General features: G+C 36.4%; 1 long non-coding RNA gene across 3 annotated transcripts; it reads right to left on the bottom strand.

The window, feature by feature from the left end:
- Positions 1–18,980: 18,980 nt before the first annotated feature.
- Positions 18,981–90,670, bottom strand: LOC123835561 (uncharacterized). 3 transcript variants are annotated; one of them, XR_010406535.1, is made up of 4 exons: positions 90,320–90,670; positions 87,660–87,926; positions 33,886–33,994; positions 18,981–19,778 (listed from the first exon to the last, which is right to left on the bottom strand). It is a non-coding gene; the product is annotated as an uncharacterized LOC123835561 (long non-coding RNA). The 3 variants fall into 3 exon arrangements; XR_010406534.1 differs by lacking the exon at positions 33,886–33,994 and having other exon boundaries at positions 90,320–90,661; XR_006788771.3 differs by lacking the exons at positions 18,981–19,778; positions 33,886–33,994 and adding an exon at positions 85,646–86,888 and having other exon boundaries at positions 90,320–90,661.
- Positions 90,671–121,896: the final 31,226 nt, after the last annotated feature.

The raw sequence follows: 121,896 nt of genomic DNA, 5'->3' as shown, positions 1-121,896 counted from the left end.
TTCGAAGAACCAGCTCCTAGTTTTGTCGCTCAGTTCTACTGTTCTTTTGGTTTCTATTTCATTAATTTCTGCTCTAATCTTTTTTTTAAGATTTTTTATTTATTTTTTTGATAGAGAAAGAGACAGTGAGAGAGGAACCACAAGGAGGGGGAGTGGGAGAGGGAGAAGCAGGCTTCCTACTAAGCAGGGAGCCCGATGCGGGGCTTGATCCCAGGATCATAGGATCATGACCTAAGCTGAATGCAGACACTTAATGACTGAGCCACCCAGGCACCACTATGCTCTAATCTTTATTAATTCTCTTCTTCTTCTGGGTTTAGGCTTTATTTGCTGTTCTTTCCCCAGCTCCTTTAGATGTAAGATGAGGTTGTGTACTTGAGAACTTTCTTGTTTCTGGAGAAAGGCTTGTATTGCTATATACTTCCCTCTTAGGACTGCCTTTGCTGCATCCCAAAGGTTTTGAACAGTTGTGTTTTCATTTTCATTTTTTCCGTGAGTTTTTTTAATTCTTCTTTAATTTCCTGGTTGACCCATTCATTCTTTAGTAGGATGCTCTTTAGCCTCCATGCATTTGAGTTCTTTCCGACTTTCCTCTTGTGATTGAGTTTCAGTTTCAAAGCATGGTTGTCTGAAAATATGCAGGGAATGATCCCAATCTTTTGGACCTGGTTGAGACCTGATTTGCGACCCAGTATGTGATCTATTCTGGAGAATGTTCCATGTGCACTCAAGAAGAATGTGTATTCTGTTGCTTGTTGTTGATCTGTCCATTGCAGTGAATAGGGTGTTAAAGTCCCCTACTGTTATTGTATTATTATTTGATGTATTTTTTAAATTTTGTTATTAATTGGTTTATATAATTGGCTGCTCCCATGTTAGGGGCATAAATATTTACAATTGTTAAATCTTCTTGTTGGATAGACCCTTTAATTATTATATAGTGTCCTTCCTCATCTCTTATTACAGTCTTTGGTTTAAAATCTAATTTGTCTGATACAAAGATTGTTACCTCAGCTTTCTTTTGATGTCCATTAGCATGATAAATGATTTTCCACCACCTCACTTTCAATCTGGAGGTGTCTTTGGGTCTAAAATGAGTCTTTTGTAGACAGCATATTAATGGGTCTTGTTTTTTATCCAGTTTGATACCCAGTGTCTTTTGATTGGGGCATTTAGCCCATTTACATTCAGAGTAACTATTGAAAAATATGAATTTAGTGCCATTGTATTGCCTGTAAGTGACTGTTCCTGTATGCTGCCTCTGTTCCTTTCTGGTCTGTGTTACTTTTAGGCTCTCTCTTTGCTTAAAGGATCACCTTTAATATTTCTTGCAGGGCTGGTTTAGTGATCACAAATTCTTTTAATTTCTGTTTGTCTTGGAAGACTTTTATCTCTCCTTCTATTTTGAATGACATCCTAGCTGGATAAAGTATTCTTGGCTGCATATTTTTCCCACTTAGCTCCCTGAATATATCATGCCAGTCCTTTCTGGCCTGCCAGGTCTCTGTGGATAGGTCTTCTGCCAGTCTAGTGTTTCTACCCTTGTAGGTTATGAACCTCTTGTTCTGAGCTGTTTTCAGGATTTTCTTTGTCTCTGAGATTTGCAAGTTTCACTATTGTATGTCAAGGTGTTGACCTACTTTTATTGAGTTTAACGGGGTTCTCTGTGCTTCCTGGACTTGAATGCTTGTTTCCTTCTCCAAATTAGGGAGGTTCTCTGCTATAATTTGCTACAAAATACCTTCTCTTCCAGCCCCTCCCCTTTCCTCTTCTTCTGGGATCCCAATTATTCTAATACTGTTTCGTCTTATGGTATCACTTATCTCTCAAATTCTTCCCTTGTGATCCAGTAGTTGTTTATCTCTATTTTTCTCAGCTTATTTATTCTCCATCATTTTGTCTTTTATATCACTAATTGTCTCTTCTGCCTCATTTATCCTAGCAGTTAGAGCCTCCATTTTTGATTGCATCTCATTAATAGTCTTTTTGATTTTGACTTGATTAGATTTTAGTTCTTTTATTTCTCCAGAAAGGGATTCTCTCGTGTCTCCTATGGTTTTTTTCAAGTCCAGCTAGGATATTTATAATCGTTATTCTGAACTCTAATTCTGACATCTTATTTATATCTTTACTGATTAGGTCCCTGCTACTCAGGACTGCGTCTTGTTCTCTTTTTTGAGGTGAGTTTTTCTGTCTTGTCCTTCTTGCAGAAAATGGTCACTTTCTATTTGTAGAGTTGCAGCAATTTTTTTCTTAGATCTCCAGTTGAGTTTGCAGGTGTTCAGAATGATTTTATAGCTATCTAGCTGAATTCCTGGGACTAGACAAAACTAAGGTCTCCTACTCCTCCACCATCTTGGACTCCTCCTCCTCTAGGACTTCTTGTTGAAAGATTTTTATTTAGTGGGCTTTGGCTCTATAGACCATATTTTTAGAAATATTAATTTAGTGGAATGAATCATTAATATAAACCTTAAACCAGCACTTCCCAAACCTGTACCATAAGTATTATCTGGGGAATGTTTTAAATTATGAAATATAAAACATGTATGTATTGAAGTTATTCCCAGAAATATTGATTCAGTAGATCTTGGATTAGGATTTACACAGCTATGTATATTTTAAAGCCCCCAAGTTGATTCTTTTTATCAACCAGGGAATACATTTGTCACCATAGTCTATTATTATAATAGGATTTGGCCTAAATTCATTTTTGACAGAAGCTAGATGAAAGTCTATTCAAAATTGAATTTCTGGACAGTTTGAGGGCTACATATAAGATGGGCTTTTGATTTATATTTAAACCCCAGTTGCCCAGTTTTCTAGCTGTGTGATCCTGAGTACTTCATTTAAGCTGAATTTCCTCTTTAGTAAAGTGGGAATAATGATGCCCACTTTGCACTGACTTCTGTGGATTGGTTAGTAAAGTGCCTGGCATAGAGTAAGCACTCAATAAACAACTCTAAGCTTTAAAGCATACTTGTTGTCTAGATGTATGTAGATAATATAAATATCTATACATCTATATGTGAGGTATTAGTTATTCTAGTATTAATATTAATACTCTTCATAAAAATTATAGAGCTTAAAACTATATCCTTGCTTAGAGAGTTTTGTGTGCCTCTATCAAATAGATTGACTGTCAAAATCACTCCATAGAAAATACTCCAACCTATTTACAAGTCAGTTTGCATGCTTCAACTTCAGCATACACTGTGGAGAAATGAAGTAGTAATTAGTCTCTAAAATAGTCCTTAATGGTCCCTGCCTCCTAGTGTTCACAGCCATTTATTATCCCTTCCCCTTGAGTGTGAGCTGGACTCACTTCTAATGAATAGAATATAGGAGAAGTGATGGGATATCATTTCTGAGATTAGGTTACAAAAAGATTTGGCTTCTGTTTCAAGTGCCCTCTCTTCCGTCACTTGCTCCAACAGAAGACAGTTCCCATGTTGTGAGCTGCCCTACAGAGAGGCCCATGTGGCAAGGAACTCTGGCCAAAAGGCAGTGAGGTCTTGAGGACTGCCAGTAGCCACATGAGTGAGCTTGAAAGTGGATCATCTTTCAGTCAAGCTTTGATATGACAGCAGTCCACCTTGACCCATTGAGTACAGCCTTATGAGAGACCCTGAGCCAGAGGCATCCAGCTAAGCTGTGTTTGAATCCCTGACCCACAGAAAACTGTGAGATAATAAATGTTTGTTATTGTTGTTGTTGTTTTACATATAGTAATTTTATTCATTACATGCTTTTTATTGAAGTATAGTTGATATACAATATTATATTAATTTCAGGTATACAACATAGTAATTAAACAATTATATACATTATGAAAATCTCATCACAATAAGTATAGTTACTGTCTGTCACCAAAGTTAACACACTATTATTGACTGTATTCCCTATGCTGTACTTTTCATCCCTGTGATTTATTTATTTTATAACTGGAAGTACTTATCTCTTAATTTTCTTACCCATGTCCCCATCCCCCTCCCCTCTGGCAACCACCAGTTTGTTGTCTGTATTTATGAGTCTATTTCTGTTTTTGTTTATTAGTTTTGTTTTTTAGATTCCACATATAAGTGAAATCTTATGGTATTTGTTTTTTCTGTCTGACTTATTTCACTTAGCATAATATTTTCTAGGTCCATCCATCTTGTCACAAATTGCAAGATTTCATTCATTATTATGGCTGAGTAATATTGCATTGTGTATATACACTCCATCTTTGTTATCTGTTCATCTATTGATGGATACTTTGGTTGTCTCCATCTCTTGGCTATTGTAAATAATGCTGCAGTAAACTTGGGGGTACATATATCTTTTTGAATTCGTGTTTTTGTTTTCTTTGGGCAAATATCTAGAAGTGGAATTATAGGTCATGTGGTATTTTTATTTTTAAGTTTTCGAGGAATCTCCATGCTGGAAGTTTCACATAGTGGCTGTACTAATTTGCATTCCCCCACCCACAGTGTGTGAAGGGTCCCGTTTTTCCACATTCTCACCAATAATTGTTATTTCTTGTCCTTTGATTTTTTTTTTAATATTTTCTGACTGGTGTGAGGTGATACCTTATTGTGGTTTTGATTTTCATTTCCCTGATGATTGGTGATATTGAGCATCCTTTCATGTGTCTTGGCCATCTGTATGTTATCCTTGGAAAAATGTCAATTCAGGTTCTCTGCCCATTTTCAATCAGATTATTTGGGGTTTTTTGGTTCTAAGTTCTCTGAGTTCTTTTTATGTTTTGGATAATAACCCCTTATAGGCTATTTCATTTGTACATGTTTTTCCCATTTAGTGGATTGCTTTTTATTTGGTTGATGGCTTCCTTTACTATACAAAAGCTTTTAGTTTGATGTAGTCCCAATTGTTTATTTTTGCTTTTGTTTTCCTTGCCTAAGGAGACAGATGCAGAAAAATATTGCTAAAGCTAATGAACAAGAGATTGCTGTCTATGTTTTTTCTAAGGAGTTATAGGATTTCAGGTAATACATTTAGGTCTTTAATCCATGTTGAGTAAGAAATTGGTTCAGTTTCATTCTTTTGCAAACATGCTGTTTTCCTAGCACTATTGAAGAGACTGTCTTTTTTCCCATTATATATTCTTGCCTCCTTTGTTGTAGATTAATTAACCATATAACTGTAGGCTTATTTCTTGGCTTTCTATTTTTGTGCCAGTGCCAGACTGTTTTGGGCATTATAGCTTTGTAGCATAGTTTGAAATCTGAGATTGGGTTACCTCCAATTTTGTTCTTCTTTCTCAAGATTGCTTTGGCTATTCAAGGTCTTTTGTGGTTCCATACAAATTTTAGGATTGTTTGTTCTAGTTCTCTGATAAATACTGTTGGTATTTTGATAGGGATTTCATTGAATCTGTAGATTGTTCTGAGTAGTATGGATATTTTAACAAAGTTCTTCCAATCTATGGGCTTGGTATGTCTTTCCATTTATTTGTGTCATCAATTTCTTTCATCAGCGTCTTATATAAATGTTTGTTGTTTCAAGCCACTAAGTATTGGGGAAATTTGCTACACAGCAATACATAACCAATACAAATGATATTGATGTTCTGCTTATAAATTCAAGGATGTAAGTTTAACCTTTGAAAGAAAAAGAGTTACCATGAAAGAGAATGTATATCAAATATTCCTGGATGAAACCAAAGAACCATCATGGTAATTTCATATCATTTGACATGATATAAAACTTATTATTTGCAAATGTGAAACATAAGGGCTATACCATAATAGTCAGGTCTGGGCCCAGTGGCAGATGTAGCAAATGTGGAAGTTACTGCAGTAGTGCTCATAAGGGGCCACAACATAAAATAGTTGGTTCTAAAAATGGCATAAACTGGTAAAGATTACAGTGATTTTTCAGGGAGTTGATAGCCAAATTGTTTGACGTCAACAACAATGTTTTGAGATATTGGTGATTACAGAACCATTTAATGTCAACAGAAATCCTAAGGTAATCATAAGGAATTTGCAACTTAAACAGGAAACTAGTTCACAACATTAAGAAATACCTGATATGAAATCTTTGACTAGGAATTCTTTCCAGTGTCTTAGAACTGGTTTTGTTGAGGGCATAAAAGAATGTGTTACTTACCAGGCCAGTTAACACACTCTTTCAAGTTGTGCCCTCTCTTGTGGGAAATTAAAATTCTGTAGTGATAATTTGAACCATATGGTTCCAGAAAGCAAATCTGCCCTTACTTACAGGAATATAAATTATCTTTGAAAATGCCTTATTACCTTTATACAAATAGTCAGCTGAAAGGATGAAGGAGATTGACCAACAAGATCTGATTGATTTCCTCCTATAATTTCATGTTCAACCAGAGGGGCCAGTGTCAGTATTTCAACCACCATCTCATATTGGATAAGATCTTAAAAGACAACAGGTGTATATTCTGGGTATAGCATGCGTACACCCATAGTTTTGCTCAATTTTAACAGAAGATGTAGTCTTGTTTGGAATGTTGGAATGTATGATGTTGAACTACAGGGTGTTTCTTTTAGTGATTAGGAGTAGAGGTTTTGGGGGTGCCTGGGTGGCTCAGTGGGTTAAGCATCAAACTCTTGATTTTGGCTCAAGTCATAATCTCAGGGTCATTAGATAGATAGGCTGTGTTGGGCTTTGCCCTGGGCATGGAGCCTGCTTCAGATTCTCTCTCACCCTCTCCCTCTGCTCCTCCATCCACTCTCAAAACAACAACAACAACAACAACAACAACAAAAACAGGTTTTGAAGTCAAAGTAGTCCAACTACTTTTCTGTGTTTCCCAACTCTACTATTTAATCCCTTTGTGAGTTTTGATATCACCTTACTTCTCTAAATTTTAGGTCTTTTCATCTGTAAAAGAGGGTGACTAATAGAACCTACCTCATGTAATCATAAGGAATAAAATCCAAATAATGTATTTATTATAATGTTCCCAAGTAACTGCTTTATAAATTCAAGTTAGCATAATAAAAGTAATAATTATTGTGTCATCTCAGATCAGGTGTATACATGAATTCGTGTACTTTCCTTTTTGAGCAACTGTGAATTGTTTTCAGAGTGCTGATGGAAAATCACTCGGAACCTAGAACTTCATGCAGCTAAAGGATTATTCAATTGAGAGAGTGATGAAAGTTGCAGAATTTATTATATATACAAAGTCACTCAGGGTTAAAGCTGAAAGTCTCTGAAAGACTTACTAGAAAATATGCTCCAGTAAAATAAAATGAGTCCAGAAGTAGATGCAATAAGCAATGATACATAAAGACTAGTAGAACTTATTTTTAATTTTAAATAAGTATGTTTTTAATCAGTGTATTTAGCAGTATATTTAATAAGTGGATTCTCTGCCCTCTCCAATATAATTTGGTTCTTTCATGTGGATAGAGAAAAGATATGAGCCAGTGTAGTTTATGAAGAACAACTGAATATTGATGTTTGTTTTTTTATGACATAAAAATATAAAAAAGGAAAGTTAACCAGTACTCTTGACAATTCTCGAAGAGACTACCTTTAATATTTGTAACCATCTTTTCCCATTGTTCCATGTGTAATTTTAAATAACTGGGATGTATGTTATACATGCAGTATAAATATAAATTTCAGTTGCCACTTGGGAAAAAAAAATCCAAAAACTGTCAGCATGTGATGTTGGAGGGAGAGATGAGGGAAAGAAGAAGGAAATAAAAGCATACTAAGTTTCCTTTTCAGAAAAACAATATGGGAACTGGTGAAATATTGATGTTGATTATAACGTACAGATTTAATTATGTGTTTTTAAAAGTTAAGAATAACTGCTAGAAAAAAATAGCTACTAGAAGAATAGTAATATTCTAGGATATAACTACATAAAAGAAGTTTAAAAGGTAAAGATGTATATGCAGTATTACACCAATAAGTATGAAATGAAATGCATAATTTACTAAGAAAATTTAAATTATAAAAACGAGCACAACATAAGTAGAATACCTGATTAGACCATCATCCATTGAATATATTAAAATCAAAATTAGGGGCACCTGGCTGGTTCAGTGGGTAAGAGTATGCGATTCTTGATCTCTGGGTCATGAGTTTGAGCCCCACGTTGGGCATAGAGATTACTAAAAATAAAAAAAAATCAAAATTAAAAATGTATGTTCTGACCCTCAAAAGGTGCTAAGTCCTAATTCCTTTGCAGGTGATGTCTACCAAACTTTCAAGGAATGTGGAATTTCCAACTTATACAAACTGTTCCAGAGAATAAGAAAAGATGGAAAACCACTAAATATATTTTATGATTCACATAAAGCACTAGAATCACATCTGACTAATGTTAGCAAATTATAACAAATTATAGGACACTCTCATATGTACAAAAATTGATAGCTCATCTAGAGACTTGCATAACCCATTATAAAGTATAAAAAGGAAAAATATGCCATTTTCATAGGCACAAAAGCAACAAAATAGCTGGGAATATAACCAAGTAATATTTTAAAATCCATGGAAAAATATAAAATGATACTGAAGGACCTAAAAAATGCTTTAGTATATGGAAAGATAGATCATATTTATAGATGTGTAAATAATATTACTGACCATAGATTCTCACCATATTAATTTATCAATTCAATTGATCCCAAATAAAATCCCAATACAGTTTCTCACAGCAGTTGAAAATTTAATTTTAAAATTCATGTACTAAAGTAAATGCAAAGTGGTAGCCAAGACAATATTTAAAAAGAAAAGATGGATTGTTTCCTATGTGATATTAAAACATATTTATAAAGTATAGTAATTAAAACTATGTGGAATTGGCTAAAGAAAGACAAATACATCAGTGAAATTAAATAGATAATGCAGAGCCTAGTCCTTCCCATTACTTGGGAAATTAGGCCATGATAGATGCAGTGTTTCATGTCAATGGAGAAAAGATAGATTATTCAATATATACTTTCCAGGCAATTGTGTCATCATTTAAAAAAACAATTATATTCTTCCTTATGGCAATTGTAATATTAAATTCTGGATGAATTAAATAACTAAATATAAAAGACAACACAATGAAAATAATAGAAGAATGTATAAATGATTATGTTTACATCCTTGAAACAGGGAAGATCTTGTGACAAGACACCAAAAATTGGTAAGTTTGGCTGTATCAAATGTTAGGACTTCTCATTGATGAAATACATCACTAATAGAATAAAAAGATGAGGACATTCAGGCAGAAAATATTTGCAATGTAATGATTAGGGGTTTTCATCAAGTGTATACAAAGAATTTCTATAAATCAATAAGAAAAAGGTACAATACAGATTAACAAAAGAAAGGAGCAGTTTATAGAAGAGAAAATATAAATGGTTAATGCAGGTATGTAAACTAATACTGTCCTCCAGGGAAGCAAATAATAAGGAAGTCCACTGCAAATTCTACATATGTAATTAAACATTCTTATTTTAAAAAAGCAAAAAGATGTATTTGGGCTTTAGATTTAAATCTTGTCACTTACTAATAATGTTTTCTTGGACAAATTCTTCCCTCCAAATAAGTTGAACATCATAGGGTAATTTTAAAGGTTAAATAAGATTAGATATATAGATAATCTGTCTAGTACTTGTATATAACAAGTGTTTGATAATTGTTATGTAGTGTTTCTTGTTACTGTGCTAGGAATATGACATAAAGCCAACAACACCCAAAGATACTGGTGATTATCACTTTAGTTATTAGGAGACAGTAATGTATAGCTGGTTGTTCTATGATTCAGTGCTAACTTTTTTTTCCCCCCAGCTTCTACCATTTTATGGGGCAAAGATGATGTTGCTAGCCTATAGTAATTTGTCTACAATAAAGTCTTATTTCCCTGAAGGCTGCTTATCTCTTGCAAGAGAGGTTGATTACATTGATGGCCCAAATAATGGTGTCTCTATATCCATATCCTTTATGATGTGAGTTTGAAACTCCTCCCATTAAGAGGTGGAGTCTGTTTTCCCATCCCTTGGTTATGAAATAACCTTCTGATTTGTTTGGACAATAGAATATAGGGGAAGCAACAGTGTACCAGTTCCAAACCTACATTTTCAAGAGATCTCACATATTTCCACTTTGTCAAAACCTGGCTTCCACCACCACTAAGAATAGGTCTGGGCTAGCCTAATAAGGGACCATGTGGAGAAGAGCTGAGACCCTCCAGTTTCTAGCCAATTGATGCTTGATTTTGCAATAGGCCTGGGCTAGTCTAATGAGGGACCATGTGGAGAAAAGCTGAGACCCTCCAGTTTCTAGCCAGTTGATGCTTGATTTTGCAGTTGGTGCTTACCCAACCTTCTGCTGACTGGCCAAAGATTCATGAGTGAGTCTCTCTGAAACTAGAAGAATCGCCTAGCTGCCATAGATGCTTGAGCAATAATAAACAGTTAGCTATACAGTGATAACAAATTAATTCACCTTGTCTATAATATGTACTGGACTTCCACACATTTGCTTTTTCTTGAAAAAACATGTTCAGTTTCCCCATTTCTCTCCTGTAAGTCCTTCATTAACAATAAATATTTAAGTGAGTTGCATAAAAATTCTAACAAAGTAGGGGATTAAATGGTATTCTCTAAATTTTGATAAAACTAGCATCATCACTTTGGACCAACTTTTGGTGGGCATTTCTGAGTTCATAAGAAAAGGTTTGTGCCTTTTTCTTGTGTGTTTTTGTTGTTATTGTTGTTCAAGGAGAGTATAAATGTACAAATAACTAGGCAAAATATGCATGATTTTTTAAAAAAAGTGTCAACCTTAAAAAAACAAAAACAACGAGAAAGAAAATAAATAATCCTTTGACTTACTCTCTTTCCTTCAGGAATTGTTTTGTTTTCCACCTGGGATGTTCTCCACAATTTCAGTTGGAATTGGTTTTAGTTGTATTCCCACAACATTTAACTCTTAGACCAGTATGTGACTGAGCATCTTCCACTTTAATTGATCTAATTTGCACACATAATTCTGATGGAATTATTCATTGTAAAGTGCACCTTTGGGCCTTCCAGAATTCTGCCTTTTTTCTGTGAATCCATTGCATTAATTTACCTGCAAATTCTTCCTTTCTCTAGAGGTTCTCTTGGTTATGTAAATACTTTTGTACAGATTTCCCTTTACAAACTGTTCTGAAACACTGTTCTCTCATTTTTTTCCTGCTTAGATTTGAACATAGGCCTTGGAAGCTTCATAGTTGCAGTGATCTTTTTTTCTGATAAATCAGAGATATTTGTCATAGATCTGATTCATTAATAGCATGATTATTATAATAAACACTAAAATGTGGATAGAGAGTTCTAGCCCTCAAAGATCCTAATTTCATTTCCAACACAATTTAATCTTTAGTTTTTTGAAGGTGCATTAGTGATAAAGATACATGCTTTTCAAGGTAATTTTACCCTAATTTATTTACCACAAATTAGAGTTATAACTGAAGATTGTGAATAGAGGAAAGAGTTGTGATGGCAGCACAATTTCATTATTTTAATTCTGTGTGGCATCAGTATCTTGTCACTAGTAGCTGTTTCTAAGATATTTGAATTGTGACCTTATAGCAGCCTTGTAAATAGGCTAAAGTATGTGGAGACCAGCAACTACATTCAGCCTATCAGTCATTATAGTTCACTTTACTATTGCATCATCCTGTAATTCTTTGTTCCCATGTTTCTCTCCCTCATAGACTGGATGCTCTCAGAGGACAGGGTTTTGCCTGAAATACAATAGATAATTCATTTAATTATTTAAGGAAACAGGGAAGGAAGAAAGGAAGGAAGGGAGGGACAAAGGGAGAGAAGAATTCAGCACATGTGCATACTGTGACTATAAGAAAACAATGAAAGAATCATCGTATTGCAGATATTGCAGCTGGACTTAAGATCAGGAGATTATATACATGAGCGGAGAGGACCAGTCTTTGGTAAAGCACACTGCAAACACCACTCTGAGTCTTGTGTTACAAGTTTTGTAGGCTGAGGGTAGTTTCTCAGGCAGGCAGACAGGAGGGTGGAGTAAGTTGTCACATTTAACTGTGTAATAGCAATCGTATCCATACCTCAGGCTCCTTTTGACCCTTGATGTTTACTTTAAGTCCATTTTTCCTGTCTGGTGGGAAAAGAAGGGAGGAGATAGCTCAACTCTCATCTTCCGTCCCTCTCACCTTTGCTGCCTTCTTTCTCTCCTCCCTCCTCTTTTCCTTCTTTCCTTCCTGCTTGAAAAATCTGGAAAAAGTCTCAGGATAGATAGTTCTACCTTTTATGTTAAATATACTGACTATATGCTCGAGAAACTAGAAATTTCCTTCATATTACAGAATTACTATGATTTTATATACAGCTAATGATACTTGAATGCTTATGATTGATTAATTTTAGCAGTTTCTGATCCATGAAGAAAACATCCCAAAGCATCATTTATGCTTAGTAGAATGGACCTGTATTGAATAAATAGGAAACAGTGTAAATTGGTGAATTGTCCTCATAGTGCCTTCTGATCTATATTGGATTATATCTTGAAATATTAATATTCTGGCTGACAATGCATGTGACTCAGGCTAAATTGAATATGGATGAGTTTTATTAAGGAGCTGAATGATTTGCAGCAAATAAACAGCATCATAAATGTTGGTGCTTATTTCTGGGACAGATGTAATCATCAGGAAGAGATAAAGCCAATGTGTGTATTAGGAAGGAGGTAGTTTGAGGTATTGCTGGGTAGTGGCTCTTTTTAATTTACTTGATGATATGACATCATACTCTAAAATCAGGATAAATATCTAAAAGAAAATTCTCATGACCCCAACCTTTACTGGTTTGAACATAAATGGCACGTTAAAATGCATTATCTTACTGTTTGTCACAAAGAAAACTCATGATAATTCTTCCCGTATGGTGCTGTGCATTTAATTCTCTTTAACAGAGCCACCTGAGTATGTATAAAGTCAGTGATGGAAATGGAAGCTATTTACTTTGATGGCATTACTCCTGAATCATTTATCACTGCCAATACTCCACAAAACTGCTGGGACCAGATCCTGTTGATAAGTTATTACATTCTGAACCTGCTACCTTATTTCTAGCATGCAATAAAAATGATCTCAGTATCTGTAACTTTAATATTAGTTTTCTTCTATGTTGGTAATGGTTATCTTTAATGTTTACTACATAGAATGATGATTGTAATAAGCCAGAGGCACTCATCTTCTGCTCTGACCTTCTTATCATCCATACACCTTTGCTGCCCTGCAGCCCTGCTGCCCTACCTGGGGACCTCAAAATGCTCAGAGTGCCTTTACTTTCTTAGTTGTTAGCTTCCTTCCACCCTCTTCCACACCTCTGACTGCCTTCACCACCACCTCCAGAAATCTAGCCAGAGTCTAGGTCTGTCTTGACCACCTTTCTCTATAAGGTGACGACTACAGCATGGAACTGAAGGGAATCAGAGGGCCAGCAGTCATATTCCGATGGCTTAACATTGGAATGAGCGATTTAGATAATGTGGCCTCAGATTATAATGCCAATTCTAACCAAACATGTTAGAAAATCTTAGTTTTGTCAAACTGTTTTCTCTCTGCTCTCCTGTCTTCCCTCTTCTATTTTTGATATACAAAACTTAGAAATTTTCCATAGGAAAATAAGAATATTTTTTGAGATCCTCTCTCCTCCTAGCATCAAGTTGTTCCCCCAGATTTAATAGTCACAATTCTTTTAGCTCTAAATTATCTCTACCAATAATAAAAGAACAGGTAATTGAGAAGTTTCAAAATTTAAGTTGGAGAAAATATGTACAAGGATTCTATTTCTGATAGCTGGAAACTGGTAGGGTAGTTACTATTGCCTATAATTTGGTAATACAAAATGTCTATTTAAGTCATTAATTCTGACACAATATCCTCAAATTGAGGGAATGTTTTCTTTCTTTGGGAGGTTAAAAAATGCTGCCTAGTGGCGTGACTGGGTCTGTGAGCTGTATATTAGATATAAGCTATAATTTATTCCTTTAGGAGCTGAAAAAAATTAAAGACAGGATTCTTCTGCATCTGTTACACATTTTAAACACATACTAATTGAACCCAGTGGTTACTAAGTGTCACAGAAATATTTATTGTGTTTACCTGCTTGTGGGATGGCTGGGGGCAGTGAGCTGAGGATAAACCCTTAAGTCTGAGAGACAGAGAAGTAATTACCTGTTTGCCTCAAAAGTATATGAAGTAAATATGTGTGGAGGTATTATACTGTCTCAAAGTAATTTTGTTTCCTGATTGACGGGTGTATGATGAAAGAATTAAAATCCAAGGTGGAACAGAAGAAAACTATGTAGAAAATGCCATTTCCCCAGGCTTACTACATTGTGTTGAAAGGAAAGGTGGGTCTGACTGCCAGTAATAGTCTTAAAAAACAAAATAATCAAACAAGTGGGACTGGGGTGGTGGCCTCACATAGGCTTGAGACTGTTTGGTTATATGGGATGATTTAACTAATGATGATTATGATGCTGCCAGTGGCTGCTTATTAGATGCTTATTCTAAGCCGGGCCCTACTAACTCATGTCATCTTGAAAATAACTCTATTGGTAAGTTAGTATTCACCACTGTTGTTTGTTTGTTTGTTTTTGTCATCTCTATTTAACTAATGCAGAAATTGAGATCTATAGGATTAATCCAGGCCATGGAGCTAATATTTGAAATAGTCATTCTGACTCGCAAGCCCATATTTTTCAATACTGTAATGTACTGGTTCTATAGCAAGATATTGAGAGTAAGTAACAGAAACAAAGATTTGTTTAACTATATGAGTAAATCAATTGCCTTCTTTTTCTAATTGAAAATGGTATTCTTGAGCTTGATCATCTACTTCATCTTGAGTAATTTTCAGATGTTTGCAAAATCCATATCCATTTTACCAACATTAAGCATAATCTGACAGAAGTCCTATAAACAGTAAAGGAAATTCCAAAGGAGCAGTGCCAAAGGTGTTTAAACCATTTGTAGACAGGCACCCCCAAGGTGATAGTTTTGAGGATGAATGTTCTGGGTTTTTTGTTTACATCTAATATATTGGTTTAAAAAATCAGTCATATTGTCTTATTAACATGACTTTTAGTGAAATTGTATATATAAACACCAAGGAAAAGCTACATATATATTTAAAAGTAAACTAAATGCACTAAAAACTTAAGTATGAAAAGTAAAAGCTAAAAGAAGAAAAATAGGTAACAGCTAATAGAATAGCCTTTGAGGTCTTGGTTTAGAGAGGCAGTGCTTTCAAAAAATATTTGAAAAAGACCACAAGTATATGGAGGTTGACAACTGATAAGTTGGATTACATTAATATTAATTAAATGTTCCACGGACATCCTTGTTAAAGTTAGCAGACAGGTGAGGTGACAGGCTAACAGAAGAAATTTTCAAAGTCTAAAACTTACAAGGATTTCATTTTTAGAATGTGTGAGGGATTTCTTCAAATCTGCAAGTAAAAGACAATCAACCCAAAAGAAATAAAGAAATAAAGGACGTAAATAGACACTTGAAAGAAGGGGAGATCCAGGTGGTTAATGTGTGTGTGTGTGTGAAGAAATTTCCTAACTCTTAAGAGAAATTCAAAATGTCATGATCTACTCTTCCATGACCATCACATTAAGAAAAACCTGGACAACTTGAAAACATGGGCAGTGCTTTAGACAAGGACATGAGGAAGCAAGGACCCTTACCCAGGGTTGGAAGAATAAACTGGCACATATATTCTGAAAGGCAGTCCAGATGTACTAATGTCTATTAATCAGGTATTGCTACATTGTAATCCACTACAAAACCCGAGGGACCTACAACAGACATTCATTCTTTATGTGATGGAGTGTCTGTTGGAGCAGCTCTGCTGATCTCCACTAGGCTCTTGTGAATCTGCCATTGTGAGTCAACTTATCAAGGCCGGGCATGGCTGGCATCCATTTGAAGCTGAAGGTTCTCTAGTCTGGGCTCTCACTATGGGTTGAACAGAGGTCTTCCCCAAATTTCTTTATCTTTCTTGGACCGTCAGACCAGATAGGGTGTGTTCTCATCATGGCAATGGCAGAAGCACAAAAGGGCAAGTGGAAGCTTGGAAGGAGTCTTTATGCCTGGGCTTGAATTGGAACTGGCACACTGTCACTTTTGCCCACAGTCTCTTGGCCAAAGCAAGTCAGGTGATAGTACATACATTCCACTTTAAGTGGAAGGATCTGTTAAGTTACAAGAAAAAGGGTGTGGACACAGGGAGGAGCAAAGAATTGGGACCAATGAGCCAGTAATTACATTTACCACAATGCCTTATGACTGGGCTGCCCTATTTCTTGATAACTATTTCAGAGCAACTCCCCCCACATGTCTACAAGGAAATAAATATAAAAAAAATTATTGCAACATTGTTTAAGTAGTAAAGGTGAGCAGTTTAGGAAACCCTTGCAGAAGGAGTGAATAAAGTATGGTATATGCCATCAACGGAATACAATGCAACAGTCAGAAGTAAAATTAGATTTAAATACAGTAGCATGAACAGATCTCAGTAACTTAATGTTGATTTTATTTATTTTTTATTTTTTAATGTTGGTTTTAAAAAGCAATAAACAGTATAAAATTCATTATATAATGTCAGTTATGTAACCTCCATCCGTATAATAGTACTGTATATTTTAAAGGTACACATATACCTGTTAAAGAACATTTGTTAAATAAATAAGAGTGTGTGCCAAGAGGAGGGGTGCCTGGGTGGCTCAGTTGGTTAAGCAACTGCCTTCGGCTCAGATCATGATCCTGGGGTCCCTGGATCGAGTCCCGCATCGGGCTCCCTGCTCGGCAGGGAGTCTGCTTCTTCTCCCTCTGACCCTCCCCCCTCTCATGTCCTCTCTCTCATTCTCGCTCAAATAAATAAATAAAATCTTAAAAAAAAAAGTGTGTGTCAAGAGGAAGCAAGGAATAGAATTGAGTATGAGGAATTAAGGTAGAGGGAAAAATTAATAAAACAAAAATGGGGGCTTTGTTATACACTGAGAATTTAATCAAATCAATTTTGTGCCCCTGTGATTTTTAAACATAAAAAATTTCATAATAAAAGACTCTAGAGAGTAAGATGAGCATAGCACATTTCGAAGATTTGTAAAGAAACAAAGTTTTAAGCAGAGTTTTGGAGTTAACAGACATTCTAGTTTGAGAAAGGATGTTCCAGGGAGGAACATGTCATGGTCAAGGCAGGGACAAGAGAAGGATGTGTGAAAATTGTATGGGGCTTCTTCTGGCAGAAATTTAATGAAAGCTTGACAGGGTGTAACAATAGATGAAAGCATAATGCAGAGTTTCTTGTAATCTGTCATTGGGGCTTTTGTTTTGATCTTTCCATACTTTTGGAGGCCTCTGAAAGCACCTGGAAACAATTAAGCAGAGCCTGATAAAAATGAACCCTCTGGAAGAGAAGTTCTTGAACACTTGTATGCTATACCACTATCCTTCAGAAATCACAGCTATCAGAGGTTCTGTGACACTTTTTTGTTCTGAGACACTGATAATAAGGGAAGTCTTCCAAGAGTATTAGGAATTATTCTCCCCCTGGCATATAAAAAACAAACCAACCAACAACAACAAATACAATAAAACAAAACTTTTTGTTGGTGTTGCAGGGAATGATAACAGCTGTTCAGTCCACATCAGGAGAAATATTGAAGGGAAGGAACTGGAAATAGACTCTGGGTGGCTCTCTATTTTATTATCTCAGGGTCACCCTGCATAGCCTCTAGAATTATTAACACCTTTTCTTTAAAGTAAAACCTTCCACCATTGGAAACATATTTGGGTTTAAAAACAAAATGTACTTTTAGTCATTGTTGAAGAAACTGTAAATTGGCAGGGAAAATTATGAAGGGTAATTTGACAATTTCTATTGTTTTAAAATGTCAATATTTTTTAACTTAGTAATTTAACCTTTAAGAATTTTATAATTCTCATTTCTAAAGAAATAAATATGCACAAAACCATATGTGCATAAAAATTAATCACAATATGATTATAATAGCAAAAAACGAAATCTAGTTAAATGAGCAAGAACAAAGAATTAAAGGAGTTAGGCACTTTTGTGTGATGGAATGGTATTAAGTCATGAAAAAACGTCTCAAAATATTTAGTAACATGAGAGAAACACTTCAAATATATTGGCATGTGAAAAAGCAAGTTATAAGTATATACCAAAATTGAGAAAAATACACTTAATATATTTTTTTAAGATTTATTTATTTATTTGACAGAGAGAGAGAGACAGCTAGAGAAGGAGCAAAAGCAAGGGAAGTGGGAGAGGGAGAAGCAGGCTTCCCGTAGAGCAGGGAGCCCGATGCGGGGCTCGATCCCAGGACCCTGGGACCATGACCTGAGCCGAAGGCAGATGCTTAATGACTGAGCCACCCAAGCGCCCCCAAAAATACTTAATGGTGTTTATCTCTGAGTCTGAGACAACATACAAAATAATTTCTTGTTTCTTTTCCAAATTCTCTTAAGAAACTATTTGCTTTTATAAGACAAAATAAATAATACATGTTATTTATAAAACGGCACTGAATAAATAAGTTAAATATCGTTGAAACTGGTCGTTCAAATAACTCAAAATCATTCTCTTTATTTGTTAAAATGTATGTTTGAGTTCCTTCAGGCAGCCTTTAAGAATGGAAATTTTAGATATACATCTGTATTTTGGAAATTCTCCAGGAATATTCGATGTACATATGCTACCTGGACATACAGGATTTGATTAAAAGGAAATGGCCAAATTAGAAGTATATTTTACATCCTTAAAGAATTAAAGAAAGTTGAAAAGGCAACAAAAGCCATGTTTTTGCAAAGGATAGTCAAGTACCTTTTTCAAAAGGGTATTTATTCTAATTCATACACCAGGCCTCAGGATGGATTCACATTCTCATTCACTGTTCACAGGATCCAGGGCATTTCTCAAGCACCAGGTGCACATTGTGGTGTTTTTAATAATAGATAGCGAAATGAAGAAGAAGCTCCAGCCGGAAATTAAGAGGGGAATTTAAAGAAATAAATAAAGCCTATGAAGATGATGACCATACCTAAACCTATTAAATGCTGGTCATCTCCTCTTTTATCTTTTCCCCAGGGTGTGTGTTTGTTTTTTAACAAAATGTCCCCAACAACAGTTAATATTACATTCAGCCATGTAATCACCTGCAGAATTTCTGATTAGCAGGGATCAGAGTATATTTTCATTTGCAGGAACCAATCCTTTAATCCTCCAAATAGTAAAATGAGCCACAAAGTAGGACAGACTGCAAACACAGAGTGTTGATTTTTCTTGCTTAAATGACAAATATCCGTGGTCATCTAGTGTGATTTCATCAGATAGTTCTAGAAGGCTCAAAACTGCAGTTGGATCATTAAGGTACTCACAAGGAATGAATTTCAGTCCTTCATGTTCTTTTCCTTGCATTCAGCGTTTCCAAAGTCAAATGTGTGCATTGCTGGGTTCCTCCGAGTATAGGAAAGTTGATAGAACTTAGTCCCATGGTTTGCTCCATCAACACCATGTGCCTACTGCTTCCAAGATTGAGAATGCGCCCTGTGCCCCTTCTTGGGAAGTTTGCCTCAGGAAGTGATCTCACATCAAAGTACCAACAGATCTGATCCGACAGACACTCCCTATTCCCAAACAAAAGGAAGAATGTTTCTCCTCACTCTTAGTTGAAAATTACCAGCCAGAGTTCACATGAGGATGATTGGGTTGCTTCATGATCTGTCAGAAGAAACGAAAAATAAAATCATTCCTTATGATGGGAATATTTGAATTGCATTTTCACACAAGTTTCCCAAATTGTAAGACTTGCTGCCACAGAAGAAACACTTGCTAATTTACTGAGAAGTCTGAGGCCTGGAATGCACATTGACCTGTTCAAACTGGAAGCAGACATTTAGATTGGTGTTTCAAGTACCAATTCAGACTAGAAGGCATAAAAACATACATTATAGAGGCCATAAAAACACAATATGGAAACCTAATAAATATAAGATGGGTCAGGACTGACTCTGAGGTCTAAAATCCAAATGAGAATTAGCTACGGCATCTGCAATTTGTTTTTCTTTTTTAGTAAATGGGAATGGAATCACTATACTTGGGTGAGTAGAGCAAATATCCTCTGAAATGCCATCCTCGTTTTTTCCCAATATTGCCTTGGCATACTTTTAGCTTTTACTTCTAGAGTTAAGTTTGAAGATCATCCAGGGTAAAAGCAGAAATGGATTAAGTTTTGACAAATAAGTAGCGGGAGGAGGAAGAGAATTGCCCTGAACAAGAAAAATAATCAAAGACATAGGGGATGGAACAGGATCTGTTTTCTATCTCTAGTGGAAACTGATAAAGAGAAAAGAATTTAACTGGCAATCGGAAGGTTTAAGTTAGGTATCTTGAAGATTTTACAGGTTTTCCCGTTACTAATTGTCGCTACCTTTTAATAAGAGCTAAATTCTTTAGATGCATTATAGGTATGAATTTCAACATCACAATTTCAAGTGTGCAGAAAATGTGATTTTCTTGATTGTCATAATTGTCAGCTCTCTGATCTGAGCTCCCAGCCTGCCTCATGTAGGAAGCTTAATAGAGTCATTTCTGATCTTTTTTTCTCTTTTCAATAGATTGATTTTTTTTGGCCTATTCATACATAGAGATTCAGAAACCCTGTAGTTCAATCTTCCTTCCTGGTGTTCTGTACCTTCTGTCACTCAAAAGCTTACAGGGACAAGAGCAGAGGAAGACTGGCATGCTCTGCACCCTTCCTTTGGTCCAAACAACTCTTCCCCTTTTACCCAGGGGCTGGCTTGGTCTTCGGCTTCCTAGGGTATCTCCCTCTCTGTCCTTGGCTGAGCTCTCTACCTCACAGCCCATCTGCAATGTCCCACATTCAGAAAACTGAGCTGAAACACTCCACTGGTCCTGGAACATTTCCTGAACTGTTCTCAATTCACACCTCTTTTATTTCAAGCACTTTCCTACATTTAATTTTATTCAAATCCCATCCATTCTTCAGAGCCCCAAATATTTCTCCCTGATCCCCTCACCTGAAGGGATTTTTCTTTTTTGAATTCACAGTCTGTTCCTCTCCTCTGGCCTTTATCACCTTTCACTGGCACAAACATTCAGCTGGCAAACACTCATATAGGTGGACCTGTTGTTGACTCTTGGCATCTGTACGATTGGGAGGATGTCTATTCTGATTGACTCTTGGCTATGTCCTACTAGTTTTTTGTTTTGTTTCATTTTTGCATTTTTAATTCCACTTCTGCCTTCTGCCCTAGATTATAATAAATTATATCCATGCTTTTCTCTCCCACTGTAAACTCCTTAAGGAAGGAAATGTTTCTATTTGGTAGCTCATTCAATGCCTTGCACATAGTAGGCAATCAAAAATACTTATTAAATGAATCGTCAGGTAAAACAAGACTAGGCTACAACATTTTCTTTGGTGTAAGGATGAAAAAGACAGGAGACATCATTCATCATTGGCATATAAATACAATTTACTTGCCAGCATTACTCTCTTCTGTCTACTCCCTGATGCCTACTCAAAGTCTCATAATTTTTAATTTGAGAAAAGAACCAGTGGGGTACTTTGGTTTTAATTTGTGGAGAAAAAAAGAAAATAAAATTATTCAAACTTTGCTCTTCTACCATTGACAGTTAATAATATCACTGTCATCACACTGAGCATTTTTAAAAGGCATTTGAGAAAATCATCTTTTCCCTAATTTAACATTTTAACATTTTAATTTCAATTCCCTCTCAGGAGTATTAAAACTCAGAAGCACTTTGTCACTTTTGTGCTCCTCCATTACTTTGATATAAAAACAGAAATAGTAAATACAGTTTAAGAATACTTCCATTTTACAAGGACCAGATCCTGAGACCTTCATAAAATTTTAGATTATTATTCGGCATCACTGTTCAAAGACTTGGCTTTATTTTCAGAACTATTAAGCGAAAATAAAAAAGAGCCCCTCCCGCCCTATTGTAGATAACTGAAAGACTGTTTTTTACTTTGGAACATTTAGTTTGTGAGAATAGAGAGCAACAAAAAGCTGTTGAAATGTAGACATTGGTTGAAGGGTTTACTCACTTCCTAGCTAAGAGACTGGTGTTTATACCAGCTTTCTAGAATATAGATTCCATTTCCTGTCTTCACGAGTTACAGATGAATATGTGAGGTACCCATGAAATCATTGGCAAATTGTTGAAACTATGAATGTTAAATCTACAAATGCCAGAGGCCTGCTGTTAAGGCTGTCACCAACTTAGCTCTAAGTTAGGAGTTCTCCTTGTTTAAATGGTTATATCTACTACCACCACTCCAATTTCCCTAATGACCCTCAAAACTCCTAGAGGAGCTGCCAACTCCTATGTCATCCTCAGTTTCCTAGAGCCTAGTGTTCAGAGGAGCTTGGAACTTGGGAGTTTAGGATTTGATAAGATCCAGACAGCTCAATGTCTGGAAGGGGCTGGGCTGTGGATTCAAGTTTATAGTCATGATTCTCAGAACATGGGCCAGAGCAAATGCAGATTCTTATTCCTAACACCTGACCTACTGGACTAGACTCTCTAGTGGGTCATCCTGGGAATCTGCATCTTAAAATCCCTCCTTATATGATTTTTTTTAGATTGAAAAAAAGTCACAGTGTTAGGGGCGCCTAGTGGCTTAGTCGGTTAAGTATCTGCCTTGAGCTCAGGTCATCATCTCAGAGTCCTGGGATGAAAGCCCTGAGTTGGGCTCTCTGATCAGTGGGGGAGGCTGCTTCTCCCTCTCTCCCTGCTGGTGTGCTCTTTCTCTGTCTTTTGTGCTCCCTCTCTCTCTCAAATAAATAAAGTCTTTTTTAAAAAACTCACAATGTTAGAGATACCATGTAAATTTCAGATTGCCCACTGTCCCAGAAAAAGGAGTTCTCAACGTAAATAGCTTTACTGACAATTTCAGTCAAGAAACCAAGGTTGCCTTTCTAAGTAGTGCCTCACCTGAGTAAAAACCCATGGATGGCATTGTAAACCTGCTTGTAGAACAAAATTAAATTTCTAATAATCTCAATACAGTTCACCAACATTTTTTGAGGAATATTTAAATGATTCCTTTGTCTCTCAAAATCCCAAGGAAAGAAGGCCATTCATCTGTTGTTGAACTAGAAACTGGTAAATCAGGATGACCCAGATGATTATGCGTTCATGATGTGGTCTGAGAAGGGGGTGCTTTTGCTCAACTCTGTCAGGTTAAAATTATTTGGATAACTTCTACACAAACGGCACATCTGTAGTAGCTTTATTTATTGTCAGTAGCCTTGAATGATGATTGCGATAAAAACATATACTCCTATCCGAAACCAAATAGAAGAGGCTACCGTTTTTCACTTAGCGCTGAAAGATTCTATTTTAGAGAGGAATTGAAATCTTTTGTTTTTCAAGTAGCACATTATAAACATCACTTGGAGCATTTCCTTATTCAGTTTTGTGCAACTAATGGTTTCTTCAAGTTAGTTAGGTGATTGCTAGCAATTAATTAGTAAGGTTAACATGGTTCTTATTGATCAGCCTGACAGCAGTGATTGACAACATTAATATAATTGCTTTATTTCTCAGAAAACCTTAGCATGAGAACCTAATAGTAGTGGGAAACAGTTGGGAGATAAAGAAAAATAGATTATATGCTTTAGATTGGGCCAATTACCTTAACATGCTGCCAGGGCTTTGATAACTATATTAAGGGCTAAGGCTTCCTACCCTTAGGCAGCCAAGAGCTTATTTTCTGTCCTTCCCCTATACCTTGGATGACAATGAATCTCCACAGGGGACAGAGAAGAAGTTGGTCTATGATCTGACATAAACCCTGCATTACTATTTCAATTATAATCATGATGAGCAAATAACGGAATAGTTTGTAACCACAGTTTGAAAATTCAGAGTTCAATTTTAACATCTTTTCTTATGTTAAACATCTTTTCTTATGAAATAGGATATTGAAAGGGAAGACAAGTTTGCTCCACTTTCTACCTCTCTAAAGTTCTAATAAAGTTACATATATTCCCTCCTAGTTGTCATTCAGATATGAAAGTAATATTGGTGATGTTCTAGAATGATTCCAGATCTGGCTACAGTATTTTTCCCTTAAGTCATCCTTGTTCAAGGGATACTAGGAAGAGAAGATAAAACCTAAGGATCAGGGCCATCTTGTGACTGATCCAGAGTTCCAGTGTTTTCCCTGGGAATTTAATAGAAACCTTCAGTCCTTTGTTGCTTGACCTACTCTTGCAAAATGACTAGGTTTTTTTGTTTTTATAAAAGATTTTATTTATTTATTAGACAGAGAGAGAGCACATGCAGGGGGAGCTGGAGGCAGAGGGAGGGGGAGAAGCAGGCTTCCCGCGGAGCAGGGAGCCGGATGCGGGGCTCGATCCCAGGACCCTGGGATCATGACCTGAGCCGAAGGCAGATGCTTAACGACGGAGCCACCCAGGTGCCCCCAAAATGACTAGTTCTTTATTGTACTCAACCTATCCTTCAGAATGACTGTGTTAAACCTTCATAATTACCGTAGCTATCAAAAATTTTAAAGATAGCTTTTCTTCTTGTTAAAATGATTAGGAAAATAAGTATAGGTTTTGTTTGGATATTTGTTCAGGATGTTATGGTTGTTCTAAAAGATGTTCAAATACATGTTTCTACTTAAAAAAACATAAAATTGTAGATCCCTTTCATTAGAATTACCACTTACTGAGAACATTCTGTATTCTAGATACCTTTAAGGTAAAATAAGTACACTATCTTCAATTCTTACAGCAATATGACAAATTGTAGCCCCAGTCTGACGGATGAGGAAACTAATAGAATAAAGAATGAGTACAAGTTCAGGCAGGTAAATTAGGGACAAAATTCAGATTTATCTGGTTTCACAGCCTGTGTCCTTTTTTCTATAGCAACTTCCACTTGGTGGAAGCCCTTAGGTTCCATTTAACCTTCCTACATTCAAAGGTATAATTGTTCCTTTATTATGCTCTAACAGAGATTTAGAGGGTCACTTCTGTTGGTGGTGCTATCAGAAAGAAAAGTAATATAGTGGTTGAGATTTTAGGTCTCTTGTCAGCCTTGCTGGGTCTGAATCTTGGCTCTGACCCTTCCTAGCTGTGTGTCCTTGTATATATAACTCTATTTCCTCCTCTTTAAAATGAAGGTAATAGTACTCTACCTCACCAAGGCTGTCACATGGATTAAACGAATTAGTGCAGTGCTTCTCAAACTTCAGTATGCATACAAATCATTTGGGAGCCTGGTAAACCTGTGGATCCCAGTTCCACAATCTAGGGTAGAACCTGAGATTATGTGTACAGGATACATAGAACAGTGAACAGTGGCTGACATAGAATAAGTTTTCAATAAATGTCAGTTGTGATCATTTAATGATCAGATGAGGGAGGGTCCCTTAGAGAAAGTACTACCTTTGAATGAATTTTTGAGGGAATGATAATTGAAGAGATCCTACAGTGTGCAGGCCAGCTCACTATGCCAGAACCTCTAAAAGATTCCATCACTATGTGGCTAAAGGGTCAGGTCAGGCCACCATCTTACTGGAAATTGTATAATTTTGAAAATTCAGTTAGGAAGAATAGGCTGTGATGTAGCCACCTGAAAAGCAACTCATTTATTGAACAAATATTTATTAAGTGTCTTGTGTTTTAACTATAAGAGATTTGGGGTCAGTTAAGCATGGAGTGTATGTCAGGCATTGAACTTGACACTAGGAATACTTGGCCATGCCTTATTTTAAAACATTTTCCTCCATAGGAAATGCAGCATATACCTCCCAGCACTAGTTGCAAGGTAAATGGATTTGTTTTATAGGGAGTATCTGTCCTTCCCCTGCTTCAGTGCTCCTTTCCACTTCATATCTGTGATTTCCAATTTACTCCCTATAGTGCCTCCATTTCAATCTGTTTATTGTAAGTACATCACTCTTCTGGACAATTCCTGAACATACTCATTTTCTCATCCACCCCACATATTTTTATTGAGTACCCAATTCATGTATAATCAACAGTTCTTAGCATTGTGTGTGTTGGAAAAAATAATTAACAGGTAATTAACCATAATTTCATGGTCTATAGTGTTTTTATTTGACTGCTACAAAATAAAACCTTGTTTGCTTGCATGCCTAGCATATCTGCAAGCAAATAAAAGAGAACTTCTAGCCATAAGAATATACAGACCACCTTAAAGTAAACACTGATACTTTACATCCATGTTTAACTCTATAATATAAAGATGTTAGAAACTCAGCTGAAAACAAACTTCCGAAGCAGGCCCTATGGCTTAATAGATGCCTTTTCATGAAACATATTTATATTAATGTATTTTTGTCCACTTTCACTTGTCTATCCTAGATCAGCTTAATTGTTCTGGACATCATTCTTGTATTACTTCTTAGGAGGTAGTAATAATGGTTTCACATGTTAGAATCCCTAAGATTTTCTCATTTGCTATGGAACCTTTGGGTATTCCAGCAAGTTTTTGGCACATAGTCTGCTAAATGCTCAAAAGAATAAAACAAAAGACAGTTGTTTTTTTTCCCCCCGCTAGCTTTATTGAGGTATACTTGACAAATAAAAATTGTATATATTTAAGGAATACAAAAAATATATATATACACACACACATATTCTGAAGTTATCACAATCAAGCTAATTAACGTATCACTTCACATAGTTATGATTTTTGTGTATGTAGTGAAAACACTTAAGATCAACTCTCTTAGCAAATTTCAAGTATATAGTACAGTATTATCATTATTATTAAAAAATTTTGAGTATAGTTGACACAATGTTACATTAGTTTCAGGTGTATAACATAATGATTCAGCTTCTCTGTATGTTATGCTATGCAAGTGTAGCTACCCTATCTGTCTTCGTACAATGCTTACTGTAATATCATTGACTATATTCCCTGTGCTATGCCTTTTAGTCCCATGACTTACTCATTCCATAACTGGAAGCCTGTATCTCCTACTCCCCTTCACTCATGTTGCCCATCCCTCCACCTCTCTCCCTTCAGTAACCATCAGTTTGTCCTCTGTATTTATAGGTCTGATTCTGATTTTTGTTTGTTTATTCATTTTTTTTAGATTCCACATATGAGTGAAATCATACCATATTTGTCTTTCTCAGTCTGATTGACCTCACTTAATATAATATATTCTAGCTTCATCCATGTTATTGCAAATGGTACAGTCTCATCCTTTTTAATAGCTATGTAATATTCCATTACAATATAGTATTATTAGCTATAGTCATCATGCTGTGTGTTAGATCTTCAGACCTTTATTCATCCCACATAATAACCTTTGTACCTTTTGACCAACATTTCCTCATTTCTCCCACATCCAGCTCTTGGCTATCACCATTCTACTCTCTGCTTTTATGAGTTTGACTTTCTTTTCTTTTTTTTACTTCAATCCATTTTATTTTTTTTAATTTTAATTCCAGTATAGTTAACATACAGAGTTATATTAGTTTTAGGTGTACAATATAGTGATTCAACAATTCTGTACATTACTCTGTGCTCATCATGGTAAGTGTACTCTTAATCCCCTTTACCTATTTCACCCATCCTCCCACCCACCTTCCCTCTGATAACTATCAGTTTGCTCTCTATAGTTAAGAGTCTCTTTTTAGGGCACCTGGGTGGCTCAGTCGTTAAGCGTCTGCCTTTGGCTCAGGTCATGATCCCAGGGTCCTGGGATCGAGTCCCACATCGGGCTCCCTGCTCGGCAGGAAGCCTGCTTCTCACTCTCCCACTCCCCCTGCTTGTGTTCCTGCTCTCGCTATCTCTCTCTCTGTCAAATAAATAAATAAAATCTTTAAAAAAAAAAAGTCTCTTTTTAGTTTTTTCCTTTTTTCATTCATTTTTTTTGTTTCTTAAATTCCATATATGGGTGAAATCATACTGTGTTTGTCTTTCTTTGACTGACTTATTTTGCTTAGCATTATACCCTCTAGATCTATCCATGTTGTTGCAAATGGCAAAATTTCATTCTTTTTAATGGCTGAGTAATATTCCATTGTATATACCACATCTTTTTTATCCATTCATCCAACGATGGACACTTGGACTGCTTCCATAATTTGGCTATTGTAAATAATGCTGCAATAAACATAGGGAAGCATATATCTTTTTGAATGAATGTTTTCATATTCTTTGGGTAAATACCCAGTAGTAGAATTACCGAATCATATGGTAATTCTATTTTTAACTTTTTGAGGAACCTCCATACTGTTTTCCACAGTGACTGTACCAGTTTTGCATTCCCACCAACAGTGCACAAGAGTTCCTTTTTCTCCATATCTCACCAACACTTATTTCTTATGTTTTTGACTTTAGCTATTCTGACAGATGTGAGGTGATAATCTCTTTGTAGTTTCAATTTGCATTTCCCTGATGATGAGTGATGTTGGGCTCTTTTCGTGTATCTGTTGGCCATCTATGTCTTCTTTAGAACAATGCCTGTTCATGTCTTCTGTCCATTTTTTAATTGGGTTAATTGTTTTTATTGTTGTTGAATTGTATAAGTTCTTTATATATTTTGGATACTAACCCTTTATCAGATATATCATTTGTAATTATCTTTTCCCATTCAGTAGATTTCTTTTAGTTTTGTTGATTTCTTCCTTTGCTATGCAAAAGCTTTTTATTTTGATGTAGTCCCAATGGTTTATTTTTGCTTTTGCTTCCCCTGTCTCAGAAGCCATGTCTAGAAAGATGTTTCTATGGCTGATGTCACAGAAATTACTGCCTGTGCTGTCTTTGAGAATTTTTATGGCTTCAGGTCTCACATTTAGGTCCTTATTCCATTTTGACTATATATTTGTGTGTGGTGTAAGAAGGTGGTCCAATTTCATTATTTTGCATGTAGCTGTCCAGTTTTCCCAACCATTTGTTGAAGAGACTGTCTTTTTCCCATTGGGTATTCTTGCCTTCTTTGTTGAATATTAATTAATTGACCATTCAATCGTGGGTCTATTTCTGGGCTGGCTACCCTGTTCTAGTGATCTGTATGTCTATTTTTTGTGACAGGACCATACTGCTTTTATTACTAAAGCTTTGTAGTATATCTTAAAATCTGGGATTGTAATACCTTCACTTTTGTTCTTTTTCAAAATTGCTTTGGCTCTTCAGGGTCTTCTGTGGTTCCATACAAATTTTAGGATTGTTTGCTTAGTTCTGTGAAAAATGCTGTTGGTATTTTGAAGGGATTGCATTAAATCTATAGATTGCTTTGGGTAGTATGGACATTTTAACAGTATTTGTCCTTCCAATTCATAAGCATGGAATATCCTTCCATTTGTTTCTATGGTCTTTAATTTCTTTCATCAGTGTTTTATAGTCTTCAAAGTATAAGTCTTTCACCTCCTTGGTTAAGTTTGTTCCCAGGTATTTTATTATTTTTGGTACAATTGTAAATGGGATTGTTTTCTTAATTTCTCTTTCTGCCACTTCATTATTAGTGTATAGAAATGCAATGGATTTCTGTATATTGATTTTGTGTTCTGTGACCTTTTTAAATTTATTTATTAATTCTAGTAGTTTTTAGTGGAGTCTTTAATTCTATATATAGTATCATGCCATCTGCAAATAGTGAAAATTTTATATAAGTTTGGCTCTTTTAGATTACACATATAAGTGAGATCATGGAGTATTTATCTTTGTGTCTATCTTATTTCACTTAGCATAATGTTCTCAATATTCATCCATGTTGTTGCATATGGCAGTCTGTCCTTTTTTAAGGCTGAATAATATTCGTGTGTGTGTGTGTGTGTGTATCACATTTTCTTTATCCATTCGTCTGTCAATAAACACTTAGGTTGTTTCTATATCTTGGCTGTTGTCAATAATCCTGCAAGGAATATGGGAGTGCAGATACCTCTTCATTTATTTTGTATATATGCACAGAAGTGAGATTGCTATATCATATGGCAGTTCTCTTTTTAATTTTTTGAGAAAGCTCCATACTGTTTTCTGTAAGGCCACCCTAATTTGCTTTCCCACCAACATTGTACAGAGGTTTCCTTTTCTCCACATCCTTACCAACATTTGTTACCTTTTGTCTTTTTGATAATAGTGATTCTAATAGGTGTGAGGTGATATCTGTTGTGGTTTTGATTTGAATTTTCTTGGTAATTAGTGATGTTGAGTACCTTTTCATATACCTATTGGCCATTCATATGTCTTTGTTTGCAAAATGTCTATTCATGTCCTTAGCCCATTTTTTAATTGTGTTGAGTTTTTTTTAAATTTTGTTTCATTGTTTTGTTTTTTGCTATTGAGATGTTTGAGTTACTTATATATTTTGGATATTAACTTCCAATCAGATATGTGGTTTGCCAGTATTTTTTACCATTCTGTGGGTTGCCTTTTCACTATGTTGATTGTTTCCACTGCTGGCAAAAACTTTTTAGTGTGATGCAATCCCCCTTGTCTATTTTTGGTTTTGTTGCCTGTGCTTTTGGTGCCACATTTTAAAAATCATTGCCAAGACCAATGACCAAGAAGCTTTTCCCTATGTTTTCTTTTCATAGTTTAATGGTAACAGGTCTTCCATTTAAGTCTTTAATACATGTTGAATTGATTTTTGTATATGGTGTGAAATAAAGGTCTGATTTCATTCTTCTGCATGTGGATATCCCAGCTTTCCAACATCATTTATTAAAGAGACTGTCTTTTCCCTATTGTGTGTTCTTGATACCCTTGTCAAAGATCAGTTGACTGTAGATGTCCGGATTTATTTCTGGCCACTCTATTCTTTTCCACTGGTCTGTATTTCTGTTTTTATGCTCGTACCATATGATTTTGATTACTATAGCTTTGTAATATATTTTGAAACCAGGAAGTGCAATGTCTTTAGCTTTGTTCTTTTTGCTCAAGATGGCTTTGGCTACTCAGGGTCTTTTGTGATTCCATATGAATTTTAGGATTGTTTTTTTTATTTCTGTAAAAAATGCCACTGGTATTTTGATAAAGATTGCATTTACTCTTAATTATACAGTTGTTGTTAATTAAACCTTTTGAGCAACAGATTTCTTTGAGTGTCTGAGGAATTTGTGGATCTTTACCCCAGAAAAATAATCATATGCACATACTTGGAGATTCTACATATATATGTATAATTTTAGTAGTTATGTAGACTTCCCAAAGTATATTTATTTGATGACTTAAGGTTGAGAATATTTGCTGTAAAAGTTCTCCAGCCAGTCTATAAACATCAGTATATGTTATAGCAAAATCCATTGCTCTCAGCCATTCACATAGGGAAGATGGAAAGCAGGAAGGCATCAAGTAGCTCCAGAGGAAGATAGGGCCACATTTCACAAATAAGACACAAAAACCAAAAACTGCAATCAAACAGTAACTTGACTTAAAAGATCTGAGAGCATGGTTCTGTTAAACGTGGACCCATGCAAACATTCTCAGGGAAAAGAAACATAAGAGCAAATAGTCAGTGCTTACCAGAAGTCTTCAAAGAAAGGCTCTGGGCACATGGGCTTTTATTTACACATGCACACATGCTTATGCAGGCACATCCTGCCATAATGTCACTAGCACTTCCCTCTTTGGAGGTAAAGGCATAGGTATAGCTGTGATGTTAGATAATAGACACAACATCTGTCTGTTATTAAAGAAAGAATTGTGACTCCAGGAAAGAAGCCAGGAAACAGATGTAAAAATGTTTTCCTATTCATCAAGATGTTACTAGAATAATACTGATTGCTGTTAAATCCACAATCTTAAGCAAGTCATTTATTTCCCTTGGCCTGAGTTTATTAATATGTTGAACTTGTGCAATGGCATGTGACTTTAATACCTTACAGATTGTTCTAAGTATAAAAGCAAGGGATGCTCTCCCTCTGCCTGCCACTCTGCCTACTTGTGCTCTCTCTGTCTCTCTGTCAAATAAATAAATAAAATATTTAAAAAAAGGTGGGGGTGCCTGGGTGGCTCATTTGGATAAGCAGCTGCCTTCGGCTCAGGTCATGATCCCAGGGTCCTGGGATCGAGCCCTATGTCGGGCTCCCTGCTCAGCGAGAGCCTGCTTCTCCCTCTCCCTCTGCCTGCCACTCTGCCTACTTGTGCTCTCTGTCTCTCTGTCAAATAAATAAAATCTTTTAAAAAAAGGGGGGATGAAAGGCATTTTGGAAGAAGTACATAAAAACTTACACAAAAGCATCATACATAATGATTATTTTCAAAACACCATCAAAGTTGTTGGGAGACTCTTTTCAGTTCTTATTATTGATTCATGTTACTATTACTACTTTTACAATTATTGCCACCCACAATATATTGGCAGGAAGTTGCTTTAATTGCTTTGATATTTAAGTTTCTCTGTTTGGAAACAAGGTTACTAGATGAAACTTCTCTTACATATATATGGAACTGTGTTTTTAGGTCTCAAGAGTATGTTTTATCACTGAAGTCCTAAATTCTTTCTAAGTACATTAAACTAATTTAGAAAGAATGTGAATGTAATGTTGAATGTATCATTCATTGTGATTAATAAAGAATCTTGAACCAAAGTTCCTCTTGATTGTGAAAAAGAATTTCAAACTTCAAATGCAAGTTTATCACTCTTTATTAGAAAACGAAATATAGCAGAGATGTATTTTTGTTTCAGATTGCTTTTATAGTAATGGACAGATAAGTTTGACATTGTTCTATTTTCATATTTTTTTTATTGGGCCTTAGTGGGTGTAGAAAACTCCTACTGTGTTACCTTATCTAACAAGAATTTAAAAAAATTTTTTTTTGGTTTTATTTATTTTAGGGAGAGAGTGTGCACATGAGAACAAGCTAGGGGAAGGGCAGATGGGGAGGCAGACGGACAAGTAGACTCTGTGCTGAGCATGGAGCCTGATGTGGGGCTCAGTCTCATGACCCAGAGATCATGACCTGACTCAAAATCAAGAGTCAGACACCCAACCAACTGAGCCACCCAGGCACCCCCTCATAAGAAATTTTTTAAAGATAATTACTGTCACAGAGCCTGTTTCTCCAATTCAGAGTCTTCCCTGATTATTCGTCTAGTTTGGATTCTCTGTAATTATATGGCATTTATATTCTCTCCTCAATATACTTCTATTACTTTTATGTTAATTGCCAGCATTCTTTAGGGCAAAATAAGTTGGGCCTTCATTTCCCTTTGCTGCTTCCCTAGTAATTGTTTGAAGAGTACTGTGAAGACTCTTTTTTAATTCCTCTCACTTTGAGGTAAGCCTTTATAAAGGTGGTCATAATGCAGAAAGCAGAGACTTGTGCTGAGAATGACATTGTTTCATAAAAATGTCAGTGGTTATTAATTCATAGAAGATTTATTAGGCAAGTGGAAAGACCTGATAAGCCTCATTTCCTTGACCATATTCATTTTTCACCCTGGAAAATAAATTTTGCTAATCACTATTTAAAATTGCATTTGCCTTTACCCATGTTCATTTTAATTAGTTCAAGTTTGTGGGATGTAAAAATGTTTTCCTATTCATCAAGATGTTACTAGAATACTGTCCAGAGTCCTAGGCATTCCTGAGGGCTTCTAAGGGCACTTTCTCAAGTACGTGTACCAAGAGTCCAAAAATACGTAATCCCAAAGAAAATAACTTATTTTCAAACTTCTTATCCCCGAAAATCTAGTAATTCTAAGGAATAGTTACATTTACCTACATCGTACTCTAAATTTTCTCAACCAACCTCCAAGAACACAGAGTGCTGCTTTAAAACAGTCCTGTACTAACCTAAAAGACTGTTAAACTGCAAGTAATATTTCTTTCCATACCAAATTCTCACAACTAGCTTTCAAATGCTGGGAATATCCTCTGAGGCTCCTCTGTGCATCCAAAGGTCAAAGAACTGACATTTCAGTATCAGCAACATAACTTCGAAAGCTAGGAGAAAGATAAACACAGTGAGTCACTTGTCCAATCTTGACAAGTAATATTACTCGTGCAATGTGAGGCATCCCAAGTGAAAACAACAGATGTTAGTATCTGCTTTGGATAAGAGATCCTGGCAGGTTATAGCCAAGAATCAGAATGAGCATCTTGAAGTCCCTTAAAAAAAAAAAAAAAAAGAGGTATCATGTTAAGAGGATCTAAATCCAGAAATTATATCTACCCATAGAATTCATATCACGAACTCTGAGAATGGACAGAATTAAATGCCAGTCTTTGGAGACATTTTTCAGAACCACAGATATTTTTGTGCCAGTCAGTGCTGCAATTGACTTTTAAGTGGATTTGAACCAAAAGTGGAGAAGAATTTTTAATGAAGGCTTTAAGAGGGTTTACATTTAACTTAATAATAAGACTTTCTCCCAAACCTTGCTGAAGTGGTCATTTAAAATACATATCTGTTCAAATACCTCTTCCTAAAACAAAACTTATTAAATACGGTCTGATAAATTCTAAGCTTTTCTAGGTCAAAGAGTTTAACTAACTCATCTTTCCCTCACAGCACCAGGCAAAATGACTTGTCCAAAATGGTGCTCAGTTTCTATTTGTTGAATAAAGAATGCTTTTATCATATTATTCCCTAGATGAAAACCCCATAAGAGAACCCAACCCCATGCCTGTTCTCTTCAAGTCACAACTGTCCGTTAGTGTTGTTTTCCACCACTCTCCCCTACTGTTGTGGAACTTGTTTCTTCATGAAATTCTTGCTACTGTGACTGTGCTCCCACTTTCCCTTTGTTTTCTCACTCCTACTGGCCACCATCAAGTCCTGAATCAAGTCCTACTTTGTACATAAATACTTCTCCTATTGCTTAGCCTACAAAGCTTTCTGTATGATTGTTTCACCCTTTAGAGTCTGGTAACTCTCACTTAGATCTTCTCTAATTACTGAACGTATGTTAGGCTTGTGATACAATCAGAGGGTAAGGCCCAGATCTTCTTGGCTCTCTTTCCCCTCAGGTTCCAGACTAGAGTGAAGAATGAATGTAAATATTCATATGAATAAATAAGAATATGTTGATATCCTGAAGCACTGGATTAAGAGAGTCTCATGGAGCCATGACAGCCCAGTTAACTTGAAGATTCAGTTCACTTCCATTAATTAATAGATCAGGCTTAGATTTAGGCTCAGATCATCAGGGATATTCCAGACCCTCTCTAAATAGGACAAATGTGTGATTTTCTTATAGAGTTATTGCTAACTTTCAATAATATATGACCACAAACCCACAGAACTCAATCTTTTGGGTTTATACAAATTCTGTGTTAATGGTAATCTCTGTCTCTCATTAAAAATCAGATGTTCCCATCTTTGTATTGCAAGAATGAGTTGAGACAAATGTGTAAAAATATCTTTTAAAATTATTGGGGAGTGTATGAAATTCCTTTTGGAGAATGAGTTTTGCATTGTTGAGTTGTCTACATTCTATTTCAAATTATCTTCTGCTTGAAGATCTTCCAAAGATCATAGGAGGAAGAAAGAATTGCATTATAGCAGGTTTTCTTTTCCTACTGACTCATTAAACTAAAATTTCCACATAGCAGGAGAGTGAGCCAGTTTCACTCAAACCTAGACGTTTCTGACATTACCATTTACTAAAGGGAGTCAACTAGACAAAATGGATCACCATCCCTACAGGAGGATAAGGGCTGATAATTTATACACACTGGATCGATAAGAAATGCAAAAGAAAACCAGAAAGAAAGAGTGAGGGAGAAAAGGAAAAAGAGATACAAGATAAGAATAACATATGATGTGAACTAGAAACTAGCTCTAAGTTGACACTAATATATAACTCTACATGGAGGCTTTGTATCTCTTCAGCTAATATAGAATAGGATCCAGTCCTCACTATAAACCTGCTGTAAAGCTCCAATTTTCTCAAGTTATTTCAAACGCTGGATTTTAAGATATCATTCCCTTGATGAGAAACCCATGAGAAACCCCAACCCTGTGCCTATCCTATTCAAATCAAAACTCTCCTTCAGTTTTCTTTTCCACTACCCTCCCCTGCTGTTCCAAGACTTGTTTGCATATGGAGATCTTGCCACTGGGATTGGGCTCCCTCTTTCCCATAATTTTTTTCCCATCATTTTTTCTGAACTAATAAGTTCTAAATGCTGATGTATCAGTGAATGAAACAAAATCTCTATCCTCATGGGATTTTTATTCTAGTGAATGACCAAAACCTAAATATCAGTCAAAATAGTAATATTCTTTAATTGAGCAACTTCTAGGTGTTAGATGATTATATGTTATTTCTGAGTTAATCTTCAAAATAACTCTAAGAAGTAGAGATATATCACTGTCCTTATTTTTATAGAGATAAAAAACCCTGAGGTTAAGAGAAAGCTAAATAATCTCTGCAGTGTCACATACTTAATAAGAAGTGGAACTTGGATTTGAACCCATATTCCCCTGACTGCTAGGCAGGACAGCCCAAAGAGGCTTTGAATACCAGGGTGCTAGCCTAAGAGATCAAGAATATATTGCACTTTCTACATGTAATGTGTTACAGTGAAAATCCAAACTAAGGTATGACTGTTTATATATTAAATTTATATCATGAGTTTTATTTCATGTAGAGCTATTGGGATAGTAAATGCAAGGTATTTGTTTTCAGGTTAAGCCTTTTAACGATTAAGCTAATGCACCTTTTGCAGCTTCTCGCAGTGTTCCCAAACTTCTATGAGGGCAGCATTTTGCCTGTCTACAAAGTATAATTTTAAAACATTTCTAAAAATTTTCAAATGTGATGTGATATTCTAGTGATGGAAAAAGACTGTTGTACTCTTTTCCCTCTGAGTTCTCTTTGGCTTCCCTTTGGGTTGGTTCTTACCCATCAACTTTCAGAGGCATCTGAGCCTCGGTCCAGGGAACCTACTGACTGTGGCAAGTGGAGCTCTCAGCAGTGCTGAGACTCAGGGCCAAGCAGGAAGCTGGCAGCTGTGAACATCATCATTTCAGAAGTTTCCAGAAATGAGTGCTCTTCTCCAGAATACTGGGATTCTTTTACATGGACAAGTGCTTAGCTGCCTGAGAAGTGTTAATTAGAATTTTGCAAGGGGGTGGGGGAGGCCAAACCTCAGGGTTTGTTTTTTTTTTTAACTCTCAGCTCCCAGAACCCACATACATTTCCTAGAAGCCCTGTGGGGAAATGAAAAACAGAGAGAGCCAGATAGTAAGACCTGATGAGGACCTGCAGCATACAGAACATTGTACTACAAACATAAGGAAAACAATGTGCGTTGTCTCTGCCCCTGAGGATTTTATATTCTAAAGGAGGGAGGGAAAATATTTTGAAATACCCAACTCAGTCAACAAGTCATATGCCTAATTAGAGCTATGTAACCACTGGAGAAATGTATAATAACTATAGCATTCTCCCTCCCTGACAGTTTCTCTCCAGAAGCCACATAATATCATGGTTGAAAATATGAACTCCAGAACCATATGGCCAGGGTTAGAATCCTTACCCTGTAACTGCTTATCCTCTGGCCTCAGCTTCACTGTATAATCTCTTGTGCCATGGTTTCCTTACGAGTAAGATGGGGATAATAATAGTATTTCCCTGTAGCATGTATTAAATGAGCTAATATATAGAAAGTGCTCGTAATAGTATTTGACTAAAGTAAGAGCTTTAGTAAGTGCTGCTTCTAGCCAGTGTCACATTCTGTTTGTTTTTAAGACACAGTTGAAGATTGAGTTGTTTCTCCATTCTAATAGTAATAATAATAATTCTCCTTTAGTGAACGCTCAGTGTGGAAATGGGACATGTCCTATTTCATTTAATTGTCATAACAATCATATGTAATCCATACAATTTTAAACTCCATTTGAATACAAAGAAAACAAGGCTTAGAGAGGTTTAAATAACTTCTCAAACTCACCTGACTCTTCTGAAACCCATTTTCTATTATGACCTGTTGGTTCTTCTCTACCGTGAAAGAATGTCAGAGAATAGTCTGCTGTTTGAAATGGGTCATAATACTGAAAGGAATTTGGTAAGGGGATAGAGGAAGGAATTTAACAGCTCTCTAAATCTTAAAATTAAAAGCAATCGAAGTGCGGGTATAGCAGTAGAGTTTTGTTGCCCCTAAAGTTTTTTAAATAATATGAACCACACATTGGAAGTCCACTCATTATGTTTCCCATTTCTGAATATCTTTTACTGATATAAAATTTTAAGAGGAGAGATTGATTTAAAAGTCACCATTTCTGAGACCACAGTTACTAGAATTTTACTCAGGTTTTGATCCAGAAAAATATAAAGACTGATGGAGCGATGAGAAATCTGTTGAGGCAAGAAAGAGGGAGAAAAAGGATCTGTGTCCTAGAGACAGACACTCTGGGCTGTAATAGAACAACAGGTGGCTCTTTACAATTGATGACTGAATCCTCCATGGTCAGCCCAATCCAGTTTTAAAAGATCTAAATTGAGAAGAGAGCTAGTGATGCTCCAAGAGGCGTCAAGATAATGCTGAAGTTTTTGTCAGTCCTTTGGGGAAGAAAAAAGGAATAGGTTTATTAAAATTGCCTGTGTATTATGCTATGAAAACTTCTACAAGGATGTACAGATGGGTTTCAATTTGGACAACTCTGTTGCTGCATATTAAAGGCCTTTGATTTTAATATCCAGTAATGAATAAAACTACTGGTGGGTGTCCTCCTGAGTCATAATGTAATCAGAGGAGAATGGCTATGTCTGGCTCTCATTTCTTTTTGCTACTGGATATTTGCTCTCAGCCAGATGTACCTATGCTGAGAATACAACAACAAATCATTGTATATGTAGTGGAGGAAACCAAGGGGATTTTGTCAGAAGGGAAGTAAGAACTGATTAGAATCAAATAAAAATATGGTTTTGAAATTATTGAGTTTTCTAGAAGAGATCAACTCTAGGTGTCCAGGATCCTCTAAGCAAGTCAAAACTTTACTGTAACCCCCCTCCCCCCCACAAACAAACAAACAAAAAAACAAGCACATAGTTTTTTGAGAACTGCCAACTCCACTCTCTATCAATAGGCCCAACCCCATGCTGGTCACAGAGAACTCTAAAGGTAGAGCTTAACACTAGGATTTAGCACTACCTAACTTTTTAAGTGCCCCATCACTGGCTGCTGATGTTGGTGATATCTAAGTTAAGGCTTTTCCTTCTGATACTAAAGACATTGTTCCCTGAGTGGTGGGCTCTGCATCCTATACCTTTCTCACTTGGCAAACTGTGTTGTCTTAGTTGAGTTGGTTTGGAGCCAAATTCTATTTCCTTTATATTTCTTCCTGTGTGGCCCATTGTGTGGCCCCAATTTTTCACTCTTTCTTCTGTGCACATTCTTTTCAATGTGGTTTTACAGTTCCTCCCTTGAGATGTTGGAGTTTATTTCTCTACCCTTTGGCCTGACTTAACTGCCCTTTTGACCTGTTTTTGCCAATAGAATGTAGAAGTAACTGTGTAGAATACCAGCTCTGAGCATAGTCCCAAGAGGTCATGGACACTTTGGCTTTTCCCCCTGCTTTCATGATGAGAATAAGAACAGGCTAGCCTGTTGTAAGATGAGAGACCACATGAAGCAGAGCCAAGTGAACTCAGTTGTCCCATCCAATGTTCCAGATAGGTCTTCCCCAAATCAGGAAAATCACCCCACTGACTTGAAGCTGACATAATTGAGTACCACAATTAGCAGAACCACCCAGCCATCCTAACTCTTAGGGAAGAAGGGAATGATAGTTGTTTTAAGTCACTAAGTGTCAAGCCCTGCTTGAGTGTGAGCTGGCATCTTCAGCTCCTAGCACAATATCTGACACTCGGTACTTTTCATGGCAAAAATACTAAATAAATGATATTTTGGAATTCACATCAGTGAACATTTGGATTGCTCTCTAATTTCTAATCAGATCTAAATTTACTTTTCTTATTTTTTTAAAAGATTTTACTTATTTGAGAGAGAGCAAGAGAGAGAGAGAGAGCAAGCATGAGCAGCGGGGAGGGGCAGAGGGAGAGGAAGAAGCAGACTCCTCACTGAGCAGGGAGCCCGATGCAGGGCTTGATCCCAGGACCCCAAGATCAGGACCTGAGCTGAAGGCAGACACCCAAACGACTGAGCCACCCAGGCACCCCCCCCTTTTTTTTTAAATTTATTTTTCTTATTAATCAACATCCTCTTTTTTGGACTGTGTCACTTTTGTATTCTTAATTTGGTGTCCTCTTGGTTTCTGTTTTATTTTCACTTAGAAATGAATAATAAATTTGAGAAATTAATAAACTTTCTAAATGCTTTTGGTATTTTTTTGGTAGAGGACTTTAGAAAGTAAAAGGAACCATGTGAAGAGGAGGACAAATAATTCAAAATCAAATGAGAATGGAAGATTTGCCTTGATCTTATGAATTTGATGATGAAATTCTGAGTCACAAAACAATTGTTAGGGGTATTATTACATAACAACAAGTCCTTTTATTTTTATTCATGTGATTTCAAATAGTTGCTACCTGTCCTACACTTTACATGTTCTCTAGTAGCTTTTGATTTTTCTTAAAACTTCATTCAGAAGCCCAGGCATTAAAAGTAACTGTAAATCTTTTTTATTTGGTGACTAGGTCTTTCTTGTTAGTAGAATTCAGGATATAGCTGTATTTTCTCCCATCTTCTAATAACTTGAGATCTTCAACCAAGGAACCACTTTTTTATGATTGCCAACAGTATTCATTTATAAAATGTGCAGAGATATTGGGCATGAAGTCTTCAGATGTGAGGAATTTAGGACGGGGCATATCCCACAATTTTTTTTTTTTTTTTGGCATCACCTCTCCTTTGGGATAAAATCTATCAAATTCCAATATTTATGCCACAAGGCAATGAGCACTTTTCGATTATTTGCCCCTTCTCTGCATGTGAAGCAGTAGTACAGTGTTAGCATTAGAAGGCTGTTGTACTCTGTGGAGATGTTGAGGATGTTTTTCTCTTGGCATGGCTGAGGACTGGCTGCTTGTTTCCTCTTTTTACAGAGACAAGTGATATTACGATCCAAATGGGTAACTCAGAAAGGGAAGAATAAAAAAGAAGTAGCCTATGTTGTTCTTTTAATTGTCACATTAGACTGCAGCCATTTAAGGTATGGCGCTTGATTGCATTCCTTGTCTCTCGAGGTGTAGGAACATTTCCCATCATGGCCTGGCTGTTGATGCAAAGATGCTATGAAAGCCTTGTTCTTGTCTCATTCTTTCTCTGCCTCATTAACTTGTTCATTTTAATGATTACATCTTCATAAAATCTAACATTTCAATATCAAATGTTCCATTCTTAAATTAAGCATTAAAAAATAGGGAAGGGAAGGTTGATCATCATACAATCTGTACGCATCTGTTTCAACACTTGCAGTGATTCCAGTTCATTATTTTGGCAGTGTGCAGGGGCTGATGCATCCATACCTGTGTCCTTACTGTCTGTTAATACAACTCCATTCGTCCCTGTATTCAAAACACATTTATTGAGCTCTTTCAATGTCCGGGGCCCTGGAGAGAGGCTTTGAGGGAAAGAAACAGAAACTTCAATCCCACCTTAAGAGAGCATGTATCTCTTTCCCTAGAAGGGACCAATTTTGAGGAAATTCTGATGAAGAAAGGTAACACAGTAACATAAAGGAAAAAAGACTTAAATAAAGGCCTGTAAGACTAGGAAAGGAAAAGTATATTATATTTGTAATTAAAAATTTCAATAAAATGAGAGTATGCTGCTAATACTTCAAAAGGAGAGACATGGGGAATAGATACCAAAAAATGATTAGAGGCTCTTAGGAAACTAAGGACAGTTAATTTTTACAAAGACAATTAAATTGGTACTTCATTTCAGTATAAATTAGACCCATGGTGAAATTAGAGGATTCAGGTATGATTTTATTATTCTACCCAAAGAATAAAAATATGGCCTATGTATAGGTGTCATAAATTAGCTTTAGTCTTATATCCTACTCTAAATGTATATGTCATCCAAGTTAATAGATATTGAGTATTTGATCAATTAAAATATGCTGGTTTGCTTTATATGGGAACAAATACCTCCCTATCCTATACAATTGATTTTTTTTCTTCAAAATCCAGGTCTTTACAATATCTGTAAAAATTTGATCTGTATAATTCCAATCTATCTAGATTATTCTTAAAATTTTGATTCTATGTCAATTATTCACTCTACCTATGACTGTTTTATCACTGCTTATTAAATTCAGTAAGTATTTATTAAGTGCTTACTATGTACTAGACACAATTTTAAGTGTTGAGGATATAGCAATAAACAAAAGACAGTTTCCTGTCTTCATGGAACTTAAATTATAGGAGAGGAGACATACAATAAAAAGAAGACAGTGAAGTAGAGAGTACATGAGTCAGTGATGTGAAATTTGGAGACATATAGAGTAGAATAAAGGGGATAAGAAGTGTAGAAGCCTCTAGATCCTTGTACCAGCCTTGGGTTTGGGGAGGAATGGTGGTGAGTCATTGGCTGTAGCACGGAGAGTGGAAGAAGTCGGAAAGAATACAAAGATATATAGAGAGAGTATCCCCCTATAGGGCATTGTGGACCATGGAAACTTTTTAGCTTTTGCCTACTTAAAGTGAGAAGCCATTGAAGAGTTTAAGTCAAGCTGTAACATACTTAACCTACATTTTAATAGATTTTAAATTTTTTGAAAGGTTGCTATGTTGAGAATATGTTGAAGAGGTGCAAGAGTAGAAGTAATTAGAGCTACTATTGCAGCAAGCTAGGCACAAGTTGATGTTGTTTTGGACCAGACTATAGCAGTGGAAGTGACCAGATTCTGAATGTATTTTGAAGGTTGAATCATACATATAACTTGCTGACTGGATATGAGGTATGAGAGAAAAAGAATTCTAAGTGGACTACATGGTTTGGGATCTGAGAAACCACAAGGATGGAACTGCTTTTTACTGAGATGGAAGGGCTGCAGAAAGCAAGCTTGAGGGTGAGAGCCAGAAGTTGGGTAATGGATGATTTGAGATGTGTAACACACATACAAGTGGAGATGTTAAGTATACAGTTGATTAATTGAGTCTGGAGTTTAGGGGGAGAAGTTCTAGCCAAAAATATAAATCTAAGAGTCATCAGCATAAAGAAGGCTTTTAAGTTCAGAAGGAAAAATGGGAGAACATAAGAAACCAGTGTAGACAAAGAGATGATAAAATCCCAAAGCAAAGCTTTGGAGAATGAAAATGCTGACAGATCGGAGTTGAAGAATCAGCAAAAGTGACTAAAAAGGTATAGCCAGTGTAGTTGTATGATTTGAGATATGCTCTCTTGTATTTGAGCAGGGTTTCTCATTGTATTAGTATTTTTAATGAAATATTTCATTAGATTTATTTAAAATAGAGAGAATATGATGGGCTGCCTGGGTGGCTCAGCTGATTAAGTATCTGACTTCGGCTCAGGTTATGATCTCAGGGTCCTGGAACTGAGCCACATGTTAGGCTCACAATCAGTGGGGAGTCTATTTGTCCCTCTGCCCCTCCCCTCACTTGTGTGCTCTCCCTCTCTCTCTCTCTCAAATAAATAAAATCTTTAAAAAAATAAAATAGAATATGTTTATAGCAGCAGTGTCCGCAATAACCAAAATATGGAAAGAGTCCAGATGTCCACCAACAGATGAATGGATAAAGATGTAGCATATGTGTACACACACACACACACACACACACACTGGAATATTACTCAGCCATCAAAAAGAATGTCTTACCATTTGCAAAGGACATGGATAGAACTAGAGGGTATTATGCTAAGTGAAATAAGTCAAAGACAAATACCGTATAATTTCACTCATATGTGTAATTTAAGAAACAAAACAGATGAACATAGGAGAAGAGAAGGAAAAATAAAATAAGGTAAAAACAGAGGGGGAAGCAAATCATAAGAGACTCGTAACTATAGGGGACAAACTGAGGCTTGCTGGAGGGGAGGTGGATGTGGGGGATGGGGTAACTGGGTGATGGGCATTAAGGAGGGCACTTGATGAAATGAGCACTAGGTGTTCTATGCAACTGATGAATCACTAAATTCTACCCCTGAAACTAATAATATGCCATATGTTGACTAAATTGAATTCAAATAAAAAAAGAAATAAAATAAAATGGAGAGAATATACAGTGAAAATTCTTATAAACCTTCCTGCTTTATTGAATCTTTATGTTTTTTAGTGCACTATAACACTATAGCTAATGTGGACACCTTCATGTACCCTTCTGCTTCCATTCCTTTTTCTCTCCCTTCAGAAGTCACCAGCCCTCCTTTGAAATTAATGTTTTTTTATTATTATGCATATTTTAATATATAAATGTATGTAAATATTTTTTTGTACTATACATGCATATATTCTGTAGGGGCCAAGAGCATGTTGCCCCAAAATGTACCAATTTGGCGCATTGATTATTATTTTTTTTTATTCTTATGTTAATCCCCATACATTACATCATTAGTTTTAGATGAAGTGTTCCATGATTCATTGTTTGTGCATAACACCCAGTGCTCCATGCAGAATGTGCCCTCCTCAATACCCACCACCAGGCTAACCCATCCTCCCACCCCCCTCCCCTCTAGAACCCTGTTTGTTTTTCAGAGTCCATCGTCTCTCATGGTTCGTCTACCCCTCTGATTTCCCCCACTTCACTCTTCCCCTCCCGCTACCTTCTTCTTCTTTTTTTTTTTTTCTTAACATATATTGCATCACTTGTTTCAGAGGTACAGATCTGAGATTCAACAGTCTTGCACAATTCACAGCGCTTACCAGAGCACATACCCTCCCCAGTGTCTATCACCCAGTCACCCCATCCCTCCCACCCTACCCCCCACTCCAACAACACTCAGTTTGTTTCCTGTGATTAAGAATTCTTCATATCAGTGAGATCATATGATACATGTCTTTCTCTGTTTGACTTATCTCACTCAACATAATACCCTCCAGTTCCATCCACATCGTTGCAAATGGCAAGATCTCATTCCTTTTGATGGCTGCATAATATTCCATTGTATATATATACCACTTCTTCTTTAGCCATTCATCTGTCGATGGACATCTTGGCTCTTTCCACAGTTTGGCTATTGTGGACATTGCTGCTATAAACATCGGGGTGCACGTACCCCTTCGGATCCCTACTTTTGTATCTTTGGGGTAAATACCCAGTAGTGCAATTGCTGGATCATATGGTAGCTCTATTTTCAACTTTTTGAGGAACCTCCATACAGTTTTCCAGAGTGGCTGCACCAGCTTGCATTCCCACCAACAGTGTAGGACATTTCCCCTTTCTCCGCATCCCTGCCAACATCTGTCGTTTCCTGACTTGTTAATTTTAGCCATTCTGACTGGTGTGAGGTGGTATCTCATTGAGGTTTTGATTTGGATTTCCCTGATGCTGAGCGATATTGAGCACTTTTTCATGTGTCTGTTGGCCATTTGGATGTCTTCTTTGGAAAAATGTCTGTTCATGTCTTCTGCCCATTTCTTGATTGGATTCTTTGTTCTTTGGGTGTTGAATTTGATGAGTTCTTTATAGATTTTGGATACTAGCCCTTTAGCTGATATGTCATTTGCAAATATCTTCTCCCATTCTGTCGGTTGTCTTTTGGTTTTGTTGACTGTTTCCTTTGCTGTGCAAAAGCTTTTTATCTTGATGAAGTCCCAATAGTTCATTTTTGCCCTTGCTTCCCTTGCCTTTGGCGATGTTTCTAGGAAGAAGTTGCTTCGGCTGAGGTCAAAGAGGTTGCTGCCTGGGTTCTCCTTTAGGATTTGGATGGACTCCTGTCTCACATTGAGGTCTTTCAACCATTTGGAGTCTATTTTTGTGTGTGGTGTAAGGAAATGGTCCAGTTTCATTCTTCTGCATGTGGCTATCCAATTTTCCCAACACCATTTGTTGAAGAGACTGTCTTTGTTCCATTGGACATTCTTTCCTGCTTTGTCGACGATTAGTTGACCATAGAGTTGAGGGTCCATTTCTGGGCTCTCTATTCTGTTCCACTGATCTATGTGTCTGTTTTTGTGCCAGTACCATGCTGTCTTGATGATGACAGCTTTGTAATAGAGCTGGAAGTCCGGAATTGTGATGCCGCCGGCTTTGCTTTTCTTTTTCAACATTCCTCTGGCTATGCAGGGTCTTTTCTGGTTCCATACAAATTTTAGGATTATTTGTTCCATTTCTTTGAAAAAAGTGGATGGTATTTTGATGGGGATTGCATTGAATGTGTAGATTGCTCTAGGTAGCATTGACATCTTCACAATATGTGTTCTTCCAATCCATGAGCATGGAACGTTTTTCCATTTCTTTGTGTCTTCCTCAATTTCTTTCATGAGTATTTTATAGTTTTCTGAGTACAGATCCTTTGTCTCTTTGGTTAGATTTATTCCTAGGTATCTTATGGTTTTGGGTGCAATTGTAAATGGGATCGACTCCTTAATTTCTCTTTCTTCTGTCTTGTTGTTGGTGTATAGGAATGCCACTGACTTCTGTGCATTGATTTTATATCCTGCCACTTGACTGAATTCCTGTATGAGTTCTAGCAGTTTTGGGGTGGAGTCTTTGGGGTTTTCCACATAAAGTATCATATCATCTGCAAAGAGTGAGAGTTTGACTTCTTCTTTGCCAATTTGGATGCCTTTGATTTCTTTTTGTTGTCTGATTGCTGTGGCTAGGACTTCTAATACTATGTTGAATAGCAGTGGTGATAGTGGACATCCCTGCTGGCGTATTGATTATTTTAAATAAAAATTACTTAAGAGACAGCCTGGGTAAGAGAACACTAAGACTCTCCTCTTCCTCCTAAAACAAGAAATAGATCTCCCATGTGAAATGTACCATCCCTGTACCAGGAGGTAAAGAGACATCCTTATCACCAGAGATGGGAAATTTAGAGCTGAGAAGCTCTATAAACAACCCTTGTAACTTTCTACTACCCCAGTCCAAATTCTGTTCAGCATTCCTTACTAATTGAAGCTAGGAGTTTTCTTTGTCCTGTCAATTTCTCACAGATTGCTTGTGTCTTTGTCTAAACAGTATAAAAACTGCCTGCCTTGGTCACTTCTTTAGGTCTTAATTTTATTATTGAACTTCCATGTGCATGTAACAAAACTTTGATTTTTTTTCTCCCGTTAATGTGTCTCATGTAAATTTAAATCTTAGTCCAGCTGGAAAAACTTGAGGGTAGAGGCAGAATTTTTCCTTCCTTTCAATACATACTTTTGGATGGGATATGTTGGGGTTCAGGAGCAAACGGTCAAGAAAGAATTATTGAGACATCTTCGGGGCAAAAAGGTGGTTTTATTAAAGCAGAGGGACAAGACCTGTGGGCAGAAAGAGCTGTTCTGGGATTGTGACAGGTGACTGATTATATACTTTCAAGTTGGTGGAGAGGATTAGGGATAGTGGAAGTCTCTACGGAATTTGGAAGCAAGGTTTCCAGGACTTTGAAGGTCCAGCAGTTGTTAGGTTAAGGTCATTTACTACTGACAAGTAAACGCTTCATCATGAGACCCTTCAGATGTATATCAGTGAGCTGTATCTTTAGAGGATGATTGCTAACATATATCTTGGGGAGGGTAGAGATAAAGGAAGTTTCCAAAAGGATTTTCATATGTTAAAGAAGATTTATAGGATCCTGGAGATCTGGCTAATGTCAAGCTAAAGTTGCCTTTTGCCTTTAGCTAAGTATTAACGTTTGAGGCAGTTGAGTTCCTGGAAGAAGGTCATTCTGCCTGTCTCAAGGACTTATCAATGGACTGTAAGTTATATGGAAGTTAAATTTTTTTCCATTTCTTTTGCCTTTTTTCTCTTTATCATTGTATATATATGTTAATATTTAAATATCTGTAATATTTACTTATAAATATTTATATATAAATAAAATATATTTTCCAGGTTTTTAAGCTTTTCTGTACAACCTGTACATTGCTGCCTTCACCTCTTGATTTGTGTTTGCTTAGTAGCATATTTTAAAAATATCCCATTGTAAGAATGTGTTGCAGCATATTTTTCTAAACATTTTATGCAGGATATTTAGGGCTGTTTCCAGTTTCTGCTATTTTCATTGATGATGCTGCAGATATTCACATACTGTCTTTAATGTACCAATGTGTGTGGTTTTATCTAGCGTATAAATCCAGGGGTGGAATTGCTGGTCATAGAGTATGTGCATTTTTCATCTTATTGAATATCACCAAATCCTCTTCAAAGTGATTGTGTCAATTTATACTGCTACTAGAAATGAATGAGAGCTCCCTTTGCTGGACTCCTTGGCAATCCTTAAATCTGATGGGGCCAAATGAAATCTCGTTGTTTTAATGCATTTTTTTTTTTTTTTCAAATTCACTTTTTCAAAAGTTTATTGTCCTTTTGGGTCTCCTCCTTTGTGAATGGCCTGGTCATATCTTTGCAATATTGCGATTTTGTTTGTTAATGCTTTACACGTAGGAAAATTCACATTAAATTCTGGTTTTTATTTTTCTTGAAAAGCAAGATCTGGCAATAGTTGCCAACTTTTTCATAAGGTGACAGTTGACAGGAAATCTTGAGCTAGACCATACACCTTTTGGTTTGCCACAGTCTGAAATACTCCTTATCATATTACAAGTAGCCTCCTTTACTCATTTATTTTATCCATCTGGCTCCTAGTAGCATCTGAATTAAGGATCCTGTCCTAGAACCACATGAACCAGGTTAGGAATCCAAGATTCTCCTAGGTTTCTTTAGAAAATATTGTTTAACAAGATTAAACACTTGTTTAAATGACACACACAGAAATGCTATTCTTAAAAACAAAAAACACTTAAGTTTGTTTTATAGACATATCCCTGCTTTAGGTAATTCCAAAGCATAAAAGTCCAGATTTTTTAAAGCAGATGGTGATTATTCTCTGTTCTAAATACCTCTGTAGGTCCATTTTAAAATTTACCAAAACTCACTATGGGATTTATTTTGCAAAGCAACCTCCCCTAACACACTTAAAACATACATAATTATTCATCCAACATATACTTAATAACCTATCATTATAGCTCACTTTCTAAAACACCTACTATATAAAGGGAGTTACATATACACTTAGTGACATTTTCAGCTAATTAAAAATATATATACATTCATTAGCCCCTCCTTACTTAAAGATTAGGGTGATGGCAACCCTGGAAAAAATAATAGAAAACTTGGAATAAGGGGGAGAGGAAAAGTGTGAGGGGTTTTGAGTGGCGATTAACAAATGAGATATTCTAGGGCATTTCTTCACTGATGAGTATCTGGGATGCAAGGCTGATCTGAAGGAAGTGAATTATTTCCCTGGGGCACTATGTCTGCTCTTGTGGTAGCTGCTACCACATAAATATTAATGTCTGTTGTGGGTAGCATAGCCTCAATGACTGTGCTCACTTCAGGCATGGATAATGCAGAAAAACAAGGATATAATACATTATTAACTTCCCAGTGTTCTTTGTACAAAATAAACTTGAAAAGTGAAAAGTGAATCTAACTAAGGGCACCTGGGTGGCGCAGTTGGTTAAGTGTCTGACTCTTGGTCTCAGCTCAGGTTGTGATCTCAGGGTCCCGATCTCAGGGTCCGGAGATGGAGCCCCAGTGGGGGCTCTGAGCTCAGTGAGTCCACTTAAGACTCTCTCTCCCTTTCCCTCTGCCCATCCCACCCTGTGCTCATATGCTCTCTCTCTCTCCCTCTATAAAATAAATAAATAAAATCTTTAAAAAATAAAAAAATAAAAGTGAATCTAAACTGATTTCTACTTTGATGTTATATTGTGATATTATTATTATATATTACTATATCATCAGAGCAAAGTATGAAAACAAATCAACCTCTTAAATTCAAATTGAATGCTGTTATCACTTATTTATTTATTCCTCCAACAAATGTTTATTGAGTACCTACTATGTGCTAGGAACTAGAAATAAAACCACCAAAAATCTCTGCTTTGTAGAGCTTATCCTGTGGTTGTACAGCTCATGTTTTATATAGCGTTGCCCATGCATGTGTATTCATATATATCCTCAACTACTGCTTACTAGCACATCTCCACTCCTCTTGGAAGCTTCATGTTCTGTCTTCTGTGCTATTACTTTTTGGCTGTCACTCAACCAGTCCTCGGTGGTGGCAGAAGTAGAGGCCTGACAGAAAGGTGGGGAAAACATTGTCTAAAACTGGTGCCATTTCAAAAAGGTAGAGAACAAAAATAATATAAACCCATTTCGTATTGTACTCCAAATATTAATACTTTATCATCTTCCAGGTAGACCTCAGAAAGACACATGCTGTGTTTACACTTTTGAATACATTTTTCCTCTGTTGAGCCAAGGCTGTATTAGGGCAGTAGTTTGAACTTCATCTGATGATTCCAACAGTTACACTCGAAGTCAATAGAAGATGTAAGACAAAGAAATCCAAGGGAAAAAAGTAGAAAGATGCAGAGGTCAGTGAACAAACAGCAAACAATGTAAACAGTTGTAAAGATTAGGAAGACTAGTAGGTGGGATATTGAATTGGTATTGAATTGAGATGTTAGCAGAAGCAAAGTGCCTGTGGGCCTGTAACTGAAACAGAAGCTACTGTCTCCTTAATGGAAAAGAGTTGAGTATATTGAACTTAAAGGAGTATTCAAGGATATTAAAGAGGAGTTTGAAAATGTCTGAGTTTTCTGCTTGCTACAACATATTTGATTTGGTTATCTGAAGAAACATTCCCTGTGTAGAATATCTGAAATGCTTGATAAAATGTAAACAGCATCTTTTTAAAAGCATGGCTGAACTTTTGGGAAAGTTGGAGAAAATCACTAGAGACCAGAGCTGTAAGGAATCATGAATTCAGAAAGATAAATAAGCACTGGAGCAAGTGTTTATTATGGAGATATCTGAAAATTCCTTTGTGGTTTGGAAGCTAGGGTTTTGAAGGTCTATCCATGCAGGAGACAGAAGTCAGACCCAAAGGCTATATTGGAGACCAAAACTAAAAAAGTGGCACTCTTGTTGGAAATCAGCAAGCAAAAAAATGATGAAGCTGAGGGAAAAGCTCAACATACTTACCTCAGTTTTGGCTCCAGGTGAAGTAGATAGATAGATGGATAGACAGATAAAAATCTCTCCATGGACAATGCCTAACTATGTAATTGTAGACAGTCCCCATACAAATTTGCAGTTGGAATCCATAGTAATTATATGACCAAAAAGCCAGAGTAAATATGAATTTTAAATGGTTCCAAATTACCTACAAGAATGACAACTGAACTGACATTGTATCAGTAATGATAAAACTGGAGAAATATTAAAAAAAATCTTTAAAGTCTTAAGAGAAAATAATTATCTTCGAATTGAATACCCAGATAAATAATTGTTTTTATTTGGAATCAGAACAAAATAAAGATGCTTTCAAACATTAGTAGCAACAACAAAAACTGAATTTACCAATAACAAACCTTCATTAAAAGAAATTCTAAAATTATGCTTCAGGAAGAAGGAAAATGATCCCTGAAGCAAAGTCTGAAATTCAAGAGATAATGGTGAACACAAACTGGTAAAGCTGAGGAGAAAACTAAATGACATTGACTATTTAAAATAATAACATAATGACATCTCAATGTGGAGTTGAAATATTGGGAGGAAACTGCCAATATTTTGGACAGGACTAGGGGCGCCTGGGTGGCTCAGTCAGTTAAGCGTCTGCCTTTGGCTCAGGTTGTAATCCTGAGGTCCCTGTTCTCTCTGCCTTCAGCTCTGCCTGCTTGTGCTCTCTCTCTCTCAGTCAAATAAGTAAAATCTTAAAAAAAATAAAAAAAGAATGACAGGACTAGTGCTATAAGGCAACAATACTTACAAAAATCTAATAATTTAGACAGTGCCATAATGGCCCATGAAATGAGGCAATGAAACAAGATAGTCCAGAAACAGAACCACATACATGTGAAGCTTGATATTTGTCTTGACAGATCATTGGAGAGAAGATGGACTGTTTAATAAATTGGTTTTACAGATGGAAAAAAAAAATGAACTAGGACTATGACTCACACCATACACCAAATTCAGTTCCAGATGGACCTACATGTGGAAAGCAAAACTCTAAAATGTTTACAAGACAATACAGGAGAATATTTTTATGCCTCTGATTCACACAAAGATTTCATTAAGACCTTTTTAAAAAGCACAGAACATAAAGGAAAAGATTGAAAAATATGTCAAAATTTATATCTGGCATTGATTATCATTAAAGACCCCATAAGGAGAATAAAAACACAAGCCTCCTACTGGGAGAAAGTTATTTGCAAAATGTATAACTGTCAAAGACTAGAATCAGAGCATAGCAAAGACTTCTCTAAATCAACCATAAAAAGTCAAACCAAGAGAGAAGACAAAGACAGTTCATGGAAGAGGAAACATGAATGGTTCAAGAGCAAATCAAAAGATGCTTAATTATATTAGTAATCAAGGAGAAGCAAAATAAAGTCATCATAAAATACCATTCCACCTCCAACAAACCAGGAGAACAAAGAAATATCTTACAGTAGCCAGTGTTGAAAAATATGTGGGGCAACAAGAGTACCCTTGGAGTACAAGTGGGAGTGGAAATCAGCACATCCTCCTCAGAAACATTTTCCTTCCCTTCTGCATGTTTAACAACTCTTTGGTGCAGCAATAACTCTTTTAGGAGTATTCTCTACAAGTAGAGAAGAACATATCCAGTTTGATACCATACTTATACTATAAAATAAAAGTAAAACAAGAAAACACTATATTTGGTATATTCCATTTCTTAAGGGAGGTGGTGGTTACATGGGGTGTTTTATTATTTTTCTGAAATTTATACCTAAATGTTATAGGTAGTCTTTTGGAAGAAATGAGGTCAATATTAGAAATGATTTATGTGTTGTTCTGTATTATCATGTATAAGTAAATCAATTGGTAAACTAATTCTCATTTTTTTTCTAATTCTCATTTTATAATGTCTTCATAGTATGGATATAATGGTTCTCAATGCTATCTTCCTATAGTCCTTTGTCAAAGATTGCCTCCTCCCGAGATAGAAAGATCTTGGAATTGGGAAGACACCTCCTCTCACTCCACTTCTTCCCTGCCTCATTACCTAGCTGAGAAATGGATTCGAATTCCTATACTCACCATAAGCAGATGAAACGTGCAGTTTTCCTGGGCACTAGTCTCCATGTTGAGGTGTTAAACTTTGTTGATTTACAAATACTCATCACCTCCAGAACACACATACAGCCAGCATGCCAAGGTATGATCTACGCAAATACCAATAACCTCATAAAACCTGGAGCAACTCTCATGTTAGAACTCAGATACTGCTTCTGGGTCTGGCTTCTTGTACCAGATGTCTGCTTTTATGCTGGTTTCTTTTATAGACATGCTCTCCCCTCTCCACCACCATAACCAGTGTCCTCTCCCAGAAGGTCCCTCCATTTCCAAGTATTTCAGTCAATGCACACAGCTCCTGGAGAGAGAGGTTCACTGGTTTCACACACCCAGTCTTTACTTGGGTCCTGCAGGAATAGCCCACAACAAAGATAATATCTTTCTTGGTAGAGTGAAATAAGTGAAAGTTTAGATTTTGATTGTATCAGATTAAAAATTTTCCAATGTCTTCAACTTTATTTCAGCTTTGGAATTGGATTATTTATTAATTCTTGTAGTTATTTTATCTTTCCACTTTGATATGTATCATTTTATAATTCTGATCAAGTTGTGATACCCACGTCAAGTAGAATTAATCATTATTTACTGGCAGATGGTTGCAGAGAACATTGAATGGGCAGAAGCTACAAAAAAATCCCCAAACCTCTTGCCACCTTCTCAAAAAGTATTAGTTACACATAAGTTAGAAGCTTTCATTTGAATATGGATGATTCACTGCATCTGTGCCTCTGTAATACCCTTCACCCTTAAGATTTTCTGTGGTCTGACATCAACATCACTTTAGCCTTCAGTAACAAGTTAGTCATGTTGCTTTTCCAATTTATATAAAGACATACTACTTTCTGAATTGATCCCCCTGGACAGTGGTTTGCAGACTTTTAGCTTACAACCCTGTATTTGTTTGATATAGACTCATAGCTTTCCAAAAAGTGCTGAATACTACATAAATATTTAAAGAAGATAAAAAGGAGTTTTGAGAATTTGAGGTTAAGTTGTTGTATAGCTAGAAAATATGGTGGAAAAAATCACTGACAAAATACATAGAAAAGCACAAGAGTGCAGACATGTCCCAATTAGGATGTCATTGTTTTGGTATACAGTCCTACAAAATGAACATCACTGTGCCCAACATTATCTCCAGTTTTGAATTACAAAGCGTGTAGCCCTACAGTGATATCCTCTATTCCATGCAGTGTAAGCATTGCTTTATTAGTTATGTTATTCCTCAGTGTCACAGTCCTAATCTGATTCATATATCAGTAATGAAAGAGAAACTTAGCTGTGGTTCTAAAAAAAACCATGTCTCTGCCCTCAGCAATGTTTTCTGTATTCTTCATAAAATTTTGGATTCTTCACAGTAAAGAGGAGTATCAGTTGTAGCATCCTCATTAGGGAGATGCATCTGTTTATACTAGTTTTTTCAACAAATATAGGAAGTGTATTAAAAATGCAAAATATGATCTCTGTATTTGCCTCTCATAGAAACTGCTAAATGTTATCATCCATAATGCACAAGAGTTGGTAACTTTCTGCATATTTCCATTTTCTCATTACTTCCTTTTTCAAACTCAAAATTAAGTTGGCAAACTGAAATTTATCAGAAGCTTCAGGAGGTGGTTTCTTGGTCTTGGAGCCATTGGCTTAATTACCAGCAAATAAATTGTAGAAAAAGGGAAGGTCTTGGTGAACATGATTTATATACACAACCATATATGGTAAGTCCAAATCTCCCCCTTTCCCTCAAATAACCTTTATCAAGGCTCACACAATTTCATTTTCCATTCTACTTAGCTTCATGAGTTGGCTTGTGTTAATTGCTATGCATTATTATTATTTTCTTTTTAATTACAAAATGAGTCTTGTTCTTTTTTGAACATTTGAAAAATATAAGAAACTAAAGAAAAATATTAATATCTCCTGAATAACCCACTTTCTAGAGACAGTAAAAGCTTCTGCACAGCATAAGGAAAATTAAGAAAATGAAAAGACAACCTATGGAATGGTAAGAACATATTTGCAAACCTTATAGTTATTAAGGGATCAATATCCAAAATATATAAGGAACTCTTCTAACTCAATAGCAATCAATCAATCAATCAATGACCTGATTTAAAAATGGGCAAAGGACTTGAATAGACATTTCTCCAAAGAAGATGTACAAATGGCTAACAGGTATATGAAAAGATGTCCAACATCACTAATCATAGGGAAATGAAAATCAAAACCACAATGAGATATATTACTTCATTCCTATTAGGATGGCTATTATTAAAAAAAAATTGTTGACAAGGATTGGTTTTCTTACCACAATAAAAAACTGGTGCAGCCATGTGGAAAACAGTATGGAGGTGCTTTGAAAAACTAAAAATAGAACTACTGTATGATCCAGCAATCCCACTTCTAGGTCTCCAGAAGAGTTGAAATCAGGATCTCAAAGAGATATCTGTACTCCCATGTTCATTGAAGCATTATGCACAGCAGCCAAGATGTGGAAACAACCTAAGTGTCTGTAAACTAATGAATAGATGAAGAACATGTAGTGTATACATACAGTGAAATATTATTTAGCCTTAAAAAAAGAAGTAAGAAATCCTGCCATTTGCGACAACATGGATGAAGTAGAGGACATTGTGCTAAGTGAAATAAGCCAGTCACAGAAGGACAAAATACTTCATGATCCCACTTACATGAGGTACCTAAAATAGACAAACTCATAGAAGCAGAGAGTAGAATGGTGGTGGCCAGAAGTTGGGGGGCGGGGAGGGAAGGGAGAAAGTGCTGTTCAACAGGCATAAAGTTCCAGTTGTGATTAAGTCCTAAAGATCTGCTTTCCAACATTGTGCTTCATAATACTATATGGCACACTTTAAAATTTGTTTAGAGGGTATAGTTCATGTCAAATGTTCTTACCACAATAAAAAAGAGAGAGAACCAAACGGATCTCTCTCACTGTTGAATTTTATTTTGCTTTGTTTTGTTTTCAAAACAGAACTTGAGCTCTTTAATACTGCATTACTGCTGAATTACCTTGAAATGTAAAGTTGATACTTTTTGTGAGCTGGCACATTGTTCTTCCTCTTGAATTTTAAAATTTGACTTTGCTGAGGGGAATTTCATTTTCTCTCATCTGAAATTACAAACAGATCTCTTCTGTGCAAGAGTTACGCATGAAATTAAGGTAATTAAAGATGAGTAAAGCTAAAAGTTCCCTGAGCAAAATCAAAGCAAAGGAAAAAAATAAAGACTGTTGTGACTGAAGTAGCATTACTCATAAATCCTCTGGGGCTTGTGCTTTTGTTTTTGTTTTAATTTTTTCCCTGTTTTCTTTTTCAGTGTAGGATTAGATCAAAATTTGAGACCAAGAGAATGGTCAGAAAGGATTGCAAGCAGGTGGATTATTGCAGTGGTCTTTTCTTCATTTCTGTAAATGCTTGCTTTTTTGCTAGCAAATGTTTATTGTGTGCCTGTGGTGTCCCATTATACAGTACTAAAATGCCAGTGCATCACATTTAGGGAAGCAGTTGACAGTTTATGAATTCCTAACTTACTACTGTCAATGCCTTCAGCCAAAGACCACCAGGAACCACCTTGTTCAAGTTGGGTTTATTACTCGTTGCAGTGGGAAAGAACACACAGCTTGGGGAACCATGGGGCACCTCAGTAAGAGGGATTTACAAAGAATCTGCTAAAGGATTTGGGCTTGGATTGAGTGATTTGAGAGAAGGTATAAGGAAGAATAGTTTGCCCTAGACTGGATGCTGTTAGAAAAAGAGAGCATTTCTCTGTTTGGGTGTTTTGTGGGTAACATAATAACCGTGTTTTTTGTCTGTGCTTAGACAAAATTATGAAGTGGTCTTGCTCTGTTTCATTTTATCATTGTCTCAGGGTGACCTCATCTGAGGTTAGAAATTGTTTATGTCCAGCAGGAGAATAAAATGACCTCGCTGTGAATGTGAGACCAGCTTGTAATAACATTAAGGTCTACCTGTGAAAATCAGATCAGTTGCAGATGTCAGGAGCTCTTTTTTCCCCCTCTCCTCTCCTGTCCCCATCCCTCCCCTCTCCTCTCCTTCCTTGCTCTTTCTTTCCTCCCCAACACCCCCACCCCCTCTTTCTCTTTCTTTTTGTGTTTTCTGTTTTGGCATGACCAGGAATTCTCCTTTCTGAGTACAGGCCCCCCAGACTCACTCTGTTCCTTCAGGCTGCTTTGCTTACAGCAGCTCACTTACTACCCTTGCCTCTGCTGTGGCCACCTGCCCAGGGACTCCTTTCCTGTACTGTGACCAGTGCCTAAACAGGGACAGAATCAAACCCCTTTCACACCGCCTGGATCAGGTGAGGAAACAGGTATGCTGCAGGCATACCTTATTGGAACTTAGAGGGTCCTGGGCATCCCTAGCTCCTCTTTCTCCCTTACTTCCCACAGTTCATCAATCTCAAATCATCATTCATTCTACAGACTTGCTACCATTGTCTTCCAGTCCATCTCCATTGCCAATTCCGTAGGCCAAGCTACTGTGCAATTTCATTGGCGGTATTAGCCACCTGTCTTCCTGCTGTCACTTTTGACCCTTACAGCCCCTCCCCTGCACTGCTTCCAGAGTATCTACAAATGCAAATCTGAGAGTATTACTGCTTACCTTTAACTCTCCATGACATTTAAGACAAAGACCAATCTCATTACAAAGCTTGCCAAGATGTAACCTTTATATATCTTTTCAACATGTAGCTTTCTTTCACTTTATCTCCAGTACTCTAGCCATATTGCAGGTTTATCTGCTACTCAAGTGGGCTCTATGTGCATATTTCCTCCCATGTCTTGACCTTTATACATGATCTTCCCACTACTTAGAACTCACCCTTCCTCCTTCTTCCCTCTAAGCTCTAATTTACATCTAATTTGCCCTGAAGACCTCAGTCTAACGCTGCCTTATATAAGTCCCAGCCTCTTGTTGAGTGCTACCATAGCATGTTGCAGTTCCCTTCATAACACTGTCTCCCTTGATTATGAGCCCTGTTCAATGTTTTCTTTGCCCAGAGGACTGTGTGTTGCATGATGATAAGAAACTTATTGAGTTCTTCACAGCTATATCCCACTGCCTGTCATGTGGTGAATGCTTATCAAAACAATTATTGACTATTTGAACATATTAATCAATTAATTGAATTTGACAAAAATGCTACAATAAGTGCTACTACATTATATATATCACTGTTAATACTAAGGCTTATTTTAATTTTAATAAACAGAATTATATAGGCTGTCTAGGGAAATTGATTAGTATGTTAAATACAGTTTCCTGAGAAGATGTGTCCAGAATTCTGGACAAAAACCTCATAAATAACTTTCTGTAACACACCCAATTATAATAAGTGAGCTGTCCAAGGGGTTCCTGGGTGGCACAGTTGATTAAGCATCTGATTCTTGGTTTTTGGCTCAGGTTATGATCTCGGGGGTCCTGAGAACAAGCCCTGCGTTGGGCTCTGGGCTCAGTACAGAGTCTGCTTGAGACTGTCTCTCCCGCTCCCTCTGCCCCTCCCCTTCATGTGCTCTCTCTCTCAAAAATAAGTAAATCTTTAAATAGGTGGGCTGTCTATGATTTCTCATGTGTTTTTATATTAAATACTATTTTATGTTGTGCCATTTAATTTCTATATTTTTTGTTTTCTATCTCTTCAAATAGGTCATGGGAGCCTTAAAGACAAAGAATGTATCTCTCATTTATTTTGTATTTTCCACAAATCCAAACAGTTTCTGACACATACCAGGACTGGAGTAAATGTTGTTCTATTAGATTTGATTTCTGCTCTTAATAAATTGGGCATGTTTAATAAGATAATCAGTTTCCATGAAAGGAATAAATGACATCTGCCTTCCCTCTGGTCTTGTGAATTATTGCTCATTCATTATTCATTTGGTCACTCAATGTTTATAGGACCTTTGCATACTTGGCTTTGTGTTAAGTGTTGGTTGTACAATGTGAATGAAAAGCAGCTACCTTCCTTTGAGGATTTCATAAGTAAATAGATAATAATATGATATAAATGCTAATGGTATAAGCACAGAAGAAGCATTAACTCTGATTAAGGGAGTATATGGGGTTTTGAGGTGTGGGAAAAGAGTGTGCCTGGGTTATTGTTTTCAAGAGCATAGAGCCATACAAGAGCAGGGGAGTTGATTGGCACTCAAGGTGGAAGTGGAATAATAGCAGAGAATAAATCTAGAAAGGTAGGTTGGATCTGGCCTGGGATTGCGAGCTATATTAATGAGTTATGATCTCATCCTAGTGGGTGGTATGTAGATAATGTAGTGTGAAGCCCAGATCCCCCTTAAAGAATAAATAACTTAACTTCCCCAGCTGCTGGAAGAGCTGTCAACAGAAAGCCCTTAGCAATCCATTGTTGGCCCCCTCAGGGGATTTCCTCAGGTGGAAAAAGCCATCTTGTCCAAGGTCATGCCTCTTTCCCACATTGTCCCACATTCCATGATTGATTGACGCAGGTGGATAAGGCCTCGTTCCTTGACCCCAACTGAGGACAACTCAAAAGTGTTAACCCAACCTCGGAACTCCTTAGCTGAGACCCACTGAGACAACTTCTCAGTTTCACTTCTCCCTCTGCTTAATTCTATTTTCCCCTTCCTTTCCTTTGGCATAGATCCTAAAATTGTTCCTCAATAAAACTCCTGCTTAGCAACATAAGTTTCCAAGTCTGTTAAACTGAGGAAACCAACTTACAACAGGTGGTAGTAGAGAGTCACCAAGGGATCTGAAGCAAGGAAGTGATATAATGAAATAATATTTCTTCAACATGAGCTTTCCCACACATACAAAAGCTAATTAGGCTTTAAACAAAGACACACATCAATTAATTTATTTCATCAGGGATTATTCCTGTAGGGCTGAAAAAGCTGGTATGGCAGCTGCAAAAGCATGTAGTGTTGATATTTTTCGATAATGCATCATTTTTCTTCATTATTGACATCATATTCATCTTTTTAAGGATATTTTTTAAACATCAGAATTCACTAAACTTTGTCACAGAGCAAAGGAACTACAAAGTAAAATCTTTATATTCAGAATTTGATAATCAGGAAATTATCCTGATTAAGAAGTAAATATATATTCCTGATTTTTAGAAGATCATCCTAGGTATAAAATGGAAAAACAAGAGCTCTTTCACAACATGTACATTAATTTTTAAAACTTTTTTACTTTACTATGACAAAATTAACGTTTAAATTCTACAAGATGGGAGAGTTTTGTTCAGATGATTGAAAATTGCATCCTTTTAATTTTGTCTTTCAAACATTCAAATCCTAAAAACAGAATAGGTAAGCCAATGGAGAATCATACAAATAAGCATTGCAGTTGATCTTTTATATTCCAGTTTTTTCTTCCACTTCTGTTGAATATTATCAGATTACCTTTGTATCATCCATTCAACCTACAGTTATTGGTAATTTATTATAAGGAAGGCACAGAGAATGGTCATAAATAAAATCTATCTAAGCCTACTAATGAAAGACCCAATCCCTGACTTTTCCTCCTCATGCATTATTGGGAGTGCCTCATGTGAGTTCCCATAAATCCAACACCATGGGGTCAGCTGCCATGTCAGGTTCCTGTTTCTTTCCTCTTTTGCTGGGACTTCCTAAAGTTGAGCATCACCACATTTACTTCATGGGAGTTCTCCACATCGTGGAAGCGTAACAGTCTCCTCCAGGCACCACTGAGGTTCCCTAAGGACTTGAAGAGTGAAAATTCTCATGCCAATCTCTCCAGACTGTGCTCAGCCCCATGGGGAGGCACTGGAGCCCTGCAGTTGACAAAACTCTGCATTTAGTTCAAAAAGAGAAAGCCTCTTTCCCTGTTCTGTGTTACACTCTATAATGGGGGTTTCCATTTTACTCCTTCAGACATTAACCATTATATTATTACAGGATATGAGTTGGGACGCAGAGAGCATAAATGCAGACTTGCTCTTCCCTTCAGTGACTAAGGCTTTGTCAATCTTTTCATGTCTGATTTCTTCTCTTGGAATGACATTCCTTCCCAGGAGTTCTCTTAGTTCCTTGTATATATAGGCTCATATGGGTCTGTTTCATAGTTGACTCAATATTTCTGAACTCTGTGGTGGTCACCATTGAGATTGGGGATACTACAAAACAATACGTAATTATGAAATATCTGCTTTAAGAGAGTCTAGAATTTCTCTAATTGCTAACACACTTCAAGATGAACCAAAGTCATCAAATATTTGTAAATTTAGAGCTAAGAGGACAAATTGCTGCTATTTCCAAATAGTCTCTTTTTTTCTCTTTCAGAAGATCATAAATTCTAGATTTTATATTAATATATTTTTAAAAGAAGAACTGATTCAGTACTATTCCACATTTTGAGAATTGTCTTAATAATTCATGTAAATAAGACAATCTTTGTATGAATGAGAGAAACTTATTTAAAAGATTACTGAGAAGTTTGTGTAATACTTTAGAGTCTTTCTTGGCAAAAGATGATGGTAAAACATTAGAGGGCTGTCATCTTAAAAATGGAAAGAGGGTTTGTGACACTTAAAGCCAGGCAAAAACCTTTAAAAATTGTATCTTAGGGAAAAATTGTAATTTCTCAACAGAAAAAAAAATAATTCCTATTCATCATTCAATATATCATCATTTAATATGAAAGACAGCAGAATGCAGTTATTAAATGCTGAATAAATTTGCATTTTAGAGTAATTTAATTTTCACTAACATAATTTGGATGGCTCAAGTGAAACATAAAGGAGTTAACAGATCAAGTATTAAATTTTATAGAAAAAATATATTGGCAGGTATAACAGACATTCTTATTCCTAAGATAAATTTTGAACACTTTAAAATGATAATCAGAAAAATAATATAGTTCCAGTATACTTAAATGATTTAATTTCAGTAAGACTTTCTTTTCTTCCTTTGCAAGCATGAATTTAACTTCTATCTCTAGAACTTTTATCGTTCATAAAACCATTCTATTTCATTCACAATTGTTTTTCCATACACTGGTGGTTTATTGCAGAGAATTACACAATTAGGAGGGAAAAAATAGTGAAAATTATATTGGAATAGACAGCAACACCAACATTTGCTATCTGGATTTCCAATTCCAGACATTTGGAGCACTTGATTTTCAGACATGTAAGGAAGAAGTCTACAACCTCCTTTTATCACCACTTCCAGCAACTAACAACCCATATTGCAGGAAGTTTGACACAAATGCTTGTTGCTATACGTGACTTAAACCATGTTTTTCTTTCAAGAAAATAAAAAAGAAAAAAAAAGTCTGATGTTATCACCTTGTCTTTACTTGAAAGACTAGAGGACTAGGAATTAAAGGGCTAGGAGAGGGAAGTTAAAGGATTGGTGAAACCTAACAGAAGCCAAGTTCTTTACAGAAAAATAGCTGAACTTTAAGAGATACTTTATTTGGCTTGAATTTGGAAGTTGGTCTTAAAAGAAGTTAGAGTACCTAAGAATGGGATGATCCTTTAAAAAAAAAATTCACTTGGAACTGTACAACCATATTTGGAACAATTGGACTAATATTGCTATAAGCCAACTGTTTTTTGTTTTTTTTTTAACAGCAAGTGGAGTTTGCCAAACCCATGCTATTTGTAGGTTTCTAGACACATTTATGTTACACCATACCACTTGAATACATGGTCAGAAGACAGCTCATTCTTACTTTTAGCACATAAAGAAGTAGTTATATATCTAGACCAAAGTAAAAATATATTTAAATTATACATCGAAGGTTTGTATCTTCCAGAGGCCACTTAGTTAAAATTAAGTGTGACTATTAAGTTATTATTGGGGGGAGGGTATATGTAGATTTATATATAGGATATATAAAACATATGCATACATTTGCAACATATATGTCTTTTAGCCTCCAGAATTTGAAACTAATTTTAGCAAGGTGAGCTGTATTGTTTTTGCTTTTTGTTTGCCTGATTTTAACGTTAGATCATGTATAAAAACTAATGCCATTTTAATTTAGGTTTCCATGCCATTTTAATTTAGCCACAATGTATCTGAACTTATAAATGTTTAGAGGTAAATGAGGCGTCCTCTTTTCGATTTAATTTAAATGTCTCAAATACTTTATCAAAGCCATCAATTTAAAGTTAACTTATTTTGTGTTGCCTGGGTAACTCAGTCACTTAAGCATCTGCCTTCAGCTCAGGTCATGATCCCAGCGTCCGGGGATCAAGTCCTGCATCGGGCTCCTTGCTCGGCAGGGAGCCTGCTTCTCCCTCTGCCTGCTGCTGCCCCTGCTTGTGTTCTCTCTCTCTCTCTCTGACAAATAAATATATAAAATCTTTAAAGTTATCTTACTATAACAACAACCCCAAAGGGAAAAATAATTAAAAATCTGCCCCCATGTTGTACACAGAATTTTCCACCTTACAATGCTCCTCACCAAAACAATAGTAAAATAAAATAAAGTTAACATTTGTTAGTGTAATTGAAATATATTGCAAAAAATATTGAAAAATTACTTCTATTTCATCAGTTAGTCTATAAATACTCAAAATTTAAAATTAGCTGAACACTTGCTAATATTAAGTTGAAGTGTATTATATTACTTTGAAATACTTCTACTTTATCATGTAATTTTAAAAGTGTTTCAGAACTGTTCCATGAACTAGCCAAAAGTTTTCAGAATGCAATAAAACTGCTTGTAATCATTGTTCTGATATGCCAAATATAGAGAAAGCAAAAATTGAGTAAATGACCTGTAACAAATGATTATAATTATAATTATTTTTACAATTTTAACATACAGTTTATAATTATTACTATTATATATTATTAAATGTTTATTATACAATAATTATTATAAAATTTTAATCTAACAATAATATTCCAATATATTTCTAACTTTTAAGGCTAGCCTATATATACTGCAATGATACCATACAACAAAATACTTCTCTTCATAACAAGTTCTGTGTATTTTTCAGATGTAGGGCATACACCATCTTTATTCTAGTCGTGTTGAACGTATAACATTATGAGAAATATAAAAATTGTTTATATTTTAAAATAGAGTATTAGCAACTGTGTTAGTTGACAGTAAATGATAAAAAGAAAATCTTTTCAAAGTTTGTTTCATGTTTCCATTGATAAAATACAACTAATATTATTTGACATGACTGTACTTTTTTCAGTTGAAAATATTTTTATAGGGGTGCCTGGGTGGCTCAGTCATTAAGCGTCTGCCTTTGGTTCAGGTCATGATCCCGGGGTCCTGAGATTGAGCCCCGCATCGGGCTCCCTGCTTGGCGGGAAGCCTGCTTCTCCCTCTCCCACTCCCCCAGCTTGTGTTCCCTCTCTCGCTGTGTCGCTCTCTGTCAAATAAATAAAACCTTAAAAAAATATATATATTTTTATAGGAAAATAATTCTTCATATTTTCATGCATATAATTTATTAGTTATTTAATAAATTAATATTATCTATGTAGAATTAACATTTATATTTATAACATGTTCTAGAACCTAATGTTAATATTTATTAATTTATGATTAAATTCGTTTAATTCTCTACAGCATTTTTTTTAAAGATTTTATTTATTTGACAGAGAGAGAGAAAGAGGGAACACAAACAAAGGGAGAGGGAGAAGCAGGCTCCCCGCTGAACAGGGAGCCCGATGCGGGGCTGGATCCCAGGACCCTGAGATCATGACCTGAGCCAAAGGCAGTCGCTTAACCTTCTGAGCTATGCAGGCACCCCCTCTCTATAGCATTTTAATGACCATCATTTTTGTGGTCTCCTCTGTTGATACATAGTTTACATAGTTTTGAATTTTATAAGGATACTTTATAAGAAGCATGTGCTGGGTTTTGTTCTTGTGGCCAGATCTACTTCTTAGTGCTCATATTTACACATAATTCTCACAAGTCACTTTGTAGAGAGACAATTTTAACATAATTTATATTCCAAAAATCCAGGAAGTTTAAGCAGATTTAAATACTCACTTTATAACAATTAACAATGAACCTCATGCTGTGTTCAACCACATTTAAATCTTACAACAATTCTTATGACAAGAATTTGTTGTGTTATTTTTTTTATTATTATTATTATGTTAGTCACCATACAGTAAATCATTAGTTTTTGATGTAGTGTTCTAGGATTCATTGTTTGTGTGTAACACCCAGTGCTCCATTCAATACGTGCCCTCTTTAATACCCATCACCAGGCTAACCCATCCCCTGACCCCCCTCCCCTCTGAAACCCTCAGTTTCCCATAGTCCATAGTCTCTCATGGTTCATCTCCCCCTCTGATTCCCCCTCTTCATTTTTCCCTTCCTTCTCCTAATGTCCTCCATGCTATTCCTTATGTTCCACATATAAGTGAAACCATTTGATAATTGTCTTTCTTTGCTTGACTTATTTCACTTAGCATAATCACTTAGCATAATCCCCTCCAGTTCCATCCATGTCGATGCAAATGGTGGGTATTCATCCTATCTGATGGCTGAGTAATATTCCATTGTATATATGGACCACATCTTTATCCATTCGTCTTTTGAAGGGCATCTTGGCTCCTTCCACAGTTTGGTTATTGTGGACATTGCTGCCGTGAACATTGGAGTGCATGTGCCCCTTCTTTTCACTACATCTGTATCTTTGGGGTAAATACCCAGTAGTGCAACTGCTGGGTTATAGGGTAGCTTTATTTTTAACTTTTTGAGGAACCTCCATACTGTTTTCCAAAGTGGCTGTACCAACTTGCATTCCCACCAACAGTGTAAGAGGGTTCCCCTTTCCACATCTTTTCCAACATTTGTTGTTTCCTGCCGTGTCAATTTTTGCCATTCTAACTGGTGTAAGGTGTTATCTCAGTGTGGTTTTGATTTGAATTTCCCTGATGGCTAATGATATTGAACATTTTTTCATGTGTCTGTTAGCCATTCATACGTCTTCTTTGGAGAAGTGTTTGTTCATGTCTTCTGCCCATTTTTTGACTTGATTATTTGTTTTTTGGGTGTTGAGTTTGAGAAGTTCTTTATAGATCTAGGATAACAGCCCTTTAGCTGTAGTGTCATTTGCAAATATCTTCTCCTATTCCATGGGTTGCCTTTGTTTTGTTGACTGTTTCCTTTGTTGTGTTATTTGAATGTTTTATGCTTTGTGTATTCACTTAATTTTGGTTTTGAACATGATAAACCATTATTTCAATTATTATCTTCAGTTATTATGTCTTCGATTCAGTAAGGAGCTCTCATTCCTTAGTCATTAATTCATTAGTTAGGCCAACAAATTTAATTGTGCATCTCTAAAATAAATATGAAGTTGAAAATATTTTTTGAAGAAAATGTACTAATATTTATTAGTAAATTTACTAATAATTACTGGTATACTGCTATTAATGAACTGTTACGGGTTATATGCAAAAGACATAATTCACACATTACGTCTTCTTTCAATGAAAATATATTTCTAACTACTACGAAGATTACTCTTTTGGCTGTGACAAACCCTTAATACACTCTGTCAAGTAATGGCTCATTTCTCCTACCACTGGGTGTTCTTGGTATGTTACTTAACTTCTCTGTGCCTCAGGTTCCTAACATGTAAAATGGAGATAATAGTAACAATTCACAAGCTACTATAAAAATTTGTATTAATTTTCTATTGTTGTCATAACATATTATCACAAATTTAGCTTCTTAAAGAACACCCATTTATTGTATTTCATGGTTCTCTAGGTCAGAGTTCTGGGTGGAGCATGACTCAATGAATCCTCTGCTTAGAGTCTCATGAGAGCAAAATCAGCAAGACTATGTTCCTTTCTGGAGGTTCTGGGGATGAATCTGTGTCTGAGCTCATTTAGGTTGTTGGGCAACTTCAGTTCTTTGCAGGAACAGAAGTGAGGTCCTCATTTACTGTTGACTGTCAGCTGGGGGTCAGTCTTTGATCCTATAGGCTGTCTCCATTTCTTCTCACCTCTCCAGGTGGCTCTCTCTAGCAATAGTGGGCTGAGTTTCTCTCATATTTTGAATTTCTTTTGCTTCTGCTGCCTCTCTCTGATTTCCAGCCAGAGAAATGTCTCTGCTTTTAAGGGCTCATTATGATAAAATTGAGTCCATCTGGATAATTGAAGATAATCTCCCTATTTAATTAAGGTCCATAACCTTAATTACCTCTGCCAAGTCCCTTTTGCTATATATGTAACATATTCATATGTTCTAAGATTTAGGATGTGGACATCTTTGAAGGGCTATTATTCTACCTATACCACAATATTAGAGAAATTAATTCATAGAAAGTGCTTAAAACAATGTTTGATGCAAGTGGTTCTTATTTTTTATATTGTAATAACTGTGAAAATTCATATGTACAATGTGCCATGACATTATCTGTATTCAACATTTTGTATAAACCCATCATTAGCATTTACTAGTATGATTGGTTGTGGCTGTCTTATTAGCCCACAACATTAAAAAAAAAATTAGTCTGCCATAATAATTTTTGTGTGTCAAATCATAAAGTCATATTTTAAAATATATTTAAAAGCTGAAGTCAAATTAAGATATATCTTTCAATTATGAATTATCACTTTGGAAGAGAAATTTTGTATTTAAACTAGGAGAATAATTCAGTCTGAGTATTCATCAGACTTTGGGCTATTGCTATCACTTTGACATTAGGAAATTAGCAGCAACCAGACAGTCTTATCAATGCATTAAAATCTTTTTTAAAAACCTATCAGTTTAGGCTACTGGCTTGATCAAAAACTCAAACACAGACATATTTTAAGTCTATAGTAGTTCTTGATTACAGGAAAATCATCCCAATGTTCTGAAGTAGTACTCTATTAATATTTCCAAATAATTTAAAAATTACAAAAGAAAACTTAAGATACAGGGAACTAGAAGATTCTTGATAATACATAGAGTCTAGTTGGAGAAATATTTAGGCCTGAACTAAGTTTTTTTGTAGAAATACAACATGTTATAGTTACTAATGTGAATCCTTTTATCTGGTTTAAGCTGTTTGAAGAAAGAAACTGCTCCTTTCCACATTTTGAAATTCTTCATTCTACATAGAAACCTGCTGTATAAAGTTGGTTAAGTTAAATTTAACATGTTGTTTAATAAACATAGCAAAGTAAAAGGAAAATTAGCTAGGCTTCAATATCCATAAATATGCAAGGATTTTCATTTTGGCTTACATATGAAGTATGGTTAGTTCTTCAATGTCACAGAGTAAAAATCAAAATGAAATAAATAGGGAAAATTTCTAAGGTACTACTTCTCTTGCAGTTTCATCAGAAGATTAAGCTTTGCATATCTAGAGTGTTACATATTTTCCAGATGCTTTTCAAGCTCTTAATTTTCTGTTTATTGCTGCTTAGAGTCTGTCATTACTTTGATGCAGCAGATGAACAGACCAAAATACTATTTAACATGTTAAAAGCTAGTAGCAGAGCCAGTAGACAAAACAAAAATATACACACAAAAAGCCCTCATGACCAGTATGGTCCTCACAGACTTTTAGATTAACATCTCTCAAATCCTTTAAGTAACAAGATGGCTGATAAATAAATACATACCTTTTTAAATACAATGGCAAACTGACTTGTCCTGAGAATAACCTCTAGAGCTAAGAGGAACTAAGACTCCTCAGGGGTTCTGACTGAAATGTATACTAAGTGGAAAAGTTCAAATGGAAAAACAAAACTTCAGTAAATGGGTTGACAGAGAACTAAAAAGGAAACATTAAAAAGAGAGAAACAAACAAAAAACCAAAACTGTTCAGAACATGTCCTGGAGTCATTTATAATTCCTTAGTATAAATCATTATTTAAATTACTTGTTCCTTAATTATCTGGGCTATAACTTATCACTTGGTCACATGTTTTAGGTAGAACACAGGCTACGCAAAAACAAAATAGTGATCAGTGCGAATTAGTTCCATGACATACAATTGATTGCTTATAAAACAAGGAGGATTTAGCATTATCACATTGTGGAAAAGTGTTTGTTTTCTTCCACAGATGTGGCCATTAATTAGAAGCATAACATATGGCTGGAGAGTAATTAAGAAGCTGGTGCTTCGAATATGAATAAATAAACTGGAGGGTGCAACCACCACTTACATCCCTCTGTCTCTGTTGGTCTTTGTAGCAGAACTTTGACCCATGAATAGTGGTTCTGTTTAGTGACATTTAATTACATGGGGAACTCTGAGGAAAAAACAAGTTTAGGGAAGAGAGGAGAGGAAATCCAGAATGCAGTTTGCACCTGCTAAGTTTAAGGTGTCTATTACACATTGTATATACTGATCCAATAGACATTCTCAAACTCAAGGAAAAGGTTAGGCTGGAGATATGAATTTGGGGACTAAGCATATAAATGGTATCTAAAGCCATTGGGAAAGAATGAGAACCCTGGGAATAAATATAGAAAACAAAAGACAATTGAAAACAGAAGACAATTCTCTTAACATTAGGTGTCAGGAAGAGGAGAAAAACCAAACAAGGAGACTGATAAGAAGCAGTAAGAAGAAAAAAGAACAATGCCTTGCAACAAACAGTTCAGAGGTATTCCAAGAAGGAGACAGCGAGCAATAATGGCAAATGACAGTCAGAGGCCAAGTTAAATGAGGGTTAAGAATTGACCTCAGTGTTTGGTAACGTGAAAGTCATTGGTGAATTGAAAAGAACAGTTTTGTGGAGTGATGGGGACTGGACTGGGGTAAAAAAGTGTTATATGAGGAAATGGACATCATTGCTTTTAAAAGATGTAAACCATAAAGAGGAGCAGAGAATGTGGTAGCAGCTGAAAAGGATCTACTGTTAAAAGAGTAGAATGTGATTTTTTTTTTTTTGATTGGAGATTTTGTATATGCTGAATTGGGAGGGGAAAGTTGATAATGCAGAAGAGAGGGATAGTCACTGGAAGAGCAGAATTCTAGAGCAGGTGAAAATGGTACTTGTGAAGGGATTAGTCCTAAATAAAAGCCAGAGAGCTCATTGTCCACTACAGGAGAGCAGTTATTGCTAATGACAAGGACAAGAAGACAAGAAGATCTTGATCAGTAGGGTAGGTGACTAAGGCTGGGTGGAGGACAAGATCATTGGAAATGGGAATGTGTCCCCTGGGGGGGACAGGCTAATGGATGAATCATCTTGGCTCAATCCGCTCTTCACAGGCCATAATTATTAGAACTTCCCATGGAGTGTTTAAACATACCCATGAATGAGAACAGAGTGCCTTTTGCCTCTAATCATAGCTACTGTGAACTCTTCCCATGCTGGCCACAGATGCTTCCCAAACTGAGAGTGATAGGGCAATTCTTCAGGCTTCTTCAAGACAGGAAAGGAAAAGGCTCCCCTCTCTATTGTGTTACACAGTTTAAGTGTTGGACCTTAAGGTGCTGCTCTCACTTTAAAATCATAACATATTTTCTCCCTGGGAGCTATTACGCTAGGGGAAGGACTTGGTCCACGTGATTTTTAAAAAAGATTGATTGTTTATTTTAGAAAGGGAGGAGGGGCAGAGGGGGAGGGAGAAGGAGAGGGAGAGAAGCAGACTCCTCACTGATCATGGAGCCCTAGGTAGGGGGCTCTGTACATGACCTTGACACCATGACCTGAGCCAAAATCAAGAGTCTGATGCTCAACCAGTTGAGCCACCCAGGCACCCCTGGGTGCTTTGATTATCTTCCCTCTCTAATTTTCAGACCTTATCACAGAATACCACTCATTGTGTCAGACTCTTTTCTTACCATAAGTTTTCTCTCTGGGCCCCAGGCATTGAAACTATTTATGTTTTTCCTACTGAAATAGTACCCAACCCTATGTGAATTAGTCATTGCAAATATAAAGTGGGTGATACCTGCAAGCTGTATCTAAATATCAGTTATAGTCCTGCCCATCATACGAGACAATACAAGTACTAGAAAACATGCAGGTCTTAGGGGATAATAGTAGAGCTTAGTCATCGACATTGGAAGATGCTCTCATGCAGTTTCATAGAGCCCTGCCTGGTGTGAAGATTTCAGCTTGCATAGCCTTGATTTTAAAAGTATCCTCTTGCATATAGGAATAATCTCCTGCCTGGCCAAGGGCCCAGTTTTGATGGGAAGTACATGGAATGGTGAGAAAAATGGGGAAACACTGTGGCCAGATAGATAACCTCCTGAATAATGAGTGACAGGTACTACACTCGATCACACTCCCATACAGAAGGCTGAATCCATTCTACTAAGCTCCAGGGGACAGCCAATATGAGAAGAAAAGCAGGAGTCACTGAGAGGAAGGCAGTTTGTTCTGGTCTCCTAAAGATTTCTTGTCTCACTCAGAACTAGATTACAGGGACAGAGACTGATAATACATGACCTTGACTCATTGTTAGTATTGCTGATAAGTCTTGTAAGGCAACTGATTAGAGGTATCAAGGAGGAGAAGATAAGCACATTAGCAACTGATCTGAAATAGCATAATTTATGGATATTGAAATGTGTAATGGATATTGGGATGATTTTCAATATAATCCTCCATAATGAAATTAAAAATCACAGAAAATTGAAGTCACAGCTAAAAAGGTCAGAATTAACTAATTTCCTTTTCCTTTTTGAGGCAATAATCTTAGGCCTTTATAGTTCATGAAGACACCAAAATCTAGGTATACATTTCAATGAATCTCAATTTATGAGACATTTTGCCTAAAGGGGAAAAAAAATGTACCTGTTGGAAGTGTATCTTTTTTCTTATCCTTTCAACGGGGAAGGTGCAGTTTGCTTGAGAAAGAAAAGATCAGAAGTCTACACTGGTTCTGTAATTCACATTGTGACATTTAACTGTCAGCTGTTATTTCTAAACTATTAACTTTTATGAAAGCTATTTAGATAATGATGTTGATGTTTAATAATATTGGTTTCAAAAATATCAGTGGATAAAGGACACAATTCTCAGGGCAGTTTTTAAAAAAATTCTGAATCCATCCTCCCTCTCTCCCTCCCTCCCTTGTCTTTTTCTTTCTTTCTTTCTTTCTTTCTTTCTTTCTTTCTTTCTTTCTTTCTTTCTTTTTTTTAGGAAAAATTTGGGCAATAGTTTTGGCATCATAATATTTTCTTTCACTTTTAGAAGCATTCTTTTCTTTTCTCAATATTAAACACATTCAAAGATTGATGCTGCCCTGAGAGCGTTGTAAGAATTTCAAACTTCAGGTTAGAATGGTCCCTGCAGGTAGCTTTAGTACTATGTACTTGGTGACCTACAGTGTCCAGCACACAGTAGGCGTTCAAGAAACAGCTGCTGAAAGAGTTCTAGTAACTGGAGCAAGTGCTTTATCCCAACTGAGAGTTAATAGTAATGCAGGTATTAAGAAGGAAAAGCTAAAGGCAAAATCGACACAAAATATTCCTCTTACTGCATTATTATTATTATTATTTTTTGGCTCTGCAATTCCTTTCACAGTTTCTACTTATAATGCTGTGAACAGTTTCAACATTCCTGAGCCAAGCCAGTTATTAATTCCTTAAGAAAATTAAATTTAAAAAAAAAGCAAAAAATTTTTTCAGTCTTGTTAGTAGAGTTATTTAAATTTCACCTAATGTAACAATATAAACTCAGAGATTTTTAAAAGTATTAACTATGGATACTTTTAAGAATATTGGGGATTTTATGAACCATAAAAAGGAATTGTTACACTCTAACATTTTTAATTCATTTTTCAAATATTAGTCCATTAAGACATTTCATTTCTCTAATCTGATTTTTCCCCAAGGCAAAAAGTGTATATTTGTTTATGTAAAGGATCAATAGAAAAGTGATTCTCAGAAGGAAAATCATTAAATTCTCCTCCCCAGAGATAGATAGAGCTCTACTCAATAAGGCATGAAGTAGTTTTACTTCTTATTAATAACTCCAGATAAATGATTCTTGTTTCTGGATGTGCCTGTATCTCCAGGTTTAAGTTCACATTCTTGTTGGCGACTCTCAAAGCACAAAAGGGAGCCTGGGTTTCTGTACACCTTCACAGGGAAGCCTTAGGTTATTCACTCAGGAGAGCTAATTCCTCTGCCCATGATGGTAAAACAAGCCAGATTTCCAGGAGGAGAGTCCTAGGGGAGACAACGAGACCATCCCTAACACTTTGAGCACAGAGGCAATTTCAAGGCACTGGCAAGTAGCACTAAGAAGATAGGCAGAAGTAAACAATCCTCATAAAAATAGGGTCTGCTAGAGGCTGAGTGAGTGGTCTCTGTTTAACCAGGGCATCATTTTTTGTCCCTTATACCAATCTTTAATAGTAAGTAAAAAAAGTTAAAGAAATATCATCTAGAACTCATATAGTGACTATAAGTTTTCAAAAATATTTTTATTGATATCATCCTAATATGATCCTCAGAACATATCTGTAAGAGATATTTTGTAAATGGAATCATGTTATACAGAATAGTGAAGTGACTCTTCTAAAATCACATGGAAATGGAGTGTCCAGGTGCCGTTCAGATTTCATAATTCCGAATATCAAGCTCTGTGTATAGTTCAGTGCTGCCCTTTTGCAAGGAGAGAATTTAGAATTCTCGTCTCTGCCCTCATGACAGAGACATTTGGAAAACACAGACTCACTAATTATCTACATCCTAAAGCAAAATTTGAGTTAATTGTCACCATTTATTTTCATGGAGGAATTTAGTCAAGTAATTATGAAAATTATTTCAAAGCACAAAATCTGTTGGCAATGATGGACTCTAATGAGCAAATATTAAGCTGCTACATTAGTTCTCCAAAATTAGTGCCCTTTCTATTTCTTCCTTAAATGTAACAATTTCTTCAAGAAGAATTAGATATTATTAGTCCTTGACATCAAAAGCCATGGGGAACTAATTACATAAAGTTGAATGAATATCTTAACTTTGTTGTCTGGCAGGCCATGCCCAAGTTTCTTCATGGAAAGCCCCTAAGTAGAGGTAAATAGAAAACACCTGGACCCAATAGGCACAGAGAAGGAAGTGTATAATTGTGGTTGAAGATAGCCAGCTGTCCGCAGAACCCATTTCCTCTTTCTCTATGCTATTCACTAAGGCTGCAGGTAGTCATGTGACTTAATGCTACACAGTAGAATCTGGAAACAGAAGTGATGGATGCCAGTTTCAGGCCTGGCTCATAAAAACTCCTCTAAGCCCTTTCCCCATTTGCTAGCTTGATGAAATAGGCACAATGGTCTTGGAAGCCATGTGCTGAAGATGACAAAGCTACAAAATGGAACAAGCCCAGAGCCCTGAATCACCATATGAACAAGAGCTACCTATCAATCGGGAAGTTATGTAAAAGCTAAACTTCTATCGTGTTTGAGCTATTTCACAGTTTGGAGTTCATTTGTGACAGCAGGTAGCATTTCTTTGTCTAATGTGTCTAACTCCCAGCATATGCACAGAAAAGACATTTTTGCATTTAGAATGTTCAGCAAGATTTCAGGCCTTGCAATGTGGACAGCTTGAGCACCATGATTTTGATGAATAATAGAATTATTGTCTTACATGGAATCATAATCACATGGGTATTAGTGTGGCCCTTTCAGGAATGAAGCTTAAAGTCTAGTGTAGCCCTCTGTTTTAGTTCCCTTAGAGTAGAATATTCCTCTCCTTGAGCAGGGCATTGACCTGAATCACCACCAACCTGGATACATCCTCATGAGGAATGAAGGGAGGATGGGGAGGACGTGATTACTCAGAGGTATCCTTGTTGATGCTCTTCTCATATCCGTTTGGTACTTGATAAAGCTTGTGAGTAGGACTACTTGGTGTTGGTGATTTCTGTTACCCAAAAACTGAGCCCCAGCCTTCTTTGATCATTTATATGAGCAACCACTGTGTATATGAAGCAGAATTTATTATATGATAATCAAAAAGCAACTTTATTTTTATTCTCATTGCACTTTTAAAAGTACACTGTGAGAGCTCCTTTGTCTTCTGCCCCTGAATTAAATTTAGGGAATGTCTGAGTATTATCATATAATACATAGGCTCAATTCAGTAATTACTATGCCTAATCCACTGTTGTGATTAAAATTTTTAAATTCCTTTTAAGATTCACATTTGGTCTGCTTCATTCTTCTGCAAGATAACTATCTGCAGTGGGAGAGTAGAGCATTTCTTTCCCTTCCTTGTACTTGAAACTAGTTAGAAGTATTTAGACTTAGAGGAATAAAAGATCTGTTGATATTATTATGTGGAAATACAATATCTGATATCTAATAACCCAAAGGTATAAAGTTAATATAACAAAAGTGAGAATGTCTACAAATAGAGGAAAATTAATTTTTTCTGATAATCATATCTTAACTACCACCCAGTAGAAACTGTTGAATATCAGCCAAATAATAATTTTAAATTTCAGGCCTTAAATCTTAATTCCATCCAGAATGCTGGTGTTTGATTTTAGGAAAAAATAATATATTTTCTTAGTGAATTATAATTCAGTGCGAGAATGTGTTACCTCAGGCAACCATATGAGATACTATTAAAAATGCAATTTATTCTACTACATAAAAATAACTAAAAATGCTGCAAATCGCAGAAGTGATGTAAGCAATGAACTGAAACATATTTCAAATCCATTAAATTTCAAAGTATGTTCATTCTACTTCTACACATAAACCAGCACTCGAGAAAGTCAGTGTTGTTTATTAAAATCTAAATTTCATTATAAGAAGAAAACATTTTGAATAACGTCGATAATTGTTGAAGCTGAGTGAGGAGTGCATGGAGATTCATTATATGTTCTCTAACTTTTTTGTGTGTGTTTGAAAATTTACATAATAAAAATTTGTGTTATGATAATTGTGAGAACTCTACATGAACAAAAAGATATTTACACTTGAGCCGATTTATTTAATTACTGGTAGGAAATCAGTGTGGCTCTTTCTCTGAAAGTCAGCTTTCAAAAGGAAAATAAGGTAAGTGAAGAGGGTAAAGTATATCCATTGGAAATAGTTGCCAATCAAAGGGGAAGATCATTTCTAGAAAGTATAGAAGATTTGGTATCACCCCAACACCCCAAGAACCAGAAAAATCTAAAGTTAACACATTAAATGTGTACCTTCATCAAGGTGAAATACCCCAAAGGTGCCAGTTGATCCCTTGTGCCAATCTAAATTTAAATGGCTATTTGTGTTTCAACAGCTTTGCAATGTATAACCACCTATATAACCACGTATAACTAGAATCCTGACTTTTATATTAACCACTATGTTGTTTCTTGTTAATTTTACCATATATAGATGCATCCCTAAATGACATTGGCTTGGTTTTATCTACTTCTGAACTTTATGTAAATGAAGTAATATTATATGTATACTTTATTGACTTGTTTCTTTCACGTAAAAAGACATTTGAGAGGTTCATCCAATGTTGATGTGCTCACCTGCAGTTCATTTATTTTTATTGCAATTCTTTGGTATGAATATATTGCCAATTTATTTTTGCTGCTTTTTCATTAACAGTCTACTTTTGATGAACTTTGAGGATGTGTTAATTTTCTAGTTATTACAAACAATGCCACCTTGTTATTTGTACAGATATGAACCAATCTAGGATAAATCTAAGTGGAATTGCTGGGGCAGTGAGTATAGGTTCAAGTGTTTTAGGTAGTGTCAAACTGGTTTCCAAAATTTTTGTGCCAATACCCATCAGCATGTAGAAAGTCCCATGGCTTTATAGACTTACTAATACTTTCATTTTTTGCCACAGGCATATTTTCTCTTTTAAATGAAGCAATACCTATAATGATAAATAAGCACCAGGAAAAGAGAAAAATGATGCAATCTGAACCCAAGTTTATTACTAGCCTCAAGAGTTTCACATATTTTTCAGAGTCTTGCCAATAATAATTTTAAAAAATAAAAGTAAGGCATACCCGCTGGGAGTCACAAGACAAGTACTTCTAAAGTAAGTCGGAAATAACTGTTTGGAAAAGCTACAATTAAGGGAGCAGAACTTTTAAATGAATAAAAATTAATATTGACATTTAGGATATATTACTTGTATTAGATCTCTTCATTTGTCCATTTTAGATTAACTTCCACCCTTCCCCATCCTGCTCTCCATTCTGGGAGGCTGACCTTTCTGGGACCCATTGCCATCTGGCTTCTGGTTGGATTCAGCCAATGGAGAACTCCAACAGAAAACAGGAAGGAAAAAGCTCCCTGTTGTGGGACCTGGTCTATGTGCCAGAGGTTTCAGCTCCTCTCAATGGATCATCTCCACCAGATCCTCTCATTTTGGGTTCCAGTAACCTCTTACCCCCGTTATCCCTTCAGGCCTAGGTATGGTAACAGCTTTGCTGTTACAGTCTCCAAGGTATCCCACCCTCTACTGTGCTTCCCTGGCCAACCTTTATAAGTACTTTTGTTAATAAACCTTTTTTGAGTTATCCTAACTTGAATATAGTATCTATTTCCTGCTGGAACACCGATTGATACACTATTCTAGTAGTTCTAAGACCTTAGTGTGTATTAAAGTCAGCTGGCAGACTTGTTAAACTACAGATTGTTAGGTACCACCTCTGGAGCTTCTGATTCAATAGATCTTGGCTGCAACCTGTGAATTTACATCTCTCACAGTCTCCCATTACAGTTTGATACTGAGGGGCCAAACTTTGAGAACTATTGTAATATCTGTTTCAAGTTCAGCAGGGCTTAGCCACCATTGGTCTAAAAGACAAAAACTCCTTTGAGGAAGGAATGTTGCTTGAGTGGGGTAATATGCCAGAAGCCCTAGATATTTAAGAGCAGGGAAGGAGGTTATAAAACATCTTAGGTGGTAACAGAAATACTCTTTTTCTATTTCTCTTTCAATCTCTCTCTGATTCAGTGAACTAAAAAAAAAAAAATAAGGCTATTTCTTTTATTTTGCTCTTTTCTTCCCTGAAATAAATGAAATCTATTTTAGTTAGAAAAACTTCATAGAAAAAATGCTTCTTGGGGTGCCTGGGTGGCTCAGTCATTAAGCATCTGCCTTCAGCTCAGGGTCCTGGGATCGAGCCCCGCCTTGGGTTCCCTGCTTGGCGGGAAGTCTGCTTTTCTCCCTCTCCCACTTCCTCTGCTTGTGTTCCCTCTCTCGCTGTCTCTCTCTCTCTCTCTGTGAAATAAATAAATAAAATTTTAAAAAATTGCTTCTTTAGGAGCATAAAAAGTAGCATGTTAAATTACATAGCTTGGAAAATATTGTTAGTTTCTCTTCTCCAAATGGCAAATGGAATAGGGAGCGTGTAAAGAGAAAATTACCCAGGTGAAAAATGTACTGTCTATTTAAAGCACTTTGGCCCATTGGAAAATGGTAGGACGAAGCCAATATTTATTGAGCATCTACTACTTGCCAGTCTTTTATAAACATTAACTCCTTTTATCCTACCCCACCCACACCAAATCCATGTTGTAGATATTATCCCCTGCATTTTAAAATGAGGAAGCAGACGATGAGAAGTGAAATAGCATGTCTAAAACCATATGGCTCATGATAAAGTTACTGGAAACTGGGTCTATCTCCAGTGACTATGATTTCCCCACTAAGCCACACTGACCCCAAAGTATAACATAAAGACTGTCATGGATGCTAGGTGGCCTTCAGGACTGAAGGACTTTGCCCTCAGAATATTGCCAGTTGACAGCTCTCAGCTCTCAGTTATCTCTGGGAATTGCCCTCAATTTCCTACCATCATACTCCTTCCTTTGGTAGCCTATATCTAATCATTGAGGGGGATATTGAGGTAGTATAAAGTCTTATATCCCTTGGTAGACCTTTCTGTAATTGGACCACAGTCCAACTACTCCCTCTATCTAGTCCTGCTTCCTCCTCTTCCCTTCCATAATGGCTGACCCTGACAACATTCTCTAATAAATTGTCAGCATGCTAATCTCCACCTCAGGGACTATTTCCCAGAGAACCTAACCTATGACAAAGATAGACCCTTTTGCTTTTTTAGATTGATGAGACAATAAGGAATGGCTCACAAAACTGTAAATTTCCTTATAATGTCAGATGATTTATAATTTGGGTGCTCAGAGCTCCATTAAAAATGTTAACAGTGATTTTACTGAAAAGGTCAATAACTCCTGTACCCAGTCTTGAATAAATAAATGAGTTTCTAGCAGAACAAACAAAAACAGAAAAATTGAGGACCAGGTAGGATCTTTAAGAATATCTGAATACACATTTTACTGCCCTATCTCTTTCTCTCTTTCTTTTTCTGATATTTTCTTGTTCTCATGCTCTCCCTCTTCCTCTCCTCCCTCCCTCTTCCTCTCTTTCCCTTCCTCTTTCTCTCCCTCCCTTACTCCATTACCTTCCTCCCTCATGTTCTGTTTCTGTTTTTCTGATCCTTTCTCTCTTTTTTCTGAAGCATATATCTTGTGTTTCAGAGATTTATTTTTCGTTATGTTTCTTCTTTTCCAGTTTTTGAAGGGAGGCTCAGCATTTACTGCATTTTGATTGAAGTAATCTTTATGCCCCTGTTTAGTAAATCCCAAAAATAATTATTTTCTTTGTGTTGTGGTGGCAGCAATTTTATTAGCTTTCTGTCCCTTAAGATACCTAATCTTTTTTCCCCAACCACCTTAGTTGACCTTATAAATCCCAGGAAGAAGTTTTATAAATGACAAAGTTGCTTATTTATGGAATATTGATTTGAACCTAGGTAAGGTAGGTGCTTACTTATCTAACATAATTGGAACTAGTAGTTGTTAAGTTAATCAAAACCCAGTTTGAAATGAGTAGGCATACAAGTAATACATACATTTTAAACATTTTAACTTTAAAAATACAAATATATGTTCATTTGCCAATCTTTTCAGTGGAGTTAAGGTCTTTTTATTAAGCATGGATCAGATGATCAGAGTTCCACAGCATTTTCTTTCCCAAACCAGTCATGTATCATCCTCAAGTTTTAGTTTCATTTTCTTTAATGTGGAGCAAAACTCTTTAAGACACTTGTGAAGCAACTTAAAGAGAAAATTTTCCCTAATCACACCCCATGTTTCAGTGTTCTTATCCACACCTAATATGGCAAGAGCTATATAAGCAATTCACTTTAATTGAGTATTTCTAAAGTATGCAACTTAGATTCCACAGAAACCAGAATTCTTCAAACTTGTATTTTATTGGTTTGTTTATACTGATTGTCATAATTTCAATGTCACACACATTTGGCACTAACAGGTTTGGCACTAACAATCACAACTTACTCTTAGTAAGTATACAACTCACTTTGAAGTAGCACAAATATGTGGGCGGGCCAGAGAGTGGCCTAGTAGTCCATGAGCATGTCGTATGCCATGGACATCAATTGGTATGATTTACAAAAGGAATGGAGAGTGGTAGTTAAGTCGGCAAACTGGTTAATTCAAAGTTGGTTAAAAGAACTTCTACATTTCTAAACCTGAAGGGTTAACTCAATTATTCTCAGGTTATCTGTGTTCTCTGAAAATTAATTAATTTACTTTTCTAAAATGTTACTTAACTTTCATAATTTTCATCCAGTGCCCCATCCCTACCATACTTGTCAGTAATACCTATTGTATCTAAAATATTGTGGAAGAATTTTGTTCTATGTGGTCATCACCAGATTGTGTATTTTCATAGAATGAATACTTAGAGAATTAGCCAAAGAGAGTGTGTGTGTGTGAGAGAGAGAGAGAGAGACAGAGAGAGACAGAGAGAGAGAGAGATTAGTGGAAATTCAGGAGATATTTCAATCATAATAATCATCATAATACATTTTTTAAAAAATCTCTGAATCCTTTTAAGAAATGTTAGTGTTTCCTGGTAGCAGATTCAGTTTTGACATTCTTCTCAGGATTAGGGATGAACTCACAAACTAATTGTAGTCAATTTAGGATTATTTTATCACTAAATATAATTTTGCAAACCATGGTCAAGTACCATAATTTTAGGAAAAGAACCAATTTTTTTCTCAAAAAGTCAGAATGGATGACAGCTTGGGCAAGATAAATACTAATCAAATCCTTTGACTTGGAATTAAAAATGAAATATTTTAAGTAAATTTTTGAGGTATAAATATTAATTTTTTTCTGAAAGTAGAGCTATACAGTAGGAGAAAGGAAAGGTAGAGAGAGGTAAGCACCACCTCAATGATTAGCACATCTCCCTTTCCTCAGTTTCCAAGTTGCCCCCAAATATGGATAAAGTTAGGGCGGAGCTTTCTAAGAATCCCAAGAAGAGAAAGATGAGTAGCAGTCACTCTCAAATAGGTCAAACTGACAAGCCACAGTAAAAATAACACCCCTCCCCACAGTGCAACTGTAAAAAAAATTCTAGATAATATGCATGTATTGTCTGAAATTATGCATTGCTGGAAGAGATAACTAAGCCTGTGAAAGTTCAGAAGCTCTGTCAACAGAATTCTTCTGTGTCTGTTGGCTACCTTGGTGGTTTAACCTCCCACTGCAACAGAGAGTATTTTAGTGAGCTCAAAGGGAAGGCTCAGAAGATCCCTCTTTGACCTTGGATAGCACTTCTTCCCCTAAAGACTAAAGAATGACTTGGCATTTGGAAGACTGCTCTCACAGTGAGGGGGCACTCATCTACCTCTGCCACAGGTGAAAGAGAGGTTAATGAGACTGTCCCATGACTTGGGTTCTACCACAATGGTTCTAGTCTTGAAAAAGTACCCACAGGAGACTGCACTGATTACATTTATGAAATCTCACAAGTCCTGGTAAATTATACAAGATATGTTTAAAGAATCATTGATATTAACTTTTTCTTGTTCCTTTAATGTATGTTGGATATTTTGAAGTTGTCTAAAAATTCTAGCAGGGCATATGAGCCCCTAGCCAGGGCCCTGTTACTCCAGCCCATGAAAACGGACCCAGCATTATGAGAAACACACATTTCCTCCTTTTAATACTCGCTCAAACTGATTCTTAAAAAGAAAAAGTATTAAATTTTTTAAATGCTTAGAAGAGGAAAAGAGATCTATTGGCAGGAAGTAAGCAATACAAAAGTCTTTTTTAAAGACTTGTAGTATTTATATGATAACCAAATACACCAAATCCCAAATCAGGAGATGCATTGTGATAGTAATATATTTATGCCAAGATGAAGATAATAAGCTGGCTATATGAAATTGAGAGTGTGCCTAAACAAACAGATTCACAGAAGACAAAACTGTATAATCAAAAATTGGGACTGGAGCCCTGGGTGACCCAGTTGATTAAGCGTCCAGCTGTTGGTTTCGGCTCAGGTAGTGGTCTCCAAAGTCATGAGATTGAGGCCCCTGTCAGGCTCCACACTCAGCGCAGAGTCTGCTTAGAGTTTCTCTACCCATCCCCTCTAAAATAAATAAATAAATCTTAAAAAAAAATTGGGACTAACAATTTTCAGACATCTTCTTGAAAATGTATCTTATGTTTGCAAATTTCACATTGATTTCCAAAATTTTTCAGAATCAGACTTTAATAAACCTATATTTGGTACATAATTTCAGTTCTCTCCGTAATGCTAGGAGTCAGGCACATGTAATAGTAAGAGTTCTAGAATGACAGACCTAATTCCAGATCTGTTGGTTATTAACCAGCTCTCATCTCAAGCCTCTTAAACACTGCCACAGTTCCTTCCATTTGTGAACTAAATAATAATTCCTATCTATAAAGTTAGAATGAGAATCAAACAAAATCTACAGATCTGTTTGAAAATGAATTATAGGTACAGAGATATAAAATACAGAAGCCATTTGTTAAGGTGAGAATTAAAAGTTAAAGGCATCTCAACTCAGGATGTGGCACAGCCGGGATCCTACATACATAAATATATCACTTCGTCATTATTTCCTTTTCTCCCCATCTCTAATAAAGCAGATCTCACTTTTCTGGCTTCTTCCAAAGCTTCTTTGGTAATCACCATATTTCAAATCTTTTTACTGACACATTGACATATCCTTCTCCTAAAATGCTTCTCAGAGACATCTTCATTGATCCTTTAAGTCTTCTTCCGCTTAATAGACTCTTTCCCACCTGGTCTCTGACACCGATCACTCCATATTGATAAGTATGAAGACAAGAACAGCTTCCATGAATTAAAAAAAAGTATATGGTAGGGCTTTCTTTCAACTGCTTTCTTATTGAGAAAAGTTATTGTGATGTTTTTAAACCAGTATAATTTTACATAAGTATAATAGGGTATCTAGATTTGTAAACATATTTATTTTTGAACAGGGTAAAGGGCTTGGTAACAGTGCAGGCAGAGTTCTTTCTTAAATCTCAAGCAATAAATCATCCACAATGATTTGGATTAAGAGCCTTAACTAGGGCAGTAACCATGGGAAGAAAGGGAGATTATGATAGGATCAGAAGTCCTATGGAAAATGGAATCAATAATACTGATTGTAATAGTATTTATTGGGGGAGGAAAAGGCCAGGTAAATAATTTAATAAATGGTAGTACTGTCAACCCCAGTATAGAATACTCATTCCTAAGCATCCAAACTTGCAAACCATAAGTTTTCTTAGGTATGCCAATCTTTCTGGAACCTCTGTGCATTTGCATAAACTGGGCCCTTTGCACTGAATATCTTTTTATTCCCTTGTCTCCCTAGAAATCTCCTTCAAAGTCATATGAAAAGTTTTCATCTCTTCCGGGAAACTTTCTATGAGCCATTCAGGCAGCTACAGGCTCCTTTCTCTTGCTTCTTGATCTACTACTGATACTTCTATTATAATACCTACATTTTATACTATAATTATTTACAAGTCCATCTCCTGGTCCTCAAGGACAGGACTGTGTTTTATTCATCTGAATGTCCCCAGGGCAGCAAACCATACCTGAAATGTGATAGAGATTCTACAAATGTTTACTGTAAACGTGCCTGGGAAGATAAGTTAGGTTTGGTGTCTTGACTATGAATGTGGAGATGCTAATTATGCAGTTGAAAATACGGATCAGGAACACAGAGATGGCACAAAGATATGGACGCAGGATTGACTTAGATCACTGAGAAAAAATGTGTACCCAAGTGGGAGAAGCAGAGGAGTGGACCAAAGTAAAGGAGTGAGGGAATGAGAGTAAAAGCAGTCCCCAAACCAGGGGGAGAATCAGGAAATAGTCGTTTTATAGAAAACGTTTATAGAGAAGAAGACAGTCCAGATGGAGGAAGGTGTTTCCTCTTTTAGTTTCCATAAAATTACTCTTTCCTGATTCTCCACCTGGTTTGGGGACTGCTTTTGCTCTCATTCCCTCACTCCTTTACCTTTGTCCATTCCTTTCCCTAAGAGAGGAAGATAGTCCAGATAGAGGAAGTTGTTAAAGGTGTCAAGCAAAGCTGCTTCCTTCTGTATAAAATGTGGAATATAACACCTAATGCACAGAGTTATGTTGAGGACTGAATGGAATATGTGACAATGCTTAAAATAGTGCCAGGGACAAAATGGTGGCAATAATTATTTCAAAATCAAATACAGTGAAAATTGAGATGAGCAAAACAGTCTGACAATTGGGAGGTAGATGGAAGTGACCATTGTGGGAAGAGCATCACTAGAAAGGAAGGGACAGAGGCTGAATTTCTGTGAGGTAAGCAATGAAAATGGGGTGAGAAAATAGAAAACAAAAAGATACTTTCCTTTTAGGAACTGTATTGATGAAGGAGAGAGGAGAGTGAGCTTGGTGGCCTCAGGAGAAGGCAGACTTGTGTAAAGAATGTTTGGTTGTAGGGCTTGAGAATTTTGAGCACATACGTAGCAGAGGAGGAGGAGTCAATAGAGAGGAAGAAATATTAGCCCAAAGGAGGATAGAAAAGAGGGTTGGAGATTGGTGTACATTTAAATGGAAAATTAAGGGAAGTATCAAGAGTTCTCTCTTTCCCATGGGTTGGGAGATTAGGTTTCCTGATAACGGTGAGTGTGGTTTGGGGGTGTAAGAGCAGTCATAAATCGGTGAAGTGGTCATCATGAGAATGGGAAAGGAAACCACTGAAGAGTAAGTAAAAAAAAAAATTATTAAACTGCATTAATGTCTGTCAGTTCCTATCTGCTGCTCTTGTCTTGCCCTTCTAACCATAAGTATTGCCTGCCGCCCACAGGGTTAGCCCCTCATCATTGAGAATCCCTTTATCCTGCTGAGGAAGGGGGATGAGTCCAGAGATGATCTCTCATTGACCAGGATCTTGCCCTTTAGGACCAAAATCACAATGGGTCAGGGCCCTGGGCACTGAGAACTGATCCATACTGCCCACAGGACTGAAACAAGCAGGAGAATTTCCAAGCAGTCAAGCCAAACTAAGGCTAGGATTCAAAGTATGGAATAATTTTTTAAAAACACTTTTCAGTAAAATAGTATAAATTGACCCTAGTGTTTTGAATATGAAGCTCCTAGCCTCCCAAAAATGATGCAAGGAATCTGACTCAAGGCTTCACAAAATCCTAATTTTAATTACAGGAAAGTTATTTTCATGTGCTTTGTTGTCTCCAGTTCATTTCAGTTTTCAGCAAAATCTCTGCCACAGGAGTCAAGGGTCCTCAGCTCTTCTGTTCCCTTTCTATAATAACTTCCTTATGGTCCCACTACCTATCCCTCCCAATCAGCTTCAGTCAGGGAACCCTTACAGAAGAGGCTTTAGTCTTTTTATTTTTTCACTTGTTTTTGCAGGTTCCCAATATCAATGATACCCAACTGATCAGTTGTTCAGGAAATTGTTAAGAATAGATGAAATAAGATAGGCCCATAAGGAGAATATGGCCTGCAAGGAGTAACTTTTCCATTCAGATATCCAAAAGGTCCAAAGCTCCCTCTCAGGTGCATCCAGGCTTTGGTTCACTGTCAAGGCCTAGAAACTCAGCCTGCTTTTCTCTCCTTCAGCTGAGGTTAGCAGCCACTCTACTCCTTGGGTATCTGGGCCCTCTCACACAGCTGGATATAGAACTGGTCAAACCACTTACATCCCTTCTACCCACCCTCCTCATCTTTTCTTTTTTCCCATTATAGATAAAACCCCTGTATTCTGACATTTAAGTGTGAGACTACTTAACATTAAGAAATCAATATAACAAATGGGTACATTATAAATTTTAAAGTAACACACAAAGTTCTTATAGTAAGTATCCCTGACTCAATGGGTGAGGTGGTAACCAGAAGCCTTTGGGTTTCAGCTCTCTGCTCTGACTCTCCCAAGGCTACATGGATGCCTAATGTCACCCAGCTAGTGGGCAGAGCAGGGTCTTGATCTCTGATCTGTCAGGCTCAGGCTCCAGAGCTTATGCTATAACAGTTATGCTATCCTGGTTCAAGCAGAGTTTGAAAACCTGCCACACCATATTACCTTTATTTACATGACAGGTACTACCTATATTTACATGACAAATGTAAATTTTACTCTTTTACTCTTGAGGATGGAAAAATTATTCTAACTTTCACATCTTTCTTCCGCGGTATTACTTGTAAACACAGTTGATAGGAATCCAACTATATGCTGGTGTGCTTCCTCTAAGCATCCTCACATAAATGTACCTTCTGGCCTTATAGGATGAGTAGGTCTTCCATTGTCAGAGCAGCTCAGGGTTGTACTAGAAAAACACAGCATGGGTCCTCGTTTTCCCTTGGTCCAACTAAGTGACCCATTTCTAAGAAAATATACAAGTGGGCAAGAATCAGGAGAGGTTGACAGATGTTCTACCTGCCCCCAGGATCCAAAAGAACACTAGATTGGCTCTACATATTAGTTTTCTTATTGCTACTGTAACATAATACGCAAATGTGGTAGCTTAAAACAATCTAGACTTATTATTTTACAGTTCTTTGGAAGTCCAACACAGATGTCACTGGACTAAAATTAGGATTTGGTAGGGCAGAATTTGTTTTTGGTGACTCTGGAAAAGATTCCATTTCCTTGCCTTTTCCAGCTTCTAGAGGCTTCCCCCATTCCTTGGCTATTGGCCCCTTCCTCCAGCTTCAAAATCTCTCTCTGACTCTGTTCTGCCTCTCTCCTCCACTTTTAAGAGCCTTTTTGATTACATTGGACCTACCTGGATAATCCAGGATAATCTCACTATTTAAGGCTAGCTGATTAGCAAACTTAATTCTATCTACCACCTTAATTCCCCTTTGCCCTGTAAGCTAAAATATTTACAGGTTCTGGGAATTAAGACAAATATCTCTGGAGGCCATTGTTCTGCCTATCACACTTTTTAAGGAATCACACATGAAGAATGAGATCCTCCATTCCAGGAAGGTCAAAGATGAAATCAGGGAGTACATAAGGGAGCATTCTTGAAGCAGAAGCTTGAAACCAGAGCACCTCTTATCAATTTTCTTCTCCCCACTGCTCCCCTTCCCTCCTCTCCTCTCTCATACATGAAACTATAAGACAATATTCCAGCAAAGGGTATACTTACAGCACATAGAAATCCAGAGAGAAGAAAATAGGTGATTCACCTGGAGATGTGCAGTTGTGAACTGCCTACTTGAAACCAGGGTAGATAATTTGGAGGGTTCATCTTTCTCGTCTATAAATGGAGTTGCTGCCTGCCTCTGAGTTTGCATGAGGATCCAGTGAGGTAATAGATGCAGTGCATCTTGGCACACTGTCCTATCACATTCTGGGCAGAGTCCAAGGATGAGTTCAAGGATGAGTCCAAGGACGTTACTGGTTTCAGATATATCTAAGGAAAAAAAAAAAGAAAAGAAAGAAGAGAAAAAAAAGATTTTTGCTTCTCCACAGTTTTTCAGAATAGCAGAATTTAAATTGCTGATTCCTAAGCAGTTGTTAATGGGCAATGACATTGACCCAGGGCTTATTGATTAGGACATCTTTATTGTATTCAAGTGGATACAAAAAATAAGTTTCTCGGGGTGCCTGGGTGGCTCATTTGGTTGGGCGACTGCCTTCAGCTCGGGTCATGATCTTGGAGTCCCGGGATCGAGTTCCACATCGGGGTCCCGGCTCAGCGGGGAGCCTGCTTCTCCCTCTGACCCTCTCCCCTCTCATGCTGTTTCTCTCTCTCTCTCAAATAAATAAAATCTTAAAAAAAAAAATAAGTTTCTCCATATACTTAAGAAAAGTCCCATGGCTGGGGCGCCTGGGTGGCTCATTTAGTTGAGCACCAACTCTTGATTTCGGCTCAGGTAATGAACCTCAGACTTGTGAGATCGAGTCCTGCATCAGACTCCACGCTCAGTGCAGAGTCTACTTGGGATTCTCTTTCCCTCTCCTCTGCCCTTCCCCCGACTCATGCACTCACTCTCTCTCTCTCTCTCTCTAAAATAAAAAATAAATCTTAAAAAAAAGTCCCATGGCAAAGGAAATTTGCGTAATCTTTAGGAAAGCCTGCATATAGTGAAAATAGGTATTTATCATAGTTCTTATTGGCAAGCATCTAAAATTAAATCATGCAGAGTTAGTAATGATGTTAAAACCCATAATATTCTTCAATTATTATAATAATATTTTACCTTGAGCAAGTATGCTATGTTTCAAAGCACTTCAGTTTACATTAGTTCACTTTTAATGTGTGCATATTTCCTGCCCTAACCTCATTTCCAGTTGGCCCATAAATTGATTTATTTATGCTACTTAGCCCTTGGGATTAATCAACTGTTCCAGTTGTTTGTGAATTTACCTAAATAAATAGGGTTTTCTTGATACAATTAGTCTAGATATTATAAAGTAATATGGGATTTAACATGAAAAATGCGTATTTTCCTAGGAAATATCAGACTTTCAGCAGTATAGTCTGATCATTCTTAGCCTCCCTCCCCAGCCATTTAGCATTTACATTATATACATAATAGCAAACTATGCCAGAACTTCTAATGAGATAAAAGTTCCACATATCTGTTCTCACTGATTTAGGATTTTTAAAGACAGTATAAGAATTTGCTACTATATTGCCAAATCCCCTTGCTAAAATAGAATTCTCTAACAGGAACTTCATGTACAGTTGAACCAGAAAGGATAGTCAGTTCTTCTGAACCAGCTTACCATTGACTGTGGCCACCTCTCCCAGGGTGTAGCTAATTGAATGGACTCCTCTCTTGAGTGACAGGTCATTGGAGCTGACCTGGGTCCATATGACCAGCCTGGCCTATAGCATGTGCTAAGTTTTTGTTTCCTAACCCAAGAAGGGTCAGTGTGATAATGCAACTCTCTTGCTCTACATCCCAAATGTTCTACACATAATTACAAAATATATATATGGAACCTTTGGCATGTGCATTTTTCCTGTAGGATCAGCACTCTAGGCTGGAGGTGGGGAGAGGAATTGGGATGGGGATATAGGGTCAGGGCTGCCTCCTTCCTATTGGATCAGAATTCTTTGAGCTGTACCAGTTAGAGGGGTGTTTTAAATCCATTTTGTCAAAAATTACTTTATACTTAGGATTAAAACTGAAAATGCATTCTCTTCACTGCATGGGACATTGGTGCAATGCCATTAGACATTTCCATGGACGGAGAGTCTCAGAATGTTCCTGTCTAATAGCTTGACACCCAGTGTAAAGGATTGAAGGCTAGAAAATGGTGTGCATTACAATGCAGAGCATTTAAATAATCACTTAAAAGAATTTTTGCAAAAGATCAACATGAATATGAAGCTTATTAGCAAACTATACTTCTTACTTTAAAAATTATCTTAATTTTTAAAATTCTGAATAGCCTGTCACCCAAGAGACATTTAGACTACTGATAATGTTGATAATTTCATCTCCTGCCCTGTTGTAGTAGCTGAATTCTTATAAATACTGTGTGTCTGAGTTATGAACACATGTATACACACTTAGATACACACATGTGTATGTAAACACATACAGTTTCTTGTGATAGTGTTTCCCTCAGCCATAATTTGTCATATGGAGAAAAATATCCAATATTATATAAAAATAGGATGTGTAGGTAATTATTTTGAGATTTTCTTATCAGTTTCTGGCATATTTTTTTCAAACAATCTAAAAGATTGCAGCTAAAATACATTTATTTTTAATATAACTATTTGCGTCTAGACAGTTCAGATTGTATCATTAACAATTTTTTCCCCTATCCTCCCCTATTTAAACTTACCTGATAATGGAATGTCATTTTGTTGTTTTGTTTTAAAAATTTTTTAATAACAACACAGGAAGGTGAGAATCCTGTTGTGGAGAGTTTCAGAAAAGCATCTCAGGTCAATAAGCTGATATATCTTTTCCCAGGACCTAATTTGAAAACTTGTAGCAAACGGGGAAAGTAGACCTGTGAGTCACAAATGAGTCACCAGCGTCAGCCAGCCACCCCTGACAGGACCAAGAACGTGACTCCAGCTTCTGCAGTGCAGTTCTGCCCCCCACTCAGAGCCACTGCCCTCTGCCCTTTTGTTTCTGATGAAACGTAAGAAGCTTCCTGCCCAAACCACATGTGCTTGCAGTTCCCTGATCTCTATAGTAACAATGAAAAAGAAAGCAAGTTGACTCCACTAGAGTTTAGCAGGATGTTAGGAATTCTTCTGTGCTGATTAGTCATCTTTCTGCTATTGAACCTTCCTGCCTTTAATTTAAGAAATCCTGTTTGTGTTACTCTGTAAGTGAGATTTCAGCCAGTGACGTCTTTTGTAATGAAACAAAAAAGATTACGTGGAACACAAGGCATTCATGTGAAAGTTTACTATTTATCAGTGGTGATAATTTGGAGTGGTGATATTTTGCCCAATTCCCTACTATATGAATAGGCAATTTGAGAAAAACATTTGTTTTCATCAAAATACTATTACATTCAGGGTCTTTTTACAATAAACTTTAAAGAACTGACTCTAAGTTTGTTGAATAAAATATTGTTTGAAGTGGATGGAATTTCACCTGGAGATTGACTGTCATATTGCTACATGGAGACTTTTTTGGTATTATTGAAATATAATTCACATACCATACAGTTCACCCATTTTAAGTATACAATTCAGTGCTCTTAGTATATTTAGAATTGTGCAACCATCGCCACAGTTTTAAAACATTTTCATCACCCGAAAAGAAACTTCTGTACTTTTTAGCTATCACTTTCACAGTTGCCTTACAACATCCCCCACCCCAGCCCACAGTCCTAGCCAACCATAGCCTTCTATCTGTCTTTATAAATTTGCCTATTTGGGACATTTTATATAAAGGAATAATATGATATTTGGTCTTTTGTGATTGCTTTCTTTCATTAGCATGATATTTTCAAGGTTTATCCATGTTGTAACATGTCTTGATACTTATCCCTTTTTATGGTCAAATAATTTTCCATTATATGGATATGCTACATTTTGTTTACTCGTTCATCATTGATGGACATTTGGGTTGTTTCCACCTTTTGGCTGGTTAAGAATAATGACTGCTATGAGCATTCCTGTACAAGTTTTTATGTGGACATGTTTTTTATTTCTCTTGGGTATATAATTAGGAGTGGAATTGCTGAATCAAATGATAATTTTTGCTTAACTTTTTGAGGTATTGCTGAAATATTTTTCAAAGTGACTATAGCATTTTACATTACATAGAGAATTAATTTATCAGAATTTGACCTTGTGGGTAATTGCTGTTTCAGTGTTCATACTTAGTCTAACACATCCTAAGGCTATTTGTGTGGTCATGTCAATTATCAAAACTCCAATGAAATCAGAAGAATAAGGGGGAAAACAAGCCCTAAGGGGCCCAAACCAATACTAAATGGTCTACCCACTAAAATTTATATCTATCCCTAGAAAAATCCCATAAGCTCTCACTTGTAGTCAATTTACTTTTTGTTTGGCTATAATAGCCTCTGATTTTCTGAACCCTTGAAGATTAGAAGAAAATCAGAAAATTGGTGAGAGTTTCTGGAGATCAGATTATTGATGACAACAAGAAAAGACAGCTAAATGCCTCATAGTAAGAAAAGAAACTGAACACAAAATGATAAAACCTAAGTCCTCTAAACACTGGGAACTATTTGGTTTCAGAGGTAAGTCCCTACATACTTATAATTACTCCATGTCTCCATGTAGTAATGTAAACTACATTACATTAATGTGATGTCATAGAAAAACCTAATAGGGGGACTTTAGGGAACTGGTTGCAGGTTTATAGGTTTGTGAACTTGAGCACAGAATAGTAACTTTGGGTCTTGCATCATACACGAAGTGCTGGATCTGAAATGGATAATATACAAAGCTTCTTTTAGATTTTTTATTCTCTTCTATCTCTCCCTCTCAAGTAAGACTCCATGAAGAGTTAGGCATATTCTAATTTCCCAGAAGAAAATAAAAGAATAAGATACTTTGAGAACTTTGAGAATCTTTGTGAACTCTTAGACTATTTAGAAACAGTCAATCAGGAAGCATTAAATATCTACAAAGTGTCAAGCTTTGTGATAGAATCTTGAGACAGAAAGATGAATGAATGAAACCTAGTTCTTACCCTCAAGGGTATGCAAACCATTTCTCATGTATGGATCATTACAAATGACAGAAGTTCTACAGAGGTAATAATGCTAACGTATCTCATTTACTGATAAATTACTATGTACTAGGAATGATGCTGAGTGGTTTACACACTTCCATAATTTAATTCTCATAACTCTGTGAGGTAGACATTATTATTCTCAGGCACAGAGAGGTCAAGTAAGTTGCCAAAGATCAAAGAGGTGGTGGTTGTTCTGATTCTAGAGGAAACACAATAGGAAGAGAGCAATTATATTTGGGAAGGGCCTAGATTTTCAGTTTCCTTAGTCCTTTCCTTTCCTAAGCCCTTCTGGCAGGACTACAATGAAAGCATAGGATAAGGATATATTCTACTATCATATAGAAGTTCAGCTGCAGGTAATAGAAAATATTTTAGCTATTTTAAGCAGGAAAAAAATTAATATAGGAAATTAGAAAATAATCTAATACAGGGAATAAAGTATTTATAAAATTGTTACAAGAGCTACAGGAGCAGGCTCTAGGCGAGCCTCCAGGAATGACTCCCAGAACCACACAGTAGAACTGGCCTGCCAAGAAAATTATGACTTCTGGGAGGGAATTCAAGAGCCAGCTTCTGATTCCAGAATCACTCTTGCCTTAGCTGTGATCTGGGTCCAAGAGCCCACTGCTGCCACTGTTGGCCCCAGAGTCATGCAAATCTTGCTAAATCAGCACCCACAAAATGAGTGTCACACACTAGGCCTTGCTCTTAAGTTAAATCAGTTCTGAATGCAAGTGTCATTTGAGAGTATCTGATTGGCAGGACCTAAGTCACATCTGAAATCCTCACTTTCAACACATCTGGGATTTTTTCCAGCCTCTGCCTATTAGAAGGAGATTGAAATGGATGTTTAAGAGCCGATCTAGCATATCCACTATAACCAAGAAAGAATTCCTGGGCAAGCTCAGTAGTCCTCATGAGTATTTCATTCCAGTATTTTAAAAGTCCTTGTGGTTTCCTCCATTCTTGATGGGTCATCCCACATTTCAAAATGCATTGCTTTTGAAATTTGTGGTCTCCAATTTTGTTTTATTTTTTCTTAAATATAATGAACAAATAAATATTTTAAATAAAAGTATCTATTTGGTGTCTCATCCTCTAAATTCAACTGAAAAGTTATAGTATTTCTTTTTGAAAGAGTAAGCATTTTTTAATGTTTTTTTTTAAATTATTATTATCACAAGCTGTTATTTTTTCCATAGAGTTGTTATTTGTATTTGAATCTAGCAAGCTGCCTGAATTTTTATGATGTCCTAGGTTTGGGGAAAAACAAATGGGAGCAAGTTTCAGGTTTCTTAGACTCCTTTTCTGTGCAGAAGGACATTCCCGTAGTGCCGACATTCACTTTTCTAATCCACTCTCAGGATCCTCACCGCAATGCCTGGTGCTCACTGGGGTCATGAATTCCATCAGCAGTGGCCCCCCCGCCCCTGGATATCATTAAGATCCTTCACTACTCAACCCATATTCTTGTGCTTTTACAAGTTCACTTCCTTGACCCAAACCACAAACATGTTGGGCTCCATATGATGTAGGAAAGACATTAGGATTCAAAGCCAATGGCCAAGAAAGAATTCTTGAGACATGTTTGGTGCAAAAAAGGTGATTTTATTAAAGCATGGGGACAGGACCCGTGGGCAGAAATAGCTGCAGTGGGGTCATGAGGAGTGGCCCATTATATACTTTCAAGTTTGGAGAGAGTTAGGGATAGCGTAACTCTCTAAAGAATTTTAGAAGCAAGGATTCCAGGACCTTGAGGGGGCTCGCTATTGTTAGGAAAAGGTCATTTATTACCGTCTAATAAAACCTTAGTCATGAGACCCTTCAGATGTATATCGGTGGGCCATATGCTTGGGGGATGATTACCAATACGTATCTTGGGGAGGTTTAGAGATAAAGTTTCCAAAGGAATTTTTATTTTTTATTTTTATTTTTTTTAAGATTTTTATTTATTTATCTGAGAGAGAATGAGAGACAGAGAGCACAAGAGGGAGGAGGGTCAGAGGAAGAAGCAGACTCCCCACCGAGCAGGGAGCCCGATGCGGGATTCGATCCTGGGACTCCAGGATCATGACCCGAGCCGAAGGCAGTCACTTAACCAACTGAGCCACCCAGGCGCCCCCCCCAAAGGAATTTTTATACATTAAAGTAGACTTACAGGATCCTGGCGGGGGGGTAGGGTGGGGGGGTGGTTTAGGCTAGGATTGCCTTTTGTCCTTAGCAAAGTATTAACGTCGAGGCAGCTGAGTCCCTAGAGGAATATCACTCTGCCTGTTTCAAGGACTTGTCAGTGGGCTCTAGGTAGTAAGGAAATTTAATAATTTTTCTTCTGCCTTTGTTTCCCACATCATTGCATCTCAGATAAGCAGAAAAATGTATTAACATACAAAAGGCAGATGCACCACCTGAAGAAGCTCATCTTTAGGAAGTTACTGAATTGCTATCTCAAGAGCGCATGTAAAAGAAGACAAGGGTCCCGCAAATCAGGTTCAATATTGATGAACTACTACAATTTAATTTGGAGCTCCAAATTTTTAATGGAATATCTTCAAAAATTATAAAAAGTAAAATATATTCTGCAGAAAATGTTGATGATAGAAGGCTTATGCATAGTCCCTAAAATTTGGAAAGACATAGAAAACCTGAAAATTGTGATAAACAATATACTTTTTAGCAATATCCTCTTTACTTTTTTTATTTTTATTTTTATTTATTTATTTGACAGAGAGAGACACAGCGAGAGAGGGAACACAAACAGGGAGAGTGGAGGAGGGAGAAGCAGGCTTCCCGCCAAGCAGGGAGTCCAATGCGGGGCTCGATCCCAGGACCCTGGGATCATGACCTGAGCCGAAGGCAGACGCTTAATGACTGAGCCACCCAGGCGCCCCTCTCTTTACTTCTTATTTTATTAATTCTTTTCTTGATTTTTAAAAAAACTTGTGTCATTTGATGACAATATCCTGGCATGCCCCTCACACCCCATCTCTGCTGGTATGCGGGAAGGTAATGAGGAAGCAAATATGCTATTTTTCCATAGCCTATTTCTTCTTTCCTAGCTTTATAGGGCAATTTTAAGTACTTGTGCTTACAGCCAGAGTCACTATTTGCTTCCGATCTTTCCAAATGCCAGCTACCAAAAAAGAAAATAAATAAAAAGACTCCTGCGCCATTTTCATCAGCCTTAAAAAATGTGTATCATTATCATCCCAGGTTCTGGGTGCTGCTAAGAAAATTTGGTGCCCTAGGAAACAGATGAAGGTCACATGCCAACCAAATGTTCATGTCACTGAACATATCATTAAATGTTTATGAACTTGGTTCTATCCCCATTGTGAATGAAGTTAAGCTGCATAAATAAAATTATACATGTATGTATGTGTGAATCTCTTTGTGTGTTACTCAGCTAATATCATTCAGTAACAAACAAGATTTAAAATCTTATAACAGCAAGGAAACTAACTGATTGACATGATGGGTTTCAGTCCTGATCTCATATAACTTGACTCATGTGACCATGGGAAAGCTCTTTATTCCTGCAGGATCTACACTTTCACATGTATAAAAAAGGAATTAAACTACATGCTAAGGTTCTATGTGTCCATAACTGAATATGGCAGAACACCTTTATACTCAAAAAGAGTATTTGAAGGGTCCCTTAGAGGAGTCTACCTGAGATGTAAGTATATCTATAGTGTGGTCTCTTAACTGCTTGACTTGATGTTATGTACTTACAGTCTCTTATAAAGCTCTTTCAATTCAGTAGGCTACAAATAGTATCCAAAATTCTTATAGCTTGAAATCCACAAAAGAAAAATAATTTTGAGAATACTTCCACATCTTTGCTGCATTTTTTGAAATATCTAAAATAGCCATTAAGTCTCACAAGGGCTCCCTCCTCATTACACTCATCTGGGTTTTTAAGGAACAAAGTAACACACTGGGTTACCTCACTCATAATTTCCCATTATATGATTTCAGTTTTGTAACAGCTAGTTTTTTTTTTTTAAGATTTTATTTATTTATTCATAAGAGACAGAGACAGAGAGAGAGGCAGAGGGAGAAGCAGGCTCCTTGCTCAACAGGGGGCCCGACGCGGGGCTCGATCCCAGAACCCTGGGATCATGACCTGAGCTGAAGGCAGATGCTTAACCATCTGAGCCACCCAGATGCCAGTTTTCAGTGTCTTTCATAAGCTGTATTTCTTGAAAAACTTAGCAAATGTGTTCTATTATCATCTTAAAACCTTTTCCAAGTTATGCCATCTTGATAAATTCAAGTAAAGTGTTTCTGACATTAGTTTTATAGTATCAGCTATTTCCTATTTATAGTTCTCCTAGAATTTAATTCTTCTTTTAGAATGACTTAATGATTCTTTTCTTTCACATAATCATGGATTTAGTAGCAAACAACATACATTGTATACTAAACAGCGTCATTTATTTTTAAGGAACATTTACATAACAGTCGCCATATGGATATTGAAAACAAGATGGGTAATGTAAGCCTATTATGTTGTTTAAAATATATTATGAGCATAACTAAAGGAAATATTGAGCGAATTTGTCACAGTTGTTTATTCTAAAGTAAAGAAAAAAAAAAGCTTTTGTTTTATAATAAACAGATGCCCATATCAGCATTGGAATTTAAATTACTTTGCTACTACTATTTCAGATAGCTTAATTTATTCATTATAATTTTATCAATTAGGTATTTTTCCAAAGAGGGATTTAATTCATAAATTCACTGAGTGACTGCTAAAAGGTTCACAAGTATGGATGTGAACATAATACAATGATTTCCCATAGCACATTGTTTATTTCAGAGTTGAGCAGATTCTTCCTCACCAGGCTACATCTCTTTTATATTTATGGCCTACTTGAACTTCTAAGGCACTTATATATTCAACACATATTTGCTGAGCACCTACTATGTGTCAGACATTTTTTGAGGTACTAGAGAATCAAATAAAAGGCTGAAAATCCTTGCTTTCATGGAGGTATAATTCTAATGGGGAATACAATCTACACACTAAGCAAAATATATTCTATTTTAGAAGGTGACAAGTGTATAGGAAAAAATAAAGATGGGGAATATGATTAAATATAAGTGGAGAAAGCTATTACGGAATGAATGTTTGTGTTCCCCCAAAATTCACATGTTGAATCTCTCACCTCCAATTTGACAGTAAGTGGCACTTTGGGGAGGTAATTAAGTTTAGATGAGATCATGAGGATGGTGCCTTCCTGATGGGATTAGTGCCCTTATAAAAAGAGGAAGACAGGAGAGCTCACTCTCTCTCCATGTGCACACACCAAGGGAAGGCCATGTGAGCACTCAGCAAGGAGGCAGCTTTCTACAAGCCAGGAAGAGCTGTCTCACAGACACTGACCCTTATGGCACCTTGATCTTGAACTTCCAGTCTTCAGAACTGTGAGGAATAAATTCCTGTTTTTTAAGTCACCCAGCTGAGCTGGGTGAGCTGACTAACACAATGGCAAAGTTTGAAGTTTTAGATAGAGTAGTCAGGAAAGTAAAGATGTGAAGGAAGTGAGGAAGTAAGCAATGCAGATACTGGAGGAAGAGCATTCCAGGCAGAGGGAACAGCAAGTGCAAAGACCTTGGGGAAAAGAAGTTGAATTGGAGAAATAATAAAGAAGGCAGTGGGATATGAGGTCAGAAAAGTAATCATGAACGGACTTGTAGCTCATAGTAGCTATTTGGGTTTTATTTTGAGATGGGAAACCTGGTTATGTTTTAGCTATACACATCTTGCTGCTATGTTGAGAATAGATAGCAGTAAACCAAGGTCAGAAGCAGGGAGTCCCAGTTTAGATTCTATTAACATCATACAAGTGTGAATTAATAATGGCTTAAGCCAGGCTAATGGCATTTGGGAAGGTAAGAAGTGCTGGGATTCTTAGTACATTTTGAACGTGGAGATGATAGGATTGCATCTGGGTTATGCAAAAGAGAAATTACATAGAGAGCAAAAATTAGATTCCAGTATGTTCGAGAAAGTATGGAAGGAGAAGTTAAAGATAGTGAGCATATAGATTCTTCTTCCAAGGGGTTTTGCTATCAAAAGGAGCACAATATGGGGTAGTATGTGGAGAGGGAAGGTGATTTAAGAGAGTGTTTTTAGAGGGCAAAAGTAATCGCATATTTTTTATCTGGTAGGAAAAAATCAATAGAGAGTGAGAAGTTGATGGTGCCTTAGGAAAACCATGATCAGGTGAAAGAGGTTAGGCTGTAATGCACATATGCAGAGGCTGGCTCTAGCTCGTGGGAGGGATACTTCCCTCCATAGCATCTGGAGAAAAGAGAAAGTTAATAGGCATAGATGCAAATGAATAAGTAGTTGTGGTTGTGGGAGTTTTTGGAAATTTGCTTCAAATTTGGGGGGGGCAGGTATGTAAAAAAGCAAGATTATCCATTTATATGAGGATGAGGAAGGAGATATGAATTTAATGTGAAGGAAAAATTATAAAACAGTCATCTGGAAGAAGGTGAGGACAGGCTAATTATGAAAACTGGACAGTATGATTTACCATTTTTGCATGAGTAAGAATGTAGTAATAATACAACCATTTGCATAATTAAAAGCTTATTTAAGAACACAAATACCTCAAATCAATTTAAGGTCACTGGTTGCCCAGATTTTTCCCACTGTGGCCCTGTATTTAGATTAGGATATACATTGTTAACTGTGCCGAGAGGTGAAGTTGTATTTTTGTGTGTGTGGTCAATTTTACGTATCTTTATTTGTTATCCTGAGAAATAGGCATTGTTTAATATCACAAAGTATAGAATGCTAATATTATGAACTAATATGGGCGATTTCTCTGTTTTATAGATGAGGGAACCAAACTACAGGATGACTAAGTGTTCCAAAATCTTGTATTCAGTTGCTAGTTCAGGCAAAACCAAGACACAGTTCTTCCAACTCCTAATTCATTGCTCTTCTCTAAGCATGTTTATGCTGGTTTATGTATAAAAAGTGGAAGGATACATCTACATACATATTGTTTATATTTTCAAAAGAAAGCAATTAAAAGGACAAACTAAAACCTAACAAAAATGATTAGCTGTAAGTGTATGGAAGAAACATAGGATATAGAAGACAGAATTGAAGCTAGACTTTTAAAAATGTACCTGGTTTTATAGTTTGCCTTTCAAACCATGTACATATTTTATATAAAAAAATTAAAATGTTAAAAATCACAAAAAATTAAATAAATCTGTCTATGCTAATTTGTTTATATAACCATACAGAAAATTAATTTTTGTAAGTGACTCCAAAATAGAGTATTTTGACTGTAAATCCTTAATCTTTATAGCCTAAGGACAAAAGGAATTGCAAAGTGATCTTGAACTATACTCAGTTAGTTATAATATTTTTGTTATTTTGAAGCTAGTACAGGCATATTATAAGACTGAGTGAATAAGTATATTAATATCATTAGAACCATGATTATCAGTGAAAAAGGAATACAAGTCTAAAAAAGAAAAGTAATGTCCCATAAGTTTAAAATTGAAAATATCAATATTCTTTATCTTTTCTAAAAATGCCTAATTCCTAGCTGTATCCACTGAAAAGCCCTAGCAACAATAATAATTAAGGAAGATTGAGCTTCCTCAGTGGCCAGATTCTGATCTTTAAATACTATTTCCCACCCTCACCCCCCCCAAAATACCAAAGCTCCTTGGGAAAATGGGTGAATCTAAGTCAAGGGTTAGAAATATATAAAGCTAGCCTAGGACATTTAGATGTGCCCCAAAGCACATCTTTTTTTTTTTTTTTTTTTAAGAGAAGACCAAAGAGTCTATTTGAGTGCATCAAAAGAATAATGACTGCAATAGATTGAAATACATTAAGAATATGAAAATCCACACGTTTATAATGATATAAGTACTACACACACAATGGTCACCATTAGAGGCTTCCTGGAAACCAGCCAATTATTCTAAAATATAACAAAAAAAAAAAAAGAATAGCATCAAGCTAGTCTTTGCTGTACAAAATCTATTTCAGTGTAATCAATTAGTCTGGTAAAGGAAAGTTCTTTAAAGAATTCTAGCTAGTAAATGCAAAGGGAATGACAGAATTAGATTATCAGAGTTTTGTAATCCCTAATGAAATAATGAATCTGTATAACTATCAATATATATAAACAATTAGTGACAAGTTGTTGGAGAACTTTATAATGGATGCATCATGTTGACATCATCTGGATCCATCTGGATCTTAATATCACTTAAAGAGAACAACGAGGCATTTTGCCAGGAAGTATATGGCATCCCTTATGCAATGTTCTTGTCAAAAATTTTTAATTAAGCCTATATATCTACCATTTTACAATAAATATAAGGAAATGAAGAACAAGTTAAAATTGCACATTGGAAAGCAATCAGCTGACTTCTGTTTGTGGGAAATTCTACAGTACAAATGACTGAGTTTCTTCAATAAAAAACATTTTTTTTTTAAATGGAAGAACTGTTACATATTTAAAAAAAGAAACTAAAATACATAGTGAACCAAATGTAATATATGAAACTTAAGATCTTAATACAAATAAACCAATCCTAAACAGACATTTTTGAGAAAATTCAGGAAACCTAAACATGAGCTGTGGGTATTAGGTAACGTTAATAGCTTATTCCAGGTATGTTTTATGACAAAGTCTTTATTTGTTCAGTATAGATACCAAAGTATTTATGGAGTTTATTATATTGTTTTGGGCTTATTTTAATATCCTCGGGCTCCACATCCAAATAAAAGTGCACTCAAATGATACTACAGGGGTAGTCAAATGAAACAAGATTAGCAAAATGTTAGTAATTGTTGAAACTAGGTGATTTAGTTAATGGTTCATTATACCATAATCTCTCTACTCTTGTATGTTCAAAATTTTTCTATAAAGAAACCTGTTTTTTTAAAAAAGAAGAAATATAGCAACAGTGAACTTCGTTGTTCATAAATTCTGAGCTCATGTATATTTATCCACTTAGTATAATTGCTTATTAGTGTAATTGAATATTTCAAGTTTTGACATATGTTTCTAATTTGTGTTCTGGAAAAAAATGTCAGTTTACAAACTCCCTTCAACAATACATGAGAAAGTCAATTTCCATTCTCTTGACAGTCTGAGTTTGATCAGTCTTTCAGTATTTGCTAGTCAGAAAGGTGGTCGTATCTTATTGTTTTTGCTTATGTTTATTAGATTACTAATAAGACTGAAATATATGTATAATCCCACTGACCATTTATATTTCTTCTTTGCAGATATTTTATTTTCATTAGCCTTGTTTATGGTGTTTTTTGGAATGTGAAAGTTTTCAATTTTTATGTGTTCAACATTTTAAATCTTTAGTTATATATTTCCTGGCCTTTATTTTAGACTAAGAAAGGTCTTTACCTTTCAAGATTATAAAAGTATCCCTTTATATTTTCTTCTGGTTCATTAATAATTTTAACATTTCATCTTTGTCAATATGGAACTTATCTTTGTAAGGACTGTAGTGATGTTCTAGCCTTTTTTATTTTCTTTTTCATTTTTTAAAGTTTTTAAAAATTTATTTTTATTTTTTTTAAAGGTTTTGTTTATTTATTTGAGAGAGAGTGCACACAAGTGGGTGGAGGGGCAGGAGGAGAGGGAGAAACAGACTTCCTGCTGAGCAGGGAGCCAGGCGCTGGGCTGGATCCCAGGACTCTGGGATCATGACCTGAGCCAAAGGCAGACACTTGACCAACTGAGTCACCCAGGCACCCCTATCATTTTCTTTTTCAAATGTCTGATGATTAATTATCTCAAACCATTTATTAAATAATCCATCTCTTTTTCTATCCATTTTAATGCTATTTTTACCATATGTTTATTTCCCATATACACCTGGTTCTATTTCTGGATGCTTGTCTACTTCATTATCTATTTAATAATTTATGCATCCAATTGACACCTTTCATTACTCTGGCTTTATTACATGTTTTAAATGTAGTAGGTTAAGAGTAACTTCCTATAGCTTTCTCTTTTAATTCCTGATTATTCTCACATATTTTGTTTATATGAACATTGGAATAAACTTGTCATAGTTAAAAAACAAAGTTTCATTGGGAGTCATATTGTCATTTCATTAAAATCATAGATGGATTTAGAGAAACTGACAATTTTATAATAATGAATCTTTTTATCCAATAATAAAGATGCAAGATGAGTCTCTTTCTAGTTAAATCTTCTTTCATATCCTCAGTAGAGTCTTAATTGTCTTCATAATTGTCCTTGATATTTCTTGCTAAGTTTATCCCTAGATAATCATACTCCATGTTGCTGTTGTAAATGGCACCTTTTTTCTTTTATATTTATACACAATACACTGCATTTAAAGTGTACAACTTGATAAGTTTTGATATTTATGTACAGCTATGAATCTAACATCACAATCAATATGGTGGACATATTTATCACCCCAAAAAGTTTTCTCATGCCTCTTTGTACTGGTACCCTCTTCATCTTCTGTACCCCTTTCCAGGCAACCACTAATCTTAGCTTTCTGTCACTATCAATGAGTTTGCATTTTCTCAGGTTTTCTGTAAATAAAATAATACAGTGTATGCTCCTTTTTGCCTCATTTCTTTCACTCAGCATCACTATTTTTTGAGATTTATCCATGTTGTTAGGTGCCTCAATTTTCATTCCGTTTTTTGCTGAGTACTTTTCTATCATATGGATATACCACAATTTGTTTATCCATTTATCTGTTGATGGACATTTGAGTTATTTCCTCTTTTGGATATAACAAATAAAGCTACTATAAACAGTCTTTTTTTTTTTAAAGATTTTATTTATTTATTTGACAGAGAGAGAGAGACAGCGAGAGAGGGAACACAAGCAGGGGGAGTGGGAAAGGGAGAAGCAGGCTTCCCGCTGAGCAGGGTGCCAATGCAGGGCTCGATCCCAGGACCCTGAGATCATGACCTGAGCTGAAGGCAGTCGCTTAACCAACTGAGCCACCCAGGTACCCTATAAACAGTCTTATACAGGTCTTTGTATAGGCATATGCTTTCATTTCTCTGGGGTAAATACCAAGGAGTGCAATGGCTGGATCATGTGTAGGTATATGTGTGAGTTTTTAAGAAACTGCCAAACTGTTTTCCAATGGAGTGTCATTTTATGTTCCTACCAGCAGTGTATAAGAGTTCCAGTTCCGGGGCACCTGGGTGGCTCAGTCGTTAAGCGTCTGCCTTCGGCTCAGGTCACGATCCCAGGGTCCTGGGATCGAGTCCCTCATCGGGCTCCCTGCTTGGCGGGAAGCCTGCTTCTCCCTCTCCCACTCCCCCTGCTTGTGTTTCCTCTCTCCCTGTGTCTCTCTGTCAAATAAATAAATAAAATCTTAAAAAAAAAAAAAAAAAAGCTTTAAAAAAAAAAAAAAGAGTTCCAGTTCCAACATATCCTCACTGGTAACTTACTATGGCCATTCTTTCTGTTTAGAGCTGTTTTAATAATTATGTAATGGTGTATCATGTTTTAAATTGCATTTCTCTGTTGACTAATGTTATTGAACATCTTTTCATGTACTTATTTCACATCTGTATATCTTTTTTAGTGAAGTGTCTATTCAAAACTTTTTTATATTTTGGTGGCATTGTTTATTATTGGAGTATTAAGAGTTCTTTGTGTATTCTAGATAAATCTTTTTTGAGATATATGATTTATAAATATTCTCTCCCAGTCTGTGGCTTGTCTTTTCATTCTCTTTACAGTGTCTTCTGAAGAACAGAAGGCTTTAAATTTTGTTCATATATAATTAATCAAATTATTTTTTTATGGTTTATGGTTTTGATTTTCATATCTAAGAAATTTTTCCTAACCTAGTGATTTTCAACCAGAGATATTTTGCTCCCCTGGGGATATTTGGCAAGTCTGAAGACATTTTTGGTGGTCGTAACTGGGAAGGTACTACTAGCTTCTAAAGGGGAGAGGCCAGGGATGCTACTAAACTACCTAAATACACAGGACAGCCCTCCACAGTAAAAAATGTCAGTAGCACTGGGTTTAAGAAACCTTGGTCTATCCCAAAGAAAAAAAAATTTTCCCTTTGTTTTCTTCTAGAATATCTACAATTTTAGATTTTACATTTAGGTCCAGGACCTGTTTTAAAAAGTTGCTTTTTTGTATATGTTATGAGGTATGGATCACAGGTTGTTAATTTGTTTGTTTATTGTTGTTTTCCATATGGTTGTTCAGTTGTTTTAGCACAATTTATTGAAAAGACTTCTCCCATAGAATTGCATCTTTGTAAAAAATCAGTTGTCAATATATACACATGGTTTTATTTCTGAATGCTCTTTGCTGTTCCATTGTTTTTTCTACTATTACTCTAATATCATACTGTCTTGATTACTATAGACTTAAAAATAAGTTGAAATTAGAGGTAGTTTTAGTCCTCTAAATATGATGTTATTTTTCAGAGATGTTTAGGCTATTCTAGGTCCTTTGCATTTCCATGTAAATGTCAGAAACAGTTTGTCAATTTCTACAAAAAATGTTTGCTGGGATATTGATTGTAATTGCATTTAATCTATGAAAAATTTAGGGAGAATGACAACAATATTGAATCTGCTCACTCAGGGTATAATGCTGCATTTATTGAGGTTTTCTCTAATCTTTTCAGGACTGTTTCATAGATTTCAGTGTACAGATTTGCATATCTTTTATCAAATTTACCCCCAAGATTTAATATTTTTGGTGCTATTGAAAATGATACTGATATCTAATTTCAATTTATGTTTATTGCTGACATACAGAAATACAACTGACTTTTTGAATACAGACTGGATGACTTGAACAACAGAAATATATTTTCTCACAATTCTGGAGGCCAGAAGTCTAAGATCAAAGTGTGAGCAGAATTGGTTTTCTCTGAGGCCTCCTTGTTAGGCTTTCAGATGTCTATCTTTTCTTGTCTTTGTATGGTATTTCTTTTGTATAGGTCTGTATCCCAGTCTTCTCTTCTTATAAGGACACCAGTCATATTGGATTATGGCCCATGTTAATGAACTACATTGAACTTACTCTTTTAAAGACCTTATCTCCAAATACATCACATTCCGAGATATTGTGGGTTAGGACTTCAACATACAAATTTGAGGAGAACACAATGCAACCCATAATATTAAGTTAGCTAGAGGAGTGAATGTTTTATTTTTAGTGTTTTATTTTGGAGTTCCTACCTAATTAACAAGCTCTTGGCTTTCCCTAACTACTTTTGTTTGGGTTTGAGTTTTTTCTCCCTCCCTCCCTTCCTGCCCTCCTTCCCGCCTTCCTGCCTTCCTTTCCTTCCTTCCTTTCTCTCCCCCACTCCTCTCTCTTTATTTTACCATTGTATTAATACCCTTAATATGTCTAGAATTCTTTATTACAATAAAGTAATACTTTTAGGCACATTTCATCTTTCTTAGACCTCAAATTCAATGTTTGATACAATGTTTTCACTCATACTTTCTTTCTTTTTTTTTTTTTTTTAGATTTTATTTATTTGAGAGAGAGTGAGAGAGAGTGCACAAGCAGGGAGAGTGGCAGGCAGAGGGAGAAAGCAGGCTCCCCACTGAGCAAGGAGCCTGATATGGGACTCGATCCCAGGACTCCTGGGATCATGACCTGACCCAAAGGCAGACACTTAACCGACTGAGCCAGCCAGGCGCCCTCATACTTTCTTTCTTGCACCTCACATTTGCATTCTCTATATTTTTATCATCCTTTTACTTAGATTTTAAAGTAAAATCACTTTGTTTTAGGGGGGTCTCTTATAGACCACACAGGCTTTTTTTTTTTTTCCAAACCCAGTCTTATTCTTTTAATTAATGATTTTATCCCATTTTTATTTGTTATTATGACAGACATATTTAGCTTTACTTTTGTTATCTCATAAGTTTTCAGTTTTCTATGAGTTTTCTGATTCTCTTTGTGTTCTTATATCCTATCAGATAGTTACTGTGCAGTTGTCATGACTGCTGTTGTGTCCATTCCTACCTGAGCAGATTTGGAAGGTGTTCAAGCCATTTGTGGTTACTTTTTGCTGAGCTAAAAACAACAACTAAATTATCTATAATGGAAACACGCCTCTTCACAGTCATTATTTTTCACGAAAACCTTTTTGTTGTTATTTAACTGTAGGGGCAGTTTCTGTTTTATAGTCACCATAATCAAGGGACTATTGTCTATGCTTATTCTATGGTTATTACAGCTTTTTGGACTAGGCATTGGAACTTTCCTTTCAATATCTGGTTATGATGACAAAGCATCATTCAAGGGCATTTTACACACTTCCCATAAAAGAATGATTTTTGCCTTGCTTTACTTCCATCTCTTAAAATACAGACAACAGTTTTTTCCTCACAAAAGCGTTTCAAGGATCTTATCATTCTAAGGTGATTATGGCTTGTCCTGAAATGAATAATAACCATCATGGTCTATATCTAGCCAGATATAAGGGTTACATTAAAAAGAAATATATTCTATATGGTTGCTATCCTGACAAATATTCTTATCAGGTATCTGCACTATGATGAATATGGCTCCTAATATAATTTATCTTTAAAAACTTGTTTTAGCAGATCAACTATTGTTTACTTAGTGAACAGAAATGATGGTCTTGGCTTAACACTCACATAGCTTTTGATTTCCATACAAACACTCCACTTTCTAAGTAGACTACTAATTTCCTGGCTCAATTCGCTGTCAGATCTAACTTTCAAAGAAGAGCATGTGCTGTTGGTGGATAGTAGGGCTATTATCTCTTTAGGTAGCTTCAGCAATTGTCCTCAAAGCCCCCCAGATGCTGAAGGAGAACAGAATATAGAAGAATTTAAGATTTTAAAGTTGGTTTTTCAGTCAAAAATAAGTTGAATAGATTAGCAAAGAAGTCTTTGAGAAGGTCTTCATTTGACAAAGTAGAAGTATTCCATCTTCTCTCTCATTTACACCATGACTTAGAAAATACATTTATATTACAAGACATTCCTTAGTGCATCCAGATAAATAGGTATCAGAAAGGACACTTAGATAAATAGATATCAGAGTTGGCTCTCTTTTTGCTTTACCAGGCTTTATTTCCCACAGGCACATCAACAATGTGAACTAAATAGTATCATTTCACAATTCAACTCTCATTGCTTAAGTCAGGTGGTGACAATCCTGAGTTTAGCCACCTTGAATAATAGATTGGAAAAAAATATAAAGAGGAGTTGGGAGCTGATAAATAGACTCAATTCTTCTATTTCTTAGATGGATGGGCTAAAAAACAAATCAGGCTAATCTGAGACTTCACTTGGGAGCTATGTTAGTTCTAAGTTAAAGCTGCCACTGAATAATGCCTTGCCTAAAAATAAAGTCTTGCAGTCAATCCTTTAGGATATGTCTCATTCAGTGGTGCTGCCTCCATGATTTTTGTGCTGGGTTGTCACTGTGATTGAGTTGTGAACTTGTTTTCTTTTACCTCCAGAAACTTTGAGAATTGTCTAAAAGATTTTTTAAGGTCAAGATTATATTCATAGACACTATTCCATGTAGATAAATCCCATGGGAAGAAGGACAAAGTAATGAGTTACCAAGATATAAAAGAAGAGCAAGATTATAGAAAGAAATATAAAGTCTAATACATGTAAAAAAAAAAGTGAATGAGAATCCTCTATTTTTTTTAAAGATTTTACTTATTTGTCAGAGAGAGAGAGCACAAGCAGGGGGAACAGCAGGCAGAGGGAGAAACAGGCTCCCGCTGAGCAAGGAACCCTATGTGGAACTCCATCCCAGGAACCTGGGATCATGATCTGAGCTGAGGGCAGATGCTCAACCAACGGAGCTACCCAGGCGTCCCAAGAATCCCTTTAAAAAGAACTTGTACTCCGAGGGAAGATAAAAGTGAAAGGACTGGAGAGCTTCCCCCAAATAATTATTATAAACTCCTTTACACCATAAATAGAAACATACTTAAATCCTTGACTGATATTTGATTAATCTTAATTTAGAAATGCAAAATTATTTGTTTCTGAGAAATTTCCCCAGGGAATTGATATTGCTCAATAAGCATATCTGTACATCTATTATTAAAGCTTTGAGTTCAGAAGTTAGTAGCTAGTTGATACATTGTGTAATTTTTAGGCAAGAAAAAAAAAGAATTAGCCTTTAATACTAATTCCTCTTCTCCAATATTAGTACAAGAGTAATCTCATGTCTGGAATTCCCATAAAATGTCATTGGAAATCCCCTGTATAGTTTTGCACTGTGAAAAAGTCAGGAAATTATGATGAAATTGTCAAAGTGATATAATTGCCAATATTTGCTCATCCCAAAGCTACATTGCCAAATCCAAATTCCTTCTAATGTATCTGTGTAGAAACAGGGCTTTCAAGAATGGAATTCCATGGAATAGGACATAGCTAATGAAGGAGCTATGGTGAATGGGGTGGGAAAAAAGAAATTCTCAGACATGATCTGATGAGGTAAAGGACTTGATGCCAAAAATTTTAAAGTTAGAAAGTCAGAAAGTTTGGGATCGAGTTTAGCTCCACTATTTCTGTGCAGTGTAAACTTGGAAAATTTACTGGATTTTGCCAGGCTAATTTCTCCTTTAGTAAAATGGGTTTAATGTTACTTATCTTGCTCGGTTATTATGAAGATTAGGCAAAATATTGCAGTTGAAAATACTTATAAATTGTAAAGCAGCTGCTGTTGTTTTTGCTGCCATTGTGTTCTTGCTGTTTGTATACACCTTATCAATACTTCTCTATGGGCTATGTGTAAACATCCACAGTGGAACAGCTTCAAAATGCACATGCCTGGACTCCATTTAAGTGTTGAAGGTTCAAACATACCTAGTTTGAAAAGGCCATCCAGGCAAGTCTGGTGTGCAGCCCTTGTTAAGAACCATGAGGTTTATTATACTCTACTCTCAAGCCTCCGACTTCCTGGTCCCTGATGTGTTATCACTGCCATGAACTAGAAGACCACAAGGAGGCATCCTCTCTGCTTACAATCCCAGAATTCAATCAATGGTCATTTTATCCCATAAAGTTCTAGTGAAGTGCTGAAATATGGCATTTACTACAGTAGTGAAGAGTTGTAGTTTGGGGAATAAACAATTCAACAGCTTAAAGAATGCCAATATTTTGTTCCTTCCAAAACTAGCTAAATATCCATTTCAATTCTATGTAATCTACCTATCACAAAGCCCATCCCCAGACTGTTTGACTGATAGTGGTCTATTCCTAAAGATTAGTCAGCCTTTTCTCCATATTGTTAGAGGTATAGAGATGTCAGGGTACAGGGCTCCATTTGCTGCTTACTGCATCTCTCAGTGGAAGACAAAGGAGTTGAAAACTGCTCTCTCAACACACACAATTGCCAATACTTATGCATTTCACTATATCCATGTAGCCCGCGTATTATATGACAGGTACTGAACTTTACGTAGGGAATATATGTAAGTAGTGTTTGCTGTTGAGAAATTACTGTCAAACAGAATCACCAGAAAGCAAATATAAAGGCCAGCAATTATAATTTTGTGTAGACATGCGATAAAAGGAAAATGAATAATGTCTTCAAGTTAATTTAAACCAAAGGCAAGATGTGAAGAGTGCACTAACCATAAAGAAAACCTCACACCCAAAGTTGTGGTGATTAATATTGCTCATATCTGCTGAGCATTCTAACCCCTTCCAAGGCTTATCTCTGTTTATTTTAACACCATTTATTATTCTTTACTGCATATAAACTCACCAACTGATACGATCCTTTCCCACCAACCCCATTTGTGCCATTCACTCATAATGGAATTTGTTGCCTAGCTAACTCATATTTGTCCTTTCCATTCACTTCAAGAGTCTCTTCTCCTCTAAGTCTTCCCTGATTGCTACTCTGTTCCCTAAACTTAGGTAGGTACTCCTCTCTTTAGCTCCTCCTTGCTGCACCCATAGCATGCTACTGAAAAATGCCTTCTAGATTTTTAGGTTTCATGGTACCTACTTAATAGTTCGTGAGTATGGAAAATATCTTTTTTTTTTTTTTTTTTTAATTCATGAGAGACAGAGAGAGAGAGAAAGGCAGAGGGAGAAGCAGGCTCCCAAGGAGCAGGGAGCCCGACACGGGACTCGATCCCAGGACCCTGAGATCATGACCTGAGCCGAAGGCAGACGCTTAACCATCTGAGCCACCCAGGCGCCCGAGTATGGGAAATATCTTAATTACTTGAACTTTCTTTCATTCCTAGAATTCTCTGCCTTTTCCTTCATAAAAATTGTCAAATTTCTATATTCCTTATTCTGATATATTTGACCCAGTTGTTAGGAGATCTTTAAGCGTTTCAATCACACAATTTATCTTTTAAACTGGTTCAGATTTTACCAACTAATATGTGACATCACATTTTCACAAAAAGAAATGTATGAATTGACCTGTCTTTCAGGATTAAAATATTGTTGTGCTTCACACTCTCAAAGAAAAGCATAACTTAAAGATAAGGAAGCTGTGTGCATGTGTGTTTATGTGTGTGTCAACTATATAAGCAAAACAAAAAATTTGTCCCTTTTTCAAAATTATGACACCAAATCATATAGTCTGAATCAGTGATTCCAATGTCCTATATGGGCCTGTCATCCTAAAAGGTGACATAAAATAAATATAATAAGATTAATTCACTTTAAGATAGATATGTGTATAAGTATATAACTTTTTATAAATATTTTATTATATGCTATGATTTGGTTGACACAAAAGATAAAAAAAATCAAAGCAGAAAGTTAAACTTCTTATCCCCCCACCTTGCAATAACCACTGTAAATAGTTTGGCATGCATTTCCAGACTCCTTCTGCTGTGCCTATGATATACACCACACACACACTATTTTACATAAATGGTATCAAACATCAATTTGGTAAGCTACCCTCTTCACTCAATAATATATTGCGGACACATTACTATGTCATAAGTTGTAGGAAACAGAACGCCACAACGACCACTGGTGCATGTTCGCTCAGACTCCGAGATACCTGAGAAGACTCGAGATTGCAGGGTTAAAAATAACCCGAAAGGATCAGAGTGAAATGCCCTTGGAACGTGTGTGGTCAGTTCTAAAGTACGCAGCAGAAGATGTTTTGTAGGTAGGAAGCCAGCTGTAAACAGCACACTCTTTGTTCCCTTGTCCTGTAAATTCTGTTTTACAGAACTGCCCTCTTTGTTCCCTTGTCCTGTAAATTCTGTTTTAAAGATTCTTACGTGCTCGACTAATCCTGTATACATGGAGGAATGTGCCTTACTATGCCCCTGCTGTAAATCATTATAGATCTATATAGCTGTAGAAGGTATATGAGAGTATGGAAAATAAACCTCGGCACCTCAGGCTGTTAGCTCAGGGTCCCCTGTGCCTCGCTATACTGTTGTCTTTTTTTCTCAGTTCCTTCACCGCCCCAGGTTCCCGACTCTCAGAGGTCGACAATAAGTAATATATATTTATGTATATAACAGTGGTATAATATACTATTGAATATATTTTAAAACTTTTAGGAGAAATAACAATGATATACTGAAATAAGAGGGCATCAAAATTTCAGGGTAATCCCAGACCTTTGCATGGAAGGAAATTAGTGCATTGAGCCATCTGGGAAGGCTCTACATCGTGAGCTAAGCCAATATCCCATCAGCTGATAGTTGTTCATGCCTCCACTGTGTGAGGCCCCAAGAAAAGAAAAACAGATGCATGATCACTCTGCCGAACTCTGAACTCCCTTTTGTCTGTTGGCCTCTTCATCATTCCTGGTTTGACTTAATCATCCATACTCAGCTTTTAATTGTAATTTCCATTGATACCACATGGTCTTTAAATTAACTTCAGTTTTGGTTTCACACACGCAACAGATATTCATAAATCCAGCTCAAATGAGCCTGCATATTTTGAAGGCTCCATCAGGGACAGAGCTAATGGAAACCAGTCCAATCAACCTAATCATACTAAATATTCAGTAAAGACAACAGTGGAGTCAGAGGACAGACACACACACACGGACAAGTCAGAATAAAGATTAGCTCAAAGTCAATAGAAATCAAAAGGTTTTGAAGAATATTATATGTAAAGAAAGACTCACCACACTTAATAGGAAGTAATTTCTAAAAAGGAATGAAAAGAAGAATCTTGGATCCTGTGACTATCTGCTTTCTTGTTTGTAGTCAGAAGTTCTAAGTTAGTCATCAGTCAACAAAAGCATGTGGAATATAGTTTCTGGTCCACTATAAACCTTCCAACATGAAAAAAACCTAACTCACCTGGCCACTGGGCCTAGTATTCACCTTCATCTGAGGTTTCTTGACATTAAAACCTTTAAATAAATTCCCGACATGTAAAACCTTTACTCTCAATCCTCCACCACATCATAATCTTCATGATACTGTTTACTTCTTTGCCTGAATCCAGCCTCTCTCTCTTATCCATCTTTTTTTTAAATTTCCATTAATTTTTATTGATCGTTTTGTTACAACAAGCAATAATAGTTATAATTTTTTTTAATTTTTTTATTCTTATGTTAATCCCCATACATTACATCATTAGTTTTAGATGTAGTGTTCCATGATTCATTGTTTGTGCATAACACCCAGTGCTCCATGCAGAATGTGCCCTCCTCAATACCCATCACCAGGCTAACCCATCCTCCCACCCCCCTCCCCTCTAGAACCCTCAGTTTGTTTTTCAGAGTCCATCATCTCTCATGGTTCATCTCCCCCTCCAATTTCCCCCCTTCATTCTTCCCCTCCTGCTACCTTCTTCTTCTTCTTTTTTTTTTTTCTTTACATATATTGCATTATTTGTTTCAGAGGTACAGATCTGAGATTCAACAGTCTTGCACAATTCACAGCGCTTACCAGAGCACATACCCTCCCCAGTGTCTATTACCCAGTCAACCCCTCCCTCCCACCCCACCGCCCAATCCAGCAACCCTCAGTTTGTTTCCTGCGATTAAGAATTCCTCATATCAGTGAGGTCATATGATACATGTCTTTCTCTATTTGACTTATTTCGCTCAACATAATACCCTCCAGTTCCATCCATGTTGTTGCAAATGGCAAGATCTCATTCCTTTTGATGTCTGCATAATATTCCATTGTATACATATACCACATCTTCTTTATCCATTCATCTGTCGATGGACATCTTGGCTCTTTCCACAGTTTGGCTATTGTGGACATTGCTGCTATAAACATCGGGGTGCACGTACCCTTTCGGATCCCTACTTTTGTAACTTTGGTGTAAATACCCAGTAGTGCAATTGCTGGATCATATGGTAGCTCTATTTTCAACTTTTTGAGGAACCTCCATACAGTTTTCCAGAGTGGCTGCACCAGCTTGCATTCCCACCAACAGTGTAGGAGGGTTCCCCTTTCTCCGCATCCCCGCCAACATCTATTGTTTCCTGACTTGTTAATTTTAGCCATTCTGACTGGTGTGAGGTGGTATCTCATTGAGGTTTTGACTTGGATTTCCCTGATGCCGAGCGATGCTGAGCACTTTTTCATGTGTCTGTTGGCCATTTGGATGTCTTCTTTGCAGAAATGTCTGTTCATGTCTTCTGCCCATTTCTTGATTGGATTCTTTGTTCTTTGGGTGTTGAGTTTGATGAGTTCTTTATAGATTTTGGATACTAGCCCTCTATCTGATATGTCATTTGCAAATATCTTCTCCCATTCTGTCGGTTGTCTTTTGGTTTTATTGACTGTTTCCTTTGCTTTGCAAAAGCTTTTTATCTTGATGAAGTCCCAATAGTTCATTTTTGCCCTTGCTTCCCTTGTCTTTGACGATGTTTCTAGGAAGAAGTTGCTGCAGCTGAGGTTGAAGAGGTTGCTGCCTGTGTTCTCCTTTAGGATTTGGATGGACTCCTGTCTCACATTGAGGTCTTTCAACCATTTGGAGTCTATTTTTGTGTGTGGTGTAAGGAAATGGTCCAGTTTCATTCTTCTGCATGTGGCTATCCAATTTTCCCAACACCATTTGTTGAAGAGACTGTCTTTTTTCCATTGGACATTCTTTCCTGCTTTGTCAAAGATTAGTTGACCATAGAGTTGAGGGTCCATTTCTGGGCTCTCTATTCTGTTCCACTGATCTATGTGTCTGTTTTTGTGCCAGTACCATGCTGTCTTGATGATGACAGCTTTGTAATAGAGCTTGAAGTCTGGAATTATGATGCCACCAGCTTTGCTTTTCTTTTTCAACATTCCTCTGGCTATGCGGGGTCTTTTCTGGTTCCATACGAATTTTAGGATTATTTTTTCCATTTCTTTGAAAAAAGTGGATGGTATTTTGATGGGGATTGCATTGAATGTGTAGATCGCTCTAGGTAGCATTGACATCTTCACAATATTTGTTCTTCCAATCCATGAGCATGGAACATTTTTCCATTTCTTTGTGTCTTCCTCAATTTCTTTCATGAGTATTTTATAGTTTTCTGAGTACAGATCCTTTGCCTCTTTGGTTAGATTTATTCCTAGGTATCTTATGGTTTTGGGTGCAATTGTAAATGGGATCGACTCCTTAATTTCTCTTTCTTCTGTCTTGTTGTTGGTGTATAGGAATGCCACTGACTTCTGCATTGATTTTATATCCTGCCACTTGACTGAATTCCTGTATGAGTTCTAGCAGTTTTGGGGTGGAGTCTTTGGGGTTTTCCACATAAAGTATCATATCATCTGCAAAGAGTGAGAGTTTGACTTCTTCTTTGCCGATTTGGATGCCTTTGATTTCTTTTTGTTGTCTGATTGCTGTGGCTAGGACTTCCAATACTATGTTGAATAGCAGTGGTGATACTGGACATCCCTGCCGCATTCCTGACCTTAGGGGGAAAGCTCTCAGTTTTTCCCCATTGAGAATGATATTTGCTGTAGGTTTTTCATAGATGGCTTTTATGATATTGAGGTATGTACCCTCTATGCCTATACTCTGAAGAGTTTTGATCAAGAAAGGATGCTGTACTTTGTCAAATGCTTTTTCTGCATCTATTGAGAGGATCATATGATTCTTGTTCTTTCTTTTGTTAATGTATTGTATCACGTCGATTGATTTGCAGATGTTGAACCAACCTTGCAGCCCAGGGATAAATCCCATTTGGTCATGGTGAATAATCCTTTTAATGTACTGTTAGATCCTATTGGTTAGTATTTTGGTGAGAATTTTTGCATCCATGTTCATCAGGGATATTGGTCTGTAATTCTCCTTTTTGATGGGGTCTTTGTCTGGTTTTGGGATCAAGGTAATGGTGGCCTCATAAAATGAGTTTGGAAGTTTTCCTTCCATTTCTATTTTTTGGAACAGTTTCAGAAGAATAGGTATTAATTCTTCTTGAAATGTTTGGTAGAATTCCCCTGGGAAGCCATCTGGCCCTGGGCTTTTGTTTTTTGGGAGATTTTTGATGACTGCTTCAATTTCCTTAGTGGTTATAGGTCTGTTCAGGTTTTCTATTTCTTCCTGGTTCAGTTTTGGTAGTTGATACATCTCTAGGAATGCATCCATTTCTTCCAGGTTATCTAATTTGCTGGCATAGAGTTGCTCATAATATGTTCTTTTAATTGTTTGTATTTATTTGGTGTTGGTTGTGATCTCTCCTCTTTCATTCACGATTTTGTTGATTTGGGTCATTTGTCTTTTCTTTTTGATAAGTCTGGCCAGGGGTTTATCAATCTTGTTAATTCTTTCAAAGAACCAGCTCCTAGTTTCGTTGATCTGTTCTACTGTTCTTTTAGTTTCTATTTCATTGATTTCTGCTCTGATCTTTATTATTTCTCTTCTTCTGCTGGGTTTAGGTTTTATTTGCTGTTCTTTCTCCAGCTCCTTTAGGTGTAGGGTTAGGTTGTGTACTTGAGACTTTTCTTGTTTCTTGAGAAAGGCTTGTATTGCTATATACTTTCCTCTTACAACTGCCTTTGCTGCATCCCAAAGATTTTGAACAGTTGTGTTTTCATTTTCATTGGTTTCCATGAATTTTTTCAATTCTTCTTTAATTTCCTGGTTGACCCATTCATTCTTCAGTAGGATGCTCTTTAGCCTCCATGTATTTGAGTTCTTTCCGACTTTCCTCTTGTGATTGAGTTCTAGTTTCAAAGCATTGTGGTCTGAAAATAGGCAGAAAATGATCCCAATCTTCTGATACTGGTTGAGACCTGATTTATGACGGAGGATGTGATCTCTTCTGGAGAATGTTCCATGGGCACTAGAGAAGAATGTGTATTCCGTTGCTTTGGGATGGAATGTTCTGAATATGTCTGTGAAGTCCATTTGGTCCAGTGTGTCATTTAAAGTCTTTATTTCCTTGTTGATCTTTTGCTTAGACGATCTGTCCATTTCATTGAGGGGGTGTTAAAGTCCCCCACTATTATTGTATTGTTGTCGATGTGTTTCTTTGCTTTTGTTATTCATTGCCTTATATAATTGGCTGCTCCCATGTTAGGGGCATAGATATTTACAATTGTTAGATCTTCTTGTTGGATAGACCCTTTAAGTAGGATATAGTGTCCTTCCTCATCTCTCATTACAGTCTTTGGTTTAAAATCTAATTTGTCTGATATAAGGATTGCCACCCCAGCTTTCTTTTGGTGTCCATTAGCATGGTAAATGGTTTTCCACCCCCTCACTTTCAATCTGGGGGTGTCTTTGGGTCTAAAATGAGTCTCTCACAGACAGCATATCAATGGGTCTCGTTTTTTTAATCCAATCTGATAGCCTGTGTCTTTTGATTGGGGCATTTAGCCCATTTACATTCAGGGTAACTATTGAAAGATAGGAATTTAGTGCCATTGTATTGCCTATAAGGTGACTGTTACTGTATATTGTCTGTGTTCCTTTCTGGTCTATGTTGCTTTTAGGCTCTCTCTTTGCTTAGAGGACCCCTTTCAAGATTTCTTATAGGGCTGGTTTCGTGTTTGCAAATTCCTTTAGTTTTTGTTTGTCCTGGAAGCTTTTTGTCTCTCCTTCAATTTTCAATGACAGCCTAGCTGGATATAGTATTCTTGGCTGCATATTTTTCTCATTTAGTGCTCTGAATATATCCTGCCAGTCCTTTCTGGCCTGCCAGGTCTCTTCTTATCCATCTTTTATACCCTGCCAGGGGGCCCTATCAAATTATCATTTCAGAATTTGTTAATTCCTCTGTATTTTGGCCTCTTCTCTGAATTTGCTGTCTACTCTTTGCTGTCTCAGCAACCTGCTCTTACCTTAAAATGCCCTCAAGTTTTCTCAAGGAATAACATCACATTATTTTCTGTCATCCCATATACCTTCAATCTAGAAAGTAGGATTGATGTTCTCTTATTCTTCATTGCTACTTTTAGGTCATTATCTCCTCATTCTCAAGAAGAGGAGAAGTAGGGGGGAGAAAGAGGGGAGGGGAATGAAGAGGAGGGGAGGGGAGGAGGAGGGGATAGGAAGGACTCTTTGAGGCTTACATCGTTCAGTCACATCAAATTCTCTACCTCTTAAATGCTGCCATCTTCTGAAGTCATGATCACTGTCTGTAGATCACTAGAGAATTTGATTATTGGTTTGTTATAGTCCCCACCATTCCCAAGACAACATCCTTGTCCCCTTGGGTCACCTGGCCCAGTAGTTTGGTATCTCAGTTCCTCAGTCTCTGCATCTCCAATGAGCGTGATCTTGCCTTGGACTTCTCTATATCCAAAGCAATAATTCAAATATATTTCTAATATATTCTTTGAGCACTAACTCTTTTTCTCTTGTTTTTTTTTAATTATTTCTGTTACAACAATTCTTTGACTTCATCATGATCTCCAATCTAATGCTTCCTCTACTTTGTCCCAATTTATGTCCCTCTTCCTTCCTTATTTCCCTTCTGAGACCATTTAGAATACATGCTCCATTGTTTCAGTAATACTCTTGACAATGCTACAAATTTCATTGCCTTTCTGCTTTATTCATTACTCCCCTCTAAAGAAACCCCATAAGTGAATGTGTGTGACTATCTGCTTTCTTGATGCCACCCTCTCAGCAACAGCATGCAGTCAGAGAAAATCACACAATAGGCCAGATTGGCTCCATCATAAACCCACAGTCACCAACCTCAAATGGTGCCTTCAGCACTGCCTAATCTCATCACCTCTCTCCAGTTTGACTCCTTCACTCTTTTTTTTTTTTTTTAAGATTTTATTTATTTATTTGAGAGAGAGAAAGAGTGAGCACGAGAGCGGGGAGTGGGAGAGGGAGAAGCAGACTCCCTGCTGAGCAGGGAGTCCGATGCAGGACTCGATCCCGGGACTCCAGGATCATGACCTGAGCTGAAGGCAGTTGCCCAACCAACTGAGCCACCCAGGCGCCCTGGCTCCTTCACTCCTAATGTTCACCTCAAAGATTATGTCCGAAATTTTCCATTCTCCTGAAACTACTCACCTCATCTCCCCAACTCAGCAAAATAACCTTTTCAGAAAGATATAGGAACTTTACCAAGAACTGGGAATTTACCTCATTTCCTTGGTATCAAACATCCATCTACATTTTCAATCATCGAAGCTTTTTTTTTTCCTGGAAAAATTAAAAAGGGGTCTTTTTTTTCCCAGCTAAATCCAAATTCTCTACCACTTCTGCTTTGGACTCATTGTTTTCTCAAATGATTAAGAAGGTTTTGCTACTGACTGTCTTTCCTCTCTTCTGTATATTCAGCATCTCACCTCTCGATTGAACTTTTCTTTTGAGTTTTACACAGTCTAAATTTCTTTCATTAATTCTCAACAGTTCTTTATTCCTCTGCAGCTACTTCCCCAATCTCTTCTTTTCTTCACAGACTTCTCAAGTTGTCTGAACCTCTTGTCTATGTTTCATTTCTTCACTCCTCAGCCTAATCTATCATCTGGCTAAATGACTTCTCTGAAATGGCTCTCAATAAAGTAACAGACGTCCGTAATAATGCTTAATCCAGTGAACATTTTTTATCTTATTTGATTCTGCAACATGATATGTTACCATAAACCACTTTCCTTCATGAAATACTGTGATCTCTTGATAGATGAGAAGAGGAGAAGGCCTAGGAGTTAAACTCAAGAAGTCTCATTATCTATCGACCTCAGAGAGAAAGATGATTTTTTGGAATGTAGCAGATAAGGTCTATGCCTTGTGGTCTTTTCACTCATTCAAACTTCCATCCTGGCAACTTCATCTGTATCCACAGCCTTAATATCCAACACTCACAGGACTGCAAAACTTTACCTCCAGCTGGTACATTTCCTCTGAGCTCAGATTAACATATTCAACTATCTACACATCTCATTCAGGAATTTCAAAGACATTTCAACAGATGTCCAAAACCAAACAAAATATTCTCCTGAATCTGGTAATTTTCCATTGTTTTTATTTTTATTTTTTTACGTTTTTTATTAACATATAATGTATTATTTGTTTCAGGGGTGCAAGTCTGTGATTCCCACAGTCACCATCACCCAATCAAACCAGAAATGTACATGTTTTTATTTCCCTCCACCCTACATTCCAAATTCTTTCTCATCAGTTTCTATTCATATTAATTAATGCAATGGTCTTCTAACTGGCTGGGCTCCATTCATCATAACTTCTTCTAATTTGTTCTCTGTGGTAAAACTAGTGATCTTTTCAAATTAAAAAATTGATAATATTACTTTCTGCTGAATCCTTCAGTATCTCCCAGTTACTCTTAAACTCAAGATAAAAATATGTAATATGACCTAGGGGGCCATGTGTGGCCTGGCTCCTACTTACCTCTCTAGCTGTATTTCATATTATACACCCATTACTCTCTCCTTCAAAGCTACGCTGACCTTTGCAGCCCTTCAGACTGAGTAGAGCCTTTGAACACATGGTTTCTCCATCTATAATCCTCACCTACCCTCTCCTTACATAATTAACGCCTATGTATCTCTCACTTCTCAACTTGAGTGTCACTTTCTCAAGGAAACCTTCCCTGACCACGGTTAATTCCATTATCTCTCTATCTTGGCCCTCTTCACAGTTGCATTTATACACTTCTTTGTGAAATTATGTGATTAATATCTTCTTTCCTGTGTTAAATGGCAAGCAACATAAAGGCAAGTAAAGATTTGTTTTCTGCCCATTGTTTTTATCTCTGGACTTAGGACAGTGTTTAATAACAAGCAGTCAGTAAATATTGGTTGAATCAGTGAATTGCCTGAAGAGGATTTAAACTCTGCTAACTCTGGCACAGCATTGTTTTATCCCAGAGAATTATTTTATGAACCCCTGAGTCAGGTCTCAATTCTGTGATTCTATGACCTATGATTCTATCCCTCCTCTCAGAAGCAGGCATTTCCTCTCTCTACACTTGCCCATCTGAGAAGCATCATCAATAGAGAAAATAAGTGAGGGAAAAAAGAAAAAAATCAATAAAAGACTACCCCTTTACTCTTCTGTTAAAAATATAAAAGTTAATCTTACTGTGTACCCGATTCAATGTCATCTACTCAATCTGTACTCAGGTACATGCCAGAGGACACTAGAGGCTTTGGGCCTCAGTTGGGCTATAGACAAGTTATTCCTCCATCCTGAGGGACAATTGAATGAAAATCCATGCATGGCATAGTTTAATCTATTATTTTAGGTAACAATAAGCTTGAAACACTCAGTACTATTTGTCCTTATGATATGGTGTGGGACTCTCAGCTCTGATTGTTTATCTAACATATTTGCAAACTCACATTGCATGAATTTAAACTTTGCCAGTCATCACTCCTACTTTACTCATTATTGATGGGCATGGTCTGCTTTAGTCTATTTAGCACATTATATTGGATGACATTCCAAAAGAGTAAATGTGCATTTTCTCTAAGCACACACAGTGGATTACAGTCCCAATAGCTTTTTAGGCACAAATGTTGACTCTGGTAATTTAACCATGACCCTATCTCTGAATTTGATTATACAGCCCTTGTGCGCTTTGGTAGAGCAATAAGTCTCAAGCAGCCAAAAAGAGGCCAGATACTAACTCTACAACATCCCAGTCTTGGAACCAGCCATTTCTAGCAGAAATCTCACAGGAAAGACCTTTAATTTAAAAAGAAAACAAGGTAAAGCTCAAGTAGCAATGGGTATGAAATAGGAAACTAGCACCACCCCAGGCTGCTGCAGAGACAGCATGTGAGAAGGACGTAGGTAACAAGCTGGGT

Source organism: Mirounga angustirostris, unplaced genomic scaffold (assembly GCF_029215605.1).
Source record: "Mirounga angustirostris isolate CCGP_5_RB_7025 unplaced genomic scaffold, mMirAng1.0.hap1 SCAF_12, whole genome shotgun sequence".
Lineage (NCBI taxonomy): Eukaryota > Metazoa > Chordata > Mammalia > Carnivora > Phocidae > Mirounga > Mirounga angustirostris.
This window is presented reverse-complemented; position numbering and strand designations above follow the sequence as displayed.